Raw genomic sequence first — 144,179 nt, 5'->3', positions numbered from 1 at the left:
CGTTATCAATACAATGTTCAATATTGCTACTGACAGTCGTAATAAGTCTGTATTATGGGAAGGAAAACAATGTATTTACAACGGACGCCATCATAGTAAGTATTGACACTTAAATATTTCTGGACACAATTATTCATTAGTATTGTTGTTAAATATAATTGGGACGCAATTCGTATAAAAACGGACTCTGGAAGTTGGGACGCAAATATATTATAATATAACGTGAACAATTCGTTAGCAGCAGAATAAAAACATTGGTACTCATATACCTGGGACCTCATATACCTCATATACCTGAATACCTTCATAAAACGCGCAGATATTCGAATTAAATATAGTGGGCGTGTGCACCACATCTAAAAATAAATTTTGGTAATACTTGCGCCACATTTAAGATTGGAATTTGTGCCACATAAAACTAGATAAAAGTGCATTTTGTAATCTAGGCAATCTTGTTGCTACAAAAATTATAATTTACTCCACAATAACATAATTAATGGTAATTTTTTAAAACTTATTACTATGTACATATTTTAAGTCATTCATCAATCGAGTTCATATTAATAAAAAATGTCGAGAAAATTATAAAAATATACATGAAAATAAAATTAAGCCAGTTAATTGTATTTATATTGTAGATATTTATGTTATATACTTTGTGAATATTTAACTAATAAGTAATATTTTAGTTTTCCAGTGCAAGTTCTGATAGTACCTATAACGTGTAACGCCATCCTATTGAACAATTTTTAGATTTATATAAACTTTTTGATGCTTAACATTTTTTGTAAAGCATAGAATGTAAAACTTGTCATGCGAATTTTGGCAATATTCATCCCAATTCATGCTAGTTGTTTGTAAAACAAAATGTAACTATGTAAGATTGTTGAATAGGGCAGATGTCCGATGAGTCGTACGCTTGAGACGTTGTTCAATATCAATAAAATAATATCGCAACATAAATTCGTTGTCAATCGTTTTCGTTTTTTGGATAAGCGATGAGTTCTTTGTGGATTTTAAATGTATTCAATCGCTTAGCCAAAAATCTGTAAGTTATCAATCATTTGATAGCCAGGTGTACAGACTACAGGGCCATATTATACTGCAAGGGGTTGATGTGGAAATATCAGATCCCTCATCACTTATTTTTTTTAAATAAAGGTATCTTAGGATATAATGTATTTTTAGAAAAAGCTTAAAAATATAATAATATATAATATTGTTGATCATATTATTCATTAACAAAATGTTGTTATTTCATTTTATTACAAACTTCACATATTATAGAATATATAGGTAGGGGCAATATATGAATATAACAATTTATATTTCATACTTTGTTTTTATACTCTATTACAGTTGATTTCGACTTAATTGGACTCGTGAGTCGTGACGACCTTATTGTTTATTTTTAGAAACCCATATATGTTTCAACAAAAAAGCTGATTGGTAAATACAACGTGTAAAAACGGACCAATTTATTGTTGATTTAGTATTACATTATTACTATATTGTATTTATATAATTTAACTTTTTGCTTTGAGCAATTGAATAAAATACATTTTTACTACATAAATATATTTTACTTAACAATTACAAGTTTATTACGGCCTATACTATATTATACAAGAGTCAATTATAATACTATGGTATTATTGACAATAGATTGGGTTCAGCCGGGTTCACACGATGATAATAAAACTCGATAGTTGAAATCGTGACAGGCGACATCTAATAATATTGTCATGATACTATATTATACATATAGGTGTAATTAAGCCTTTGAATTTTACTGGCTCGAGTTTCAACTGCAGACTCATAATATTTAATAATAATTTTACAGCAACTGTTGCATTACCCTACATTATAAAACTATTTATTTTCTACACAATTTTTTTTATAGACATCATGTATTAACGTTAATGTTCTATTATTTTGTATTATATGTTTAAACAAATATATAAAATGTTAATATCCAGGGACTCAGTATGTGAATTTCCAGTTTGAGGTGCACTTACGGTAGTTTTGTTAGATATGAATATCAGAATATATTATATAGATGAGTATTATTCCTGTTATTACCTCAATTGAATCGATATATGCTCAGCAGTAGCATTTACCACAGTAGGTAGTGAAATAATACAGTACAGCATACTGAAACGTTACAAGACTTGGGTAAAAATTAGAACATCGGACGGATTATGTAGGTACGTACTTATGAAACGTTATGGCTCTCGAGATTATAAAAAGAAAAATAAACTAGCAATCATTTTTGTTCAAAAGTCACGTTCGGTGTTCACAGACGTGTGCGAGAAAATTTTGTTTACACTTTTGATTACCTAATCATTTTGATTAAACGTAAATTACTTGTTATGGTTAAGCACGTAAACAATTTTGTAAGCAATTTTTTTTTTATAATTTTCGACTTCTTCAACTATATTATATTGTTGTCTTATTTGCACAAGTACCGGTGCCAAATTACCGCCACCAACAGTAAACCTTATGTCCACGCGTTTCCATTGTACGACGGAGTACCTCGACACGACGAAAATTTGCACGCCGTGTACGAGTGACTGCACCGCGATGACGGGGGTTTTGAGGTCAAATCCCATATAAATTTGACGCTAAAACTAATGTGCCGTATGTGTGTGTGTGTGTGTGTGTGTGTGTGTGTGTGTGTGTGTGTGTGTGTGTGTGTGTGTGTGTGTGTGTTTAGGGACAACGGTGAAGGGAGGAGTTTCGCCAAGACGCCACGTACAATCTGCTCACCCGTACACAATTAATCGTTTTGTGTGCCCCCAGCGGCCGTCGTATATACAATATATATACCTATATAATATTATAGTAAGTCGTTGTCGTAACCCGTGTCATGTTGTCCGCGCCACCACCGGCGAAGGAAATGGTCGTACGATGGCGGTCGCGGGCTGCAGCAGTAATACTTTTAACAGCGCGTCTTGTTCACGGCGGTGGTGGAGGTGGTGGTGGTGGTGGCTGCGGCGATAACGATAACGGCGTAATAATTATGTGATAGCGAGTGGACGGCGACGAAAATTATTGCGAAAACCAAACGAAACGTGCCCCACGTTGGCTGCCGTAATCTGTACACGACGACTTCCGAACGAAACTTACAACCGTGTCGCCTACACACATTTCATGCGGGTGAATATATCACCCCTCACATCGCACATTCACACATACTATTATTGCGTTACATTTGGTGCAGATTTACAGTGAACAAAATTATATTTTATAATATACATTACACTTTACCGAAATACCTACAAATACCTACTCACTCCATATACTCGAAGCTTTGGGTCCGCGCTACAGCCGTATGTCTGTATATTATGTAATGTTTACAATAGCCGCTTTAGGATATTATAAGGCGATGGAGCTTAATAACACGAATCCGTGGCCCTCTTGCATCACAGTACATTGTTCATAAAAATATTTTTATATTACCAACCCAGGTATAAAAAAATAATTAATAAGATGTATAAACATAATTTATATTAATTATACCTAATCTTTTTAAATGTAAGTATGTAGTAATGTAGTAAAAAAATTCCATCGAAATAAATTTCTTGATTGGATTCCCAACTACACAAAAAAAAATCCAGGTTGCTCCAATTGTTTACTATTCTAGTATTTTGTACTGCAGTGGTTTGTCGGTCTGTTAGCCATTGATGGATAAAGTGGTCACAACTCACAAGCAGTAACCATATTTATGGAGATATCCTTTTTACTATTATGAAAATGATAAAATATTTATGGTTAGTGTTCAACAACCACGAGCCGCTCGTAACACTACAGATTGAGAAAAATCTTCTTATACTACCAACTGGGACTTTAATAATACTTCTCGGGAAAATTCTGTGAGTCCGGGCTGGATCGTGTTCTCATATTAAAAACAATACAGCCAATTCGTGTTTATGAAACACCACATAGCTGAACTGTAAGTAGGTAACCCGGTTACCGTAACATCATACTCTATAAAAACTCTGGTGAAAGGCCGAGAGATGGTTGCAGCATGTGGTTTTAAAGGTCTGCTTATATCTGGAGTTATTCGATCCAATTTTTTATAGTATAGTCGTTGCCCTGTCATCGTGACCCATGTCGTCATTGTCCGCCATCGCCGGGTATGTCAACAGCACACAAGAAGGGTGCGATTAGGGTGCATATACGGTATCAATTTATACAGCCGCAGCGACAGTTATTCGAACGCGCCTTATACAGACGACGGTGGGTGAGATAACAATAACGACGTTAAAATGGTGTGAATATATATGACGGAACCCCTAGGAAAATAAAAGTAAAAAAAAAAGAAGAAACACGAACCAGAGTGACGATAATCTCCGAGCAATGTTCGTCCGAAAATTACAGCGGTCGCCCGACACGCACGTTTCGTGAGACCGAATATTTCATGGCTAAATTACATTTTCGTCTATAAACTGCGCACACACAGCACACACGGTTGTATTCAAAAACCACTCTGTCGGACTGACGACCATATTTTCCCGTTTTAACGACGTTGCAATAATAATATTATTATTCGGTGGCCACGGCGGAAACCTAACGACGCGTCCTCAGCAATCCCAGATTGCCGTCGTCATCCGCCGCGAACGGATAATAATAATATTGTTATCGTACCGTCTGTCGAGCACTTATATACGATTACGGTCGATCGTGTACACTACACACCACTTCTTCCAAAACCCTTTACTACTATATCCGTATTATTATTATGTTACACATCTGTTCAAATTCCGTCGCTTCGGTTCATTTTTCATTCGCCCCCTAGGTACCATACCCGCGATATAAAAGTGTGACCTGTAGAAATATGAAAAAAAAAACATTATATCATTATTATACCACGCAAATATTATAAAAATATGAATATTGTATAATGTATGACCTTATAGTTTTCGGTGATTCGTCAAATATAATTATATAATATTTTTAGATTTTATATTTCGACGGTTGTATGTCCCATTAAAACTATGGACGTACATTGGCAGGGGCCAAGGAGGGCCTAGGAGGGATTAGCCCACTCATCATAAACCCTCCCTATGATATGTTACATAATTTTAATACTATACACATTTCAATATATTATAGCCTATATGGTAATCTTTATTATAATAAATTATCCAATTTGTGAGCTAATAAATACGCTATAAACATACTCCAAGGCTAAAGAAATCCATCTATTAGTATCTATGACTTTTAATCAATCGAGTCGTTCAAAAGTTATACGATCAATGACAAAATAGAATCAAGAATTATATCATATAATTAGAAAAAGATAAATATATTTTATAACTATATACAACTTTTTTATTAAACTTAAACAATAATACAATATATCATTTAATTTGTGATTATTTTTTACTGTTTCAGAGATAAAATTGTGTGTACCTTTATCGATATGTAATAGCTGAAAGACTAAAGACGAATCTCCCACTCTTTTTGATTTTGAAACCTTTGCCCTTTATATTTGGGGACCCTACTTAAGACTTTGATAAAAAGTTGCGAATTAATTACTTGACTATTTGATTTAGTATTCAGTTGTCACCAATGTTCCTTCAACCCGCCTTTGAACAACAAAAAAAGCAACGTACCAGTAAAATATACCTTATTATTGTGGCAACAAAGACTAAAACATCAGAAATTCCTGAATTTGTTGCCCATAAATATATTTTCGGTTTCTAACATTAAATCAAATTTAAACTCAACTTAGTCTACACAATATTATCAATTTTGATATTTATGACAGTGTAATATTAGTATTATAATATTATTCAATGTACATAATAAAAGGAAATAATTATTATATTGTCATTGGAAATACCTTACGGCGCGGCGTAGGCAAATACTGTAAAAATTGTTCGTTGTCTCATTGGCTATAACACAATACACAAAAAACTACGAGTTAAGCAACATAATATTACACGATTAGGTACTTACCTTTTCTCTACATTTTTCTTTATAACATTTTATTACACTACGATACGACATAATAATATTATTACAATAATAAAGTCCAGCATGGTCGTTGTGATGTAATATACACGTTAATGTATTTCACGACGCTTTAGTCGTTGATTCTCCACGGTTAACAATATTTTTTTGCCCTTCTCTGAAACAGAATAATAAAAATTCATGGACACTTGATCGCGCGATCGACCTAGGTTCTGGTAAATCCTCAGAAAACGAGGCGAATAAATTATGTGCGGTAAATAATACGCTTTCTCGTGATAGGTACTTTTCATTGCGATAAACGCTATATAAAAGTATATTTTCAGAATATTTTTACTGGTCTTAGGACGATTGTATTTTTATTTAACAATTTAGACGCTTATTTTATATTTTTTAGGAAATATCCTCGTTTTTAACGTAATATGTTTCAATGTGGAAAAACCTTGATACTAGCAAAAAAATAATATTTCAACTTTGGACAGCTTTCAAAATACATAAAAAGGTGCTTTAAAGAAAATGTGAAGTTGGTATACAACTTAGAGTACATATTTGAAACTGTTAATATTACCAAAATTAAAAATAATAGGTATTCTTTTGTGCCGTTAATATTATTCTTTTACATTATGATAATATTTAAGTTGTGTTTTCGAAATGAATTCAACAATCTCAATTTCTACCGGGAAAAATGTATTACAGAATTCTTCAATAAACAAAAAGTCACAACAAAGCATACTAAAAAAAAAAATAAATATATTATATACTCGTATCTTGAACTTTGTGGATTGATTTTTGTAAAAACTTCCTATTAAATACTTTTGTATTATAAAACGTAATATTATTCCATACGAATATTAAACAATCTATAATTATTCAATACTGAAGTAAATAAAACCATCTTGGAATATTATTTTTTAGTCTTGACAATTTTCAGAATATTTGAACATAATAGCTTGATGAATACAATTTAATATCGCTAAAATTATTTTTAAGAGTCATGAATTCTAAAGATCGTAATTCCTTTTGAACATTTATCAAAATATATTTTCTATCTGTAGGTCATATATTTTGACCAGAAGATTTTAAATGTCGTCGACATTCAGTCTGTGTAAAAATTAAAATGGAGAAAGGTTGAATTGCATAGCAGTTGCGTCCTCAAAAAATGGAAACTAAGCAGATAGCAAATTCAAATTGAATATATCAAATAGTACAATTATTTATCGATGTCGATTGTGTACAAAAATTCGATACCTGTATGTTTTCGACGTAATTATTTCTTTAAAGTCTCAACGTGCAGTCTGCAGTATAAGATATTTTTATAATAATTATCAATCATAATAATTTGATTCAAATTATTATGATTGATAATTATTACTTTTAAGTTTTGTTAAGTAATAAATACATTTAAAAATTAACAATGTTTACCGGTTGAAGTTATAGGTATCTACTTAGTACTTAGGTACCTACTAAAAATTGACATTCATTTTTCCAATCATATTATTTATTTAATGGTAGTTTTATTGTTGTTATTAAAAAACATGCTGGGGCTCAATAAATCACCTAAGACTTTTTCTGATTTTTTTTTATTCGGAGAAGTATGCATTGGTTGAATTTATTTTCACCAACAAAGCATTGAAGTGAGAATACTAAGACACATAAATGCTAAAAATTTTAAGCCTATAGCACTTCGTAAGTATTCGAAACATTTTACTCATCAGTGCACTGATATATAACATATAATAAAACTAATTGTACCTATTGGCTTTTAAAAATAACTAAATCTAATAAAAATTGATATCTTATTTGAAAAAGTTTGAAGAAACAAATATAATTCTAGTGTAAACAGTAAATTCATTGCTAACCTAATGTAAAAAAGCTTATGAAGTGGATGAATAAATATATAACAATACTATTTCATCATATATTATAATTAATGTCCTTCATAATTTTAGAGAAATATTTTCGTTTCATTTTATATACAAAACTCTTAATTTTTAAATTATATAACATAAAACAACTTGAAAACAGATAGTTAAAATATTATTAGTTTTACAGTTTATCATTTCTAATTAACTTTAAAACAAAAAAACTAGGTAAAATTATCAGTGAACGTTTAAAATGATTTTTTGTGCTACTTAAATAGTTGTGTGTTGTTTCATAAACAACTACACTAAAACTAAAATTATATTTAATTCAGTGCCGCACTAAATCTTGATTAAAATAAAATGAATTATGATGAAGATGATCCACAATAAGTGTTCAAATGATACTTCGTTGTGTTTGAGCTCTTTTCTTTAATCTTAAAGTTTTCACAGTAATTATTCTGACCTGCAAGAAATTTATTTTATCTTTTATAACTGCTGTGCCCAAAAAATTTGAATAACCTAACAATATATTTGTATACAGAAATTCACGTTTAGTTTTATGAATGCTCATTTTGCACGTTGTATACACACTGATCCTTTTATTATATTGATGGCACAAATAAAATAAAACTTATGTTATAGACGTAGTATATGTCCGGGAGAATACCCAAATAATGGGTTTTCGGCGCACCATAAAGCAGCTAGAAGCTACATAATATACATTATTATATAATGTACATATACTCATTCGGACTTTTGTCCCCGGATGTTACACAATGCACAATGCTCATCGTAAGTAATAATAGTAATAATTACTACTGCGGTAGTGTAGCGACAAGAAAAATAATGAGACACTCACAAATCACAGACACGCATATTATTATAAGTCATATTATAATGTAAGCCTGCGGATAAATTTACCAGTCAACTTATTTTCACCAACAAATTTACAAAGTTACCCCTCAAATTAAACATCATTACGAGGCTAATGTTTATAAAATTTATAACATAACAATAGGGTGGTTGATCTAAACCATGAAGTTTTTGCTAAGGATATTACAAATGTAAATTATGTACCTATTTAGATTTTAAAATATCTTCGAAACAATCGTATTTTATATTTTCAGATTTTCATATAAAATGTACGTATAATACGTTATCAATAAATAGAATTAATATCGATTATTAACCTTTTCACTGCCAAACTGATTTCAACACAGTAACATATCCAGTCACATGTTACTCTTTTATAATCAAGATTTTAATTTTAATTTATAATATCCGGAAACAAGCTTAGACAAGACGTATCAAACCAACATTTCGTTTACGACCTAGGCGCAAATAGCGTTTGAGATTTGGGGGAGGGCTGAAGTCCTACTTTATAATACTATTGAATAAACTGAACAAATGTAGGAAATATTTCTATGCCAAATATCATATAATATCGGTATTATACGGTTAGGAGAAACGTTAAAATAAACGTGTAATGTAAAATATTGGCAAGAATTTCTAAAAGATTATATTTAATTTTTTTTAAATATGATATTTATTTATGATTACATTTATATTACCATTTCTTTGGATAAGGAATGCTCTAAAAGTAATTTGTTGACTGCTGTAGCACAAATAGTACACACTGATTATAAATTGAACACGCAGATGATAAATTTAGGTCCTACAGAGAGATACAAATATAACACCCTCATAGTAAAACTAAAACTAATGCATTTTCAGTGGTGCCCGGCTATTGAGGAAGGGATGGTTAGATGGCGTGATGGTGATTTCCGGCTTTTTTCCAAGAGAGAAAAATATTACCCCCTTGCCATCCTATAACAACAACAAAATAAGCATCACTGATTGGATGTGTGTGTGTGTGTGTGTGTGCTAAGTGCGCGTACATTATTATTATATTATACAGCGTACCTATATAATATAATATGTCTGGAATCTGCATTTACCCATATGTAGTACGTGGTCCAGGTTTTTCGTTTTATTAGAGCCACGTATTAGATAATATTATACCTATAATCGTAAATCGTAATAGACTGGTGATCCCGGTAACAGACCTAAGAACCTCATCAAACCCTTGGCTATATACTCTTCGACGGCGATTGTTGTGATCGAGTTTTCACGATGTATCCTGGCAAAAATCGACAAAACTACCGACACAATGCCTAAGGTATTGGCATGCAAGCCACCACTGAGCTACAATACGTTCATAATATGCAATTACCTGGGGCATGCCGTAATACGTGCAGCCATGCTTAGCACGCGCTGTTCCTGCAGGCTCAAGCTCAGAGCGCGTCCTTCACAGGGCAACCACAACAACAAATAACAACAATAATATTATTGTTGTATAGTCTGTTTATAATAGCTTGGTTGGCAGAAACTTCGCCCTTGTTTTATTTGTTCTACAGTGTCTATGTATTTGATAAATAATAATTCCATATATTTAAATTATATAATATGTGTCTCTAAACAGAAACTAATTTAAAAAACAATTTTTCGTCGACTAATCACAGAAGTTATATTTTGGATTTGGATTTGCCTCCCTATTTGAACGGCTTCATTTTAAGAGTTGAGCTGAACTATCCAGATTTTCCGTTTTAATTAGGTGGAGAAGCCTTCAAAAAAATATGTTTCTACATTTTTAACTGTAAAAATGTAATATGTGGCCGGAGTGGCGCAGTGGTCACGCAGTTGATTACGACTCCCACAGTCATCGGTTTGATGCATAGCAAAGTGCAAACAATTTGTATGGTTCTACGCGATGACCAATTTCCCGTTCTCTCGTCCGATTGTATCATCTGGTTTCCAACTAATTCTAAACTGATGTTTGATCCGTTTACAACACTTTTCTAAAGATCAAAACGGAACATAACGTAAATTAAAAACAAAGATATAGTCCAATATTATAATAGAAAATAGTTAAATCAGTAACTGAAAATATTTATTATATATTTACATTTGATTGCATTTAAATATAATACATTTTTTTTAACGACGCCATGATAAATTGCAATTCCAACATTTTGTACCAATGTATAATAATAATATTATAATAACTATTAATAGTGAATACAAACATACTTAGTAACTTTTAGGAGAGTATTATAAGCTGCCTCCTCGTGATTCTCCTTAGAGTAATGGTAAATTAATTTATTAAACTCATTTGCTAGATAGAAAAAATAAATGCCTAAGCAGTAATAACTAATAAGAAAATATTAAACGTAAATTAGTTTGAGTCATACTTCCCAAAAGGTTGATCGTAAAACCGTGGGCAAAAATTATGCAATTATTATTGGGCGAAAAGAAGACGTAGGCGAAAAGAGTAAGGTCGTTTTTGAGCGAAGTGAATTACGTCCCTGCGGCATCCTTTCCGGCTATTTTACATTTTTACGTATAATGAATTGTAGGTACTTGACTAATTAAATTAGTGTTTAAATAAGTGATGTTATGTGCTATAACACGCGCCATTTTGTCAAAATATAAACGTATAGGTATATTATCATTGGCTATACCTTTACTTTTTTTTCTTTTAATCTTCAGTATTTGCATTCATGGGCACCCGCAGAGGGGTGCTTGGAGGAGCCATACCCCCACCCAGCTATTTTAGTTAATATGAATTGTTTTATCACTTGTAAAAAAAATAGTATATGCTGTATTATCAGAGATTTTGACTTTGCCCCCCCCCCCCTTGGTTTGTATTTCTGCAGGCGCCCCTATTTGTATTATCAATTATTTATGACCAAATAATAGATGATTTCGAAAGTTTTTTTCACGAATATTATATTTTCAAAAATAAATATTATGCCATTAACACGATCAAAAACAATTAATATATCAGGCTGGCATATTAATTATATTTGAGGACAATTCGCTGTACGCTAATAGTCTAGCTCTTTTAATTAAAACCGTAAATTAAATATTAATCCATTTAACTTTAAGTCTTATATATTTTTATTTTTATTTTTTTGTCCTTAAAAATTAATCCTCACTGATATTTACAATTAAGTCTTATATTATAATAATAATATATTATGCATATAAATAAAACACTAAATTAAACTAATCATATTTATTTGCCGGTTATCTGGTATCCATTCAATGTATTATTACAATAATAGCTAACTTAAAATATATTTTGTAAAAATCGTACTTGTTTTTTTTAATTTCCGTATAGTTTCATTATTATTCAATTAATATCATAAAGCCAAAGTGTATTTTAATATGTATTATACAATTAGTTTTTGTTTAAAATTAATAGTTTGAAAAACATTTTACTCACAAGTCACAACACACCAAAATTCCAAATAACAGAGTATATATATAAAATATATTTGAAGTTAGCTGTCTACCTATTATTATACTAATTTATTTAATGGATACGATGTAACCGATAATGGACATTTCGTGTGATTAACCAATACAAATATGCAATCTCACATGAATAACAATATTCAGTATAGGTATTGCTTGAATATAATATATAGAGCAAAACCAAATGTTTTATAATACTTACCACTCAATAAAATATTGCACATATACATTTTCATGATTTAATTAAAATTGTAGATTTTGATGTGGGTATCCAATGTGATTTTATCAATCATCGATTCTATAACTTTATCGTAATAATATATAAACACAATACATTTTAAAAAGGCTTGTCTCGCATTAGGTATCCATGGTCTCCATTACTATGCATAACATGTCTTATTTAAAATACAATACCTACAAACATGATGATATACTTTTTAATGTTAATAGGTATGTCATTAAGGTAAGAACTGAGATGAAATAAAATTATAAAATCAATGATTTTAAAAATGTTATAGTTTTATTTTGTGTGAAGATTAAAACAAAATAAAAACCATCCTAGTGAAAACTTAAAAGTCATCATTCATAGAAATTTAACAAAATGCTTTTAAAACCCAAGGCGTATAAAATAATAGCGTGAGTTTAATCACTTAAAATACAAATCAACCAATGCATTATTAATTCAAAATACGTGTGCCAAAAAGTTTCAAAGTAAACAGATAAAAAAGTAATTAACAAAATACGAATCAAGAATATTTCGCAATGCGCTTGAATATAATATTACCCACAAGGGATATTACGAGGCTAAGACAACTTAAACTAAATCTGCTGTCTAAGAATTATTTTTAATCACAACTCATAAATCTAAAAAATACATATATATGTATGCTTATAAATCGAGTAGTTGAACAATTTAAATATGTAAAGTACTAATCTTAATAGAATTTAAATGACACTTTAAGTTATAATAGCTGCCATAATATACCGTAGCCCATAGAATATTAAAGTCTATTGTAAATAAAACATATACATTTTAAATATATGGCGATCATAAAATTATAACTTCAAAAATAATTTTCCTTCTATTTTATGATAAAAAATGTACGAACAAAATTTGTTATACTATATTATATATACATAGGATAGGATAGCATAGGATATAGATTTGGAAACTGATTAAAAAAAATGAGATACTATAAGAGGTTTAGTAGGGTTTTAGGATAAGCACTAAATTAAATTGCAGGTGAAAAAAAAAACATTTAAAAAAAAGCTATGTCAATTAAAAACATTATGCTACAATGGTCTAAGTAAGAATTATATATTAACATTGAACAAGTTAATATTAAATATAGGTAATCAATAAAATAAAAAACGATCAAAATGTATGATACAATTGAGATTACATGCAATATTACAAGGTTGGTATATTCACTAACGCCTATGTATGTGGTGGGAGTAGAGTTCATGATAGAACAAAAAATATACTAAAAATAGTTATAGGTACATAAATCTATATAAATAAAAATGAACAATATTCTCCGATTAATTTATATAATATCACATACACCAAGATACAATATTATTACATAACAAAATCCTTAAATGGTACAATATCAATGCAGTGTTTAAAATATATATATAGTTATTACCAAAATATATAGATTAATTTTAAACCAGACACAAATTCAAACAGTGGTTAAAACTTATTAAATTCCATTCTCTTTTTAGGGGTTTAATCCCACTTGAACTCTTATATCCACTATCCAGTAGCATGAGTGTGCACTGAATACTTCGTGTCATATCTATCTGATAATTTTTATACTATTTTACTGGTTAAAAATTAATTTAATATTTTAGAATTTAACGTCTTTAATTTATTTTTTTTATTATAATAGAAGTAATTTTGGTTTAAATTTGTTTTTTGTAAATAAGAAACTAAACTGGTGTGTTCAATTAAAAACTTAAGTCGGTTTAATATTTTCTAAAATAAATTAAAGTTGTCAGTATAGCAAACTGAAAGTAAAATAACTTTTTATGTATTTATTATCATTTGTTTCATAAATTGTAGATAACAACCAAATAAAAATGGCATTATTGTTTTATATCTAACAAGTGAAATGCGTGACGCTAATGTATAATATGATTTAGGTATTGCCATATTGGAAAAATGTATCTTATTTAATGAATTATATGCTTTTTTTAATTATATTTTATTGGTCTAAAATATTTTATAAATCAAAAATTAGCTTTGTTTCTTTTTCTACTTCATAAAATTGTGGAAAATGTAATACATTTTTATCTAATATATTATTTATATTTTATTTAAAATATGATGTTAATAATAATATGTTATATTTGTAACTTATTACTAGATATTTATAAGGTACGCTGGAAAAAATACTTGTTCAAAATATACACACAAACCACTTTCTAGCACCTATTGTTTAAAATTACAAAACGAATATGAAAATAGTTAAATATAACTTTTGATAAGAATATGTCATGCTTGAATACAAAACTCATAAGCACATTTACATCACAGATTTATAAAACAATAATTTTTTGAACGGTTAAATTTTTTCAATCTATACCTTTTAGATTCTGAGCGAAGCGGTGAATATATTGATTTTATAATGATGTGTATTTATTTTAATTTTTATATTTTAATTTTTGTCTCTGTCATCACTTTTTAGGACAGAAAAACTGCTTGGATTTTCTTCAACAGTAACTTTTTTGATAGGGAAGTGAATCTAGTTGGTACTTTGGTGGGTCAAAAGTAAAAAGTGGATGTCGATCTGCTGTACAATAGGTTACAAGTGGATCAAAGTAATGGATGGTGTTAAATTTGAATTCAATGAAATAATATCATTGTATAAGAAAAACGATTCTGAGCGGAAACGGTCAGTCAGCCTATGAAATTACCAAGTACATTTGATGATATTATTGTGAATAAAGTAATTTATATATAACCTATTTACGCGGAACCTTGTTTTAAATTTTCAATCCTTAGCTATAAAAGCTGAACATTTTATAAATTTTTAACTACGAAATAATTATTAAATTTTAAATTTGATACATTTTGTCAAAATTTGAACTTTAAATGCTTATCAAAAAAAATTGTGCCTATGTATTTTTAATATTTTTCAACTGCTATTAGAACGATATATCAGGAGCCTTCTATTAAATATTCACGGTTTTTACCCAACAAATAAAATTTTATTGATATTTATAGAAAAAAAAACTAAAAAAATTGAAAACTGACAATGTCCGTTATTCTAATATAAACATTCAGTGAAATTTTCAAGTATCTACAGTCATACGTTTTTTAATGACAACAAAATAAGAAAATCGTTACATGAAAAATCGGGTGAATATCAGATGTTGTAAAAATATGATTTTCAAACGCTCATTAAAATTTAATTTGACTTTCTTGTAGTCATTTTTTTTTTTTGATAAAGGTAGACAAACTTATGGATAATCTCGTATTACATTTTCAAATCTTAGATTCAAAAAGAACAATTTTTATGAATTCTCAACTCAAAATAATTTGCTAATTTTCGTGATTTTTCCGTATTTTGTCAAGATTTGAACTTTAAATGCTTATAAATAAAAACTGTGGCTAAGGATTTTTAATATTTTTCAAATATCTTAGTATCTCACTCAATTTCTCTTGGATCGATTTTCTTAATTTTTGTCCAAAAATGAATAACCATAGATACTTGAAATTTACACCAAATGTTTATTTTATCAATTTCTATACCTACTTGATAATATTTTCAAAATAATTTGACTCGGTTTTAGCTGTTTACAGATTTTTTTTTATTGTTAATTCGCTTCAACAACAAATACGTTATTAGCGTATAGAAGTATTTTTTTTGATTACAATTTCTTTTTCTTTAAATGTTAAATGTTATTGTAGTCATTATCGACACATATTAATGCTAAAAACAAGAAACAACATTTTACTGTGTTAACAGGATAATTTTATTACATTATAATTTAATGAAAAGTTATTAAACAATTTATGTTGAATGAATGAGTGATTATTACAATTTTGATAATAGTTATGCCGAAAAAATGAAATACAATATAACAAAAATTTCAAAAAACAATAAATATTATAATTATTTTAACAAAAAAAAAAAAAAAAAAGACATCAGACAAGACGAGGCGATTTGAGGGGGGTACGTGATGGCGATTGGGTGATGATACAGATGGATGATGGCCACTGGTCACCTCTACACCGTTCTCACGGCCGGTCCTGCGGGGCGGACGAGAGTCGCGGGCGCGTTTGCTCGGGACGCGAAGACGACCTTGGCAGCGGGCGAAGTCCGGCCACGACGGCTGCGAGAGAGACGACGACAATTTGCGACGAGCGGTTAGTGCGCGATTTAGTGCGCTTGACGGTACTGCAGGCGCTGAAGACGACTATGGTGCCGGCGACGACGTTGACCAAAGCTCGGAACGAGCGACGAAGACTATATAATATCGGCCGGCGGGATCAGACCGCTGGGCGAAAAGTGGAGAGAATCGGCGGACAGCACCGCAACGCACCGCTGTCCTGATACTCTCCAAGGTTTTCGCCCTGGAGTCGCGCACCGCCAAACTCTGAAACGTTTCGTTTCCTCGAGCCCGGCGTTGCTGACGTCCGCGTTCCTGGCCACCCTGTGATTACAGTCGTCCGTCACTCGCCCGCCGTGAGCTCTGTGGTCTCCATCGTCTCCGCCACGAGTCGTCTTCGTGCAGCACTGCAGCAGTCGTCACTGGTACCGTCGGACGGCGTCTATGTCCGCGCCGGTACCGCTAACCTCCGTCGTCGTGTCGTCGTCGCTCTCGGACCGAAGCAGCCGGGCGCCCGCCGCGCCACCAGAGGGTCTCGCGTGTCGGCGACCTCGAGCGCGCGACGTCCGCGATCTCGTCACGCTACCGCCGGTGGCCGGAGAACGTGTATCGGTGACTTACCGCCGAACACCCCAAAAGTGCACTGTCACGTACCTAAACCTCGACCCCACGTCATCGCCTCGCCTTGTCCGCTGCCCTCAGCCAGGGGGGAACTTTCGGACGGTTTCACTTCGGGGAACAACAGCAGAAAACGCGTACGGTCTTGGTGATACCTCTCCACGCAGCGGACGCGATCCTCGCGGCCGTCCGTCTGCGCGGAGCTGCGCGTTTTGCTAGCGTTACCCCCGGGTCCAGCCAGCCGATCAAGTCTCCAAAGCTGTTCTTGACCTCAGCTCCCCTGGTCGGTGTGACGAACTCCGCCTCGTCACTGGGCGCTTCTACAGGCGCCTGCGTCGCTGGCACAGCGATCACGTCGTCGTTGATCAATTCAACCGGTCCAGTACTGCAATCTTCGTCCGGTTGAAAGGTTTCCGACGAGTCGCCGCCCGCGAACTGCGTCGCATAATACAACAGCCCCGCCAAATCATCAACCGTAGGCTCTTCTTGGAAGTTGTCGAATACGCCAAGTTCTGTTTCCATTATTTCATATTCGATGTGGTTTATGATATACTTGATGACGTGTCTTACGGTTTTCTCAATTTCTTGGGTTGCTTCGGCGTTATGCGATTCAGCCATTTTCACAGGTAAATATTATTCGCGTGTAGGTAGTCAGAAAAAATTGCAAATGAGCCGATTCCGAATTTCGTCCTAGGCCGTCGCCGATAATTTAAAACAAACAACGTTTATTAGTAGCCAGCAAGTAAAAACCATCATATTATTATTAATCGACCTGCAGCATCGCCTGATGGATTTCGGGACCATTTATTTTTCCGAACACCATATTATTATTATTGATATACCAATACTGTGCTAACGTTTTAATAACGCAGAGGAATACTATGATTGATGATTTATTTATCGATCTGCATTGTATACTGTTGTACTCGTTTTATACTTTTATATAGGTAAGGTCTTTTAGGTTCTAATCGTAGTGAATGTTGCGTACTGAGATTTTACAATTATGTGTGTTTTTGTGTATGTTCATAGGTACACGGTGGTAGACAAAATTCTCTGTTCTTCAACATTGGGGATGATTTCTGATTGCAAATTAGATCTAGTTGATAGGTACCTATCTTTGAAGGGTGACATTAAAAGTTATTTTTCTCGTTATTTTATTCTTAATAGTTGGGAAAAACATTTCAATTAATTTCATATTATAGAGTATAGACATTTTAAATTTTCTATTTATTTTCCCTTTAAATTAAGATAAATACATTTTCACTACAATTAAAAAAAAATCAATAAAATGTTTCACATAATATTTTTATTTTTACTACTACTTCTGACTTAAAAAACAACTCTTTTTTTTAATCTATTTTTTTTAAACACCTTACACCTTGTTTAAAAATAATTTAATAACATGACGCGATATATATACTAGCGGGTCTCGTGCACTTCGTTACCCGTTAAATGTACAAACTGTATATGACTCAAACTTTGTTCAATGCGTTATTTAATATTCGGTGTATGATGTTCTAGATTTATCTTAACTTTTCTGTTGCCCGGAATAAAAATTCTGATTCGCAGCAGTATATTATCAGGTAGGCAATCTACTTGCGGTAGATTGCGGACCCCGTGCTGTTTGTACATAAGTGTATGATTTAACTCTAAAGTATCAAAGTTATACCAAGTTTGTCGTTTTTACTTAATTCCACCTACGGTGGATTAATATATCAATTAATACAAAATCCTAACCGTACTATAACCCGATGAATAAAAAAAAAACCAAATTTAATCCTTTTTAAATATTAGCCTATCTTCTTCCCAGAGATTAGACCTTTTTCCCAGAGGTCTAATCTAATCGCAAACATTCATTTATATATATATATTGACAAAAACTAATAATACAAATCAACAAACATGCCCGATTAACTAATAGCAACCAATTTATAATACACTATTATTATTTTTATTTTTATTTTTTTCTGGACAACCCTTATCACTTAGGTGTATAAAAAATAGATAGTAGCTGATTCTCAGACCTACTGAATATGCATTTAAAATTTCATAAAAATCGGTCAAGCCGTTTCAGAGGAGTATGGTAACTAACATTGTGACACGAAAATTTTATATATTAGATTAACGTAATTATGTATTTGATTATAAATCATTTTATGTAATTCACCAATACTACTTAACTTATTAAGAGTATCATAAATTTCATCACTATGTACATAATATATTTTAACTTTATTATTTTTTTATTCTATGTACCTATCTAATGGAAAAATGCATTCATTAACTTAACTTATTATCTAATTTAGCAGCGATTCAAATGTCTACGTTTGTTGTTATCCAACGATTTCTTATTTTTTCAATACTTAGCTTGTATTGCTTGTAAGTCATTTGGTACGTAATTTGTTATTTTTCTAATTTTCTACATTATCTACAAATTTTAAATGTTATAATTATTTTGTAGTTAAAAATGTATAAAATCTTCAGCTTTTATGGCTAAGGATTGAAAATTTAAAACAAGGTTCCGCGTAAATAGGTTATATATAAATTACTTTATTCACAATATCATCAAATATACTTCGTAATATCATAGGCTGACTGACCTTTTTCGCTCAGAATCGTTTTTCTTATACAATGATATTATATCATTGAATTAAAATTTAACACCATCCATTACATTGACCCACTTGTAACCTACTGTACAGCAGATCGACATCCACTTATTTTGTTAATTTAAAACTAACTATTTTGCACCAAAGATTTTTGCAAATTGAATAAAAAAAATCATTGCTATAATAAATCATATGACATTGAGTTATTTTCTTCCTAAAATAATAAATCACTTGGCTATTTTTTAGTCTGCACCTATACAACTTTATAGATGGAAACATAATGATTTTTTTAATGAATCGTAGGTAGTATCAAATTTTATATTTAAACCATATTGATATCGTATACATTTTTTAATATTTGAATAGTTGCACAGTACCATGAATATTTTTGTATCTACACGAAAAGTATATATTTGCCAAATCCATTTACCTAAAGAACACTTATCGTATGAGAAAACAATTGAGTAATTTGTATTCCAAGTGAAATTTAAAGTTTTAATGATACATATGGTAATAGTTTAACAACTAAACTTTTTTATTTTATAGAACATTTACTGGAAAGCAACAGAAGTTGTTTAGAATAACAATATTAAGCTCAAAACAAACATTTGTAAATAGCTTAAAATAAATTACGGGAAAACTATACAATACTCAATACATTACTTCCAATTCACCTCCATACATGACTAATATCTATAAAATGAACATTCGTCGAAATAAAGAATTTTATTTTGAAATTAGCTGATATTATACGATAATAAAATTAAACTCTATTGAGCATTAATCGAGCTTTGTATAAAAAGCAAATTATATGCCAAACGACATTGTAATATCCATTCCATCTTTTTTGAGATAAAAACCCAAAATATAATCCAAACGAGGTTTACACATACAGAAGAATCTGACAGTTTTAGTCAATGAATAAAACATAGGATTAAACGAGCGATTCTGACTTGTAGAGTAGAGTTTGTAGCTTTCTTTCAACAGACGCCTTAAAATCCTTACACTATAGTAATTCTGTCTTGATAAAATACCTAAGTGATTGGACATTAAACTTTATTATTAAACTAATATATATATATATATATATACGATTATGGATTACTAAAACAACCATTATAGGTATGTAACTATTTTACATACAATAAATAATATGTATTTTTATTTAACAAATTAGTGTTCATCAAATATTTTAGGTACCTACATATCACTTGTTAAAATTAAATGTTTATTTTCTTTAAGAGCACCGTTAACAGAGCTTGATTATTGACTATATTTTATACTATTTTTGATTTATTTGGAGATACCTACTGAAGTTCCGGATCCATTTTCCATAAGATTTATAATTTACATGAATAAAATATACCTTTAATAAACAGGGTGGGGGGCTAATTTTCTAATAGGTAGGGCTTAGTTAATGCTTCACAAATGTAATGGTTTAATTTACACAGAGTGCTTTTAGACAGTAAACATTTATTATTTTTTTACAGTTTTTAAACATTCTTCGCTGTTTTCTTTTGAACATTTAAAGTATGTATTGAATTTATTTAGTTTTTACGATAGTGACTTATGAAATTAATAATTATGATTTTAAAATGAAATTAATTAAATCTTATAACGTTATACGTAGGTACTATTATATTACATAATTATGCTATATTTTTACTATCTACTTATCTAATCTATGTAAATACTTCTATAGATTAAAAATTTCAAAATTATAAGTTTAAAAATGAATCATATATTCAATTAAATATAATAATCGTACGGCTAAGGAGTTGTCAAAATACCAATCACGATTATTATTATGATTGTTATTAATTTGTTTCCTCCTTTTTGATTATTATTTTGAAAGTCGCTAAGTTTTGAGTTGTTTAATAGGTAAGAGTTTTAATTTTATTAGTGGTTATGACATTAAGAGGTATCTATATATAACTCAACGATAAAAATAGTTAATATTTTGTACATACAACTCGCAAGCATCACAGTAAATCTACTATACAAAACAAAGAACTATAGTGCACAAACACCGACACCTATTTCTTTTCATCTCAGAGCAATTATATTATATTTTTATTTTTTAATAATGAAAATAAAAATTTTAAATTGAATTAAAATTTTTTTGGAAAAATTGAAAATAGCCAATTTGTAAATCTAATTATAAGAACAATTTTGATGGTAAAAATATTGATTTAAGTAAAGTAGTTTATTTTTAGAATTTTTTTAAATATCAATATGTTTTTGAGTAAATTAATTTAGAACGTAATAACTTTTTTTTAAATATTATTTTTAATATATCCTGACATGAGTATATTTCTTAATTTTTTTATCACCTGTATAATTTTTACAATTTTTTACAATTTTTGTAATTTTTTTTCTTGTTACACTCTTCATATATAAAAATTTGTACTCAGAACAATAAATAGGTAGTGTATATAATAAGACTGAAGTTCTTGCAACACCATTATATTAGTTGTTACACTGCAGTTTCCATGGAAAGAAATACTTTTTATTTCGTCTTTATATACCCGAATGTGTACTATAAATAATATACCCCGATATACTTTCCTACCTATTAGTCTATTCTTAAGTGCAACCACAAACTTTTTTGAATTTTTCTCCATTATAGTGTTGACAATACTAGTTATGGGTGGGTGACACTTAACCCACTATGAATTTCTGCTGCATGTACACGATAGAAATATCGCCGTCAATGATCGACTTCAGTTTCTTTTTCATATACTTATATAAAATGTCATCGACCTGTTTTATAATTATTTATACTTACCTGATCCCACCTAACCCTTAAACCTTTGGTTTTTATTAACTTATCATACCTTATTTTAATTTTATTTTTTCACCTATTGAAACTCTATTACTATATTTTACTTTGATTTATGTATTTTTAAGACAAATCATAAATCTAAAATTATGACGAGTAATTTATAAATAATTCCTACTACAATTAATAATTAATTTTTTTTTATATAAATGTTTGAAATATTTTGAATGTTAAGTAAAAAAAATTGAACAATGCATACATTTTTGTATTTAATTATGTCCGTTTTTTAAAATCTAACATACAATCGAATATATTATATAATAAATTATTACCAGTTATTACCATTATTATGAAATGATAAGCTTAATATTTTTAATATTTTAGAAAATTTATTGTTTCGTATGTACAATTTACAGAATTCTAAAATGGATTAGTTTTACTGGACCACCAAAAAAAACTAATTATGTTTTAAAACCTAATCCCATTCAGAACTATATTGTGTTAATTGTTCAGAAAATACTATTATATACATTTTATATCATGAGGTTCTTAGATATGGCATGATGTTTAAAACATTTAATCAATAATGAGTGTTGGATATAGCCATATAAAGTTATAGTATATATATAAAGTACATATATACGCATTATACAACCACATTACATTATGACATCAAGGTCATATAGGTCAGACCAATTCATAAATAGCATTATTAGCTTGTTTAATGTATTTAGAACTTAGAAAGACTGTGTTAATATGAACCTTTGATATACATTTATAATTTATTATATTTTGTGGTAAATATCATAATACAAGGGAATAATTTAACAATAAATAAAGTATATTATGTTATTATGTATCTTCCTGCTGATATAAAGTGCTTCCTAAGGGATTCATTCATGCAAATTATTATGGTCAGAACCCTCAGATGAATTCGTCATTCTAACAGTACCTATAATTGGTATACCGAGTGTAAATGTGTAATAGAATCAATAGATGACAAATATAATTGACCAACTATGTAATACGTATGTAATAACTTTTAATCTCATAAACAAAAAATAAAAATGTTTATAAATGTATAAGAATATCATTTTTTTTTTTTAGTTGGTTAATTACATATTTTGATTCTTTAGTTACACTCTGCGTATGTTTAGTACCTACACATAACTAATAATTCCATAAATGAAACAGACATATTTGTTTATATTTTTTTTTTTGGAAAAAATACTACCTCTTACTACTAGTAATATACTAAAAATACAATTGTTTAAGAAAAACTATCTTCATAAAATATATTGTAATACTTTAATATTTATTATTTGTCCTATAATTTATACCCATCGTAATCGAAGGTTTAAAAATTTTTTAGTTTTTATCATAAGATAAACTTTTTTTTTATTTCACTAAAACAAACAACACAATAGGTACCTACAAATTTGTAACAAAAAATTTCCCTTTACTTTTATTTTGTAAATTATTTTATTTTTATCCATCCACTTAGCTTACTAACCTTAATGTAATAATAAATTATAGCCAAATCATCCAATCAGTTAAGTTAGCGTTTTATAAATTCTAATGTGACAATTTTTATCAAAATAATTCAATTTTAAATTTACATGATTTTAATATTTTACAAAATGTAATATCAGTATTCAATTTCATGATAAAAACGCAATAGGTAATCAAAAATATTTTTGTGAAAAAAGTTAAATTTTGTTGTAAAGCCATAATTTAGCTAATATAATTTGTACACAATGTTGTATACGATGTTAAATTTATATTTTTTACAATCAAAACTGTGATTTTTCAAATACAATATAATAAATTATAATTATTATCTACTAAAGATTAAACGCAACCATCTCTTTTCGTTTAAAAAGCACTTCCTGAAAAATGTTCATCAAAAATTGTATCGTCTCATTCTGAGTATAAACTATAGTATACTATAATAAAAACCTTAAATGAAATATATGAGACTGATATTATTAAGAAAAATTCTGTTTAAACATCATAGCAAGCAAAAGAATTATATTTAAGGAAATAGACGGATTTAAAAAAAATCATGGAGTTTATTTATTATTGTAGTAAATTTATCTTAAGTAAACGAAATCATACTTAGAAACAATTACAAAGTAAATAATGAAAAAATCACATAAATGATCAAGAATTCATGCATAAATTAATTAATAAAATAAAATAAAATAAATTATACAACATTGTTTAGATAAAAAAAATTATATGTAGGTACATTTATTATTATTTAGGTGTTGCTCTTGTCTATTTACGCTATGGATAAATAAGTTTTCGTACTTTTAAGTTACCTATCAATAGATGGGTATCAACGCTATTTTTAGAAATTTTCAAATTCCCTAAAGTAGTTAACGTATGTGCCAAGTGGTGGTTTCTTCAAAACTTTTCATTTTTATTTATTACCTGGTTTTACAATAAACGAGCGTGTACCAATGGTTCATTATGTAGATTTTCTGGTTTTCATAATGTTGCTCCACTTGGGGGGTAATTACTAGCAGAAGAGGGTAAGATAACTTAAAAATCAGTATTGTTGTAGCAGATACTAGATATTTGTCTTTGGAGTATCATGACACTAGATAGATAAGGAATAATGATAACAATAATTTCTTTATTGCCAGTTAAAATATTGTACAGGTGAAACATATACAACGATAGAAAATAAAACTAACATTGTTCTTCAGTAAGTACTAATACCTGTCTACGGAGTATATCGCAACACTAGTTTACTCGATACTGATACATGCAAAATCAATTTAAAAATCGAATAATTTCTACGATGAATATAATATACATGTCGATTTATTTGAACAGTCAAAATAAAATAAAGATCAGTTCATTATCTGTATTTAAAACACGTTGACTGCCATGTGACCGCCGGCGGTCATCTGCATCTCTCAAATTGTACACTTTTGTGACGGCCGGCGCCTATTTAGTTGTTCATTACTACCACGCCACATGCCTGCCGGTGACCGTACGTTAATATGGTTTTATATTATTAACTTTACCGTGGCACTACAATAATGTTCTAAAAGAAACGCAGTGGTGTAATGGGAATCATTAAAATGTTTTTGATGTAATACTCATATTACTTTTTTTTAAACTTATTCTATAATTATTACAATCAAGTCCTTACAGGCTACATGATATTATAGCATGATATAATCTCATTGTATAAGAAAAACGATTCTGAGCGAAAATATCGAATTTTGTAAAAATATGAATTTCAAACGCTTATAAAAATTTAATTTGACTTTATTGTAGACATTTTTTTTTGATAAAGGTAGACAAAATTATGGATAATCTTGTATCATATTTTCGAATCTTAGATTTAAAAAGAAATATTTTTATGAATTCTCAACTCAAAATAATTTGCTAATTTTCGTGATTTGTCCGTATTTTGTCAAGATTTGAACTTTAAATGCTTATAAATAAAAACTGTGACTAAGGATTTTTAATTTTTTTCATCTGCCTTTGAAACAACAACCTAGGAGCCTTTTATTAAATTGTCAAGCTTTTTTAACCAACAAATAAAATGTTATTGATATTTATCGATTTTCTCGAAAACAGTTTTTGCGTAAAAATTCCCGTTTTTCCTTCATTTTGCTTTTGTTTTTCACGTCGCTTTTGAACTACACACACACATCATTGTAAAATCAAATACATTCATCGCTTCGCTCAGAATCTAAAACTGTTTTAATATATTCTTAGATTTTTTGGTGACAGTAAAAGAACTACTTATGAGAAACATTGTATTACATTTTTAATGCTTAACCATAAAAATTGAACATTTAATAAATGTTAAATTTTTATTTGCACAATATTTTAGTGATTTTAACGAACTTTGTCGTATCTGTTGCAGTTTTTTATCGACAATAACTTATATTAACTCAAAAAGAATCAAAATGATTTATAAACTGTTACGTGTTATGTATGGAAAATGATAAAATAAACATTAGTTGAAAACTTTAGGCATATTTTAGGTTATTCGTTTATAAATAACAATACAAAATAAGAAAATTGTTCGTTAAGAATTCGTTGATTAGACTTTAGACGCTCATTAAAAAATATTGTGGTTTTACGCTAAACGTTTTTCATTTTACACTAACAACAACTTATGAGAAACCTTGTGTTAAATTTTCGTTTTTTTACAGAGCAAATAATTTTTCATGAACAATAATTGAAAAAAACTCAAAAAAATCGAAAATTTATTTTGGCTATAATTATAAACAGCTCAAAATGAATCAATATATTTTAAAAATGTTATCATGAATGGAAAATATAATGAAAATTTAAAGTTTCATCAAAAACTAGTTTTACGTAAAAAACCTTATTTTTTACTAAGTTTATTTTTGGTTTTTACCGACACTTTTGAAAATGACTATATATTTTTTTTACTTTTGAGCCCCCCCCCCCCTCCTTTAATCGGATATACTCAATAAACTACAAGATAATAGCTTCCATTTTCTTAAGAATTTTAATTTTTAATTATTAAATTTAGTCTGTTTTAATATACATTATATAAAATGTATTAGCTTTTTTTGTTTCAGTGAATATAAATGACACAACAAAAATAATAAAAATAATACATGAATATTTTTTATTAAAAATGATACAAATATGACAGATATAACTTTTTATGAGTTCAAAACAAAATTGTTTAAAGCTATACGATATGACTAACTGCCAATAACTAATAATCTTTATATTTTTAAAGTTGAATTATACCATCAAAAAATGAATTTGATCTGATCAGAAAAGAATATTCAAGAGAGGAACCTGCTAATGCATTACATAATATTATGTATGATTTATAATTATTAAAGATACCATACATTTAATAGATAATAGAAAATAAACAGTACTTATTTGACGTATATTATTCAGATCCCATAATAATATTATTGTTTCAAGTATCGCTGCTTGTAACCGTATTATTGGTACCCTGACTTGGTATTATTTTAAAAATATGATGTACCCAAACGTTGAACTCATTTTTGGTGGAACCTAAAAAAATATGTACCTTTAAATGTGTGTTCCCAATCGTTCTACCATTTCCAACCATCATCCTGGCTACATACCTACTCACCAGATAAGGTAAATGTTTCATATTGTAGATTGTTTGTCACGAAGACGCAAACTATTTAAAAGGGTATTGTATTGAATAATTGCATACAATGCATTACTTTAATTCCACCGATAAGTGATGACAGAGTTACTTCCGGTTATTACTTTAAACTCCACGTTGTTCACGAACAATTGTATATGTTACGTTTAATATACTAACGTTTCTACAGCGAGTTTAACAATAGAAAATAAAATGAGAAAACTTCATATAAAGTAATTTGTCTTGAAAATCGCATACGAGCTGAACCACAAAAAAAACCAAGAAAAATTGCAAAAATACAGATACCGCTGCTGGATCATTATTGAATTGACTGTATATTTTATTTGATTAGTTTTTATAAAAAATGTATTTGGAGAGTTTTCAAAAAAAAAAAAACATTGTCTTGCATAAGTTTGAATTAAAAAAATTAAAACAAAAATGTCCATTAGATTAAATTTGAACCTATTATTAATTTAATATAGGTAATTTATTATTAATCTATTATTATTAATTAGAATTAGTTGTAGTGCCTATATCTGAGCAGTACGTTTCCATGATAAATCATTTTAATGATTTAAACGTTATTATATTAATTATGAATATATTTTTACGACATTGGATATAAAAACGTACAAAACCTAATAATTTAACATAAAAACAATTTTGTTATTTTTGAATTTGACACTGCGCCTTCCTACCCACCTGTTTCTTATCAGCAAAGACGCTCCATCAAGTTGCAACACCTGCCTGAACACCACTCAGTATCAAACATATTTTTGAGAATGCCGAAAATATAAAATGACAAGCTCAAATCACAACCTCCCACCAAATACCAAAGAAACTCTCAAGATTTAAAAATAATAGATTTCATCACTAAATTAAATTTAATAAATAAACTGTAAAATGTTATACGAGTACAGCCGCTGTATAACATCACTCCACTCAATAACTTTAATCACGTACTAACGACTAATTAAAAACTCATTTGAAATTCTTTTTAAATACATAAAAACTTTCAGAAATAAACTTTGATGATTCTTCAATTTATTTAACAAATCAAAACATTGTACAAATGTAAATTATAATTTATAATATCAACAAAAAGATTTGCATAGGTATTGAGATAAAGAATGTTATTTTAGTCATGTTAAATAAATTATTGACTAATTTGAATAAGTATTATAATAATATAATATAATAAATGTATACATGCATACATACATACATACATACATAGTATAGTGTATAAATTATAATGTTAGTAAAAAATATATGTTGTCAATAAAAAAAGTTAAAAGTTCAAAAGCTATAACGATAAAAATTTCTATTTAAAAATATAATTGTTTAGGTACATCAAAAAAATTGCTTAAAAATGACTTTAATCATGTGAAATAATATTTCCATACATTTTATTACTTTTCAATATAATAAGTGCCTGTTTAAAGAATCACCCTGTATCAGGTATATATTATGTGACTATAATAATATATTCAATTTATATTCATATTACACACAACAAAAATACAATTTATTGTAGTCTCGACTCGAGCACTCAACTCTAAGTGTTTATGTGAATAGACATATTATATCATATTTCGCATGATTGCTTATTTGAATTAAAACGATATTTGTCGTTTATCAATGTATTATGATGATGCTAATAATTTATCACCTCGTGGCTCGTGTAAACCAGGGTTGAAAAACGCTTGTATATATACGTAATCGTAGAGCATATTATACGTAAACGTTTGTCAAAATCGATAGTCGGCGATACGCAACACATCAATCCTTAGGGTCGACCATTATACTGAGATTTCACATAATCATTTGTTGATGACTACTAATGGAATTGTCCGTTAAGGATGATCAATATCTTGTAGGTATGACACATTTCTAGTATATTCGATTGATTTCATTTTTCCACACCCCACGGCGTGAACCGAAAACGCACATCGAATCCAATTTTCGTTGTATTGGCAAATAAAAAAATAAATAAACACACCATTAAGGCTGTCTCACACTTTCTATTTTCTAATAGTTGTTTCGATTGTTATCCGCTTTCCCATCTATTTCACAAGACATATAGAATTATGTGTATAGGTTATAGGTACATGTAGGTATCAGGTATGGTATATTATAATACTAGGTACACTTATACAGATAGTTCAACAAATATTTTATAAATTGAAGTTAGAGTAGGTATTTATTACAATTTAGCGTCTACCTACCATATAGGTTCCGTATATTAGGTAAACTATAGTAGCTGTTGAATGGTTTATTAATTTTAAAAAATTTTGTAATGGAGTTATTATTTTATTTAGCGTTTCTTAATAAAAATAATCTACTGAAGTACCTATAGGCTATAATAATGTTTTCAAATAGGTAAGTACGCAATAAACTACTTTAGATAGACCACTTAAGCGTAAAGTTGGTTCTTCTAGAAAATTCCCGGAATTTATATACGATGTTTTATTATTCAGATTTAATATTTTTAATTTAAATTTACATTAAATCACCATATTATACCAACGTGTCAATCAATAATGAAAATTACAATTCTACAACTTCAAATTGTAATATTTATCACATAATAATTATGATTTAAAAGCAGATAAAACAGAAAAATTATTAATAAAAATATTGAATCAACAAATTAATTTAAATAAAATGAGCAACACTGATAAATAGCAAGTAGCAACATAGACGGGAATCTGAGAGAATTAGGTACTAAATTAAAAATAAACTAATATTTTGAGGATCCAAAGAATACTGCAGGAAGTGGATATATTGGACATTTATCTAAATTATAGGGTTTTTGTGTTTTGTTAATGGAAAAAAAATTCTGAGTTAATATTTGTTACTATCAGACTTGGGTGCAATCATTAGTCATTTTATATTCTAAGTGACCCTAAGAATGTATAGATTCTACAATAATGTGTGTTTTTTTATTTATTTTTGTATCCCGACACTTTTTCTTATAGAAATCATGCTCAAAACCTAAAACTTGTGAAAGTTTCTGGTAGCAAATTGGATCTAGTTGGTACTTTTGGGATGTCAAAATCGAAAATTCTCAGTACTTTTTAAAATAATAGGGGATTACAAATAAATATACAAACATTTGTTAAAACTGCTTTAGTGTTATTAAAATACTGTTTGGTAACCTTTTACTTGGCTACCAAAATATTTGACTGTCTTCACTGAGAATCGTTTTTCATCGTATACAATTATTGAATTCAAGTTTAACACATCCATGGGTACAGTGACCTATAATCAATGGTGAAGTACACTCGACACCCACTGTATAGAAGAGTGGTTACCTACTTAATGGCTTTTATGTTATTGGTATGAAGTATCGAGGATCAAACATATTCTTTGTTATTATTAAATTATCACGATTAATTTTTGAGTTTTTTCTGTGAGCAGAATCCATCTAAATCCATACACGTATATCCCAAGAGAGTAAACAGCTTTGTGGAGATTTTGGTTCATCGGAGCATTAATAAATCTATTTTATTAGTTAAAATGTATTGAAATGTATAGGTCATAATATTTCGGTTGGATAAAACGAATATATAATTTTTTGCCACCACCAAAATAGCCACGCCGATTTCGATCAATATTTAATTATTTTAAATATAAAGCTGATTTAAAAATTTCCATATTTTCTGTACAAACATTGGGAGTATAATTCTAACGGTGATTTTTAATATTTTAATTAGTAAAGATAATGTAATTTTGAAAAAATAAAATAGTTTTATTTTGTTTTGGAGGCATGATAATATAATTACACATAAAATAGATACAATTAGTATAAATTCTTTATTGATAAGGTTTTATAAAAATCAGAACGAATAACATAAATGTATTACCTACTCTATTGTCTCTTAACTTTTAAGAGTGGAAGAAAATAATCAACTTATTAGGTTAATCATAAAACCAATTGTATTCTCGATTAGTTTGGAATTGAAAATGAAAGATGCCCGAAGTTAACGACTAATATAATTGTAAAATTTAGTACCCAGGTATGGTTATTTACGTTTAATCTCGTGTTTAACGGCTATGACTTTTTACTTTCCAATAAAAACTCTTAATTTGTTTTACAGCGAACTTTAGTTGAATTCACATTTATGAACCTTTTGTTGTGCATTTGTAAAAGTAAATTCATGACCAATACAGTCATTTAAAATAAAGATCGTTGGGCAGAAAAGCCAAAGCACTTTTCCATCCCATCATTCATTGGGTATATATGTAATGTTTTCTTCTCTCCCTCAAACCGTTTAATTGACCTTGCAGCTCGTAAACTGTTTATTTTGCTTAAACACACTCTTGTGAAAAACAAGAAAAAAACATACAAATATAATTAAAACTAATATGTCTGGACTAATTTTTTCGAAGCCCTTTAAATAAATAATTACCATCCGTAATAAACTGTTACTCATAAATCATTAAATGATACATTTTATATGGATTGTTTGAACAATTGGAAATTGTTTCCTACCAATAATGATTTAAATACTCCTATATAGATATAAATATAGGTACATCATCATAAGTTATTTCGTGCTTTATCTCTATTCTCTCTAATCCTCAATATAATTATTACGCTTCGACTAATCCATTATATTATTGTTCTGAAATGTCCCAGAAATAATTAGTACATGGTAGGTCATTAATATTTAGTCGAGATGTGTTCTTGTGTTTAGTGCCTATTCAGTATTATAGTGCTTCGTGAAAATTTACCAATGTCAGTAACTTCTACGCTATAATTTTGTTTTTAATATTATTTATAGATAATATATTAACACCAATTGGCTATTTAAATGTATAAAATATTAAACAATAAACGTAAAGATAGTTAATAATATTATATAGTACAAGATATCAAAACAAAAATATTTAAGACTAAATATCAACATGAGGGGAGAATTTGGGAATACCCATCACTTAAGCAAGAATGCTAATGTCTCAGATCCTAAGATCCTTTTTTATTATTTTTTAATGAATTCGACACATAGTAATTTTATGTTTATTTAAATTAAAAGAAGAAAAGTTCCTATATTGTTGTTCTTTTTATTTCTATAGGTTGTTCATATGGTATATGTATATAGTATATCTTTACCTGTGACTGTATATGCATTTTATGATGTTTTGGAGATAACAAACCAAGTTTAAAACGTTAAATTAATTTTTCATGTTTATTATTTTATTTTATATCAAGAATAACATAGATCTTACTGTGGACCATGGATGGTATGTTATTGTGGACCACGGTCTACAATGAGACACTTTCTACTTTTTTAAAAACGAATTTTATCCAGCGGATTAAATAGTTTTTAATAAGACGCTATAATAAGCCCTACTACTTCTTGATTTGTTTAATACAGTATTAGAAATGTTCTACAACTCTCCTATCTTTGATGAGATACAAAAATAGATAATTAAGAACCCCTAACGAGGTGACTGGTATTACCCGCTGACCGGTATTTCCCCATTCTTCCCTAATATAATTCGTATATTATCTCAAACCGAGGCACCAAGGGATCATTCATAAGAAAAACTTAACGGGGAAGTCGGAATATGGAATGTCTCGCGGGACCTTGTAAATGGGCAATTGCAACTTGTAAGCTTATACCTACGCTCGAGGAACAAGGTGAATCAATCTTTCAAGAATAGTGATTTTAGCAAAACGTTTTGATCCAACCATAACTGCCTGTTTTTGAAAGAACTGAGATTTAAATCTTCGATGAAAGGTTTGGAATAATTGTGAGGGTGATCAATTTTTATTTGGAAACTTTAAACCTACATAGCTAAGAAATCTTTTATCAACCTGTTCAATAAATCGGAAATCAATAGTGGTAGTATAGTGTTTCAAATTATTAATCCGTTATCAAAAAATAGACAAGAATCGATCGGACAAGAGCAGAATAAAGGATTACTAAGCATGCTGCTGAGGTAAAATTATTATAGTGTGCCGTCGTAAAAACCCAAGAAGTCGTAAGTAATATAATTAACATGAGGTCTGAAGGATCGAGATATAATATAGGATTACATACGAATATTATGTATCTTAAATCCATGAACAGAAAACCTAGATTTAAAAGTGAGTCATTACTTTCAGTACTCATTAAGGTACAATAATATCTGATTGTAATTAACGATATATCCGGTGATCTAGAAAAGGATATAATTGTTCACTTGTTTTTATATATATATATTACCTATAAGATGAGATAAATATTATGAAAATATTACTTATATTTATAAATTGAATGCAATTATTGAATTATGCAAATAAAAATAGTAAAAATATCCAAGAACTAAGGAGTCAGCCATTTTTAAAAAGATTCAAAATTTTTTTTTACCATTTCGATCGTACAAATATTTTTGAGCACAATGATTATTAGACTGGAATAACAATATCTAAAAATTTGAAATAAATGAAAAATCATCGCATTAGAAAACCATTTTGATCTATATGTACCTATAGTATTTTAAAATTTGAATGTTACATATTAGGTAATAGCTGGTATATCAGTATAGTCTATATCAGCGGTTCCCAAACTGTGAGGCGCGCCTCCCTTGGGAGGCGCAAGCTTTTGGCAGGGGAGGCGCGAGCCGCGTGGTAAATATTGATATTTTTGAATCAACAATAATTTTGTTGAAATGTCATAACTATTCCAAACAAATATTTCATACTGATGAAAAAAAATAATAATAAACCAAATTACTCTATAGAATTGCTTATCTATGTATTATAAAATCAATGGTATTACTAATATAAAGTCGCGTTATATTCGTACAATAATATACTTGATTCGGTGATTTCCGTAAATGTCGTTACAGCATTATCGCATTATCGATAACCGAATATTATTGCGTCTACCCTACCTAATAGTGTAGAATTGTAATAAGTAATGACCAATATTAATATATTTGTACGGCAATAGCAGCAGTAGTCGTCGTGAATGAACCGTACGTAAGGTGTATTCGTCATTTTCGAATTGCGCATTATCAACTCGTGTTTTATATCTTTTCTGGAAAAATGGAAAAATTTCTTAATATTAAGAGTACAACCAAGCGTTTAAATGAAGACAACAATAAAGAAGAAAATAAACGTAAGTTCAGAAAATACGATGATAGTTATTTAGACTTTGGTTTTACTTACATTAAAATAGACAACGAAGAACGTCCGAAATGTGTTATTTGTTTAAAAGTATTAGCTGCCGATAGTATGATTCCAAATAAATTAAAGCGTCATTTTGAAACTAATCATGGATCGTTAATTAATAAAAAACGTGATTATTTTGTAAGGCAACGTGAACAATTAGAAAAACAATCAACCAGTTTTATTAAACAGACAAGTGTTCCAACCAAAGCACTTTTAGCTTCTTATAAGGTAGCATTTCGTGTTGCTCAGAGTAAAAAACCTCATACAATTGCTGAAGAACTCATTTTACCATCAGCAATTGATATGGTTTCTACTATGATCGGGGAATCTGCTGCAAACCAACTTAAAAATATTCCCTTGTCTAATAATACAATAAGTCGGCGAATTCATGATATTTCTGAAAATATAAATGAACAGCTTATTAGTAAATTAAAAAACAAAAATTTTGCAATTCAACTTGATGAAGCTACCGATAGTAATAAAGACGCACACTTGATATGTTATATTCGTTTTATGGACAAAACAAATATTATAGAAGAGTTATTATTTTGTAAACCAATTTTCGGAGACACTAAGGCTCAAACCTTATTTGATATCACTAATGACTTTATGAATTGTAATAATATTAATTGGGAAAACTGTTTGGGTGTATGTACAGATGGGGCTCGAGCTATGGCTGGTCATTATGGTGGACTTCAGGCTTTAATACGAAAAAAAGCTCCAGAAATGATATGGACTCATTGTATTATTCATCGAGAATCTTTAGCATCACAAAATATGTGTCCATCGTTAAATACCGTACTTCAAACAGTTATAAAAGTAGTAAACTACATAAAAACAAGGCCTGTTAAAGCAAGGTTCTTTAAAAAAATATGTGAAGAAATGGGAGCAGAGCATACTGCGTTACTGTTTTATTGTAATTCTAGATGGCTATCAAAAGGAAACGTACTAATACGAGTGTTCGAACTTAGACAAGAACTTTACACTTATTTGAGTGAAAGGTCATAATGATTTTAACAAGTTTATTGATAGTGATTTTGTAATTAAATTAGCGTATTTATGTGATATTTTTGAAAAACTTAATATACTCAACACATCTTTACAAGGTAAAGAAACTAATATTCTGCAATTATATGATAAAGTGGTTGCTTTTATTAAAAAAATCGAGTTATGGCAAAGGAAACTAACCGAAGAAAACGGTAAAACCACGTGTTTTTCATTTTTAAAAAGTTTTCTTGAAGATAATGATCTTGAATTACCAATGAGCTCACTAAACATAATTTCTGATCATCTGATGACTCTTAAAAATCATTTCGAGAAATATTTTCCAGAAGACATCGTACAATACAATTGGATTAAAGATCCATTTAGTGAAAACCCTTTACCAAATTTCACAACTACTGAAGAAGAACAATTTATCGATATTTCATCTGATTCTTCGTTACGAATGAAATTTTCTTCATTTTCACTTTTAGAATTTTGGAGCAGCATTAAAGATGAATATTCTGAAATATCCAACAAAGCTTTGCGTGTACTACTACCATTTGCGACATCGTATTTATGCGAAGCAGGCTTTTCTGCAGTTGCTGTATTGAAATCAAAATATCGATCAAAACTTAATATTGAAAAAGAAATGCGTGTGGCTGTCACAACATTGCTACCTAATTTTGAAGAATTATTAAACAGAAAACAAGCACATTGTTCACATTAAGTTTAAATATTAATACGCATTGTATTTTGTAATACTTTTAATTGAAGTTTAATAATATTTACTGTTAACTTATATTTTCATAAAAATAAAAGTGTTTGTATATTTAAATACTATAAATTTGTAATTTAATTTTTTATAGGAGGCGCAATTATTTTTTTTAATTTTTAGGGTGGCGTGAACTTAAAAAGTTTGGGAACCGCTGGTCTATATAATCAAAAATGAGGAATTATAATACATATAATATATTTTATGATACTTATACATGGTGCGGTAACAGTACCTAGCATATATTTTATACTGGTCAAGGAAGTATTTAATATTGTACTTATAGACTAAAGTGTCTTACTGTCTTAGTCTTTAAAAAATTTAATTTACTCAAAATATTTATAAAACAAAATTATTATAACAGAATTTCAATTTGTCTCTCTCCAACGCCATAAATTAATAAATGATTATTATATATTATGTAGTATAGTATAGTTAGTGATTGGTGTGTTTATGAAAAAAAATCCGTCCAAAATGTACTTAACCAACACAAAAGAAGTTTAGAAAGTTATAAATCCAAACAAAAACTCCATAAAAATGTCTTTGTATAGAAAACTTGCCCACGAGCTATTTAAACAATATTACGTTTAGTATTGTCAAGTGCTCAATATAATAAACCGATTCATTATCCAATTTAAATATTAAATGATTAGAAAATAGATATATTTAAGTACGATAGCGTACCTATGCATATTGTATATTTGTATAATATAATATTTTAAATTTATATATGCAACGATATACAAATTGCATTTTATTACGTCGGTCGAAATATGATTACCCATTAGGTAGGATAGTAGGCATAAGATGACTTGATTACTCTGCGAACTTCATCCGCCTCAATATTCAATATTATCATGATGGTCGAATATTTTATTTTTATTTATAAAATACTTTTTTACAACGGCAAATGTAGTTCAACGAATCCAAATTAGTTTAATAACTAAGGCGTGAATATGAATATAATGAAATCCCATGAACTCATGGGCCCCCACACGAACATGTTCAGTGGGGCCCATAATCTTCTAGAAGAATAAATAAAAATTAAATAAAATAAATAAATAAATAATATAAACCATATATTATGTATATGTGTTATTTGTTATTATGTTATGTCGTATGACTATCCAGACAGAAATTTCTGCGCTCGTTTATGGTAGTAGGTACCTACCTACATTTTATTTCAAATATTGCTAGTAAAATTAATTAAATTAATATTATAATAAAGTTATATATTATTAATAACACGTGGCGAATTGCAGTATTCCATTCAATAATTGTATTGTACATTTGTACCTACTCAATTGTATAGTTAAAACATTTATTTTTCAACAGGTAGCAAATTTCGAAAAGTATTGAAACTCCACGGTAAATACAAATATAAATACATTAAAAGTACATGTAATTAGACGAAAAAAGTAACAATGGTGATGTTTCCATGCCTATATTATAGTATAATATTATACCAAGTGGCATTACCTATCTTAAATAAACTACACAAATATTCTACCGTTTTTGAAGTTCTACTGAGTGGTTATGTGTTATGTCTTATTATGAGGAAAGGCGATTCAGATGGTGGCTATGGAAATTAATATTGATGGAAAAAGAGGAAGACTGAAAAAAAGGTGGTAACATATAATAGAAAATTACATAAAAATAGCTGGTGGGAATATAAGAGAGGTGGGTGGGGGACACAGCAGTATGGAGGTGTAGGACAATGGTGGCCGGCCCCAAATGGCATATAGTTGGCAGAGAAGGCGATGAAAAAGAAGACAGAGGAAGTATTTTCCATCATGCCATCCTCCCAAACATGGGGCCCATAATTGTGGCCTGATGGTAGATTGTAGGTATAATGACTTTAATAGGATAGCGAAAATGTTGGCACCAACAATAAAAAAAAATGAAATGATGCCCCTGATTCTCACTAATATATTTTATTACCAAGTAAATTAAAATAAGCAACAAATCAAAAATATTAAATGTTATAATATAATAATCAAAAAATGTAGGTATTGTCCTGTTTATTTATTTTGTCTTAAATCTGCCTCTGAAGTCTGATGCATTTAATGATTATTAAATGAATACCTAACTAAATTCAAAAACGAATAATCGTAGATACCTACCTACTAGAAATTTTCACTAAAAGTGTATACAAGCATTTTCTATAACTATAGGTATACGGTATAATTTTAAAAATATTTGACTATTTTTAAGCTATTAACAGAAATTTGTCATTTTCTATTTATTTTAGTTTTTTAGTGATTGAGGATGCGGTTTGGAACACGACGTGTATTAGTGGCGAGGATTTGTCACTAAAAACCCGGGTGGTCACCCATCTGGGAACTAGCGACACCAGCTGATGTTAGTGACTGAGGCCAACCTCTCCGCCACAAGTTTATTATTATATTTTTAATACATTTAATATTTAGATAAATTTTATGCTGCCTTTTTACCTCGGTTGAATAGAGGGTGTCATGATATTATTTCAAAATAGGTTATAGGCAGTCTTGTAAAGAATACTTTTATTTTGTATTCGGAATACATATTCGAATAAATGAGTTAAGATATTCGTAATACGTATTCGAATACTTTTTTTCACAACTAGTTTTTATCAGTTTTTTAATGGTTGGTAATAATTACTAATTAACATTTATCAATATTAATAATTAAAAATACATCATAATCATAAATTATTTATATATGTTGACCACATGTGATACGGCTGATACAACACATTGGTGTTTATAAAAAAAATCATATCATGGGCCAGTATTATATTTCGTTCAAAGAATAAAATTAATTGATTTATAATATGTCTTGTCACAAATTTAAAACTATTAATCTGGATCGGAAAAAGTATTTTTTTATTGAATAAAAAATACAAATAAAAGTATTCAGAATACGTATTTGAATATTTAAAAAAAAAAAGTATTTCAAATAGTATTCGAATACAAAAAAAGTATTCAAATACTTTTATTTGAATACTTTCATTGACAAGTGTCTAATATCAAAGTTAATAATTGGTTTAAATCGTGTGATAATATTTAATCAGATTTTTGATCTAAAGTATGGTTTCCAATATTAATTTTTAAAGCTATTTTATCAAACGTGTAAATATATTATATTAAATTTTAATTTACCGATGAGTGATGACCTGATAGCAAAGGATTAAACGAGACTGCTTTGGTACGAGTAAATATAGCAAGCCGGAGGATTTTTATTAACTAATAAAATTACTTCAAAAGTAGCCAATAATAGTTATACTTAAATGGCGGGACTCTGTGAAATACAGAACGAATGTAAGATGACACATGTCTGGGATTTTGTATAATATAATTTAGGTACATTATAATAATAAAATTTAAATACTGTAATAGTGTTTCATATTTACACTATTATAGAACATACTGAGTAAGACAATTAATTTAAAGAAATATAAATTACACATTCACAGTAATCTATAGATATGAATTTAATTTTCAATTTGGTAATAAAAATCTAAATACCATAAAAAAAATGTATTTATTTAACAAAATTAACCTATTTTTGAATATAATACTTTCTCAAATTATAAAATAACTTAACATTTTGAAGCAAATAAAAATAATATATATTTTAGATTATAAAGATAAGTGTTTACATGTCACATTTTAATAGATGATTATTATTGGTAAGCTTGTGACAATGAATCAAATTCAGCTTCTTTTTTATTGTATGTTTCAATAAAGTCAGAATTAGGATAGGCATCCCGCAGCATATTTAACTGTCTTTTAGTAACCTGAAACAAACGAAAAGGAAAACTTACTAAATAGTAAATCTAAATCTAAATCTAACAGTAACTTACATCAGCTGATACTTTCATATGGACAGAAATGAACAAAGAATTTACTAGGGAATCAATATCATTACTATCTTTTTCTAAAGCATCTTGTAATGTTATTTCAGCTTTTTTATATTCACATTGACCAATATAACATACTGATTGACTATTCAACAACAATGCAGTAACTCCATATTTGTCTGTTAGTTCTTGAAATATGTAATAAGCTTCTTGCAATTTGTCTCCGCCCTATACCCAAACACATTATTTATTACCACGAGATTATTTACATACTTTTTATTATTTTTAATGAAGTAAATCAAAAACATTAAGAAGACATCATCCCCACATGTGTTGTATCCATCTTACACATGCTTATAAAACATTTTCATTCGCCAGTGTCAAGTGATGATTATTTTAAAATATACAGTTTCAAAAAGGTCAAAACTTATTTTAAAATAATATCAATAAAAGCCTGTCGTGCACTAGATTATAACCTTACCTTTGACTTCTATAATAGGTCAATTCACTTTAATATCAAAACTAACAACATACTATTGAAACAGGTGAACAAAAATTTGGTATGTTGTATGTATGTAAGAAGGAGACAATACATGCGGGAACGACATCCTCTTAATTGCCAATTTAAATATTTATGATATAGTGTACCAGGTGTACCTATAGTTTTTTCGTTTGTTTATATTTTTAGTTCAATGAATCGTAATAAAATGTATATGTTAGGATTAAAATTGTTTTTTAAAGCCTTTTGTGTTCTTACCAATGCTAAGTTTAACCAAGCTTGTGCCATTTGTGTTAATGTTGCATCTTCGTCCTTTTCTTTTAACTTTTTAAATTCTTTTGATGCTAAATCTACTCGATTCATTCTCAAATATATTATCAAAGACAATGTCACACTAAAATAAATTAATATATGTTCACCGATAAGTAATTAAAAAATTGTATTTTCTATTTTAAAATACATACCCTTCAAGAGTGTCATCATTTTTAAGAACCCTCAGAGCAGATTCATAATTATGTTCATGATTATAAATTGTTGTTGCCACAATAACAAGAGAATGATTTATTTCGTACATATTTTCCAATTCTTGTTCCAATGTTTTCAAAATAGAATTCCTTGAAGTACATTGAAAATGTATATTATATAAAACCATATATTTCACTGAATTTATTGTTATAATTATAATTTGCAATTCAGATAGTGGCGACGGAGTGTTTAAAATATACTATGACATCGTACATCAAGGGGCCCCCATCATTCCCCTTTTTTAATTTAACAATCAGGTGCAATCAAAGCACCTACGTAATGCAATGTTTAATTGTTTATTTTTACGTATTAACTTAAATTCTTGGTCCACAGCAGGATCCATGCAGTATAGCCTACGATGGGCCATCCCATCTAAAAAATTTACTTGACAAATGTCATAGATAAATTAGGTGATCCGCGCTACTGAGCTCAAATATTAAGTTTAGTTACTAAAACCTAATAGTAATACAAGGTTACTCTAATATACATATTCTATTATTCCAATAAACATTAGTACTTTTTAAAAGTGACTGGAAAATTTAAAAACTTCATTCTTTTTGATAAACTTATAACTATTGTTCAAATGCTATGATATAACATTCAAATTTATAATGATTATTAATACTTCTCAATCCTATGCTCAGACGTGTGAACCAAACAACAATCCCCAACTTCTGAATCCTATCTAGCTTTTTTTTTTAACTTAAGTTGACATTTGTACACTGTCTAACACGGTAGTACACTAGTACCAAATATATATTTTTTTAATGACAAAAATAGTCAACATTTCAAAAATAAAAAATAAGTTATTTCCATAGATCATGCATAACAATGGTGTCCTATAAATTCATATGATTGCCATTTAATCATTTAATTTAATAAAGTAATGGCGCAATAAATAAAAGAATGTTTATTAACTTCATAAAATAGAAAAATTAATATGTTAAATTATGCATTATTACCAAATACCAATATTTTAACCCACAAAAAAAAATGTTTAAAAACTATAATTTATCTTCGCAAATTAACAAAAATATTTTTAATTGATACCTAAAAATAATTAAAAAGAGAACTTAACATTGATGATTCTTATTACAATTAAATATCTCTGTAGGTATCTCTCATAAGTGTTTTTAAAATCTATACAATTTTTATCTCAATTTTCATTAAAATAATCTTACCTATTACCGGGAGTTTGCAAATACTCTGCTAACAGTTTAAAGGGTTTTAGTTCTGCAGGTGAATTAGTTTTTATTTCTGCTAGTACGATGCCATATTTTTTTTGTGCTAAGTAAGCACGGTACATGAATATGTCTCGTTGTAAACGTAAATTTCCATAGTTCGGCTATAAAAAAATTAATATTTAAAGTTAATAGCAATAGAATATATCTTAAGCAATAAACATAAATTGTGTACTCCTTAAACTAACTATAGTTATAAATTACAATTGAACCATAAATAATAAAAATTAACGAAACATCAAATACCGGTTCTTTCTGAGCATCATTAATACATTGTTGGTAGTTTCCGATGTAGTACGAGTTTTTAATGTCGAACAATTCGTTTGCCTCATAAGACTCTGCTTGTTTCACTATATCTAAAAGTAAAAATAAAAATTAATTTATTAGATGAGAACTAAATAATCGATAAAAAAAATATATATATATTATACATTACCAGTCATTTTTGTATAACCTAATGTTAGCTGGTATATACAATTTTCAAAAATAATATGCTGGAATGTCCACAGAATATGAATCAAAATATCAATAAGAACTGGAAACAAATGACATCTAAATTGCAGAAATAATAATTATACTATTTGTAATCTTGTCAATTACCTTTTACTTAGGTATTAATATCTAATTATTTATTCTCAAATAGTTGTCAAAATCTCAAATTCTCAAATCGGAAGTCACAACTCACAACATCGAATCTTATCAATTATATTTTATAATTTTTATTATCGTCTGCAATCACCACGTCGTGGATTTCAGATTTCCATGAAGACTTTAAATTATATGCCATTGTACCAAACGACAATGTGCAATCTTAAATACATGACCCCAATCCATGTTATTTATCATTTTTTATTTTTGTAACTTTTAATAATTATACAATATGGAATTTTGAATTTTAAACACAATTATTATTTTTATCTGCATATAAATAAAACAAATTCAAAGTTGTTATAATATTATGACACTTTCAAATTGAAGCGTTAGTCAGACGTCACTACGTCAGTGGTTAGTGCATAATAGGTCTATGCGTCAGTGGGCCACTTCGAGTTTCTTTCCACAGGGCACAGGCTGTACGCACCGCTGGTCTGTGGTAGGACAGTTGTAGTTGGACCTTAGAATTTAGATCATAATATTTATGATATTATCCAAGGCTCAGACGTTCTGTTCGCCGAAAGAGCGCAAGTTTGCTGGGCCCATAGATAAAAGATAAATTTCTAAAGAACATCAATAAGTCAGACCATTTTCCCTACTTAAAATAGTGACGTGGAGGACAATGGGCCCCGCAGAACTTGTCGACTACGACGTGTTTTGTTCATTGCCTAAATAGTTGCGCTCTTTCGGCGAGTCATTATAGTGGCAGTAGTGGTAATGTGGCAAACTGGCATGGACTAAGGAGAACTACGGTATCTAATATTCAAATCACCCACTATCTAATGTTCATGGTTTTGCGGTAAAGATATCAACCATGCTCAACTGAAAGAAGTTTATAAATATTCATAATGTTTATAATATTTAAAACAATAAATATTTATATTTATATAATTTAATAAATTGTTCTGTGGTTACTGGTTGACGCCGTTGACGGTTGTAGTATACTAGTATGGTCACTGCAATATATGTTGTTTGTGTTTGAGGCACAGATTGAAGCTTCTGGTCGCTTGGCAGTTGTATGGTATTTGATGTGGCAAATACGATTTATTAAGATTGAACTTGTATTGTATTTTATTATTTCTAAACCTGTTGATATTAAAAAAATATATATATTTTATACAAATCGTTTTGCATTTACTATTCTATTTTACCATTAAAAACGATGTTATTGCCAATGCATTTCGTATAATGAATGAAATGTTTTGCCAACCGACAACATGGCGGCCGTCCACAGCTGAACTTCACTTGTAACAATGTAAATTATATAGGAGTCCCTTATCTATATAGTGTAGTACAGAAGTCTGTGGTTTGTGGTGAACTCACTCGCATAGTCGCGTCTCACAAGTCGTAATGGTCCACCGGATCGCACCGGCAATCGGCATCGTGTTAACAAGTTTTAACGGCTTCAAATCAGACACCAGCTAATTGAACCAAAACACTTATAATATTATTACTATTTCTTTTATATAGTTAAAATTTCAATATTTATCGTTTAATTTGAATGTCGAGTACCGAAGTAGTTCTCTATGCGAGTTTTGTTTTTATTGTTTCATTGAATCTTATTTTGGTATTTAATTTTAACGTTGTACAATGAAATAGTTTCTTTGTATTGATACGAATTGATGCACAATTATTATTATTGATATTCCAAGTGATAAACTTTTAGTAAGTAACTAAAGTCGAAATATTAATTACAAATTACAATATTTTTAGTACCTCTAGGCTATATTATTATTTCATAATATAACAATAACACCAAAACTTATTCAAAACTTTGAAAAATATGAATTCAATAGTTTACGCACTTACTTACTGAGGCTACTTTCCTTTTCTGTGTTGGTACCTACAATGTGCTGTAAATAGGTACATTTTCTAAGCTGTAGGAATACATAATATATTTTGAAATAAGTGCATACTACATAGGTTACATTATGATTATAATTTGACTTAATATTAAAATATTTGTTTTGCTATGTATACCTAGCACCTAGGTAGTTAGTCATTTACGTTAATAAAAGTATTTTTCATCAGCAATAAGCGGCTACCTATTAGTAATTAGTTATTACCATGAATAACAACGACAGTTGGCCATTGATTGATTATTATAGTTATCGAGAATAATAAAATGTATTCATTTTTATTTTTATAGGTAAATGTATAAACTGTGATTAAAATGGATGATAATCTTGATTTAAAAACTCCTACTGAATCCATTAAAACTGAAATGGTCTCAACTAACGGTAATGATGTGCCCAAAGAAAATATCCGAGATAATTCTACTAAATCTACACCAATTACAAATAAAATTCCAGAAAATAGCACTCAAACTGTTAACTGTTATTGGTAAGTTTATTTGTTTGTAAATACAAAGTCATCAAACTAAGAAATAAATTAAACTGTAAACATTTAATATAGCTGTAATATATTTATTTTATGACATTTTTTTTAAAAATTATACATAAATGTAAATATGAACCTAGATTAAAGGGTGACTTTCTCATTATGTTGTAAAATTAGAATGATATATAGATTTATAAACTAAAAAATTGAATGCTTAAAACTGTTAAATTATTGTTTTTAAACTACACATTTAATCATTATGTCAATCAATTTATTAATGTAAATATAATAATATAGTATGTATATTAGTATAAAAAATATTATTGTATTATTTTAGCAATAAAGAAAGGAATTACAATATCATTGAACTATTATGTGCCAACTGTAATCGTTGGTATCATGAATCCTGTATTGGATATCAACTAGGTAAATTGGTTCCATTTATGGTAAATTATATATTTGTCTGTAAAAACTGTTCACCCACTGGTCTTGAGAGTTTCAAAAAAAATCCTGCAAGTAAGTTTATTAGTTTTTTTTAAACAAATATTTTTTTATTAAATTAATTTCAAATATTTTAGTGTTTCCACAAATGTGTGTGACTGCAATTGGAAATCTAATGCAAGAAACTATTAAAAGTGGAAACCCTCAAGTTTATTTCTCGAGGGATAAAGATATTATCCCTTTTATTGAATCACACTGGGAGAGTATGACTACAACTGCAAGGAGAGTTACACAATCATGGCATTCAACAGTATGTAATTGATAATTCTAACTAAATAATGATACAACATAAAATGTATCTTTATCTATTACATATTTACATGATACATATAAACTTATAAATTATAACTATGTTTTCTTAAACTTTATTTTAGATTACGAGATCATTAGTCAAGGAAACAGACATTTTGTTCAGTGTGGTAAATGGCGAAAATGGTTCTCAATCTTATAAGCTATTGTTTGATATTTCTCAAATCAAACCAAATTATGAAGCGATGATAAAAGGGGGCCATCTTAAAGTTACAGAAACTGGAATTCAACCTAGTAAGTTGGGATTGAATTTATAATTTAAACACAAAAATTATAGATAATTTAATTGAATTCTTATTTTTTATAAATATTTTTAAAAAATATAATAGGTGTACAAAATATTAATAAGTTTTATAAAAATGAACTTTATGCCGCTGCATTTATAAAAAATACTCCCATTAATGCTGGAGTCTTATAATATACAAAGTTCTTTGCTGTTACTATTCCATATGTATACTGCAAAAAAAAAAAATAAAGCATGTAAATTTATTATATCTTTTAATTAAAATCAAATAAATACTTATCTACAAGAACTCTTAAACAAACTAGATGATTTAAATTATGTACCAATTATATTTTCTCTCAGTTTTTGAACCTCTCATTCAATATCATTGAATGGAACATATTTACTAATATGATAATCTATACGCTATTTTCAAATAATAATAGATAGAAAATAAAGATTCATTTAAACAAAAACCTCTTTCTTCACAACAGATGCTTAGAACTCTGGTACTGTCTTAATATAACTAAAATAACTGCACAATTTTCAGTTTAAACTGATTTAGAGCACTATCAACCACAACAATTTTTTTTATCATAAGTTCTTTTTACTATTATTATATTATGATAATAAAAATAAGTACACTTATACTAGACTAATATTTCTTTCATTGTTTACTTTTACTGTATGCTATACTTATTGTATTGATATTGAGTAAAATAATAAAACTGTTTCAAACTGTTTTATAGCCATAAAAAAATTGATTTTAATTATATTTTATTACATATTAGCGATTTTATTACTTTTCTAGCAATCACAACTGGCCTCAAAGGACGGGGTGCTAAGAGAAAAACATTTGGTGATGGAACAAGTGGAATAGGAAGTGGCAAGAAGGGTAGAAGTGCTGGTGATCAGTCAAATGTCAAATTGCCTGCTCATGGATATCCACTTGAACATCCGTTCAACAAAGATGGCTATAAATATATATTAGCTGAACCAGATCCTCATGCTCCATTTAGACAAGAGTTTGATGAGTCTAATGAGTCTGCTGGAAAATTAATTCCGGGATGGTTATATAGACCCCTTTGTCCAAACCAAGTATTATTGGCATTACATGATCGTGCACCACAGCTCCATATTTCTGAAGACAGGTTATCAGTAACTGGAGAGAAAGGGTACTGTATGGCACGAGCTACACACAGTAAGTTATGATTGTATATTATTTTTCTTACATAAATAATAAATATATACATATTTATTTATTGTTAATTGTAAGGTGTTACCAGTGGAAATTGGTATTGGGAGACTACAGTTGAAGATATGCCCGATAATTCTGCTTGCCGTATTGGATGGAGCCAAGAATTTGCAAATGTTCAAGCACCATTAGGATATGATAAATTTGGCTATTCATGGAGATCTAGGTAATAAGCATAATAGAAACTAAATAAAAACAAAAATTAAATGGTTTTAAAATATTTTGAATTAATTTTTAAAGAAAAGGTACAGTATTCCACGAGAGCCGTGGAAAACATTATAGTAACGGATTTGGTGAAGGTGATACATTAGGCATGATGATATGTCTACCTACCAACATGATATCTCTTCCGCCAACTCATAAAGATTTGGTATTTAATATTATTTATTAATACTTACCATGTTTAATAATACCTTCCCAAGTAGTACTAAAATATGGTATTTCATATACTCTTTTAGATATTGATAAAATTCAAAAGCCATTTATACTATGAAGAACAGTCTCAAGATAGTAGTCGTGATGCACTTAAATGCTTGAAACCACTAATTGGGAGCAAAATAATTTACTATAAAAATGGAGAATGTTTTAATGAAAGTGCTGTAGACTTATATGATGGAAAATATTTTCCTACAGTATCTTTGTACAAAAATTGTACACTGTCTTTAAACTTTGGACCCAATTTCAAATACCCACCACCGCAAACAGATGGTTTCAAATATAAAGGAGTAAGTAGACAGTAAACCATTATTCATTTCACATTACTAAAAAATGACAGTGTAATTATAAAAACAAACATTTTTTTCAGATATGGGAAAGGGCTGGTGACGCCATATGTGAACAAACTTTAGCCGATATATCTTTTTTAACAATAAATGAAGGTAAATTAAAATTAAGCGATATATAACAATATGATTTTGAACGAATCAAATTATACAATTTTTTTAATTTTATTGTATTTGTATTTGAAGTTAACATACAGCTTTATGCTATAAGTAATCTTAATTTATCTTTTCTGTGTATTTTATAGAAACATAATCATTTTGTACATAATAAAAATATACAACAATAAAAAGTACAACTACTAATCTTCTGTATTTGAATTTATAGTTTACAATTACCCAATTATGTATTAACAAAAACATGTATTTTAAAAATGTAATGCCTCTATATAATGTTATCATAGAAAACACTGACAGATCAAACTCCGTGTCAACTATATTTATGTACGGTATATGAATATAACCCTGCAAGGCTGCAAAGAAAATTATCATAATTCATAACTTATAATTGCAATAAAAACAGTACTTTTGAAAAAGAAGTTTGAATTATAATAAAATTCATCAAAATCATAAAAATGTACACATTATTTTAAAGTTAAAAATTCAATTTTTATAGGTAAGACTTGACAAATTAATACAAGGTTCCCTCATAAGTATTTTGTATTAGAACCAAAAAATATATAAACACAATTATTTTTATAGACATTAAAAGTTCAAATCTTGATGAAATAAGATATTTAAAGGAAGAAAATCCATTTTAGTTATTTTATTGTAATTCAAAAGTACTATTAGTTGATACTTTAAATTATTACATATGTTACTATATTTTAGTATTTTACATACCTACATGGTGTTAATTTCAAAATATTTAGATAAATTTTAAGGTATAGCCTATTTATACCACAAACTTATTCACACCGTTCTCAGTTCTCACACTTAACAGTATATATGCTCAAAACTTAAATAACAATAATACATTTATATTAATATATTTAAACGTACTAAAATAATGATTAAATATTTAATATTGTATATTAATAATATAATTAATTAATTGTTTTCAGCAAAAATGTAATCAATTATTACTGTGTATTACTAAAAGTAAAATAAATTACTATATTAGTCTTAAGCAATATAAATATATCTTAAAATATTCTTAATAATACAATATAGGTTGACCATTATATACAAAATTTTTGTATGCAATGATTGATTTAACATGTAAATATTGGTCACTCAAGAAAAATGTTGACGATAATTAGGCCACCTTAATTGTGTAATCTTAGCTATGGGCCTAAGTTATTGTTATAAGTAGCTAAAGTAAGTAATGTAAATATTAATTATGGACAAAAAAAAATTAAGCTATATGTATGTTAATACTTAATGTAAATATTATAAAAAAGAAATTTAATAATAATTTAAATATTTCAATAACTTGTTATTAGAGCAACTAAAAAACAAAATTTTAAGAAAACTTATCATCCAACCTCGAAGTATTAATTAATATCTATTGGGTAACAGTAATAGGCTGGACTACCCCAAACTAGTTTCCTTAAATAAATAGATCCTGATAAACGGTTCCAATTCGGCAATTCATGTATTCTAAAAAATGTGTCACAGCTTGAACAGCTCACTGTCTGCAGTTGCAACTCTTGCCATTTTTTAAATTTGGGGCCCAACTGGATCAGGGTATCTGTGCTTTTATTTTATTGTCTTGATAATACTCCAAATGATAAAATATGACAAATAATACATAATATGTACTTAGTAACGGCTAATATTTTTTTTGAAATGATTAGATACCTGGTACAATTTATACACGTCATTTGTATGCCACAGTTGCAGATTTAAGATTTTATCGTGGGGGTGGGGGATATACAATTTGCATATATATAAATTATTAAAGAATTCAGATTTTTTTTACTTTTTGGCACCCTGTATAGGTAAATTCGTCACTTATTCGTAAGAGTTATGAAAAAAAAATGACCAGCATAAGTCATATTATATTGATTTATATGATAAATTCATATTATATCATATTCGTTGTCATGTATTATAATAAAAATATAAGAAGACGTCAATAGATGTAGTACGTCGTACGTGTATCAACTATCAATGGGTAGACCTCAATAAATGTACGCAACAAGTGAACGTGCTCTAGGGCCTAGGCAAAGGGCGTCTTAAGGGGATCGCACCTCACGTATTTTTCATACGTTTTAGACCAATAAGCGGTGGTAAATCACCAGTGGCGTACATACAAATTATTTTCACTATGGGCCAATTTATCATTAGTCAGCATAACGCGAATAACATAGCCATAACTATACACTTTTTAGGGAGCTGGGTGGTTATAAATACCAAGGTATATGGAAGGTAATTGGTTAGAGCAGCGTTTCTCAAACTGTGGGTCGCGACCCATTGGTGGGTTGTCAGTCAATTTTTGGGGGGTCGTGAAAAATGTTTTGAATTATATAGATTCCAAGAAATTTATGTTAAATTAATATTAAATATACTTATATTATTATAGTAATATAGTACCAAAAATAACGTGGATAATAAATAATAATTTGCCGTATATTTATTTATTACGACGGGTACTAATACGCCTCATTATTAAAAGTACATTATTTTGTAAAAATATATTGATTATAAACCTATAAAATAATAAATACCTAATAAAAGTAATAAACAAATGTTGTTCTTATATAACTACTTCTTGGAAAGTTAAATCACGTGGGTCGTGAAAGATTTTTCGGGGGAAATTTGGGTCGAGGTACAAAAATGATTGAGAACCACTGGGTTAGAGGAATAGTGTTAAAATCTGTTTATTGAAAATTATACAATAAAATAAACACACATTATTACAATGGTATTTATGCCGCATTCACGGGGATTGTGGCCAACATCCTGGCCATAATCCACGCATCCTGGCCTTGCGTTTGATCGACTGTCCGCAACGTAAATTTTGTCTGTTGGCGTGTCAGCTGCCGCGCTTTGTCACCAACCGTGAGCGCGTACTCAGAGTGCGTCTTGAACGCGGACCCGTCCATGACCACCGTGACAGGCAGTCCGGTCCGCCTCAGCACGGCTGACAGCCCAGCAGCGATCAGGTTTGCAGACCGTCTGGTGACGCACCGGCACGCGTACCGGAACAGCTCGCAGTCCATGTCTGACGGGTCAGTCACGTTCAGCACCCCGGTCAGGACAGTCCGGACGCCATCATACGACGGACTTCTGTCTGACTCCACCAGCCACAAGTGTTTGGCTTTGAGCGCGTACTCTGTGTTCATGGCGGTTGTAGTTCTACCTTCAAACATCGCCTGGTTGGAGACTATCTCCAAAACCGCCTCACGCACCAACTCAGCCATATACATGCCTGCAATAATGGACCGGAGACGACCGACCGACCGCGGTGACTATGACATTATTATTATTAACATTATAAATTGTTATATTCAGCTTGGGCTTGGAGAGTTAATGATTTTTTTTTATATAATGTACCTACAAAGGTAAATAACCGTGTCGCCAATAAATATTTAAAAAAAACTTAGATGTGAAGTAAATGATAATAATAAAATAATATAATTATCTAAATTTAAAATAACTTATTATTATAACATGCAAATCCCTCACTTTAAAAAAAATAATAATAACCGCACTTATTTTCACTTAGCACATTTTTCGAATATTAAGGTTTGACCACGCTCATACAGTTTTATAAAATTTAAAAACTGTAATTATAATATATTTTTTTTTTTTTTTGGCCATTAGTTGTTTGTTTGTAGGGGAGGATACTGTTGGTTGGTAAACACGTGTGTGTAGTTTTGGCAGATTTTAAAGTGGGCACCCGTAGGTATATGCCATGCCCGGGTGGGGATGGCGGCACATGTTCTCCGGACTCCATGACTTGCCCGAAGAAAAATGCCGCCCGTGAACCGAGATTTGAACCAGCGCCGGTATGCGTCACCACGTCTTAGTCCGCTCGGCCACTCTGTCCCCCAAGAATAATATTATGTATTTATCGGATAGACCTATGCGCATAAGACAATAACAACGATAACAATAATAATGAAATATCGCAATGGCGATAATGCGGTTAGAGTGAACGCAACTCGCCTGAAGTCATTTTCTCGTAAATTTGCTTGCCGGGATTTTGGGATCGGGAGTCGAGCCGATGGTCATACTCCGTCAACAGGTGGTCGAGCGCGCCGTCCTCGCCGAAAGCACCCCATTCGGTGTTGATGACGGTGCGTCCGAATTCTGACACGTAACAGCAGTTGCAGCCGTCGTCCACGACGAGCGCGGCACGTGTATCCGGCCTGTCCGCTGCGCTGTGCATCATAGCCACACACGCGTCATTGAGCACGGCCACAGGACCCACGACCACGTCAGCCCGGGCCGCGGCCGCCCGCCACTCGGCCGTCACGTCCCGGCTCATTGCGTCCGCACAGTCGAACCCCTTGGTCCACCGGCAGAAGCTGGCTGTACCACCCAGGGCCCCGGAGTGCCAGACTGGGAACCCGAAAGTCAACGCCAGTGGTACCCCGGCCTGCCTCACGTGAAACTCTTCGGCGAACTCGGCCAGTCCACTAGCCAAGTGGTCGAACAGATTGGCCACCTTTCCGGTCATTAGGGTGCTGGGCGTCAGTGGGTGCTCACGCGACCTGATCCACACGTCGTGCGCACCTAACAGGGACGTCAACCGCGTACGGAACCTGTCGCCGTGGCACAGATCCAGGCTCAAGAACTTGTTGACGACCGCATCGGTGGCCGCGGGCGGTGACGGACGCGGAACGCGTGTGTCCCAGCACCTTATTGTGGCCAGCGTGTCCGGCTGTCCGTTACGCCACAAACCCGCGTCCATGGCGTCCGACATGCGGCGTGCCACAACCGTCAGCTCGTCGTCGGACACCTCGAACTTCCGGCCAACTTGCTCGGCGTTTAGTCGCATCCGGAACATATCTAAATAATTGCTCGTAAAATTGCTCGTAAGCCTCCGGAAGTTGCTCAAGTGGCCTAGAACGTGGCAAAAATTTCGGGTGGCGGAAATTCTCGGTAACATTCTGCACAGTGTTTTGTTAGTGTTCGTTTTTTAAATATTTATTGAAATTTAAGTTCGTACGTATTTAGTGCGTTGCAAAAGTTAAATGTTATTATATGTTTATTTATTTGTTTTTTGTTTATTTCACGTTTGTCTAATGACGTCGTTTCCAACGAATTACCAATCATATGTGTTAGCGCTATACAGTGTGTTACACAGTACTATACGCATCTAAGTCAACAGACTTTATTTAAAAAAATATGAATTCAAAAACGGTTTCAAAAAATTATTAATTTATAAATAGATTTTAATACTTTTAGATTCACCTAAAATCTAAATTGTAATGATAGTTTTCGAGTTTTTAATTAGAATTAATTTCTAATTTACAGAGTTAATGTAAATAATAATGGTATGTTAAAAAAACAATCCCTCATTTTTTATAATAATTAGGTATAATCAGTACTGTATAGCGTAAGCCTGCCTACAGGTATGACGATGACAGGACAGGATGAAATGTAGTTAATTACAAAATGCAATACGCTCGACACTTAATTGTATTCCTACTGTTTATTTTAATAATTGCACAACGACGTTAAACTTCTGATTACTATGTCAATATGATTTAAAATACTCAGATCAACGAATACTACTGACTGTTAGAAAATATACTATTCACTCGGATATTTTCGAAAGTCCAAAAATATTGTTGATCAAAATATTCTAAGTACAAATTATTAATTTTAAAATATGGTCTGGCTTGGAGAGGCTCGTACTAACTATCTGAAATCACGTCTGAAAAATGGACCATTTAGGGCTCACTTATATAGTGCGTGCTTATCTCTCTACTTTACTTGTCCCTTACAAATAGTGCTGCCGCTCTCGCGGTCCGTGTGGTCGATGCCCCGAATTAATATTCACTATACCTATACGTTCCTGCATGTGTGGCCGTGGATTGGCAACTGTATCCGTAGTTGGCCTATTCTATGATCAACGCGGAGTTTTGTTAATCGTGTAGTCTTGTCATAGTGCCAAATTAGACCATTAAGATCTTCTAAACCCGAGAAACTTTTCACTGTACATATTTTACTCTTGCATCATAATTTCTGCGGTTAACACTTTTGCCATAATATATGGCCTATACTAACCTGTTAAAATTGTTAATAATAACTATTGCTTTCCCAGGGTCTAGTCGTAATTCTAAGATTATCCCTAATATTATTATATGTTAATATCTAAAAACAATAATATAACAATATAACAATATATTATAATATTAAGGGCGGAATAGGATCGAATGGTCTATACGTAGCAGTTGTATAAATTAATACAATTAAAAGCCAATTATTAAAACGTTTTCAAATATCTTTTTATAATTATTTTAACCCTCTACGATTTAAAATTGAAACAAACATAATAGGGTCAAATGAAGTAATATTGTATCTTTTTAGATGTAAATTGTGACGCCATGAACTTGAACCACCCACTTTATCCAATTCACTCCAAAACTATATCAATATAAAATTACAGAAGTGCCCACTATTACATTTTGACGCGTTCTCGTATTTTAAAACCGAAACAAATGTATATAAGGTCGGATGATGAAACCTTGCTTTCTAGATAGTATAATCTAGAAATATAAAATCCAAATACTATAATTGTTATTTATCAAAAATGACAAAACGTATGAACTTGACATCTTGAATAGTGGTTCCTCAAATGATTTAACTGTGCAATATATGAAGGAATTTTATAGATAGGCTCACACAAGATTTTTGTTTCGAAAAACGGAAATTTTATATTATTTGTGTACTTATATGTTTAGTTGCTGTTGGTTACAGAAAATAAAATAGTTATTATTAGGGTTTTAAAATTTATTTTCTTGAAATATTTCATTTTGATGAAAAATAAAATGTTTATTATACCTAAAAGTTTACAGTCGTCAACTTCCAAGTGAATATTTTTAAAAGTTGGTTTATTGTATGAAACAAAAAAAATATGTAACATATTTATATATAATTTATAAGTTGTTTAACAAATCTATAATAGTCATTACAAACTATATGATCTAAGTATTAAATAATGAGCCCAGAGCACCTTCACATCACTCAGTCACATATACATACATATTATACGACTTTTGTACACTTTATAATTACTGAAAATACACTATTATTTCATTCATTGTTGAAATTGACTTCAACTTTATAACAAACCATTATCTTTTGGATCGCTGATATACAACAATATTTAAAAAAAATGTTTTTATTCTCAAAATAATGCCAGGAATATTTTCCAGCACTATATAATATAGAATATACAAATATGAAATAATAAATCAACTAAAATATGATTTTTTAATTCTAAGTGTGTAATCAATTTATTGTTTCTAATCATCTACAACCGAATACGTAAGAAGAAAAAATATTTTTCATAATTTCATTGAAATATTTCAAGAACAGTGAAAATTTCAAGTGAAATATTTCAAATTTAGAACCCTAGTTATTATGATTGCAATGATTGGATTTAATTTTCAAAATGTATTATTTATTTTATAACTGTCATGGAAACTTGATATAAATATTATAGTTGGTGGGGAATTCTTTAAAAAACCCTTAGTTTTCTAACTCACATTTTTGGTAAATAGACTCTTTTGAAAATAAAAAAAAAACGATCTTAATTTTATTTATTTTTCCTTTTATTATCTTTTCTATCACAAATTAAAAGTATTCTTTTTTTTACGTATTACAACGCTGTTCGATTTTAAATCAATATTAACACAGGGTTTGATGAAGAAACCGCACTCGTTGGCCATTGAAAAATCGAAGTGCAATATACATATTGTAATTACTTTTTATAGTATGTTATTACTACAGTTCAATGCGAATTTATTGTCTTAACCCTTAGATATTTTATGTTTATTAAAGGATGCAAAATTCTAAAGAAGTAGTTTTGCTTATTGTCTGCCGACTACTGAAGAACCTTTTAATACTTGTGTAGGCTTTATGATTGGATTTTTGGATCTACTTGACACTTTTAAGTTTAAAAGTAAATAGTTCTCAGTACTTTTCATAATAACCGGTGTTGATACAATAATGTTATGCTAGGTCCAAATCTTGAAAATACAAGATCTAAAATAAGTTGTTATTAAGTATAAAAAATTTAAAAATATTTTAAATACATACGCACGATTTTTTTTTTTGTAAGTGTTTGATATTCAGTTTTTGACAAAATTAATCAAAATCAAGAAAATTGTAAAACTATTTTGTAGTTTAAAATGTAGAAAGTTTTCAATTTTATAAAATTTGGCTTGAAAATATAGTACGAGTATTCTCATAAGTAGTTCTTACTAAAACCTAAAATAAAAATAATACACGTGCACAATTTTTTTTATAAGCATTTGAAGTTAAAATGTTGACAAATATAAATATTGAATATTTTATAACCCAACTCAGAGATGAAACGATTCTTCTTCAATTCCTCAAAAAGACGATCCTGATCCAGAAAATATGACATAATATATAGGTAAGTACCTACACATAGATTATATCAAATGTAATTACAATAATTTAAACCGCAAAAATAAAATATATAAAAATTTATTGTATAAGACTTTAATTGTAATGTATATAATATTAAAAACGCCAACAACCTTACCGCAGTTGAGGTGTATAAATAAATAAATAATAAAAAAAATGTATGCAATATGCATATTACATATTTTTCGGAAATAAAACGGATCGGCTACAAATTTCATATGCGTTTTTTCGTTGTCCAGGAAAATATCCTATATTATTATAACGATTAAGAATTTTCGTCGTCAATATTGATTTAGTTTCGTACGAATTATTCTCCGGTACAAGAAAAGTTATTTTATACTACATTATATTATATAAAATTGGGAAAATTCAAGCATTAAAAGAATAAAATCTGTTTTACCCGAAATTATCGTTTAGTACCTACTATTGTTATTTGGCTTTGGCATACCTGAAGCGGTGTTACCCTAACTTATTTCCAAGCATGATATAGAAATACCGAAAAAACGGTGGTCCAATCAATATTTTTATCTATAAAACAATATACTTACGATCTATACAAACATGGTATAGTAAGTAAGTCTGATGACAATTTTGACAATGGCATTTAGTATAAGAATAGGAAGGCTCCCGCGGTGCTACCTTACAAATTTAAGTTAATATTAGTAAGCTTTTACCAGGTCTCTGGGCCATTACCTTTTTAACCTTCTAGGTATGAAAGTGGCAGAGGAAACAGAAAATATAAATAGTTAGAAATATTAAAGTTTCGTTTTAACCTACGATCGAAATAGCACCGATGATGACAAATGATCGTAAACATATAATTTGTACGGTTATACAGAAAATCATCTTAATATACTAGCATTTAGCAATATACTGAGTGATAACTGATTAGGCAATAACTACAATTATGAGTGACAATCGTGCAACAATCTAAGTGATATTCAAAATCTTGAATGATATCGTATTATTGTGTATGGGACTTTTTAATAGCCAAGTTCGTTTGCCATAGCCAAAATTCTAAGAACCCGGTATGGCGTCTCATGCACGTGCCAAATTGCCAAACTGAATTTACTTTGAATATAATAACATGTAAGCGTAAACTCTAACATCGTATTAAGTAGTAAATACTAAATACTTTTGTAACATTCGTTCGTTGAGTAAAATACAGACAAACATTATTATAGCTAAATTATCTAATGTTTTCAAAGAATATCACCGGAGACGTCATATTCCTATGAATAATGGACCAAACATGTTAATAGCTTAGTTCGTCTAAAATAGTCGAAATTGTAAAGAATTTATGAAATTGTACAATTGTCTTTGGACCACGCCCAATCGAGTTTTCCGCTAAACGATTTAAACGTTAAACGGCTCATGTACATATAATAAGCAAATTTAATACGAAAACGGAAAATCAGTTTTTCTCTGAACAATGTATTAAAAGCTTAGGTCTTATTTTAGATTTTGAGAGGATCGTTGAATGTATTGATTTTAAAATGAGTGTTTGTTTTTTTTTGTGTAATATTACTTTTAGAGTTTAGGAAATAAAAATGTTCAACTTTGAGAATGGTTTCTTGTAGCAAATTAACTCTAATTGGTACTTCAGGGCGTCAAAGGTAAAAATGTCATGTATTTTTTGAAATAAACAGGAAAAACAAAAAAAACAACTACGAAAAAACCTAATTTTGTAACTCAAAAACGATAAACCATAAATACTTGAAATGTTCAAATGTACACAAAGTTCAAATTAAAATTTTCTGTTTAAAGAATGTCGAAATTGGTATAATTTGCATTCGTAATAATTGATTTGTACAAATATACAGCTGTTTGTATATACGGTGCAGGGAATCACGACTCGACTGAGTTTCTTGGTGACATATATATATATATATACAACATGACAAAGAGTAAGTTTGGACGTTGTTTTTGTTGTTTTCGACAAACTGAAAATTTTGTTAAATGGCAATTCGTTATATGGAAGTTTTAAGTTTCACTGCATAATAATAAGTATTAATTACAATATTATAAAAAGTGCATGGCAATCGATTAAAGGCCCCTAAAAAAAGCCATGCCCATTGCCCCTGCACCCCCTAATTCGGGCTTGATCGTCACCGCCGTTCAACAATTACAGCTATTTGTACTATATTATATCGTCATCGTAATATGAACTTGCGTTATTCTAGTATTGTCTGTTTTATACGATATTATTATAAATACTATCGATTTGCTTGAGATTTTTAGTTTACGAAAGAGATGCGCAGGCCGTAGTTAGTGCAAGGCCTGCAGGCCACGACTATTTAGTATTTACTATATAATCAGAGGTTTTTATTCTCAACTAAAAACCAAAAATATTGTTTTAAATTTCAGACATTTGTAATAATTATAACAATACTTTAGTTATAACTTATTAGTATTATTATTGTACATTTTATTAAAAAAAATTCTTGTCCATAAATACATTATATGAGTAAAACTTTCAAAAAACATTTCCTTATTCATAACTGTTATGCAGACCTAAAAACAAGAAACTGATAAAATACAAAATGCATCAAAGTATCAAACATTTCTATGTTTGTATTAAAAAATGTTTTACAGATAACTTATTGGCAATTTGTAGCATGTATTTCTGTAGGTAGGTAAATAAGAAAAATATCTGTAATATTTATTGCAGTGTAGGTAAGACTAATAACAAATAATTATAGCAATAGTTTTCTCTAAAATAATCCACGACTCAAGCGCTAAGTACAACTGTGGCTTGTATTTAAATAAGTACCCCACTCTCAAATAAAACTCAAATTCTAGACATTAAATTTTAAAGGAACAATATACGTTATAATGTGTGTTTATGTATAGATCTAGCCGCATGTTCATTCGTATTGACATTCACGATATTGGGAATATGTAGTTGTATTTATATTAATTTCAAAATGGTATTTATATGTAAAAATATTTATATTAAATTAACCAATATTTTATAATTTAAAACTTTTAAATGTGTACCATTAATGTTTTAGATTGCTGAAAGATATTTGAAAAACCTTGAAGCCAATTGTTTGTTTACTGAAGTGGAGCCAACACTTTCCCCAGAAACATCAAATTTTTATTGGAAAAAATGTGATGCTGAAGAAAAATATAAGGTTTTCATTTCCACTCCAAATCGACGTTTATATTATAATTTAAAAGAATACATAGGGAACATACAAACCAATGAAATCGATACTCACGGGTTAGTGCTCACGTTAATATACAATATAGTTACTTTTACATAACTATCAATAAATTTAAACTTTTTAAACCAATACGTAGGTAAAATGATTATATTGAATATTATTTTAATATTTTACAGACATCATACATTTAAAGTTTAGCACCACATACTACTTATACGTCATACATATTCATACATATTATGTACCTATTGTACCTACTATTAGAAATCACTATGAGGTGCCTGACACCTATTGTTAGTTATATTATAATGTTATGGTAATAAGTTATAACTATAATAACTTTATTTTTTAAAGATTGACACTAATAAAAAAATGTGTATGGTTGGCTGTTTCGGAAGATAATATTGCAGATCAACCGTTTATTGGCCAGATGGAGTTTTTGATTGCCAATTTTAATGAATGGTATGCACAATATCAATTATTACCTGTTAATAGAAATGTTATGGAAAGCTGCAAAAGACACTATGTTCTTATTAAATACATAATGGATGATATATGGCGCGATCCAGTGGGAAAAAGGTACGTACATATATTTAATTACCTTTATAATGTTATTACAATATATAATTATTATTTTGGATTATTGGATTCTAAAAATGAATTGATTAAATTGATTTAAAAGAAAAAAATTAATTAGATTACCCTATAGTAATGCTAATAAAACTTAATTTTCAGTAAGATTCGATGTACTCTATACATTATTAAATTTAATTTCAAAGAAAATAAAAAAACGGTGAAGTTGCTTTTCTGTATGTATAGGTAGTTGTAGGTTTCGAGTGTACGTTGAGTATTTTGAGTCATTGAGTTGGTTAGTTTAATGGATCATCCATTATACAGTCCATTATCAATGAGTTCAATTTGTATTTAATAATAGTTGATCAATCTTCATAAAACGATTCTGAGCAGAGCGAACATGATACCATTTTCAAAATATTTTTACTCTTTTTGATCTATTTAAAGTCATGAGAAATTTTCAAGGCTGGGCACTAACGAGTTAATAAGTTAAAAGTTGAGTTATTTTTAACTTATTAACTTATCTTACTAGTTTGCTGTTTTAATTAACATAACTTTAAATAACTCATTTGTATCTACATTAACTTAAAATCAACTTAAATTATATTTAATATTCACAATTAAGTTAGTTTTTAATTTTCATATTATCCAAAAATTATTTATATAAGTTATAAGTTCATAGAATATAGAAAATATTATAAAAAAAAAGATATATTTACGAAAATGTTTATAAATAAAAACTAATATGTCGTACTAATCAGGTAAGTACTAATTAATAATAATATAGGGGTAATAAAGTAACATAATTGATAATATTTATATAGTATCAATATATAATATTTACGCCCATGATTTTGTTGTAATTTAAAACTAATATTTGTGGTTGCTTGAAACTTTTTAAGTACAATATTATACATAATTTATACACTCAATAACATTTTCAAATGCAATGTTTTTGAAAAATAGTAATTCAACCTAATATATATATCTATTATTACTAATAGTAAAGAAATTACTTAAATATTTATTTTTCCAATAATTTGTTATCAAAAAATTTTGCATTCATTAATATGCTGTACTATTTGACCCATTCGGCGTTGTTCGTGCCAAAGATTTGTTTTTTTCATTTATAAAAATAAAATGTATATGCCATATTTCTACTAACTATGGTAGTAATATAAATATATATTATGTAACCAATTACAACCATTACACAACCAAAACAAAATTCTTTTTTCATGAACTACCCTTTAGGTACCTATACGGGTTGAAAAAATAAGCTATAAACCCCCTCCGTCCCTCCATGTCTCAAGGAATCTATTATTCCTTTATTAATTTAAAACGGTCAAGTATTTGTTGATGGTCTATAAACTTGGGATAAACCAACATCCAGTTTTAGCTGTATAACCCTGACTTTTCCAGTAAAAAAAATGAAAATAATATTAAACATAGTGCTATAAAGGTATATCTTGGTTTTAGATTTGTTAACATTATCATAAAAAAATCAAAATTTGAGATATTGTTACAAGAGATCAGCATATGGTTAAGTGGGCTATTTAACGAAATTATTAAAGATATATAAATTATATATTTTAGTACATTTTAAGTATTAAAGTATCTATATTATGACGTGAATTGTCATAATATATTATATTATATTCATTATTGATGAATTTATATTATATTATAACGTTTATGTGTATTTTAATCATATTATCTTATCCACCATCTGAGCTATGGCATTTTTGTTTATTCAAATAGAGGAAGATGCGAAATATTCAGATCTGCAATATCGATAAATCCTGCTTATGATCCTGCAGGCGTAATTAACTCTATGAACAAAGCATTTGAATTAGCGGCTGAACGTTTTACCAATGATATAACGCATGCAGTTTATAAAGTTTAGCTTATATGGTCGAAACTTACATCTAATATCACGCAAAATAGTCGTCAGATAACATAGAAGATTTTAATGTAAATGTATTTTTACATACAACTTCACCCGTTTATTTCTATCAATATTATAATCTATATAATAATATATACATGTATACACATTTACAGGTAAACAAATATTCAATACTTTTTTAAAAATACATAATACTTTGATTATTAATTATTAAAATTAAAATTTAAATACTTAAATACATTTTTTTTAATTTAAAACACAGTAAGTTTACAATATATAAATTGTTTTTCAATTTATTTCGATTATCTGTTAAACATCAGAGTAAGTAGTAACTATACATATTACTAGTAACATATATTCATTTTAAAATGAGTAAACAAATGTTAACTAATTATACATAAATACATAATACATATTTAAATATCTTTAAAATAAAAATACCTAATTTTTTCATAACTATTTTGTTAATAATGTTTCTGTGATATAATATCAAATATGATAATGTTATCAAACAGTTTGGTTACGCTAACAGAATAAACAGAAAGGGTTCTTAAACGATGTAACAAAATGGTCCGACATATTGGAATTTATAAAATTTTTCTGGTATCTTTTATATTGGATTATTCTTATTTTTTCACCATTTACAACACCACTGTTAATCAACGAAAGTGGATAGTTAAATGTTTTCGTCGTAAATCATAATAGACAGTATTATATTAGTATTATAAAATTATACAAAAAAAATACAAAATACATACATTCAGCCTTAATATATTTTTTTGAAACAATTTAAAAAAAGAAATATGACTAAGTAGATTAAAAAAAGAACATCTATAGATACTTTTTTCAATCATAACTGAGTGAAATTTGTGAACAGTTCCAAAATTGAAATATTTATAATATATAAATAATATCCAGCTCAAAATTTCGTAAGGTCCACCTTTAATACGATAACAATGCTAACTTGACTCCTATTCCTATACAGTTCATTTAGACAATCAAAACAATTTTCCATTTAATATTTTAGGCATTATACGTGTGCGAATTGCATTACCCTGATAATGAACTGCGTTGATAAGATGAGATAAATAAAATTCCACCATCGATTAAAGATATTGGTAACCCCAATCAAACCATAACTTTTAAGGCAGCGCAGTGATCTATTCGAATTTCGAACACGTGACCTCCACAACGGTCTGTCAATCAGTCTCGGCACTGACCTACGTGGCACTACAAAGTTGGCACAACAATCTAAAACTATTCCAACAAACTCTACTCGGACTTGTTGAACGTTGTTGAACAATTGTTGGCATTTGTTGGAAGCTACATTAAAAGTTATACAATTTCAAAGTTTGTAGTGCCAACTACATGACCAGAACTACACATACAAAAAAAAGCATTAAAACTCTACCAACAATACTCCTATAACATTGTTGGACATTGTTGGACACTTGTTGGAATTTGTTGGAATGTATTTCAAAAGTTATTCTAGTTCAAAGTTTGTAGTGTCAACTTCACCAAAAATATCCAAAAATATACTAATACAGTTTTGAGACGTTGTTGGACTTTTGTTAGACATCGACTAAAAAAATATTCTGAATTTAAACAGTGTTAAGTAGTTAAGTTTAGTTCGTATAAAAAATGATATTCCAATTAAAAATGTGTAACTATCGTTATACTGAGATCTGGTGTCCAACAACTTTAAAACGTGGTCCAACAAACTTGTTAACACATCGTAGAAGAAGAAAAATTACTCCAACAATTTTTAAAAATATTTAAACCATAATTTTCGCTATAGCACTACATGATTCATTTTACACCTAAGTTGTGTGTTTTTTATACGATAGGATTGGAGCGAGACATTATGACGGAGACAAAATATGACAATGACAAATAAGTATGATAATTAAATCTAAAATAAATACTTATGGTAACTTTTTCTAATTATTGTGCAATAATTCCAAGTAAATTTCTGATAATGTTGATAATTTTACAATAATTAATTCTGTGTATACAATATTGTTGGTAAATACTCTATGGTCATTAACATTTTACCTTACTTTGGCTTTATTAATTTATCAACTCTTACAGAATTATCAGATATTATATTACACATAGGTAGGTAGGTACTCAGTGAATCTTCTACGACCACGAAAGTGGTTCTTAAACTTTTGGTGAATATGGACCCTCGATGGAAGACTTTTAAAAATCGCGGACCTCCTACCTACCCTTTTTACGAAATACCTCATGTTATCATGATTAATATTTTAATACTTATTTTTTATTACAAATTAATTATCAAGTAGGTACATACCTACATATTTATAATTGTTTTTCTTATACATAACTTTTCATAAAAATGTAGTATTTTAATTTTAGATAGAATCGCCGCTGACCACAGTTTAAGAACCACTGGTCTACGAAGTCTATATCTTCGGCGATATAAATATTCAGTGCACACCTAAAATAATTTTTTTTTTTTACTTATCGATCAATTCGCCTCTTCAACAAAATATGTAACTAGTGTGTAAAAATGTGTTTTTTTTTTTTAATTACAATTTTTATTTGTTTATAATATGTTTAAATATGTATTAATACATTATTAGTTTATATAGTTCTGAACGTTTTAACGTATGATTGTGTACACAATAGGAATCGTCGTCATCATCAGCATGAGCCGGGTGATGAATTTATTGATTTTACAATGATGTGTGCAATGTGCATGGTGCATGACAATATTTTGCACTAGCTATACTTCCACGAGGTCAAAACCTTCAATACAATATTTTATTGAGGTTTGGTACGTATCAAAAAAGTTGTTGGTTAATATTCTTCATAGATCTCATATGACCATTGACCACGATCATGTTCATCAATCATTATTCTGTTGTAATAAATAAAATCTTACCTATTGTTTAATACAAAAAATAAGAAATAACATTTTACTGTATAAAAAAAATAATTGTATAACTGAATATACAATATAGCAATAATAAATTATAATATAATAAAAATTGTATTATATAAATTATAATAATAATTTGAATACAGTAATAAATAATATCAAGTATAACAATAATATCATTATTGTCAAACACCGTGGTTTATAATTTTGAAAAAAAATAAACAAAAAACACAAGAGGTGTGAGATGAATGATAATTCAGTAATATCATAAATGATATATTTGATATATCATACTTAACGAGTGCTTTACAATTTTGAAACATTTATGCCGAAAAATAAATAAGTAACACAAAGGATAATAATTGCTCAATGTGGCACAAAAAAAAAACAGAAATAATAATTTAAACAAAAAAAAGTGCTCTAATAGTGGCAGAATAAATTACAATGAATATAATTGAAAAAAAAAAGGCATCAGTCAAGACGAGGTGAGGTGGGGGGTACGTGATGGTGAGTGGGTGGTGGTGCAGATGTTAATGGTTGAACAGTGTATGGCCACTGATCACCTCTACATCGTTCTTGCGGCCGGTCCTGTGGGGGGACGAAAGTCGCGGGCGCGTTTGTTCGAGGACGCGAAGACGACCATGGAAGCGAGCGGAACCCGACCACGACGGCTGCGAGAGCGACGATGACGGTTGGCGACGATTGGCTAGGGCGCGATGTTGTGCGCTAGACGGTACTGCACAGGTGCCGAAGACGACTATGGCGACGGCGACGACGGTGACCTGAGCTCATCGGAGCTAGCGACGAAGACTATAATATTATATTATATGGGTGCTGCGGAACCGGCGGCGACTCGGATGCGTTGCGACTCGTTCGGCGGGACCACTCAGAACAATGGGCGAAAAAGGGAGAGGATCTAAGCGGACAGCACCGCAAAGCGCCGCTGTCCTGGAAACTCTTTGAAGTTTTCGACCTAGCTGGCATCCCGTCGGCGCCGTGTCTGCAGCCGCATCCGAAGTCCTCGCCGTGGAGTCGCGCACCGCCAAATCCTGAAACTTTTTGTTTCCGCGGATCTGGCGCTGCTGACGTCCGCGTTCCTAGCCACCATAAAATAATAATTATAGTCGTCCATCACTCACCCGACGTGTGCTCTGCGGTTTCCGTCGCCACCGTCGCGAGTCGTCTTCGTGCAACGCTGCAGCAGTCATCGTCAATGGACGGCATCGTTGTCCGCGCCGGTACAGCTAGCCAGCTTCGTCGTCGTCGTCGCTCTCGGACCGTAGCAGCCGGGGCCCGCCGCGCGTCCAGAGGGTCTCGCGTGTCGGCGACCTCGAGCTTGCGACGTCCGCGATCCCGTAACCTTACCGCCGGTGGCCGAAGAACGAGTGTTGGTGACTTACCACCGATCACCCCAAAAGTGCACTCTCACGTACCTTACCTCGACCCCACATCGCTTCGCCTTGACTGCTGCCCTCGACCGAGGAACGGAGGGGCCGGGTTCTGCGGACGCTTTCTCGTCGTTAGTTGCAACCTAGGCATATGACCACACGCCCGGCCCGTTTTACTCCCCTCCACGCGGCGGCCGCAAATCGCCTTATCCACCCGCGTGGAGTTATTGCGTGGGTTGCCTGTTCAACTCCCGGATCAAGCCTGCCGTCCAAAACCTCTAACATAGTCCTCGCCTCAAATGAGTCCTCGGAAGGTCGTCTTGAACGACCTCGATGTCACCGCCGTTAAACATGTCCTCTACATCTCCGCACCGCAGTACAACTTTTCCGTTTACGGAGGGGTCTTCGGGCAGTACATGCGGAACGGAGGACAGCGTTTCTGACACCAAGAAAACCATAGCGTCCACCAACTGATCGACGATGGCGACCATCCGATTATCTCTGTCCATATTGTCGGTGTCGGTGTCCAGGTGTAGATGTTCTTCGTAGCCAAATTCCATGGCTACGATTCCCTGGAGCACCGACTGGACGGTCGCCTCGATATGATTTTCACCGGAATCAGAGACCACTGCCGCGATGATGTCTTCCATCACCTCTTCGATCACATAGTCGATGTTTTCGTTTTCGTTTGACATGGTTGTGATGTGTGTGCGAGTGACGTCGAATGATAAATTGCAAGTGAACGAATATTGAGATTTCGTTTTACGCCGTTGTCGAGAAAATCAATTATCTCCCAGACGACGGTTATACCGCGCGTAGCAGCGAGTACCTACTAATCGGCCAGCATGATTATATGATTTTTGGCATGTCTATTTTACTAAGGACCAACAACCGATTTTTTTTCTTAAAACCCGATTTACAAATTGACTGCACTGCAAGTGCGTGATTTACGCCGCAGTTTACCGGAACGAACTCGACGAAAAAAAAATCATAATAATATCATACTATCCATCTATCGTCAATCATCATCATTATATTGTTATACATTGTATCGATAATGTCATTATTGTTTTTTATAATATTATATCTAAGACAGTGTGTCGGCGGCCGCGAGATTTATATATTGTAATATTATAGAAACAATACAAAATAAACATTTTATTATTATTGTACATGCTATATGTATACATTAGGAGATCAAAGACTCCGTCCGTCAAAATAAATCAATTATATATATTATATTAGAATAATATACTTAAAAGACGTTACAAACGATTAACGGTGAAAAAAAAACTGTAAAAAAACAATATTAATAATATAATAATCGTAACCACCCTAAAAACGTCGTACGAGCGAGCATAATATTGACACAACATCGTTTTCGAAATGAGTGCTATACCCAGTAAAAAGTTACAAAGTGGTTTACCTTTCTCCGCGAACTTCACGTAACGGGTTCAACATCAGCACCAAAATCAAAATTTAGTGATGATGTAGTGTTATTCGGTACTGTTTTCAAAATTAAATTAATTACTTTAACATTTTTTTTATGGGGATTCAACTACGCAACCGATAGGGAACAATGGTTCAACTTTTGACATTTTTAACATCTTTATCTCAACTATAAACTAACAATAATACAAAAACTAAATACCTAACTTACCAAGCACAAACAATAAATAAACAGTATATTGGAAATGAATGCGGTCGCGATTTATCTCCAACAGCAGACCAATATTAGTGAGTTGTTAATTTTTTTGAGTAATGACACCACATTCTATAATTGCCGACGATGGATAAAGACGTTATCGCTTTAATATTATAATATAGAACACGATTGGACATTATAAGGTACGGATGAAAAATCCTTAAAACTATAGGAAGATATATTATGAAAACAATATTTAGCTTGGTATAATATTTTTAATTTCCTATTTTACACTAAAAGCTCGTAAGTATAGGTACTAAAAATTAATTAAATTACCTGGAATGGTAAAAATTGCAACAAAAAAAAGGTTCATCTTTGAAGTATATCTGTTAAGTGAAACGAATTATGTACTTGGAACGTCTGATGTCCGGGAGCACCCAAAAAACAATGCACTTCCCGTTGACTAAAGGGAACTTCTTATTATTACTATTCGCCGCAGGTGGATTGCCCGTCTCGATTTCATTTATCCCCGGACAACGCCGCGGGTATAGAATATAAGTACCTCTGGTTAGCATCTGGTACCTATACGACAGTTAATCAAATTATAAACCGATTTTGGCTTCTAAAACGATTTCTCGAGTAGATTATCTTATTAATTTATATCGCCGTAGCTTTATTATATATATAATATATATTATGCATATTATTTTAAAATCAAAAGGCGAACCTCCTATGCACTCCTATAATAATAATCATCGTGTATACACCACGTGCCACATGCACGCTTCATAAATATTATCTTATCGCCAACATGTATTGACGTCAAGATCACACCGTAAATAGAGTGTACTCATTATCATAGCGTAATAATAATTTATTATAATATATTATATATATATTGTAAACGTGTATATTATACTATTTATAATATATCGCACTGTTATTATCTACGCCAGCCGTCTCCTCCTTCTCCGCGATGATTAGACATCGTAAGTATAAGTACCTATAGCTGCAGCTCGTCACGTGCGATGGAAACACGCGCAGTTTGTACTGTGAACGCGTCCCGCCACGACGTCGAATTTTCGTCCGCCCAACCGCTCGCTCGTTCGCTCTCCAGTCGTATATACGACGATAATTAATAAATAAATCGAATACACATAATATTATCGGTCACCCGCCGACCGATATCATCTATCATTTGGCCACATTGCACACACAATATTATACACATTATATACTTACAACATAGTATTATTGGCAAATTCCGGTTAAAAATTTCGGTTCTGTGATTCCGGTCTTCCGCGGATACGACTTCAGAGCGCGCGAGCGAGCAGAGCGCGTAGGTGGCGGTCCCACAGCGGCAGCCACGCGACTCTGCGGACACTATTATCTAATATACCTACGATGGCGGTCAGCAAAAAGTTGAACCGGAAGAAGACGATGGCGGGCGTAGTGCGTGAGTCGTCCATGTTGGACAGGGTTCTGACAACCACCGACTTGACGGCTTTGGGCGTGGGCAGCACCATTGGCGTGGGGGTGTACGTTTTACCCGGTGCCCTATCAAAGTACGTGGCCGGTCCTGCGGTCGTCGTGTCGTTTTTCATCGCCGCCGTTGCCTCCGTGTTTGCTGGTTAGTACAACAAAGTAAACCACAAAGTATAAAGACACCAAACGAGAAAGAACATTTTCAACGAATTTATATAGTTAAAATTTGACATTTTTAGTTAAGTTTCACTGGTCTATGTCAGTTACTCCTCTAGATTTACGATTTACATCATCGAATGCTGTCGTATTGATTGTCGTACTGACGCACCTACCTTTACTGACGTTGAATGATGAATTTGTGTTATATAAATTATTTGTTATTCAGTATATTCGAGTTCAAAGTTCATCACTCAAACATTTTTTATTAGGAATATTATATTTTTTCAATACTAAGATTAATTTCAACACTCAGTCAGTAATTTTTTAGTAAATTAGTAAATTAGTTATCTATATCTCATAGCTTTATATTGTGTATTTAAGGCTCTAAAATCTAAGTACGCCACATGGAATAGAAACAGAATGAAGTCAAATTTTGATGTTTAAAGTAATTTTCCTTGCTGAAATATTAGAAAAATTAATTTTATATCTAAAGTTAATACTTACTATAGCTTATAGGTGTATTAATAACATAGGTTAAAGTAATGTTGTTATTTTTTAATAATTGGATATCACCCTTAAATAACACTAATGAAGTGCAGTAAATGTTAACGTTTTATTTCCTAAAGTTAATTATTTGGACAAATTTTACTTTTCTAGCAATAATCGTAACATTTTTACATTTGGTATCCGTTTTATATTTATGTAGATGTTATCAAACACATTTTAAATAACTTTTACTGTTTCAATTCTTCGAAAATAAAAGTGTAATTTTCAAAACGTTTATTACATTCTTAAATGAAAAATATAATTTTTTTCTATGATATTTGTTATATTTCGCATTCATAGAAGTATCTAAAAAATTTAATTTAAATAAAAAATATTTATTAGGTTAGTCGCATATAGGTGCATAAAATAATGTAAGTAAATACTAAAATACTAAATTAGGTACCTATTGTATTTTATTTTCAGATAAAGATCGAATAAAATGCTCTAAAAATAAATCTAAATACACAAAAATATATAGGTACTTTTATTATTATTATATTTTTTTTTGTATTAAATAATCATGCATATTGTATAAACTTGATGCGATATATTTTTATTATATTTAATCGGTTTAAATTGTAACTACTAATATGTCATAACTCATAACTATTTACGTTCGATAGTTGAAATTGGAGCCTTTTGGTTTTAGTTTTGAATTAAAATACACATAAATCGTTAAGATACGTAAAACAATAACAAAACTATATATGCCGGCTCCTAAGAATAAAGAAATATGAATCTAATTCAATTAAACCTATCAAATTTTTAAAATCTAATATTCTGATTAAGATTAATATTTTTATTACAGAGTTTTAACAGAATTTAAATAATAAGACGCCCTATGTACTCTTGTGTTTTAAATCGATCCATAATAATATTTTAATAACTGATTAGGTATAACATCGACTAAAAATCAAAATACATGTACACCACGCCAATCTCTATAAATGTGCAAATCCTGCACGTTATTAATGATTTCGTCACTTCTAATCGGATCACCGATAATTATATATATAAACTAATTTAACTATATACCTAGTTACCAAATTACGTAGGTATTTATTGAAAATGAATAGGTATACAACCTTTTTGTAATTTTATTACAAATAGTGCGCCATTCGACCATTCGTGTTTGAATTTATCATTAGTAATAAAAAAAAAAATTTTCCCCTCGACAACATATAGACCATTGGATTTGTGTGGAAGGGTTACGGTTAACACGATTGGAACGTGTGTTTCTTATGTGGGGCAAGGATATTATCGCAAATACCCAGGATGTCACCCATCAGGGAGCCTGCAACGCAGGACGATATTACTGCTGCCAACCACCACGCCACACCAGGCCCCATAATATAAATAATACAATTATTTAAAAATAAAATATTAAAATATAAATACAGGTAGATTTTTTCTTCATTTCAAACACATACATAAAATACTTGAATATAGTCTTAACATATTATAACAATATAATATAGTGCAAGTTAAGGAGACGACTTAGTATAATAATATTATAGGTCATAATAGCGTGATTTATTATTATATTATAATCTATAATCTAAATACAAATTAGGTTATTTACATGAAAATTAAATAAACAACGAGTTAATAGTTGTACATAGTACATAACTGTGTACATATGTACAAACTAATTAAGCGTACTGTAAAATATCGTTATCACTACTTTATCATAAATATTAAATATTAAAATAAGATGTATCTAAATTCTATAATATGTTTACAAGAAATCAAATAATTTTTAGGTGTATTTAATATATACTTACACAGCAATTAAACTAATTTACTGCTCATAGATAATATAATAATATTATCAGCCATAACGTATATTATAAATATTTTGTCAACAAACTTTATAAAACAAATTCGATGAATAGCCCATCCCATTTTAATGTAGGTACCTACGACGGTGCAGTTTGAAATTATAATAATCTCGTAGATACGTATCAGGTCATATGTATATTATATTATGTATTATTGAGTATTGACCTATAAACAGCAAATCACAACATTTGCTATTATAAAAACTGAAGTCCATCGCGAATCAAAACACTTGATAATTGTTTCAGAACAATGGCTGATAATTGAAATATATAGTTATACAATTAATATAATGATAATAAACAGGAATAAAATAATGTATAAGGATAGAACACATATTTGAATACGCCTAACGATTACAACATTTTAAGATATAAGTCCTAAATTGTATGTGTTTCATGTTGTTGTTTTTTTTACTCAGAAGAAGGAATCAAATTCGATAAAAATTTGTTTTACATCACTACTATACTTTGCATATTTGAGGATTTGAGAATACATGATTGTACTTCTTAAATAATTTAACAGTAATAGATTTACAACAATACAATATTATGATATTTGCTTATTATAGTTGTATTTTGAATAAAGTTTTGTTTTAATTAATACCTACTACTTTTAATTATTCATTAATATTTTAAAATTTTAAAATTTTATTATAGTTTGCATGTCTTGCATATTTTTAAAATAATTATACCAATTTCTCGTGCACAAGTACATGATTATTCAAAAATTTTTTTGGTTAATACAATTGAGTGCCCCCACTCTAATTCGTAATTTACAACTAGAGACTAGAGTTACACTAGATACAAAATCAATTAAGTTAGAAACATTAGCATGACTATAATGATGCTTATTGGGGCTTTTTTATCAATTATTAACACTAATTACTATTTTATCAATTATAACTAAAATAGCTAAAAGGTTAATAATTGTCGATATTTACAAGTCATCAATAACATAATATGTCATTAAATGTTTTTAATCAAAATGTTACATACGCATGTATCTAATATTTATTGTTCTGAGAATTTAATGTTTTCAATTATAGTCCCGTTTACTATAGTAAATATACTGATTGTCAACAATTGTAGGTACAGATACGCCTAGTCAGTTGTAAAATTGAGTTGAAATAGGAAATCGTTATGGAGTCAGTACCGTTTTGAGGTATACGTTTCTTAACTTGAACAGAGTAAATAGTGTACTTCAGTTCACGGACAAATCGGCATCGGTGTGCCTCCTTTTATGAACTTTATTCAACAAAATGGGCAACCGCCTGTCGCGGATTGTATGTAACACTTGTTATATTTTCGAACGTAGTTCAAACCATTCTCCAAACTTTCCTGTTATCTATAAGAAAAGTCTCTGACATTTAAGAGTAAAGTCAGTCGAGTAATTTTGTGTATATTATAAGCTACACACGTACATTCAGATAGATAATATAAAAACCAATTTTATTTCTGTAACCAATGACAACTCTATATATAAACAAAACAAATATTCGATTTTCGTGATCCAGAACTAAATTATTGTAAGTATTACCCTATAACAACCTATATAGGTTTAAAAACGAAGCTATAAACACTCATCGAGTCTCAAGAAATATATGTAAAAATTTAATGCAAATTGGATAAGTGGTTGGTTCCAAAGATTAGCGAGCACTAACACGCACAATAATGTATTTATACATAAGGAAAAATTATTTAGATCTTGTAAATTAAACCTATACCAATTATTTCAATTAAAAGTATTAATGCAGATCTTACCATACTTTTGAGGACCATAGTTAATAAACTTGCGAACCAAAACTGATTATTTGACTATCAAAATTTTCAGAAAAAAAAATATAGTAGTTGCCATTTGAAAAAATAAAGTTGATTTTGCTATTGGTACACCTGCGTGTTTAAAAATGTTGAAATTGTTATAAAAAAATTGCCTGTTAAAAATAAAGAAACACGTCTTTTTTCGTTTTAACGAAATTCCATATCATCGATCCATAATCGTTAAGAAACACCGCGTATACAATGACATAACATACACCCTGTATATTAATAAAAATAATAAAGAATAGATAAAATTATATTATGTATTACATTGAATATTATATACATATCAACAATAACATTATATTATACATTTATATTTTCATGATATATATTGAAGATTTTATGATTTATTGGTAAGAATAGTTTACATTTTGTTTACATTATACATCTATACAAGTATACAACAATCAACACTTTAATTTTTATTATTTAAATCAGGACTTGAAACCGATATTTGATACCGATTTTAAATACCGGTTAAAACCGTTAAAACCCGAAATCGATACCGAAACCGAAAACAAAATCGAAAAAAACCAATACTGGTAATCAAAACCGAAATCGAAATCAGAAAAAATAAATACTGATATCCGAAACCCAAATCAAAATCGGAAAAAATAAATACCGATAACCGAAACCGAAATCGAAATCGAAAAAAATATTTACGGTTCCAAGCCCTGATTTAAATACCTCCGATTGTATACACGATTTGTATTAACGTTAATATTTTCCAGGATTATGTTACGCCGAACTTAGCAGTCGAGTCCCCAGGGCAGGATCAGCTTACTCGTACGCTTATATCGCCGTTGGCGAATTTGCAGCATTCATAGTCGGATGGAATCTACTACTAGAATACACAATCGGTATTATTAATATAGACTTTATAAAATATATACCTAACAATAATAATTTTCAGTTAAAAGGCAACCTTATATAATACAACATAAGTAATTTTTCAACAAGAAAATTTCATTCATTATTTTACCTATAAAACTTATAGGTATATAGGAGATATAGGTTACTAATTGAATCGGTCATTTGGAAAAGGTCATATCTCCATAAAATGAAAATTTTCAGGAAACGTAAAAAACTGTTTTTAGATGAAAATTGAATAACGGTTGAATTATTTAATTCCCTTATAAAAAACCAACTATAATATAATATTGATTATTTATACCTACTGGATTATTTTATGAGGGAATGAACGTGTTTGAGGTATGACCTTTTCCAATGGATTGTACATTTTCATTGATTATGACCTTGTGACTCTGAAAAATTGTTTATTGTATACATTTATCGCAGAAAATATGCATTATTATTATAGTTAAACACATCTATCACATAAAACTAATTTTGAAAATGTGTGGAGAAATAGCCTTTTCGAAATGATCGATTCAATTATATTTTCAATAAGTGTTTCAATAGTTTTAAGCTTTTAATTTTACTTATTCGACTATATTATAATATATTAGTATACTATGTTACTTTTTAAATTAACCTCAATCAAAATTGCTTAAATAAAAACACTTACAAGTAGTAACTTACAAGTTACAACTTACAACTATCCTTTATGTTTAACTTATATCAATTATTGAAGGTCTAAGGGTAAACTTCAACTAAAGTCTTGTCAACTGCCTTCCCTTGATTTCTAACACAAAATAATTTAATAATATAAATAATAAAATATAATATAATAATTCTTAATTGACGAACTTCATTGAGTTCAAGAGACAATATTTAAGGATAACATCGTGATTGTATTGAGTCCATCGTTCAAAGTACTTATTAAATCGCATCTATTTGGCTATTTTATAAAAACACGAACCGACTAGAAATTTTATTTAATATAATAGATAAAACAATAGTTTTAAAGTTCATGTGTGACTTATTAATATTTTCTATTGTGATTATAAATATGAATTTAAAATGTTACAAAATGTATTTATGGTTTTTTCCAGGTGGCGCTAGCATAGCCAGAGGAATGAGTCTTTACATCGATTCGCTAACCAACAAGACTATGGAAACAGCTTTCAGAGGGCTTTATGAGATCGAATTACCATACCTATCCGAGTATTTCGACTTTTTCGCCATGTTCATTGTTCTTCTGTTCTCTGGTAATAACAACTTTCTATAATATAATGTATACCTAGGTCGATAATTATAATTTATAAGATGATAAGATTTGAAACCACGTTTCTACAATTAATGAGTCTTTTAAGAGTTAAGAACAAAAAATGTATTCAAAAAAAAAGTTACGATAATAAGTTCGTTTAGTAAAATATATACCTAGGTATTTGAACTATTTATTCAAATAGGTATTTGCTATAATTTTCCTTTTTTCTTTGATATTATCTTATTATAGTTTATTGCAAATAAGTTGTTATAAGTTATAGATAGGTACCAATACTGTAAAATAAAATTACACAGACTTCAATCATTAGGCTATTTACATCTATACGTCATAATTACAGACGTGATCACAATCACATTTTCGAACCCAGTTATAAAAATAATCTTATCGAATTGAATGAACGTGATTTTATCATGGTGTCTCAATGAGTGGCTCTGCCTTAATTTTTATTATATATGAATGTATATTATAATAAAAAAAAAGTAATAATAATAATTAGTATAAGTAGGTATAAAGGTTAGAATGGGAATACATGAAAAAAAAATGATAACATAAAAAAGGTTGTTATATAGGAACATAATTATTATTATTTTAATAGTATGATAATTGTATTACGCCTTTAACGCTCATGTATGAGATGTGCGTATTATAGTGTAAATTCCAATATTTCACACGCTGTAGCTATCAAAAACCGATAACGAAGTATTTATCATATTTTATTATGTGCAATTAAAAACACAATTTTTGGTAAAAATAAAGACTTATTATTGTCTTTTATACAAGTATTGGTGCAATAATATAATATATAGATTACACACAATATTTTTATAAAGTATTAACAACTAACATATTGTTATACCTATTCTATAACTTATAATATACGTTAATAGGTACCTAAATTTCTCTATGCTCTGTATTCTGCATTCTGTAACGTTTGATATTTTACGGTTTAACTTATATATTGTACGTCTTAAACACGGAACAATAACAAAATAAGAGTATTTAGTATTATTAATAAGTAATAGCTAGTACAATTTTAAAGCTAGGTTTACACGAGACATGAATCACGAGTGAATCACGAGAGTGAACCACGCATTCGGCCCCACGACATATGTGTATACATATTTTTGTAAGCTTTAGGTACCTATATAAAATATACTACACAATATTTACATAATGTTAACACTCAGCTGTATATAATGCGTTTGATTAATAAATTGTTAGTAAAAATGAATAACCTATTATAGTCTTTACAATTATGACATCAGAATTTACATCCAATCGATAAAAAAACCTGATTGCTTGCATTGCAGCCATTTGCAGGTAAAGTGCATAATATTATTCTAAATATAGTAATGTATAGAACTAATAATATAATACCTATCTATGTTTGATCTAGATGCCTATAAGGTAATTAAGCAAGTATATAATATAATAATAAGTATTACAAGAAATTTAAATTTAATCTAAAGATAATCTACAAATGTTTAATGGGATATTCGTAATAATACAATACCAATACACAATAGAAACTTGAGTCTTATACGTCTTAACTTATAATACATTGTCTAAATAGTACCTACATAGCTACATAATATTGTAATATATAGAAAAGCTCTATATGAGATTATACACATGGTTTGACGTGATCAAACAAATAGTTTAGGTTATTAAGTACCTAAATGTTTGAACCTATAGTAATATAATATTCAGTTTAAAATAAATACGTTTACATCGTTTTATCTTTGATCGCTTTTTTAATATATATTTGTTTAACGTAAAATAATTATTTATTTATATTTAATATATATGTATACAGGGATTTACAAATATTGTGGGGATTATGTTAGTTCTTAGGGACTTCAGAGATCCTTGGCATTTTCGTCACACACAAATTGAAAGATCCTGTATACATACCTATTTTTTATATTTATGCGGTTAGATTTTCGTATTATTTTTATATATATATTTTAGAATTACCTAATCACAATTCGTATTAAAAAGTAATAACTATAGTTAATAATAAAAAAATACTGTTAATGAAATTTAAAAAAAAAATGTTAACATTTAGGTATCTTTAAAGGATAAAATCTATGGTATTCTTTTTATCTTTAATTAAAATTGTTGTATTTATTTAAAACTATCAAAACGATGATAAGACTTACGTAAGAAGTCTTTTTGATTATTTAGGCACATATTTCAATTTGAATAATCTTGTTCCAATAGGCTAATTTTTAATTTTGACCTATCGACATTAATTGATTATCTATTCTGTCTTTAGCATATTAACAGTTAAACATCACTCGATCAATTCGTGAATTGAATCATCATATCACCATACACCTGACCGACCGACTGTTTTATTGAGTTCATTATAGGTAGGTAGGTAATTTACGAAATGCGTACGTGCGTGCTGTGATGTGAATGTGTGCGTAATAATAAGCAATATCATGTGCGTATATCTAACGTACCTATAGTAGTATATTGTACAAGACAAAACTTTCGCTGTAAAAATAACAAAAAAAAAAAAAAAATACGGAAAATGGGAATTTTTAACAAAATATAATATATTATATTATTATATACATTTTGGTATTTTTAGCAAAAGCATATTAGCATTTAATCTATACATGGAATCATTTTTTAAATATTTAGGTTCATTTTTTAGCTATTGTGTTTTCAATTTATATTATCTACAAACGAATTTTCTCCGAAAAAAAAAAACTCAAATATATGCAAGCAAAAATCCTCGAAACATTTGTGTCTCAAGTACTAAAGTGCATCTGCGTATAATTAGCTATAACTATGGACTATTATTGAGTTTACTTTTAAATAATAATAAATTACATTATATAAATAGGAACCTATCTATATTTGTAAATCTAATATAAAATTACCCTCCACAAATTTAAAATTTATATTTTCTTTTTTTCTATATTTTTAAGCGTTAACAAAATTTGAATCGTATCTGAGTTGGCATTTTTTAGGTGCAACAAAGTGCACGGGGTCAGCTAGTATTAAATATTAATAATAATATTATATCATATATTATTATACCTAGATATATACAGAATAAATTATAACGAGTATCTGACATTTAAATGTAATTTCCTTGAAACATTTTAAGATCTTCGTTATACACTCTGTAATATATTGTTTAATGATTGTCCTTACCTCTATATATAGGGGAAATGTTAAAATAATAGAATATATCTATTATAATATATATTATACATATTATAATATACCTACTTGAATAAACAAATAAATGTAAATCTAGGTACATGGATACCTAATACATTATCATTATGCATTACCTATTGGATATTATGTTCTGTTTCAGTCGCTCTGGCTTGCGGTCTCAAAGACTCGGTGCGTCTCAATAACTTATTCACGTTGTTGAATTGTGCAATCATGGTCATAGTCATTGTTGGTGGTTCATTTCACAGTAAAAATTATTTAGTTAAACGATTTGCTTTATGCAGAATTTAATGATTTGTATACGTTATATCGATTATTGTTTTCTCGGACCACAGTTGATTTCAAAAATTGGTCACTACCGAAAGCGGAAGTGCCCAACTGGGCAGGAGAAGGCGGTTTTTGGCCTTACGGTCTGCAAGGAGCATTGCAAGGAGCGGCCACGTGCTTCTACGGGTATGTTGGGTTTGACTGTATAGCTGCGTCTGGTGAAGAAGTGAAAAACCCTCAGAAGTCATTACCGTTAGCCATCGTATTGTCGCTCTTCATTGTATTCCTCGCCTATTCCGGAGTGTCCGCCGTCCTCACGTTGATGATACCGTACTACGCACAGGTAGGCAACGCCATAAAAAAACTCATCTAATAATTTTTTTAAAATTTGCCCAAACACAAACCGCCTATCTAATACGTACCTACTACTTACCTAATCAGAAACTAGAGAAAAACAATATAGTAGATTAATTTTACAAAAAACATGTATCTTAATGAATTTGATACGAATATATGAAAATCAAATTTATGCCAATGAAAGGTTCTTCATACTTTTTATTTTATTTTTGCGTTGCCCTATTATTGGTGTGTCAAACTCGGGACAGTCAGATAGTCTTAAGATGATTTTGCACATGAAATCCAATTCTTTACAAAATTGACATAATTACTTAAAGACTTTGATGGAGCAAAAATAAAGGTTTTTACTATATTACAAGTATGAAGTAGCCAGTAGGTACCTACCTACAGAGTGTACTCGTACTTGTAAATTAAAATAAAGAATCTACAATATCTACTTTTATTTTGTTGCGAAAATATTTGAATATACAGCACGATCTAGGTACTAGGTAGGTGGGACCCAGGTCATAATTTTGCTGTAAAAATGACGTGAATATAATATAAATATTTTGAAAAATACAGCTAATATATAATATACTATATACATAATATTATCTATATTATAAATTAATTTAATATTATTCATAGTACACACTACTACACAGTCATAGTTAATAATTAAAATGCAATAGACAAATAATAAATGAGAGCGATGTCAAAAATATGAAAATACAACTAATATAATATAATATATACATTATACACATTAGGTACATTAAGTACATCAATATGATAATTTAATTTCATATTATTTATCACATACGTACAAAGTACATAGTCATAATTAATACCTAGTTCAAATGATATTAAAAGTTATGAATTAATGATATTTCTCTCAGGTTGTCATCAATTGATCGATTATTATCATCATCACATATCTGTTTAAGTCCAATCGCAGAATCTTTATATTTTTCTTTATACAATGCACGTGTCTTCAAAATGATTTATTAAATCTGATATAACACTCTTTGTTTCCTACTTAAAACTTGGAATCAACTAAAGTTTCAAATACCTACTAAAATTACATTATTTTCGGGTACATAATCTAAAGCTCCCAAATCGACTGGCTTATTGAGAGTAAGTTACTGTAACGGCGAGTTTATGCAGTTAACAGTTTACACACTGAACTTTATTTTCGTAGTTACCGCCTTACCAATGGTACCTACTCTAATCTAATCTATTTCTACTAAGTATACTAACATTACTAACCAACTAACCAGTAACCACTGAACCAAACCCGGAACTACGAGCTACATCGGAAACTACAGAAATATCTTACCAGCTCATGTGACATTTTTGTTTTTGCAACATATTTATCGCTACGTTTTTGCTGCAATATTTTTCCCATGACATATTTATCTTGACATATTGACGAACATAATATTATCGCCCACCGCAGCGAAGAAGGTCGTATCTCTGTTTTTACAATTTTTTTTTTCAAGTTGTCTCAACTGTTTTTGTGTAGTTCCCGCGAAGATGGTAGTAACCATAGAGTAATCTATGGTAGTAACTGCATTTTATTGTATAGAAAGTCTTTGATTATTTTATGCTACTATCAGTTTCGCGGGAATTACACAAAAAAAGTTATGACAACTTCAAAAAAAAAAAAAATTTGTGAAAACAGAGATACGACCTTCTTCGTTACGGCGGGCGTTATATGTACCTGGGTGCACCAAGTGGATGATGTAATGTGTGCTAAACACTTATATATATATAAAAAATCTGTTTTTGTCCCAAGTGACAAGTCATACCAACACCCATAGGCGCAAATAGGGGAGGGGGAACTTAAGAGGCTAAGCCCCACCCCAAAAAAATGTCCATAGCCCCTCCAAACATTTCCTACATTTTGTTTTAAGCTTATTCAATATTATAAAAGTAAGGCTTTAGCCCCCCCCCCTCCCCAAATCCCAAACGCTATTTGCGCCTATGCCAACACCCCAAGTTTGACATCGATAATATTAAAATACTTACGAACATTTTAAATACGCATTTATGTCTAGGACGCAAATATGCCATTAAGTCATGCGTTCGACGTTATTGGATGGACGCCTCTGAAATGGATCATAGGAGTAGGAGCAGTTTTCGGGATGTGTGCCTGGTAAGTATACCCAAATCACCGAGAGAACGCAAGTCGCTTGCGCATCCAAATGAACGCGATCCGCAGTCTTGAGGTCTAAATTCTCCCACCACGGGGTGATGCCTTTATGTGCATACAACGGCGATGCAGCGCAGTCTAGCGGCGGCACTCGCACTGGTAAAGTGGTAGGAATCCGCAGAAATAGACGAGTTTTGGGCGCCGCTGACTTGCGTTCTCTTGGTAACTTGAGTATAGGTATACTTAGTATGCAATTATGGAAATATAATCCTATGTACAGCAATCGAACATTTTAACGGCCATAGGTCACGGGGGGCAGTTGCACTCCTAGAAAAAATATTGAGAGGGTAAACTTATAATTTTAAATGAGTCAGAAATTGTGATTAATTTTGCCCCCTTCCCCAACAAATAGAACAAAATACCAAGTGCAGCCTATGGCTGCAGCTATATTATTTTAGCTTTATTATTTCTTATTATTTGTCAATATTAATAGTTGAGTAACTACCTAACGTTTTTAGCATGTTCGGTTCAATGTATCCACTGCCGAGGATTTTGTATGCAATGTCAAACGATGGTCTGATATTCAAAAGTTTGGGGAAAGTACACCCAAGGTTTAAAACTCCATTTTTTGGAACGATATTTGCCGGCATCATTACGGGTACCTACTGAACTATTTTTACTCATATAATAATAATAATTAGGTATTAATGTATTATGTATATTAATACAGAATGGTGATCACAATATAGAATACCTATCTATTGATTATTGATATAAAAATATTAATGTTTAATTATATCAATGAATTTTCGATTTTGTTTTTTTAAAAGGTTTTTTTTCCGCTTTACTAAATCTCCAACAACTAGTGGATATGATGACAATCGGCACTCTGCTTGTATACGTCATGGTCGCTGTTTGCGTATTGTACACAAGGTAAAAACAAAACTTGTCGGACATATTCGTTATCTAAATTTTTCGTAGGGCTCAACGATAACATACACTATTCCATCTATTTTATTATCTTGCAAACATTTTTATAACAGATATCAAGAACAGAGCGATATGGACTACGATATATTGGCTGATGAATACATCGAATCTACGGCATTGGTCACGATAAAAGTACAACACACAAAGAAGCAAATACTGAAACAATTATTCAACTTCCACAAATTCGTGAGGGCAAACAGTCTGAGTAGTTATGTAGCATCTTTACAAACGACGTGTTTCAGTAAGCAAAACCATATTTGCCCAAAGATATCGAAATACTTAATCAAAACCCATTTTTACCAGCACATAATAAAAAAATTTCAATTTCAGCAATCGTATGTTTGCCTCTTAGTCTTTATTTAAGTCACTGGTACGAGCTAAACAGTACCCATTGGATCATTGTACAGGTTCTTGTAGGTATCATGATTTTACAACTTGTATCCATTGCTATGCAACCGACGTCTAAAACTCCAGTAGCATTCAAAGTAAATCAACTACCTGCTAATAATAATTATCATAATTCTATTTCAGTAAATAATATAACATTATGGTCTTTATTTTATTTTATTTTTTTTTGTTACAGGTGCCACTTGTACCACTTACTCCGGCACTGAGTATATTTATAAACATTTATTTAATGTTCTTTTTCGACATATACACGTGGACGAAATTCATCATTTGGATGATCATTGGTTAGTATTTATTACGTCTTTAAAGAATATAAAATGTTTGACTTGGAGCTTATTTATTAATTATTAAAGTAAATTAACAAAAGATACTAGTCATAAAATAATTCTGGAATTAGCACAGGTATATTTGTTACTACTTATTATTGTTTTAAAATTTTATTTTTTTTAGGTTTTGCCATTTATTTTGGATATGGTATCACACATAGCAAGGAAAATAATCCAGAGATAAATATTGTCAACAGTAGTCAGTCAAAAACGTCATTAAATATAGATTGACATAATATTTTAAATATTTTTTTTCAAAACTTGTTCTCATTACAATTATCATCAATGAAAATAATATACAAATAAAAACATTGTTATTTATAACCTGCATAGCAACAAACGTAACTTCTCATTATAGATAACTTATAACTTATAATCACTCAGATGTTTTAGTAATGTTTCATATTTGTCGTCATATTCCTACACGATAGCTAAGACTAACACACCACGAAATTAGGGATAAGTCGGGTCGGGGTAGCAAATATATAGTAATGTGCACCATCGTAAAGCTTGAATTAAATTTGTGGATACATATATAAGCATAGGCATAGACATAGGCATACACGTAGGCGTATATGGTATATGGTACCTATATATGGTTAAAATCTAGGGGGGCTATAGAAATATAAATTAACACTTGTCATAAAAAATATTACGCAATGACATAATTTATTATACAGACAAAAGGTTAAGTTAGGAAATACTTTGAGAGGGGGAGGGGGCTAAGCTCATCTAAGCCTCCCAATTTACGCCTATTATGCTAAGGAAAGCAGAGCCAGCTGCAAGTTTTTACTGAAGGCAATGGTTGTGTGGTTTTGTAGGTAACCTACCTATAAATTGTATTTTGTTGCAATAAATTATGCTGCATAAGGGGAAGTAATGCAAACATGATCTACCTCATATGGTGCCGTGGCGATTCAATAAGAAAAAAGGGTGTTAGTTATATTAATAAATTAAAACATTTTGGTTTGAATGTGGCAACGTCACTCTATCTTGTTTTACCAAATGTACTATAGAATTTTAAATGTCTTATAAAAATTGCTTGTCCTTGAAATAATATTATCATAGGGGTGTCTACGGTGGCAACCTAGGGTGCCTGGGCTGCCCCTGCAATTTTTGAAAGGTGCCGGTCAACCGAGTTTTAAGTCAGAAAGGTTACAATATTTATTTATTTTTTTGTGGGTATCGTTATAATTACCATTTATGGAAAAATGAAAACGTTGATATTGTGTATCTATATGACATATTGACATTATGTACCCCAGTGACGACTGGCGGCTATCCTCAAATAAATATGTATTTCAGAGGAAAATTGTGAGGACCCACCCACCTACAAACACCATTAATTAGAAAATAGGTACAAATTACCAATATTCAATCCATGGGTCACATATTTTTGTAAATTTTTGAGCGATATCAAAATATAATTTATCTAATGGTTTTTTTTTTTAACAAATCTTTATTTTTATAAAATAGTTCCAAAATAAATAATACTTCTAATTGAAACGAAAATTTTTAACAAACATAAAATATATATAATATACAATTAATAAGGAATTGAAAACAGTTTTTAAAACGACGTTTATGTAAGGTACTTAGATTTTTAAAAGAAAGAAGCTTATCTTGACCTCATAAACTGCGCTGTACTATTTATTTAAATGGCGATTTATGTTAATAGAAAAATAGTTTTTAGTTACTTTTTTTCGAACATAAGTGCTGGCGACATACCTGTAGAAGGCTTTTTAATTACAAATTTCACTTATAGAGAAATTCGTGGTGGAAGGATTTCCGAGCTAATTTCAATACTAAGCTAAATAGTTTAAGGCAGCGTCGGGTAAAAATATTGCACAAAAAAATTTCAAAAATGATTCGTTCTAAATAAGAAAGGGATTGAAAACAGTTATCAAAACGACGGTTACGTTACTTACATTTTTAAAAGGAAGGAGCTTATTTTGACCTCTCAAACTGCGCTGTACTATTTATTTAAATGGCGATCTATATACTGATAGAAAAATAATTGTAAAATGTTACTTTTTTCGAACATAAGAGTTGGCGACATATCCGTTGAAGGCTTTTTTATTACCAATTTTACTATTAGAGAATTTAGTGGTGTAAATATTTTCGAGCGAACTTTAAAACTAAGCTAGATAGCTTACGGCAGCGTCAAACAACAATTTTGCCAAAAAAAATTTCAAAAATGTTCCTTCTAAATAGGAAAGGGATTGAAAACAGTTTTTAAAACTACAATTAAGTTAGGTACTAAGATTTTTGAAAGAAATGAGCTTATTTTAACCTTTCAAACTGCGCTATACTATTTGGCGATCTATACGTTGATAGGAAAATAATTAGGACAATGTTACTTTTTTCGAAAATATGTGTTGGCGACATAACTGTGGAAGGATTTTTTATTACAAATGAATATGTGAAGCAACACATGGACTATAGGATTTTTTATTACAAATGAATATGTGAAGCAACACATGGACTATAGGATCGCCGCCAGTGATGTACCCAACTTGGCCAACTTACCTATTTCATTATGCGTTATTTGACATTTTTGAACATGTGTCTCGTCGCTTTCATCTCCCGATGAACCACGTTTCATAAGGGCTATGATATATAGCAGGGATACAATAAACCCTGTAAAAAATGTTACTATCGCATTGGACTAAGGAATAATAATAGTTGGTTATTTAATATCTTACATCGAAACTGACCTACCTAAACACTTATAGTATTCGTAGTTAATACGTTTATCTTATTGTTTCGTTTTCAACAATAGAGAAAATAATAAAATTATTAGTACTTTTATAATTTTATTATTTTTACACAGATTTGCGCTTATAACAAGTATCAACTGACAACTATTGGAATATTAATTGAACTTCACGTGATTATTGTGATTTACCTAACTAAATTTAACTGCCTTTATATGCATTTGCATTATAGTATGTTTTTATGTGATAAAACACATATTCATCAACAATTACATCAATATAATACGAGTATAATGTTTTATTATTTGCATTGCACAATAACTTAGGGTATAAAATATGTATAAGCAAAAATTATGTGTTTTTTTTGTACCTTAGTGAAACTTAAGTGAAGAGTCACATACTGAAAACTTACGCTCATTAGTCCTAGAATATTCACTCAATATAATATGTATGTCGAAAATCACATCAATATTCTTTTTTTGTTATAGGTAGGTTATTTGGATATTATTTGTTTAAGTTATGAATTTATGATATTACCTTTACAAAGACAAAAATATAAAATGAACACATAATTCTTGTAAGTTTACAAACATTTTTTTTTTATTTTAGCAAATATATATATAAACAAATACATTTCTTACAACTAGTTGTTATCTTTAAATGAGCCTTACAATGATCCTTGAATTTTACGGTCACGGACCTCATCAACCCAGTGGGCTAACAGAGCTGGACCTGTCTTAGGCCAGCTATAATAATAATTTTCTGGAGGTGTACCTTCTTCTAATCTTACAAAATAATGACAATACCTGTACATGACTTCACCCATTCGCATCCTAGCATGTCTGCGCATACCTTTTATCACTGGACCTTTACCACAAAATGACTCAGCTAGAATAAAAAAAAATGAATACTATTATAAAATTTGAAAATATAATAATATAATCTGTTCTAAATTAAAACTATACTTTATAATTCTAGGTAATAGGTATTATTGTTGATTTTATAACAAAATAAGATGTTGGTTTATAAAAATTGAACAGAAAATAAAATAAAAAAATTTAATTTAATTTAACTTCTCATCAAAAAAAAATGACAAATAGTTTGTAAATATATAAATTAATTTATCTATCTTAAGGTTTCTACAACGTAATCCATTAAACTAAATAAGAAATCATTAATCAAAAATGTTTGAATATAGGTAGACCTATATTACCTTTACTGCAGAACTTAAGTAACTTAAAATTGATCTAAGCATAAATTACTGAGTAATCATTGGTGGTAAAAGGTATTGAATAATGAATATTAAAAAGAAACATTTAAAATAATGTTAATGAGTTAAAATTAAACACAGAAATGTTAAAACAATGTGATTGACACAATTAAACAAATTGTACTCTTACCGATCCACAGATTTGTCTTAAATTCAACATTATGCTTTTCAATGGCTAGCTGTTGAGCTTCTAAAATAGCATCTTTAACTATAGTGGCACCTTTACGCCCAACCAAGGGTAATTGTTTAAGTGCTTCGTCCACAGACATGCCACGCACAAAGCTTGCGACATACCACATTTTTTTGGGGCTGTATTTGATATTTAGTTTTTGGTGACACACAAACTGTAACATTAAAATAAAATAGCATAATTCAAGTATTCAACATAACTACAGAACTGCATAAATACTATAGGTAACATACAGCCGGTCTTCTCTCTTCCCCGGGTTCCTGTGGTGGGTAAATAACATCGTTATATGATAACCAACGTGTAGGTTCATCCTTTGAGCCAGCTAATTTGATAGAAGAGGTGCTGAAGTCCGTCTTGGGAGTAGCAAATAGTGCCACACATTCCCGAAGATTGATGAAACTTGATGGAAGTCTACTATGACAAAGTAAGGTCAACTTACTGGTTACACAATTTAACATTTTGTTTTAACTTTTAACAGAATATTTTTTCTTAAAAATTTGATGTTCAAAAATTATTGTTCTTTTTATTTCGAAAACAAATTTTAGTGCCACAATTAATGACAAATTTAGAGTTCTAACTTAAAAATAAGTACACGACTGTAAAAAACTCGGTAAAAGTGTGAAATGCCCAAACGAAGTAGGTACGAAATACTATTTTAGTTTTTTTTTATAATGCGAAATGTTCAAATGCTAATAAAATATTATCAATAAATAATAATGTTATTTGATAAGGAATAATTCATTAATTTATAAGAACCACATGATAATTTTGGGCCTCGGTCTTATCTATTAAACCGCGTCACGACGTAGATAACATGGAATATTATCTACATCGCGAACCGCGTAAGGGCCAATGGGCCCAGATGTTACATTATTTACTACTAGATAGCGTTTAAAATATCGTTTAAACCCAAAATTATGAAAAATATAGATAGGTACTATATTATAAATAATTATGGATGTTAACCGTAGTCCATGATAATCCTTCAATATTATGTACCTAGTTTATAACGTTATGTTAACTAATTTGCAATGTTTTTTTTTTCTGAATACTGATATTTGCATTATGCAATATGTTATGAATCTACAAAATATTTTGAAACTCCATCATAGCTTTTTTTTTTAAATAATTTCAAAAGCATTATGCATAGGTGTATTAAATAAATATCGTGTTTTTGTATGAGTACTTTTATTTCGTATTGGCTCATCCAAAACATTTTTTGGATATTTGTCATGAGCATAACTCATAAATATATAATTGTAAATACGAAATAACTACTAATTATAATCATAACAATCTAGACATTCGCTATCTAAAACGAGTGTGAAAAAAACGTTCCGGGATATTTGCGCCATATTGTTTACGACATTTACGTGGTTCATTATCACACACCGGGATAGTATGGGGATAATTTTACACCAGTTTTGGATCAAAAAATTTCTAACAGAATAACACTATTGAATCAAACTTTAAAGTAATTTACCATATATTATATAGTATGGTAGGTACATCGGTCAGCACTCTCCCCGAAATCGCAACAGCGACACGTCGGACCACGTTCTTCATCCCCCAACTGTGACACCGCAGGAGGGAAGGCGATCACGACATCGCGGATACTCAGGAACGAGACACTAAGGGCTACAGTCGGCCCGACAAGAGGAGAGAGCGCGAACGAGACAACCGGAGCGGCGGACTACGGTCGGCTCGCTAAAATATCGAAATAAAGCTCCAGACCGTATAATATTGTAAGCTGGTAAGTCGGCGAATGTCCCGTCGACCTCCCCCCAAAACAATGTATTTAATGTAACAAACCATTGTGAGGGGATGAGGTGGGGAATTGTCCCGCCTACCCTCATTTTGGCTCAGGCCGGTGTGTATATTAATTGTTGTCAAATAAACGATGGCGGCGTCGCGGCGGTAATGCGAAAGCAATTCCCGCGGCGCCGTGGGTTATAAACTGAAAAAAAATTGAATATTCAAGTATTAGATGCAATTTTTATTTACTTTCAGTAAATTGATATATCTATCACTTGGAAAATCAATAATAGTTTGTTTTGTTGATGTTTTAACATTTATAAGATAATAACCAATAAAAGTATAATAAAATTGTCAAATATTTTATCTCATTGTTGATCCTCAAAACGATATTATTATCCTCTTCTTAGTTCTTTGTGGTCTCAATAAACAGATAATCAATGTTTGAAAAGATTGACCGCATCACAATATGTACAATAACTTGACAAACCCTACTTTAAAACATTTACTTTATAGTTTATAGTTGCGCCAATTATGAATAGTATATAACAATTATTGTAAATGTACAATTTAAAATAATATTACTAACATCAATAATTAGTTTTAATCAGACAGTCATCAAATACTCCACCAACTCAATGATAAGTGACCATATGCCAAATGCATTGCAATTGTTAGAAATATTTTATTGAATGATCAGGGGGGTTTTTTTTAATATAAATGTTTTTGTGCCGAATGGATACACTAAAATGTTTCAGACAGATTTTTCGTAAGGTTTTCGTTGTTATGGTAACTTATTAAGGCGCCCGGTTCCGATACCATTTTGTCCTCAAAAATACACTTCGAGGGAATATCGATACTGCCTTGTAGAATCAACCAAATTTCATAATTTGTTTATTAATTACTAGATGGAAATATTCTACAGCCTGCATTGATCTCTATTTTCCAATATTTTATTCTCAAACTTTATAACATGTCTAAAAAATTACAAGATAAAAAGAATTTTTTTAGAAATTTTTTTGTACAATTATTTGAAATAAAATACAAAATCAGAGATCGATGCGGGCTGTAGGAAGTCTTTTTCTTTCAGATAAAAAATATTCATCAAAATCCGACAATTCTACAAAGCTTGAGTTATTCCCGTAAAATAATTTTTTTTGAAATAATACAATGTATCAATCCTCTCTTAATAGGTATCGGGTAGTAGAAGAGTGGAAAAGTATTATAATTGAGGTGGCCACTAAAATATAAAATTTAATTTTCAAACTTTATAGAATTGTGGACAATTTAAAAAACTGGCATCGGGACCCTTAACAAAAACACATTTATAATTCATTGATTTTCCTTGTAGGGAAAAATATCAAGTAATGTGCTATGGTACTTTATGATTATTATTTAACATCGAAGTAGTTAATAAAATCATAAAAATAATATTAAGAATAATATTAAATGGACAAAAAACAAAACCTAACGCAAGGATTAATGACTAAAAATAAATAATAGTTCAAACATAAATAGGATACACATTTGAGTAAAATGATTTAGGTACACATTCTTTTTTTTTTAAATTCATTTTTCTTTTATTTTTATAATAGTAATAATAATAGTATCAATAATAATTATACAATGTTTGTTATTACTAAAGATAGTAATAAACCTTACAACAAATCTAGTGTGTCTAAAATAATAATTATAAAGTCTCATTGGCTCGAAAAAAAACCGCCTTTTAATTTTTCCAAATGTTAAGGAAAAACTATTATTATTATCATATTAATATTTCTTTTTCTCCACAACTTCTTTTTGCGTATTTTTTTTTTTTATCACAACAAAATAAACATTTTTGTGTTAACAATAAACAAACTAAATAACATTTTATCCTCAAAATTCTTAAATCGAATTCACATGTCATTTACAAAAAAAAATCAGTATGTATGTACAAATATATTTATACAGATATATATACAAAAAATAAAATGGTGAAACTGTACAAAGCAAAAAATAAAAATAAATTGTGATGATGGGACAATTATATCATTATAATGAAATCTAACATATTAGGTATTCGCAGAAATAGTTTATAAATTAAAGCTTTCATTCTTTTTCACATTTTTTTAATAAACAACTAATCTTACTTTTGTAGTGTAATTATTAATGTGTACAGAGTACAGTTAAATTATTGTCCGCAAGAATCAGGTGATTCTCGAACAATTATCACTATTTTTTATTTAGGTAATAGTAAAACATAAACATCATAAATGTACTCAGGAACTCATTTGCAGCAGTGACAAAAACGATTTGACTAGTACATTCATATAATAATATAATAATAATGATCACTCAATTAAAATTTCCTAAGGCCGTTTGTGAACACCATTTTTTATTTGGTCAAATAATTTAATCCAAATGGCACAAGGCGTGTTTTATATATTGTCCGTTCACATTATATTATTTATAATTATTTAGTATTTATTATTAACTATATCTTGGTCTTAGGACGAACTAGATGCATTCATGTTACCAAACATGCCGGATGCAAAATTAGCTGCTGATATTTGTTGCTGCTGCTGTTGTTGCTGTTGCTGTTGCTGCTGTTGCTGTTGTTGATTATTAGCCGACTGACGGCCATGTTTTGGTAATGGTGGTTGCAGGTATTCATGCCTAGATAAAGTGAACACATCAATACGATCTTCTTTACGATATGCTAAACAGCAACGGATAAAGCTCTGTAAAAAAGAATAAATTATATTATACATGTATATTATTAGTTTATTTTAATATTGTTAAAATGATTGAGTCTCATGCAATTTGGTTAACTTAATACATATAAATCATAACTAATGTATGGAATTTGAATACTCAATACATAAAAAATGTTTATATACCTTTGCTTCATTACTGACGGTAGGTTTATTGGCAAATTGTACTTCTGTAGCCTTTAATATTGTGTTTTCTTCTAAAATTGTAGCTTGAGATTGGTTATGACCAAAAGGCTATAACAAATAGTAATAATAATCGTCAAAAATAAATCAATATTAAGAATTAAAGTTTTAGTTATATTACCTTTTTGCCATACAGACATTGGTAAAATATTACACCAACACTCCAAACGTCCACTTTAGATGATATTTTAGGTGGGTTTTTACCAACTACAAAACATTCTGGTGGCAAATACCTAAAAGAGAATATAATATAGTTAGATTTTATATTAGATTTATAAACATTTTATCAATTAATGAAAATTATATATTTTTTTAATTCCATTACTCACCAATATGTTCCAGCTCCCTGTGACGTTAGGTCCATTCCATGATCTGGATTATAGTTTTCCTCATCCATAACTTTACTAAGGCCAAAATCTGTGATTTTTATTTCACCACAGACATTTCCTTCAGTAAGTAATATATTTCCTAAAACAAGTTTCAAAATGAATAATCAATTTAATTTTAGTTTAAATAAATAATACATACCAGGTTTTAAATCGTAATGTATCACAGGAGGTTTGATCTCATTCAAATATTTAAGTGCAGACACCACTTGCATAACTATTGATCTAGCTTCTCGTTCTGCTATCGTCTTGTGCTTTAAAGGTTAAAAATCAATAACATTATTTGAGGTATTTTACAAGGAGTTTATATTATATTAATATCTTTTGTAATATGTTTGTCTCACCTGTTTTAAATAAAAATCTAAATCGTGTCCATCACAATATTCAAGTACAGTGCAAAACGAATTTGCATCTATTTCAAACACATCGTACAATTTAACAACCCTTGGATGGTCCAAAGATTTATGAATATTGTACTCTCGCAGTGCATGCCTAAAAACAATATTTATTTATTAAATTTCCATAAACAAAAACTGAAAATTTTTTATATTACTTTATATAATTAGCCTTTTTATCCTCTTTCCAGTCTTTATTCAGTTGGTGAACCTTACATGCTACATAACGTTGTTCTTTTAGATCAAACGCCTGTAAAAAACAAATAAAAATATAATTTTAATTAATAAAATAAAATAATTAGCAACCAATTAGTTAACAGTTTAGTACTCACTTTGTGGACTTCACTGAAGCCACCTTTTCCCAACAACATGAGCAACAAATAACGGTCATTTAACACGGGGTGATTGTTGAACCTAGATTGGTCTTCATTGTGAATCCTCTTCAGTTCCCTTATGTGTAAATTTCTCTCTCGCTCCAACTTCTCCATTTCCAGCTGCAAATCAGCATCTTCTTTTTTCAATGCTGACTGTCGCAACTGTATGGACCAAAACATATTAAATAATATATCAATTCATTCAGTTGGTTATATGCTAATATAAAATTTACCTTGAGTATCTCATCTGCTTCATAATACTCTTGCCACGATAAACCTGGAACAGCTTCTGGCTTTAGGAACGTTGCTGTGTCCAATGCGGACGATGGGGCTACAGTGCCGTTGTGCAAGACCGTGCCTGTTGTAGCACCAGTCACTTGGTTATTGTTGATACTTGCGCTGGGTAGCGTTATGGGTGGCGTAACAGAGGGTGTTGAATTGATTGGTACGCTGTTAGTAGTCGAACAACTACTTCCTGTACCCGACTGACTGCTAGCTCGTTTACGTCCACCAGTTTCGCTATTTGATGGCCGTTTTTTGACTAGCATCTTTTTTTGTCGGTCAATCTCTTCTCTTTCTGATGTTATTTCTTCTTGTCTTCTACTCAATGAATAACAACATATTAACTATAAATAATCTGACTATAAGAAAAAAATTGTTTCACACATACCTGGACAATTCTTGAAATGCATAGCCATCAGTCCAATTTTCTTGGAATTGCGCACCAACCCTTTGCGTTACAAACTGGCCAAGCCGAAGTCTGTTCTGCATACACCGTTGTCTCGCTTCTTTTTTTTCAATATTAGACTTTTCTTTCAACAGCTTCTTTACCACATCTATGCACTTATTTATATGCGACTTGTGCTGTTCGATTGTTTTCTGTTGACTGCTTAATTGGTGTTTCAGTTCTTCATTTGTCTAAAACCAAATAATAATTTATTTTAAATTATAAATATATTATGTAATGATAATTTTATATTATACAAGCGATTTAAAACTAATGTCATTACCCTATTCAAATCATCAATTTTATTATTTCTGAGTTCCAAATCCGAAGAAGCCTGACATTCAAACTCTTGGATTGCATGACTCGTTAAATCAGTCTGTATACATTTTGTAATGGAACTAGAGTTAATCCTAGGTGGGTGGAGTATGGAAACATAGTCCGGAGGTAGTACGGGACTCAATGCTTGAGGCCCACTCGATGGATTAAACTAGAAACGAAATGAGAAATCATTGTTATTGTTATTGCCGACGACAGACAAGCTCTTCTTCGGTGGACAAGTTTTTGTTTAAGTTTTCGTTTTGGTTTTTTTTATTTATAAAAATATTTTCTTCCTAATCACACTCACCATGGGGTAACCTTGTTGTGGAGGTCCGCCTGGCGACGGTGACTTCGCCCCGCCGTGTCTAATCGGGTTGGACACGGGATGGGAACCGTGCTTGGTGAAGTAGTCATTTATCTTCTTGGTGTCGGCAACCGACCTAGGCGGTGGCGGAGGGGGCCCCCCGACCACCATGTTTGGCGGCTGCGGCTGCTGCTGCTGCTGCTGCTGCTTGTTGCTGGCTATGTCGTCTATTTTCCGCTTGCGCTTGCGCTCGGTAGGCGTGCGGGTGATAGAGTTGGCTTTCTCCGGAGTGTCCTGCTCCTTGTCGCTGTGCGACGAACCTGTACTCATATTCGAGTCTTGGCTATGAATAGTACTCCCCGGTTGAGGGTGTGGTAGGTGCATTGGGCCAGACTGCGGAGCCATCTGCAGCTGAGTCCCGGCTGACATCTATTTAACACACAAAACGAAAATACAAGATTAAAATTATATTATAATTTAAATATTATATTTGTGCATTATACACAACCTACACACGGCAATAATATTATGTCACAGTCAATAATAATAATAATAGTCGTCGTGGAAAACATTAGAATACTGTGGAAACGATGGTTGTTCATAGTGTCACGGAGATGTAGGGAAGGGATCGTGTAGATTATTTTGTTTTTCGATATAGCGGTTTTCGCGGACAAGCCTAATCGCGGTATCGATTTTAAATTGTAATACTAATATTATGTTACTTATATTATTATTATTATTGTTATTATTGTTATTCGATGATTATAAACGAAACCAGAAAATATTTCGTGTGTATTACATTTAATGAAACAGTTTGCTAAAAATCAAAAATAATATAAATTATTGATTAAGAATTTATAATATAAGATTTAAGAATTATTTTAAAGTACGAATTACTATCATTTAGCAAGCACGAGTTTTTAAAAAAAAACATCCACATAAACCGTGCATTAAATAACGACTATGCAATAGACAACTGCAAGTATACAAAGTATACTTATAGACTATATTAGAGTAACGTACTAAAAATCGATAAAAAAAATAATAATTATGAAATAATATTATAAGACAAAATCTATTTATATACATCGACGTCGACTCACTGGCCACCGCGGAGGAACGATAAAATAATAATATATAACTTTTTGATAAATATTTCGAATAAGCTTCTATGATATTATTCTTTTTTTCTCAATGGGATACAAAAAATGAATGGAAAAAAATAATCACAAAAAACGCATATCTAACTTTTTTTTTTTTAATTATAAAACGCGTTGATCCTAAACAATATTTTATATATTATGCAATACGTACAACTAGAAAACGATTAAATCATTTACTTTAAAAATTATAAACAGTAAAAATAATGTTCGATGTGACGTCATATTATAATAATATAACAACGACATTTATATGGTAAACGAACGAGTGTATTCGCTTTCGGTTCAAATATATCGTTAAAAAAATTCACTTCGACGATCCACAAGCGTTAGCCGTACTGCGGAAATCTCGACCGACAACGACCGACAAACGAGGAAAACCGTTAAAGTTTATTTTTCGTCAACCGTTACGCGCGCGGTTCAAAACCGGAATTCAAAAGCGATATCCATTCTCGCGTTAACCGCGGCACAATAGCAGCAATATTGTACTGTTATCTACGAAACGTACGGTACATATTTGGTCGTTCAGCCTCTCGGAAGGCGGTTTTAGAGCGATTTAGATACCTAAAAATCACTTATATTACATTGTATACGTATAGGAAAAACGAGTAAACGCGTGATAAGAGGCAATTTCCATCATGCCGTCGAGTTAGACGCGATGTATACACACGAAGCATCGGTGGTGCGGTTGACGCCCATCATTCGATGTTCATTACACACTAGGTATAATCCCATTTGAAAAATCCTAAATACACCACCGCCGCAGCAGAGCACTTTACTGTCTGTAAAAGCTATATGAGTGCAGTGCGCATATATATTTATAATACAGCACGGTCTGGCCGGAAAATCGGAATCCATTCTCGCGTGACCCCGGAAGTGGCCGGCCACCTTCAACTGTATCTCGGCGGGGTGTACCTACTACTGCAGCATTTTACAAATCATTATTCGGATTGTCTGCGTCGGAGAAAACTGTCGGACCGAGCCTCGCTGTTATACTATAATAATACACGAAGCTGCTTGTGGATGACACCACGTCCTGACGTGCAGAATTCGCCACTACTGCTGCAGCAGCTATTATAATATCCATTTGGACGCGACTTCGGACTGCGCGTACATATATAGTATACGATATTGTTACATGGCGGGAGGAGGAAATCGGTCGATTGTCAACACTGTCGGCTTTACAACGAATCGATGTGTACACGCGAGCGAGCGGAACACTGCAGCGGCGACGGCGGCGGGGGTGGTAGCAAATAATATATATATAAGTGTATAAGTGTATACGTACATGTTGTATATAAATATATATAGTACAGATAAATATACACACACACACGTGCACAATAGTCATGGCAGAGTGGAAAGGAGGATAAGTTCGGCGATGAGGAGAGGGGGGGTGGATCGCGCGGTGTGTCGGTTGGTGTGATGATGACGACGACGACGACTATACGTGGTGCGCGAGGGAGGTGGTACGGGGTACCTACCATGTGACGGGAGGAGACGATAGCGAGGGGAATTACATTTCTGTTATATTCAGTTATATACACACAGTTTTCTGCCGGGCAGCAGCCACAAGCCCACAGCACACGCACACACACAGACCCAGACACAGCCTCTGTAGCCCGACGTTGCCAAACCGATTCTTATAATACCGCGACGACTGTGACGGGGTGAAAGGCGGTGGTCGGAGGGAGGGTGACGTGACCGATCCCCCCCGCCGCGCCAGCGACGATCCGGTAAATCCGTTTTTCCACCTCGCCTACGTATTATTATTTAGCCGACGCCGCCCGACAACCGGGCGCGATAACCATATTACAACGTGCACCATATTGTAGTATAGCTCGATAGGTATAGGTGTATATAATTACGCCGTGCAAAAGTAATTGTCGTCATCGTCGTCTTGGTCGGCCTTTTTCATAAAAGCCAATCGATTACAACGAGAACCCTACGACAGTACGACATAACAGCATTGACATAACTCGACGACAACAAACGTAAGACATGAATCGCGAGCAAAATGTATGAAAAACCATCGGCAAGGTATTTAATATCAAGCAAGCGTAGTGTGAAAGTCAATGCCCGGAGCCGAGAGATGGGAGCAATCGGTCGGCTTAGAAGGAGTGTTCACACGTTTTGGGGTCGTCTCAAAAACGAAGGGTTACATACAGCGGAGACTGAGGATACGTACGCCGCTGCTGCCGAGAAAGAGGAGGTATCGATTAGAAGAAGGCCTATACAGTATACTCTATATACAGCTGCTGCAGCTAGTAGTAGTAGTGCTACTACTATACTTCTACAGTTCTACCCCTCACACCCCTCACATCCCTATATATTATATATGCGTGTTTGTGTGTGTGACCGTTACCCGATTTTCCACCTTTTACATACATATAACCCGTGCGAACTATTGATTTTGTACATAAACATATATATATACATAGTTATATATATATATATATATATAACTACGCTTTATATATACTACCCAACCCTTTTCGGCACATCCCCTTACCCCCGCCCACCATATATGGGCAGGAACGACAACTACGACTACGACGACGAGACTATATAATAATAATATGTGTATACTGTGTGTACGATACTGGCCACCGCTTCAGCGGACGGCATGGTAAACATAATAATAATATCATGTACCAAGTACCAACTAAATAAAAAATAATAATACCTAATAAGCAGCATGTCCAGCTGAAGTCGTACCTATATAACATTAACATTGGTGGTTGTTGCTGCAGTTCCTAACCACAGGTTTCGAATTTATTTCTATTATTTCTCGATTGACGCGAGCGTAAAACCTCTTTTTTTTTTGTTTTAATTTGACAAAAGCGGGAATCGATAATAGGTTGTCATCGTCCCCTCCTCGCCCCCTCAGACTACCGTTTGGCAGAAAACGGCATCTCGGATCGTCGAATTTCGTCCGCAACAAAATATAAACACGGCCGCGGTCGCAAAACGAAAGGTATTTTATAGGTACATAACGTTATATATAATAATATTATTGCTTACGACGTAGCAACGTTATAAAATAATAATAATATTATAATAATGTAATCCGGCGGCGGATGTACACGGCCCCAACTACGGCGGGTCACCGAACCTTATTATAACGCAGCGCGCGGGCTACATTCCAGTCGACATTTAACCCGATTTCCTCGCCTATTATTATTTACTATTATTGTCATTAATTTGAAATATTTTTGTCATGGTGTTACAGTCGGAAACTGGAAGTCGCGAGTAGGTTTTAGAAATCACCGATTGCCCTCCCAATAACAATAATAATAATAATTGCATAATCTCATCGATATGCACATCACATCACAGCAATATCGGTTATTATAAGTCGTTACTCGTTACTAATATATTGTTTCAAGCGCATAATATGGTCCACAAAAGTACTACCGCCGCCATCGGCGTTCTCTTTCCGAACGATATATTTTTTTCTCCTCAAAACGCGTATCATTGCGCGCGCCGATACGTTTTCGTAAATAAAACGACGACGACGAACCGCTATTACTGTGTATATAATACCGCCGCCGCCCGTACACAACGACCGCGTAAATGGAAAACACTAGCGTCCCTCCCTTATATCCTCACCTTCCCCAGTTTAACGACAATAGGGTGTGCCAACCCGGGAGATTTCAATTCCTCGATTACACACGCATACACACAAACACACACACACACAATGGCACAATGGAAACCTGACAACAGTGTATACACTGCGACGCCGATGCTTAAAAACATTCGGTCCAATAATATATAAATAATATAAATAATAGTGCGACCGAAAACGTAAATGAAAATTATATTATTCTTACAGCTAATACAGCGAATACCCGAACGCCGACAGGGGTCCATCTGTTTTGACGTCGTGGTGAAGATTTCTCGAACGACCCTCATACTCAGTGAAACAGCCATCACAGTGTTGTACCTACTACTTAGTAACAAGTAACAACTAATGTATTTTCTATTGTCTGTTCGCAAAATCACGACTAAAAACGTATATAAAAGCCGTTTTTTACCGGTCACCCAAATACTGTTCAACACCTGCTCTCGGCGGCGGGGTATTGCGGAACACGAATACTTAAACGAACAAAACACACACACACACATTTTGGGGAGTACGAACGAAGTGGGATCGAAAAAAACCCAGTTCAAGGGTTCGTAACCGGTTTAGTACGATATTTGACGATTTCAGACAGTATAATATAATTTTTTTTCTTGTGGTATATTATACAGAAATTCCTCTCGTCTTAATACGATATTCATTGTCGAAAAAGCGATGCGCACAAATCAAGTCTTCGAGAAACGGGGAAAAACGCAGAACTTTGATATCGGAAACGCATCACTGGAAGTAGCATCGATAAGGGAAACCGAAAGACAATAGTGTCGCATAGAGTCTGAAAACTGCTGTCGTTCTCGGACGGGAAATCGTCGTAAAACCTCAGACAATGGCCGACCGCAAACAATAAAACGGAATATTCGGGTATAATGAGAACGGATTATGTTCCGGAATACGGGAAAAAACCGTTTTTTCTATATGAACGTCGGAGACTGGGGCGCGCGATAACGGTGGCGGTGGCGACGGTAAGTATAACGACCACGACGACGATGAAAATAATAATAATAATAAAATAATGAAATGTAAAGAGACGATGATATCCAAAATGGCGGTCTGATTCACACACACAGACGTACGCGGCGTTTAATTAGAAGAGGCCGAAGAGGCGATCAGGGCACACGGAGAGAGAGCAACACGGCAACGTCGAAAACGGGTCGGTGGCGGCGGCGGTAGGCAGAGAGAGACGGATGGAGACGACGACGAAATGGTAACGCGGCGCTTCGAAGAGAGGTGTCGCGGCGGCGGTAGATGGCGGTGCCGGTTTTGATTAGCCAACAATAACGCATAAGCGAGCGGCAGCGGTAAGAGGTGCCCACCCTCCCACCACCCCGAAAACACACCGTAAATACGCACCACATCATCGGCGGGTGACGGCCGGCGGTGGTGCGCGCACGTTGAAACCCGGTCGTCGTCTGGTCGCTGCCGCCGCCGATACGGAACAACAGCGCCATCAAAACGAGAACGACAGTGCACTCGACTACGGTGTAGTGTAAGTGTAGTATACTACTACTATACTACTACTACTACTACTACTACTACTACTACTACTACTACTACTACTATTACTATTACTACGCCGCTAAACGGTGTGTGTGTGTATTGTTTTTTTTTACAGGGTTCTCGCAGGCACTTTAACACACGGCGCGCGCTCAGATAACCATCGGCAAAACAAAACCGGCCACCGACGCCGGCGTGCGCATACAGAGCGACTCAAATGTCGGTTGACACGAGAACGCATCGCCACTAATAAAATAATATTATCATCGTGTCGTCCTGTGGTATATCAATATTTAATACGCTTGTGCGGTGGTATTTTGAAACGCTCCGCCTCACACGCACACACATAAGCCGACGGCTTTAATCGTCATCGTTTTTTGTTTTTTAAATATTTCATAAAATGAAACGATTTTATTGTACTGGCCGCGTTGTGTTTTTTTTTAGAAAATTCATACCTCAGTCACGACAACAGCTGACGCCGCCATTGCGTCCAATTATTCGACGCGAAACGCAAACAAATATTATAATATGCTGTACGTGGGAAATTAGCGATCGAGTAAATGTTATTTACATGATATTATACGAAACAGCATAAAAGAAAATAACGCATAATACTGATATTCTATCAAACCAATTGGCCTTGTGCCTTTCCCCTCCACCTATACATTAGGATGAGGCCTACTATGTGGTTGATTGTTTATAAAACATTCGAATCAGCACAACGATTGACCTTTTAGCTATTTTTCGACTAACAAACGACTTCGTTGTGCAAAATCCTTAAACTAAAACCGTGCACAAAACGTGTCTTGCCAGCTGATTAAGTCCCTAGTGCGAAATGTCCGTAGTGGGCACACTACACAGTAGTACAGTACACAATATATACATCACTGAACAATTTTTTTAAACGCACATACACGATATTTTCTTACTGCCGTTTTCGATTGATAGTAATTTAGTATACATTACTGATCAATTCATCGAATATAGGATTCCATCACAATGAGTAATAATTGGAAATAGTTTTTTGTACGTTTAAAGATAAAAAAAGTTTTCAGCGTTTAATCATATCAGTAGGTACATAATTTTAAGACATTATAAAACCAACAACTTTAAAATGTAATAATTCAATAGGTAACACATTTTACATCATACATACTCTTAAGACTAAACTCATAAATTATCTCAGAAACACGAACAATTTTTTATTTTAAAATTGAGCACTTTTATATAAGATATTAAGAAATTGATAGTCACTTATACACTGTTATCTAACATAAATCGTTATAAATAATAACCTATAGGTAGTACTGCAAATATCGTACATAACAATTTACGATATTATTTAAATTAGAAGTTTCGTCTTTTTAAAATGTTCGATACTCAATTAAGATTTTTAGGAAATCACTTCTAAGTTAGCTTAAAACTAATGTTTAGTCCAATTATTCAAGTTTAAAAGTTTATATAGAAAAATTATATACATATCAGTATGTAAGTCGCATTATTCATCAAGGTGAATACCAGTTTTACAAAATTAACTGACTTTAGTAACCTTAGAAAATATTAGGTTAGGTCAGTGTTTATATTTATTAAATAATATTATATTCACATATGTGATCGAATTCTGGAATATGGATCGATTTTAATAATTGTTACTATTCTAAAAACGAAAATCGATATATCAACAATTATAATCGTGTAACAATCACAAATAGTTTGAATATATACGTCTATCGATTTGTTAAATAAATATATAAAAAAATGCACAAGTTAGCCACTTGTAAAACCAAAGATAAACGGTATTACAATAATTTCAAGTTAAACTCGAGAAGGTGATTCTCGGATTGAACAAAATACATTTATTACATCAGTTCCAATTTAATATAGACCTACAATATACCTTTAATTAGTACCTACACATCGATAACAGTCGATAACAGTTTACCTGTTATCAACTCAAAATAGATGAGGAGTAGCTTATCGTTATCATCGAACAGGTTTTCGATCGAATGACCTTACACTAGACTTTAGGAAATTAGTGCGCGTACATTAATTATGAGAACATCGCAAATACACGTATATACCAGATACCTGTATATAAATAAATGGACCCGCAGAGTAAGCAGCTACGAATGTAGAAACCAAAGTTTCGAAAGTCGTCGTGCGTGCCAATAATACGCATAAAAATGTAAACGAAATTAATTGTCGAAACGGTTATTAAAACTCGTATAATATATAACAAACCGACCGTACCTTCAGACTGGTCACTCGGTTGAAAACTGAAAACAATAAATACGAACCTATCGTGTGCGATGTACAATAATATTATATAGGTGCCTACACGTGTATACCGCGGGTTACCATATTATTTATTATAATAAGCGAGGCGGAGAGAGATAAAATATTTTCTAGTGCGTTGACTCTTGCCCGGGATACGAGCAAACTTATATACCGGATTCCATTGCTAGAACATAATGTAATAATATTATTGTGTGTATGTGTATCGGACGATTTCCTTTCATGTCCATATATTTATTATATATAATATATTGTTATATACATGTATAAATCGTCGGCTCGGCTCGGCTCGTCGTCGTCGTCACCGGCCCACTCTCCGGGCAGCCCCTTACATGGTGCGCCGAGTGTCCGCAGCGACGACGTTCGGTTCAATTCAATTGTCTTGTCTTGTATCGTCGGTTCGTCGGTCGGTGCGAGGGGTGCAAAACACCACACGCAAGCGCATCAACAGCCAGCAGTTCACAAAACGTTCCAAGACATTCTGTTTTACGGTAACCAATAATATGGTGGCCAGCGCCACACGTAGCGAAAAAACACGGAAAAATAAAGTCGGATCATAATAATATTATTACATAAAATTATGATTTGCTTTTTGAGAACCCGTCGGAGAAACCTTGACCCTAACCCCCCCCCCCCCCCCACACACACATAAAACGGACATGGACGCACACGCTCGCGGCCATTAGAAGTCAACATAATATTAATATAATAGACATAACCTCCGATCGATTTCGTACGTCGGCGACAACTTACTATAATATTATACAAATCGGACGTCGTCCGACGGATAGTTGTTTTACCTCTCATACATTCCGCCGAGGATAAAAAAATCCGCCCGAGAACGAATATCACGCGCATGATTACCACCTAAGTCCTATTATTATTATTATTATTATTCCGCATATCGGGAAAATCTTCTGTAGATCGATCGGACCCGACTAAAACCGGCGTAAATAAATATTATAGTGGCCATAACTACCCGTCCAATTAGCACGAAATATACAATAATAATAATAACACAGAACATGTAAACTATTACAGTATTATAATCAGAAACCGGTTCGACGGGTTTTCGTTACTATGCACACAATATATATTATTGTAGCATAAGTATAGTAATATTTAAACGCATCTCTTGTACACGCGGCTCGGAGTACAATAATATAATATGTGCCTACCTACCTACACGCATTTTATAGCATATATATAAGTACGACGCATATATAATATAATAGCAGTAAGTAGGTATTAACATTATTATTGTGATCGTAACCGACCAGTGTAATCCGGCACCGTTTAATTTGGTCAACCTGTCTCATATACCGACCAACATTTCTACGAGCCAGACGTGACAATATTATAATATTATATTATTATTATATAATATATTATTGTATTATTGTGCATACAAGACTGGAAGCCATCGAAACACGTCGCATTACATGCGGGATTTCACTCAAAATTGTTCTTTTAAAATATAAAATTATTTAATTAAAAACCTGTAATCTAATGGGAAATAATTAACTTTTCCTTGTGGCTATCAATCCCGCCAACGGTTGTGGCCCGGTTGCATAATTAATAATATAGTATTAAAAATGTTTTGCATTGTTGGACGGTTTAATTGATAGTTAGAACTCCTCATGACTATTCATCGTAGTAACTTTTGTATGTATTATGAGGACTTTGAAGTCCATTATTTCGCTGTACGTTGAAATATAAAATAATATCCACACGGGTACACACCTGCGCGCGCGTTTTATATGTGATAAAATATTTTTCTACTAATCGGTAGAACTGTCGAAAACACTATAATACCTACCTATGTATTACGATTAATTATCAAATTCAAAACTATTTACAAATATATTTAAATGAGGCTATGATATGTTGTCGGAGGCCATTAGACCATTAGGCTATAGTAGGGCCTGGTTCAATATTTGGTGATAACTGATAAGTGACCGATCCCTAAAAGGCACACCCCATGTCAATAGCTTAGTGCATATACATTTTCCATTAAACATTTAAATTAAGTCACTTAAAAATCCCAAGTTGGGCCTATTTGTTTTGATGAGTAAACAAATCGATTATAGATAATTTCGTCGTGTGAAAGATCTCAAGATTCTAAATTAAGTGAACATATTATATTTAATAACAGCGTCTGTATTATCACTTATAGTAGGGAAGTGCTTAAAATGTATAAGCACTTAATTTATGCACGCCTGGCACCTTTAAAACAAACCATTATAGAAACATAATTTACATTCCTGAGGATATAATATACAACGCCGTATATGGTATTATAATTAGTTACGGATACATCAGTAGAAAGTCTTTAAATTCAAACAATGATCAGAAGAAATTCCAAAATTCATAAAAACAAATTTTGTTCAAGAAAAATAATACGAAATGTATGTGCGCGCAAACGATTGGAATTCATTAAGGAGTCGTTTGTTCCGTTCGTTGCAGTGGGCATTATAATATTATGCTGACAAGAGTGTACGAAAACGACAACGTTTTAACTAATAGAGATTTGTTACCAAAAGACGGTACTGTGATAATTCATTCAATATTCATTAATTAGTAAAACAAACACAACTGCGGAAGCTACGACGTATATACCTATGAGCTAAAATAAATTTACAATGACATCTCAAGTAGAATAAATAATAATAACACAATTCCCAGTATAATTTTAATAGTTTTGGTTGATGAAAAGTATAAAGATAATTAAAGGTGGAGTCGTCATTAGCAAAAAAATATGGGTGTATCTAGTGAATAGTATTACAATGTGTAACTTTAAAATATATTTGTGAAAGAAGGGTAAGACAATCACAAAGTAGCTAAAAGTTTAGTAAGCAATTCTGAAATTATATATTATTCGCATTGTGTCTCGGATTGGCAAGGTTGGCATAATAATCCAATCATAATATAAGGGCATAGGAAAATAAAAATTGCGATTTCATAAAAATGAAATATTGCGAAATAAAAATGGTGTAAACAACAAAACGATTGTGTGGGCGACGCGGCGATCGCTCGGTATACGTGGTGGCGGTAGCGATTACGTGGCACGCCGGTTGATCGGCCGTGGCGCAGGTTATGTCTGTCAACAACCGGGGCCCAGGCGGCAGCGACGGCTGAGAGGAACAACCAGCCGGCGATCACATGGCCACGCGCGTTCCGAGCCCACAGACTGACTGACTGTGAGCATGAATGGCGCGCCGCCGACGTTCCACGCACGCACACCCGCCTGCCCGCCGACGCACCGGGTTACTACGTCACACGATATTACCGTGCCACGGCGTACGATAATTACCGTACTCATTGAGCATCGGTCGGCCGGCCGGCGCGCACGCCCGCGCGGCACTACGGCACGCACACGCCGTAGCGCTCGCGTGACGTCGCGCACAGCGTATACACCACGGGGACGGGGTAACGTGTAAATATTATATCATGTATATAATGTGCTCGTGTATCAAAATATTATGTGTACAAGTGACGTGCATCGTTTCCATCGAAACGCCGTCGTCGAGTATCGGTTTTTACCCATCGTTTCCGGGACTTTTTCCGCGGACTGTCCACGACGACCTGCAGTCGGACGCGATCAAACGAGCACTGCTGCTGCTGGTGTTGCTGTTGTTGCCGATAATACGTAGGCCCGACGACGCGACACTTGACCATGATGAAGATAGCCGTTACTGAACGATGATGGCGGCAGACGACAACGACACATGCCTCGGCGGCGGTGGTTCCGGTGCAGCAGCGGCCACACTACTACTTCTATTACTAATACTACACTTAACGCTGTTACTGTTACACGTCATGTATAACTAAAAGCGCGTATAGAAGACGAGCGGTGTAGTGGCGGTGTGTGTGCGATGACGGTGGGCGGGGTAGTGGTGGTGGTGTCGTCCACCCTTTCCGCGCACACCACAACCGTTCGTAACACTCCTCCGCCGCCTATAATGCTCCGCGACCGACGTTGATCAATAATACACGCGCGAAAGGCAGCATCAACCGAACGAAACGTCGTCGTCGAAAACAGGATGAAAACGAAACACCGCGGGAACCCTGCCGACGAAAAACAACACTTTGGCCGCCGCAACCCCCCGGCGAGAGATGTGCGACTAGAGCGAATAATACACACTGACACTGCACCGTGTGTGCACTACCGGACACTCGAATACGGTCGTCGTCGTCGTCGTCGCCCGTTGACCGCGCCGCCGACAACTGCTAGCCGAGACACGCGCCGCTGTGGCGTTCACCTCTCGACGACGACGACTCAAAGGGTGGGTGTGTGGGTGGGCGGATAAAAATTGCGTAAGTGAGATTTTAAAAAAAACACTCCCGGCGACCAACAACAACAACAACATACACAAACTCGCGGCGTTCGCACGCGTACTACTCCGTGCAGCCCCGGCGATCGCGCACGTTATACGCACGTCGTGTATATGTCATATACCTACGTGTAGAGTTTGTGTATAATAGTATTTACCATCGAAAGTATTATACGGTTCACACACACCGAGAGAGTTTACAGTACGCACCGCCGCACGGCGCCACGGTGATTTTTCACTTGTAAACGGCGACGGCGACGGTTTACCGGAGAGAGCTCTGCGGACGGAGTTGTTTATTACTACAATAATAATATATTATATATGTATTAGTAGTTTTTGTTATTATTATTATTATTATTATTATTACAGCTACGATGACGACGACGTCACGAGAAAGAGAACTAAATTAAATATGGCGTTCCACGTCGATGTGTGTATATCATAATATTATATTATATTTTGGGTTACCTAGCTCGATATTCTTTTTTTCGTCGTCTACCCCCCCCCCCCCCCCCACACACACACACACACTTATCACGGCATGACGACCCTCTATACCTTTCCCAACGACTTATACACACACATATACACGTACGCGTTTTTTACTACACAGCACGTATGTATGAGTTTTGAGTGGGTGGGAGAGAAGAGAGAAAAATCGACTAATAGTATTATACGAATGCGTTTGTATTACTATTATATTATACTCGTTATGATATTATGTGTACCGTAAAAAAATTATATTACGGGTCGTGTCGTTCGAAATTATCCCACCTCCGCGTCATGTTATACGCGTTATACATACCAAGCACACCAGGTAGGTATAATATATAGGCAAATATTATATACATTATACAGTGTGTGCAGATAATGTACAGTTGACCATTAACATGACCAAACTTTTTTAAATATGAGACGTTAAGACTTTTTTTGTTTTGTACACGTAAACGGGTATGACGAAAAAACGAATACCTATCATTCTAAATAAGTGTTTGCCCAAATTGATTTTTATTCCATACAAAAACATGACTACGTTTTTTAAGCGTACGAAACTACACTGTATTGGTTAGATATACGAGGAAGCTCCTCCTTGCACCGTGTGAATGGATGTTGTGAACGTTCAACGTTTTAACTAGGAAATCGGCACCGCGGCGATGTCGTTGATAATAATACTCGCAGCTGTTGTAGTACAACCAGAGATATTCTCCGTTTGGAGAAGGGAGAACGATTGTGTTAAAATGTTTAAAACGATACTTGACGCGTGCGCGTAAGCACGTTCGTAATCGAGCGCCTTTTGGAAAAAAAATAAATATTCAATTTCAGAATTTGATTAAATAAACATTATTTTCGACACATGAACACATTTTTACATAATATATCACTATTGATAAATTATCGACAGAAATTATTAACCAACCTAACCATTAGCGTTAATCAAACACCACGATGGTTCAAATTTCATAATACATTCTTTGAAAACATGAATTATTAAAATATATTCATTATAGTCAACGTTGTAGATAAGGAACATTATTAATAATTATGAACTAATGATCTAGTAATAGATCAAATTTTCTTGAAAGTTGAAAAATACGTTTATTTTCAATTTCAGGAAATACTGTAGGTAATATCTAATAACGATGATTACATTTTGAAGTTTTTCAAATATAATATATTAACTCATATAATATATAGGCTACATAGTACATAAAGCCATATTATCAACTTAATTATCATCGTTTATTAGTCATAGTCGTAATTAAAGCCGGAACAATATTTTTTTTTCAACCCCACTGAACGTAAAAAAAATATAATGGAGTTTTTTAGTTTAAAAAAAAATAAAATATAAATTATCTAGAATATTATGAAATTATGATGTGTACATAATAGAACAACGTCTAATAAAACAGTTATTAAAAATAAAGATTACTGGCAGAGCAATGTGATGAGATCGGTGCTTTTTAATATTTGAATTTTTTTTAAATGTCTAGAATTTTGTGGAGGAAAATGAAAACGCTAAAATCAATTATATAATATTATATTAACAGTTTTGAAGTTGAATATATTCTTGTGAATGTAAATATTAAAAAAAAAAAAACATGCTCAGATTTTTCAAGATAGTGGATAATAAAAACACGTTCCGATATTTAGAATACCTATGAACTTTATAAATTTTAAAACCGAAAATATTAGATTAAATTAACAATAAAACATATTATTTATAAACATTATTACATTAATGAGTATTAATGGTAACGTTAAAAACAATCTGAAGAGTATTATATTCTAGAACAAGCAACACGTAAATGAGGAAACCGCAAGCTTGTACAATATTAAAATATCGTGAATAATCATAACTTAAATGAATATAATTTATTAGCCTTGTCGAAACTTCTACATTGTTATATTAAACATTATGTATTTTCATTTAATCGTTCTAATGTTCTATACATGATAATATTATGATGGTGACGATGACGAACTCGTTCGAAACTTCCTCGACACGCGGTCGATTCGTAGTTACCCCCTCCGTAAACAACGATACCGTTAAAAATAACCATTAACGTACAGAAAGACGCGTACCGCGTATACCTATATAATGGTGATATTAAAATATTATGCTCGGAGATCGGAGAGCAGTAAACGATCGCAGTGTGTGCGTGTACCGATTGTCGTCGACAGGGGATTTATAAATAGAAATAGAAGACTCGGGCGACTTACGGACTGGAATGACGAACAGAATTATTGTAGAACACCGGCACTATCATGGTTGTCGTAGTGATTTAGCAGCGGTTTTCGAAGACGATCTTATATGACACTGGCAAAACGCACAAAAGCAAAAAAAAAAAAAAACCGTCACATGTCGCGGAGGGTCACCTTGAAACGCAATCAAATAATACTGGTAATAATCGATCGTTTCCTGTTCCGAGACGATTAACTATGTAATGGAAAAAACACGCAGACTTGAAGAAAAATAAATATAAATTTTGTACGATAATCGACTACGATTTTGAATACGAGTATCTTTATACAATAGTTGAGTCGTTGTTTTAACGCCTACGTCCGATCAAACGTCGGAAAGAATCCACGGAGACTGTTGAGATATCGAAACGGTTTTTGCGCGTTTTAGAATTAAAAAAAAACAGACGTTCAACTGCGTGCATGTATATAAATGGTATTGGCAGCAACGACGACGCCGACTTTCGAGTTTCGATGATAACTATAATTTTATATTGTAATAAACGACTACGAGCGGCGCTGGCTGGGTGATAACGTCAATGTGACGACAATTTTATGGATATTATTATTGGCCGAATAACGACGTAACACGAATCGACCGATTAAAGAGAAAGAAAGAAAAAGACACGTCGGCCGTGGTCGCGGTGCGTATGTTCGAGCTGCTTCGTATATATGCTAATAAATACAAATCGATCGATAATATTTTAAATATCGAGTGAGCAAATCACGTACCGGCGCATAATAATATAAACGCATATTATATATATATATATAATTTTTTTTCGTCGTTTCCGAGCCAAGTTTTGACAGCGTTATCGAGCAAGCAAACGGAACACGCGACTGTTGCCATTTACACGGGCGGCGGCCGTAACTCTATTTCGATTGCGCGGCGTAGGTACCTAAATAATAATAATTCGTCGCCCGACGATTATAATATATTACTATTGCTTTATTATTCACAATTATTTTCATATTTTAGAACACCATTTTCCGTACCTGGTGATCTAATGTATTCTATACAAAATTATTCTTTTCCTCCCGACCCGAATTTTATTCCACTCGTCTATGTGTACACAGTTTCTCCGAGGTAAGTTTTATTTTTTCCGTCCGCATCGTCGTGCACTGAAATTTAACGATAATACTATGTATTACAATATTTCCATTTCCTAAGACACCACGCACACGCGCAAAACTGGTACTGTTAGATGGTGTAGGGGTGGGTGGGGGGAGCGTCAGCTCAGAGCTCACTACTAATATAACACAAACAAATAATCACTGACGGTGTTATTACTTATTTATTATAAGACACCACACAACGATTATAAAAATTATTTTATGCTTAACATTATTAATTATTATTATTACGATACCGTGTGCAGACGACGTGTAATATTATGGTTTTTGTGTTTTTTATTTGAGTTGACTTACTCGTGCGCCGATGAACCTGGCTTCCAGTAATTCCTGTTTACGTGGATCCAGCGCAGCTTGGAAGTGATGCTCCATTTTGACGCTAGCACCTATACGAAACACAAAACCTTGGTCAGAGAAACTGTCGACAAATCAACTGAAAACGTGTAGGCACAATAACATAATATTATATGATGGCGCGCGGTGGCGTATATTATTATGTTTTGTCTCCGGTTATTAAATTTTACTTGGTTTCCGAGCTGCGCGTGGCGGCGGCGGCCTAATTAATCGCCCGCCAGTCTATCTTGGCTGATCTCGCCCGCCTGCCCGGTCGACGATCGGATTTCGATTAAACTACATACAGAGAGAATCTCCCAAATCGCGGATTTCAATCGAACAAAATGTTATATTAATACGATTTTTATTTATTCTACGCGAAAGAAAAACGAAAAAATGTGGACCTATTAAACTAAAATATACATAAACACATGACCCCACTCGGCCGTTGTCAGGCACTATAATTATTAATATTATACGCGACTCGAGATATTGTTCAGGGAAATCTCGTTTCTACGTGGTGATAGCTGCGAGATTGATAGACAATCCGTTGCCGGCGATCGAAATTCATATTCCGTCCGGCCGCCCGTTAAGTCGAAATAGCCTATTTTTAAACAGGTCGCGCGGCAAATGCCGAAGGTCAACGGCAAGTTAATTTTAACCAATCGGTGTATTTTGTTTTCACACTACACATTGGTGGCGGTAGCAGCAGCAGCAGCAACGTGATATTAAAATTATTATCATCATCATCCGTACCCCAAATTTTCTCGACATTTCCGCCATGCAAACAACAAAACGTACACAACAAAATTGCGGTACTTTACCACTACCACCACCACCACTGGCGGTCGTCCCCAAATACACACACAGGCTTGCAAACCAAAAATAAGCGCCGGCGGGCGCGGGGGAAATTCTATTCTTATCGGGTTATCGCACTTGGGCCAACCTAATCAGAGCCTCCCAGGCCCAAACTCACCCGGTATCATTACGTGAGCGCGCCACACACACCAGCTCGTCAGGAGACGGCGTAAAGTGGAAACCCGCATCGGAGCGACCCACCGCACCATAGGGTTCGGTACGCCACAGCGGTTAGTCGAGGGGTAAGAGAATTATTATTCTTCACTCTCGTCTCGCGCACACGCCGATGTCGCGTCGTCTTATTTCGGTCCTTGTCCCTCCTCATCGAGACGGTTATTTTATTTGTGTGTATAGAAAACCGACAACCCCACGTCGTCGTAGGGTTGATGGTAGTGGAGCGGGAGAAAGTGGAGATGGTAGCACCGAGGAATAATTATTATTCGTATTGTTATTATCTATATTATATAATACGTATGCGGACGACGAGAGAATGACGTGTGTGTGTGCTTGGTTTGTGTATGCACGCGGTGGCCGTGTACACGTAATTATGGACATTTTCATCCCGACATTGTGTTCGACCGCCGCCGATATAGCGCGCGACGTTGCCGGTTTGCGTACGGTCGAGAGGGCGGCGGCGGACTCTCACACACATACCACACACACATACACACACATATATGCGAGCGCGTACCAAGACATCGACGACGACGACGACGACGGCCGCGGTGGTAGCAGCAGTTGGACGGAGGAGAAACGTACAAAGCTTAATGTTGTGTTGTTTTTTTCTTCATTTCGTTTTGCTTTTTATATTGTTATTGCGTGCGCACTGTGTGCACCGATATTCGTATTTTATAATACACGATGTGTATAATAATAATAATACACAACAATATAATAGCACCGAGCGCGCTCTCTCCCTCTCACTCTGGCGCATACGGACATGCAGACGGATTATACACACCCGGACTGATACACGCACACATGAGCCACAACACACGATGTTATACATATTATTATTATTATTGAGTATATGTGTGGCGTACGGGAGTATTTAGAATTCACACGGATCGGGCCGCAGAAGAAGGACCCGGAGTGGAAGAGGGTGTTTGTGCGCGAGGAGGGGAGGTCATCCGTCGAGCTGCGTTGCCGGATCGTGTCCGTTTCACGGCGCGTCTACGGAAAAGGGCAGGACCCCGCCACCGCCCGCCGTCGGAGGGAGATGGACTGATTCGTGACACGAGGTATATGCCGAGTAGCAGCGGCGTACGCGTGTGTTGTGTGTGTGTACCGAGTTAGGCCGGCGGGCGGGTGGGTCGGCGATGGCGACGGTGGCGACTGGCCGGGCGGCGGGTGGGTGCCAAGAGAAAACGATCGATTCTCTAGCTATTCTAGCAAACTCCGTTTTATACATATTGTACATAAGCGCGACCGTGCGTGTGCGTGTGTACACGTAAAAGCCACTGTGTCGTTGTCGGGCGGCCATGCATAAGTAACACACCGGAGCAGGCACACAGACGTTTGAAAACTCCAGCGGAGCCCTACCCCGCGCGCTCCGCCGTCTCGGCAGTCAAGGCAGTAACAGTGCAAACAAAACCCATCGCTGCTGCCGCTACCCTCCCGCCGACGTTACCCGTTACCCGGTAGTACCCGGTCACAGCCGATTTGACGGTCTTCGAAGACCCCGCCGCCGAGATTCTCACCCCCCGTCAAAAAGACGCGTCCCTTCCGACCACCATCGCAGGGTCCTCGTGTAGTCGAGCATCGTGGTCTCCTCTTCACGACCACTTTGCACGATATTATTATTATTACAGACTGCAAACGCATACTGTTGACGCGAGGTATATAATAATACCATCGAGTCGGGTGGAAGAGAACAAAAAAAAAAATAAAAACACTCGACTCCCGAGCGTAAGCACACCGCCGTCATTCTTCTATAATATACTGAAAGAGGTCGTTCAAAAAACCTTTATCGTGTTATTTTTATGCGATACGCGCGCGCGCAAACAAATGTGACGTTAATTCGACCGTGATCAGCGTCAGCCCTCGAGAAAACGAGCTTTTGAAAACATCCGCGAAACGTCACAACAAAAGCTTTTCGCAACAGTTGAAACCGAAATGGCGTAAGAACGCGGAACCGGCCAGATCGCAAACTACACAGCCGCCGCCGCACGCCGACCGAGCGGTGTAGACACACAAAATAATGTGCTTTTTATGTGAAATAAATAAATGGTAAAGATTTCGAATACACGCCACCCAGGACACCGTGCAAGAGTAAAATGTAAAATTTTCCAAAAAAAATTGCGATGCAGACAACAGACTTAAAATACATCTCTAGATTCCGGCATATGTTTTAGGATGAGTGTGTGATAGTATAATAATGGCGTTTTACGATATAATATTATTATACTTAATACCGGCATACCGTTTACGCTCAGCACCGCCGTCACCGCGCACCGTATCGGCAGTGCTAGTGCAAATCATAATTTCATAATACTACTACTTTCATACAATATGAATATATTATTTGCGTTTCGCCATCGCCGTCAAATACGAATCGATAAAACACGACGACGTCGACGGAAATATTTAAATAAAAATAATAATATGATACAGCTTGATAATGACAAATGCGTTTAATTATAATGATTTTGAGAAAACGTTCGTGGAGCACGACGACGACGACCGGTTGGCATTTTTAAACGAGAATGAAAAAAAAATGGTGTTCCCGTTGACGTGGAAATGAAAAAATAATAATATCGCACACGCAACTGCTGCGCAAATTTCGAAACGCAATTAAATAACAGTCGCCCGGCAGCGGCGGCGTGCATAATACTCAATGACAAACGAAAATATTCGTATTGTCATAATATATATATATACATTATTATTGTATGTACCTACGTGGTATTTTTATTAATACACACAAATAAGACTCCCACCGGCCGACAGACGCTACGTGTGAGATTCGTACTTAACGTCCGCAGTGCAGTTTGTATTGTATTTTACACAATCGTAAACACGATATTATAGTAATAATAATAGTATTGTAGCTTGAAAAAAAATTCTAATTTCGACGGAACTTATACATCGAACCAACCTATTCAGTGCCGTCCTATAAACTATATTTTTGAGACTCAAGAAACAAGAACAGTGGGGAATCGTTTTTTCTAAAAACATTCTGTTGTAAATTGTAGTTCTCCAAATGTACCTACCTACAAATTTAAAATATTTCAAGTATTTATGTGATAAAGTTGTACAGTTATTAAATTTTATGATATAATATTAAATTTTAACAACCCCTGGAGCGGACAGTTAAACAAAATGAATGATGCTTGGGCAGGGAGTTGCGTAAGAGCGTAACGCCGGTTTTTGTAAGATTTGAAAATCGGATCAATTGCATCAATCTGGCGAGCGCACAAGTGGCGGCGACGGCGGCGGTTTTTTAAAATCGTTATTTTTGTTTTTAGACGGATATAATATTATTACATTTGTCGGGTTGTTTTGGGGATTTAAAATAGGGTCCCGCCCGGTTTTCTCACGGCGTCACGTTACCGAATTACCGACATTTTACCGTCTACGACACTACGTCGTCGACGACGTAGGCGGCGGTGAATCGTTCAAACACAACGTCGACGATCGTTCTGTTTTCTGTTATACGTTCTCTATAATGTTATGTTATATGGTACGCGGCTACGCGGGAGAGTAAATTATTTTATTCCGTCGTGTTTTTTAAACGCAATTATTATTGTCGGCCAAGAAAATATGTTCACTCGTTGTTCGACTCGGTAGAACACTTTGGGGTCAACGAAACTCTATATTATTACTATTATTATTATTATATTATAGTCGGACGATCGAATACCGTTTTTTTTCTATTTTCACAGTACTTGTAAATTCGATCATGTCGGTAATAAAATAATGGTTAGAAACGATTTGCACACGGCAATATTATGATCATTCACCGATCCAAGTCGAAAACGCGAACGACGACGGTATCTCTGCTGTTCGGCGCAACTGTATACTACTACCACGGACCACGGTTCACACTACTACAAATTTAGTACCCGCACAAAAACATAATTTTTGTTTCCATTTTGTATTCTTTTGATTGTACATTTGTACGTCAACTACGTTCTCAAACATTCTGCGCTAATAGAGCCATTCATTTAATCATCTACTTATTGACATGATATTATGTTGTTTAAAGATTATTTTTCTAGTTAACCGACGCAGAACACAACGGTACAACTAATTAATATCGATTTAAATAAAATATATGACTCGAGTACTAAAAACACTTATAATACGATTATAATATACTTTAATACTTGTCGGATGATTATTGATACGTTCGGTTAGATACGAAAAGAAAAAACTACCTAACGTTTATGAATATTGTAATCTTACGGCGACACGTCGACGACGCACGGTAAGAAAATTGAAACATTTTAACAATAAAATAGATAGAAAAAATAGCTTTTATAATCTGCCCTCTCTAGGTCACATATATAAATTAGTCCTTGGTCTCGTTACACGGTGTCATTTTTATCAATTAAATATTCTGTACAAATGTCGTTTCAAATGCGGCAAGCACAATTTTTCGTGTGTCGCGTTGTTTGACATATTTTATTAATTATTCACCAGATTATAAATTATCAAAACCGTGAACTCGTCGCGTGATCTACGGTTAGAGGTTTGATGACGGTGTGAAACGTACATTCTATGCACACAGTAATAATATTATATTATTCCATAAAACGACGAACAATAATTTTCCAATGCTTTACATCACACACATGGACCAGTGGAAACGTGTTTTCGAGAATTAGCACGCAAAAACGTGAGAAACAGTCGAAAAGTCTCGCGCGACCAACCGTCTAAGTAATCAGATTGTTGTTTTTTTAATATCTATTAAACGGAATTAGTCGTAAGCGCGATTCTTAAGCGCGCGCACATAATATGTCACTGCAAATAGACTTAAAGCGTTATCGACAAAGTGAATCGACGTCATACACTAGTACCTATAAGTAATACTACAGTATTATAAAATAGTGTATGATCGGATTCGTTTCGTGCCCGCTGCGACAGTGGTCTCGTCGTAATAATATTATTAATTATGAGCACTTTTCAAGCGCACAGAATAATAAAGCCTCGTAAAAATAACGTCGGACACAAAACGTCGAGCACCGCCACAGCTCCCATCTACCTACCTGCCGACCGTCCGCCTCTCGAGCGCGGAAATGACGCAAAGGCGGAAAAAGCCGACGAAACGGTCTATCGGTGCATGCGTACACGACGAAAAGTCGCGGATTTGGGTTATAGTCGTATGGGACGCGAGCGCAAAAATAAAACACATCGGAATGCGGCGGCAGAAACTTTGGCCGGTCATCTCTCTCACTCTCTCGCTCGCTCTCCGTCTTTCCCGTCATCGGTGCACACGCACACACACACACACACACATAAATAAGTATGCGCGCGCAAGTGTGTGTGTGTGTGTGTGTGTATATGTTTGTGTGTGTGTATGTTTGTGTGCGTGTATGTGTGTTTGTGTGCGGTGTTCGGCCGCCATTGTTCGCGCGCGCCCGGTTACACTTCTCGGCCGCTTATTTATTACACGACGTATTTATCCAGAGCACATCTCCTCTCGGCTCTCGCGCTCCTTGCACAAGACACACACGCACGCGGTCTCCCGCCCTCCCTCACTTCGCGTACAAAAGACGACACAAGTGGCGGCGGCAGCGGCAGCAGCCGCCGAGTGTTCCACGAATGTGCTACGCGAACTTGCCACGTACACGCACACAAACACGACGACGACGACCTATGGAGGAATCCATTGCCAGAGGCGAATGCGATTATAAAAAAAAAAATAAAATCCACACGACGTGCATGTAATATATATATATATGATTTCTTGCCGTATAATAATATTGTAGAGGAATCGAAACGCGTCTTTCGACGACGATGCAGCAATATCGCCATTTACGGATTTCGTCGTCCGAGCCGCCACACTACCGTACAACAACCAACCAACACATGTGTATGTGTGTGTGCGCTTCAATATATTATATTTATATTATACCGTGTCGTTATGTGAGCAGCAGAAAAAAAAAATTATATTTAATTGAACAGTCGGCGGAGGAACATTTTGCGGAGGGAAACGGTCGGAACAAGGTAGTGTAGTAGCGCGGTGTCGGCTAATATACAGTGGAGGGGGCGTGGTACGGCGGCGACGACGACGACCGTCGAGCAATTTCTCGTACATTTTAGAATAAACGCGAACCGTATTTAAAAAACCCACCGAGAGGTCGAGGCATTATCGATCGGCGGTCGTCCGAAAATAATACGACTACTATAACTATGGTATACGCAACAAACACCACTACGACGGCGGCGGACGCGGAGCAACCCTCTCGCCGTAACCGACCGAATAGGGGTTGTCTTTGTACGATGTAAGCGTACGTACATGTGTGTGTTTTCGGTATACAATAATAATAATATAATCAGGACGACAAAGTATGTTCCCATGAAGAGATGTTTTATAATATTATAAGAAAATAGAGACGTTTTCGACTCGGATGACGAGAAGCGAGTGCCGCCGGAATGCGGAAGAGACGACGCGACCGTAGAGCATAATATTATTGTTTGTACGCGATGCTTATATAATGATACTATTACAATATTATATTAAATTATATCGAAAGTTTTTAAAAACGACTTCTTTGAGGACACACGATAATAACGATGTTTACATAATATATATCGTATTATCATCGTGTCTACATGAAGTATATTATATAGGTACAGTATAAATATTATACAGTATTAATGATATATATTATATACAAACATATATTATTGAATTGCATGGTCTTGTGGAACACATACAATTGTACAGGTGTCGAACTAACCTTGGGAACACATCATCATCGATAAATGCGCACCGGTCGCTGCTGCTGCTGACGACGACGGCGAAGGCGGCGGTGGCAGCGGCACGAGGTAACACGACATATGCACTGGCGACGCAACAATATGAACTCTGCGCCTCTTCCATGGGCCGGGGGGAGTAGGGTGGAGGTGGAGTCGGCGGTGGCGGTCGGTGACGGGGAAGATGTGTCGGCAGGAGGGGAGGGGGGTCGGACGGCGAGAAAAGTACACCCCACCGCCGTGCAATCGCTGCCGTTACACTAGTTACTACTACTACAACAGCAGCCGTTGGCGGAACTCATCGTCCGAGTTTCCACACGACATAATATTGATTTTACAATGAAATTCGCCGACGGCAGCCGTTAAAAAAAAAATAATAAGAAAAACTCCTCGCGACGTCGGGCATACGCGTCTCCTCCGTGGCACAAGACGAGGGCGCCGCCTCCGGTGTGCACCGGGTGCGAGCGCGCGCGCGCGTGCGAATTCGGACGGGAAGAAAAGCGTTGCGCGTATTTAATTATTGTCCGGGCTTCGGGATATGATAATAATAATATTATTAAAGCAACAATAATATTATTATCGTTGTCGTCGGTGTTATCGCGCCTGCGGGCGGCGCTTGTTGGAAACCATAGGTACGGAGACGACGCACGCGGACGTAGAAGAGAAGTGAACCGAACGGACGGACGACGACGACGGACGGACGCGCACGCACTGCCGACTGGCGGTTTTGTGAAACGATGACGGCGGCCCGCACGACCCGATGACCGGACTCGGAATGGGAATAATGACTCTATATCCTCCCGACGATAATATAATATATATAATATAAAATAATAATAATATATAATATGACAGTGTGCACACGAGCAGCTGCTCTGCTCTCAGGGGCCCGCTCTCTATAAAACGCGTGTATTCAATAATAATATCATACACTGCATCAGTGTTATAGTATACCGCTGTGTAGTAGTAGTAGTGTGCATTCCTTTCCTGTGTTTGGTAATAATAATATTCAACTACTATAATTTTTTTTCTCTCCTCTTCTCTCTCTTTTTTCGATTGCGCGCAATGCCCAATGCTGCGCGACCTTCGCACACCGCGCAACCACCGCACCAGTGTAACCACTCACGGGCTCTTCCCCACCGACACTCTCACACACTCTCTCCTTTGGCGCTCCTACCCTGTTGCGAATTTTCACCGACAATTTTCAACCACCTACCGTGTGCGTATCACACACCGCGGCCCGCACACGTCCAGTTCCACCACCATTGTGTAACGCGCATACCTAAGTTACCCAACTGCACACAACGATCTTTTCAACCCCCATCACATTTCCCGTTCGTTTACGTCTTCTTTCAGTTTCATCGTGAAAACGGTCGACGATAAGATGTATACTACAATGATACGTGACAAAAGTGGTCCAGACACGTCGGAACGAGAATATCGCGAAGCCGACACTTTTCTTCGACATGAAAATATACTACAGTATCGGTAGACGTATGATATTTACTTAGATTTTCAAACCAACCATCCGACGATCGTATTTTTTTCATATAACAATCCGAGACGAATAATTTACAAATAATACGACGCTATAGTAATTTCAAAACTATTTTTGGCCACTAACCGTCGGAGCGTCAAGTACAACTAACCCTTTCGTACCCGTCCGGTTAAACGGAAATTATTACAGCTGATCTATCCACTCCCAATGACGTGATTTTACGAACGTTTGAGATTATAAGAATCTATTTTTAGTCTCTGTGAGACTTTCGAATATGCGTACAATGATTAAAAATATGTAAGTACGTGCCTGTAAAGGAAAATCGGAAAACAAATCGCACTGATAACGCCAAAAATATAATATTGATAGCAATGTATTTGTATGGGAACAGTTTACGGAGATTACAATATCGTTACATATCATTGTGTGCGTGTAAACGTTGTGCACTGTAGTTGCTGTGCACTATAACGACCTATAGTTGTAGTCGTTGTACCTATATTGTATGCGTGTGTTTCTGTGGTATCGTGAAAAAGATATAGCCAAATGAGGTTACACGATCGCATCGGCGGCGGCAGCAATGGGGGAAAAACAAAACTAAGATGGCGCCGCCCATCGGTTTTTAGCGAAGTGGTAAATTGAAATGCACATACGCGCGCGCACGAGCTGGCGTGGCGTCCGGTGTGTATACCGTGTATTATAATAGTCGTGATTTAGTGCAACGGGCAACGGCCGCGTAAACAACAAAAATCCTCGACGAGAGTCCAATATGGCGACTCCTCCGCCAACGGTAATGTCGGCCCGAGAAGCGTACGTGGTGTACGTCGGCGCGTTCCTCTCTATGCATATATAATATAATATAATGTATTATATTATAATAATGATAAGAATACCGGAGAAACACGAAAGGTATAAGTAAGGAATAATATAATAGTAATATAACGTTCTAATAGGAGAACGCGCGCGCCAGTTTGTATATGTACAAATTATGCGCGTGTTTTGGTGTGTGAGCGCGAGACATTGGGAAAAAATAAAAAATTATATATAATATATAAAAACAGAGCACGAAAAGAGGAAAAGAACGAGCGAGAAAAAAATGAAATAAAACCGACGGAGGAAGGAAGTGTGTGCGTGTGTACGTGAAAAAGCACGCGCAAGGGGCGCGGGGGCGCACAGTTTGGCAACGTCGCCGGATTCGTGACGTCACGGCCGCGGCTGGTACGGCTGAGTGGGCAGTCAGCTGACGACTACTACACAGGCTCGAACGGTAATGCTACGATTATTTTTATCAGCAGGACACTGCGGGGCACGTCTGATGTCTGGCGCGCGTACCGCGGCGGCGTTTGGTCGTGCGCGCGGACCGGGCGCCGCACACACGAAACCTAACAGATTCGGGCACGTCATGAGAGATGTGGCCCCCGGGAGTGTACCTAATATTTAAGTAAATTTCAAGAGTAGGTAATAAAACTAATAAAAGGCACGACAAAATTTATTAACACAGAAGTCGCGACGTCGTTCTATGGAAATTTGTAATTGATCGACCGACGGTTGATTGATTGATTAATGATCCGCTGAATTCCACGACTACAATATAGTATGGGAACAACAATCGTGTTTGCATATCATCTTCCCGGTAAAATCGGAACAATGTTTGATGGCTACAAGCCTACAAATCTACAATATAATGTTATGCCGTACGCATGTGCTAAATCGTTTAATTTCCATCGCGTCGACAACTCGACAAAAGAATTGGCCAAGTAAAAATATGTGAAGACGTCAAGACGACGAGTTTATCAAATATAAAAAATATAGAGGGCACTTGAGATGTTCATGTTTTAATTTCGAGTGCATATGTCATCATGACCACCAGCGATGTTTTTTTTTCAACGAATCAGCCGAAACGATATCGATTAATGGAAAGGAAAAAAAATTAGAAATCATAATAAAGTGACAATAATAATATTATAGGAGTTCGATCGACGAACCCGGTTATTAACGACTACGCGGCAACGCGCCCGCGTTGATGTAATAATATTATTATTATGGTAATTGTGTCACATGCGTGCACGGTGTTAGCCGGTAGAGGGAACGTAACCGCGCTCCCGGGTCCGAATCCCACAGAAACCACCTACGCCGCCGCCGTATTACTACTACTATTACTTCTATTCGGATGACTCGCGCGCGCGCGATCGTCGCCGACGGCCCAAGAGAGTATAAATGAACGACCGGTCGCGCGCGCGCCGCTGAATTGAATTATATCGCGTTTATAAGCTCCCTGTGTTTTTACGCCCGCGGGACGACGACGGAGGGTGGCTGGCGGACGCACGGAGCGGCGCCGAGTCTATTGTGTCCGACGGGTCGTGAGAGGGGGGAGGGGGAGGACCTCAAGGACCGGTATGTGCGAGGAGTGTGTATGCCGCCGCCGCCGTCGATGTAATTAGCGAATTCGATTCACTCTCGGCGTTGCCAGACTTACGACAGATTTCACAATCGGAATAGGAAAAAACATAATAATAAAACATAAAACATAACGGGGAAAAACTGGTTGTCAGTTCGTCGTTTTTGCTATGTTTGCATAGGCCACCACCGACGGCGGCTGCAGCGAATGTTTTTTTTTCCATGCACACGCCGCTGCCGCTGCTGCTCCACTAAGCAAACGCGAGCGGTTCACTGGTATTTAAACATAATATACGAATGTATAACATAGTATTATAATATTATTGTGTTGGTTGCGATCGAGTAGAGAGACACCATTCCAAGTTATGAACCAAGGAATGTATTCGTTTTACAACTACGATGACGTGTATGTTGTTGTGCATAATATGACGTCTGCGATTTAATTTTATAGTGTGCAAGTGGCGAACCCATGTATCTTAATCTGATACAAATTCAAACATGGGTTTGGAGAAGTAAAATTTTTTGATTTTCTCGCGTTTTAGTGTAACGCGCGTAAGGTAAAACTGCTCCACCAATTACGACAAACCCGTTTTTCATAAGATCGATCTCAGTTTTTTCGATACAACTATAAAAAAGATAAGACGAAACTCTCACCAATTGAATTCCATTTTTAAATATTAATAATCATAATTTATTGGCCATCCAGATAAAGACTAATGTTTAACTTACGTAAAAAAATAAAAAAATATATACAATATGTAAAGCCAAAATCACTACTGAGGATTTCCTTTAATAGGTAAAGTACTTATAAAAAGAAAATATAATAATAATAATAGTTCTTTATTCACTGAAAATACGTAAACATTTTTACGTATTTTTTCATAGTAGTCATTCCGAAATACAGTCAAAAAAACTTTGACAAAAAATAAAATATATTATATATTATGATAATCAGGTTCACTACACTATAGAAACTAAAAGTAGTTTAGGTTATCAAACATATTATTTTAATTTAATTTATATGTAAAATATAGGGTATTTAGATCAAATAATTATTGTAGGTACAGTCAATGGCGCCGAAGTCCAAAATTTTACCTATGACATTAGACACCTCCACATAAAATGTTGACATCCACCTATTTCTTATAATTACCTTACCATACACCAAGTATAGTTTTTATGTTATCTATTAAGCAAATGTTCATAGAATAACTATAGAAGGTGACTCCCTACCTACTAAAATCACCTATGACAATTGTCATAGGTAAATATATACTTTGGCGCCACTGGGTACAGTGGAATCTTTGAATTCATCGAATAGACCACTTCCTAGTAGAATATGATTTTTTAAATAATTGTTTTGATTTTGTTTAGTTTACATAAAGACATGAGATTTTTTATGGGCGTTTCTATACAAGTACTTATTCTAAATACATTTTGCTCCCCATCGATTTTTAAAAACTTTTCTTTTATATTTACGTCAGCGGTATTACACAGAACACGATAAGACATTAAGGCCGCTTTCAGATGATTCAAACGAAAAGTCGTGCGCAACGGTGTGGGCCATATGACTGGGGGGAAATGGATTTTCAGAGATTCAGACGCGAAAGAGAGGAAGCGCAAAAACGAGCACCACACACAGCGTTCAATCGCGGCTCTACAGGAAACAAAAAAAAGACACCCACACGCAATTCACCCCCATCAATACGAATTTACTTTTACGGCGGCGACTACGATATATAATAAATACGAATATGAAAACGTTTACACTTGAAAAAATGCGAACGTAAACACGAAATCAGGTATACAATAATATTGTACGCGTGAGGAGACTGTCTTAGATATAAGAGATAGGCTCGTGCGATAAACTTTTATCTGTATAAGATAATATGTTACACGATTATCAAATAAAATAATATAATAACGCTTTTTTGTCATTCCCGTATTTTTTTTCTGCACTCGGCTTGTGTAGTCCGCACCTCTGTTGTCGATCCGGAACATCGTGTCCTCCTCTCACTCCCTCTCACTCTCTCTCTCTCTACTGCTCTACGACCGCGTCGCCGACGTAATAATATCATAGGTACACAACACGCGCGATTTTAAAGGAATCCGTTATTATGTCTTAATTCTTTTTTTTATACGAAATACTGTACATCATATTATTATTATTAGTGAAATATTATACCTTCACCGGAGCGCGTTTTCTACACTCAAGATCCACCCACCCACCCGACACCGTAGACCGACAATCAGCTGACTACGTACACACCACAAAACTGTGCGTGGCGGCTGATAGAGAGGTATGCGGGTATGCCGTACAAACTATACGATACACGCCAGTCCGTCGATAATAATATTATAATAACATAATATTATTTTTAGTATGGGCAACTCGGCGATGCGGTTATAATATAGCGACACAATTCGATATCATATACAATATGCTTAGATTTTGTTTGACACAAAACATTTATGTACATTGTATACAACCGATTATATTAGGTATTCATTCGGTGGTGGTATTATCATTATTATTATTGTTATTACACCGTGGCGGCGGTAAGGAACGAGTCGACCTAAAAAAATAAAACAGTACAGTCGAGAACTGAGAAGAGGGGAGGGGCGCGGGTTGTAGGTCTGATTTTACATACATATAATATGATTATTGTTTCACAAGAGTATAAATGTCAAACGTTCTATTATACATTATAGTCGACGGGAACTATCCGTCTACGCAATAATAACGATATTGAAATATAGTATATACAAATCTCGAGCTATATATTATACGCGAGAATCTCGTGAGGTGAAAACGCCTTTTACGGTATTATTATTATTATTATTATTATTTGTACAAAAACTGGGTCTCGTAAATGCGTATACAATATTAATATATTGTTTACGCCATTGCACTGTATAACCCGACACTATTGTGTCGGAGCGGCGTTAATCGAGCCGAGGAAGGTAGAAAACATATTATGTAGGGCGTCGTTATAATTAAATCGTAGTGTCAACATAATTCTCCTCCGATCGTTTTCCCGTGGATTCTGCGCAGAGAGCGCACACGCCGCACACGAAACGCGCGACGGGCAGACCAGTTTTTGAGCGAAAAAAAAAATGCGTTTAAATATTTTATTTGAACGTAGGCAATACTATTAATTGCGTGCGTTATAATGTCAACCGGTCGTTAAACCGAAAATCTTTCATTTTTTTTTCGTCATTCCGTCGGGAAAATATCGGACCAGCGTTCCTCGGAACGACACGAAAATCATCATTACCGTCAATTACACACGGTTAGGTGTGCGCGCGCGCGCCCGGTTGTATAAAGTAATTTGCGTGTGTGCGTGTGCAGTAAGTGTGCAAGTGTGCGTGTGCAAGTTTACGGCGAGGAAAGGGTTACCCGTCGAGCGTTTATCCGGTCACGCTGTGACAATGATCCACGGCCATTCAACGACCTTCCGAAAGCATATTGGCACGGCACAGTGTTGCCATACGGCGTGTCAGAGATTATTTTTAAACACGATAATATTCTCGTCCGATTCCCCGGCCCGCGCCACAGCGGTCGCCCACGAACACCGTGCGCAGCCGGCAGAGGCTATTTAACTCGTATCATAACAAACGCGCTCGTCCCCCCGCGCGCGCGCGCACACACACACACACACACACACATCATGCACGTCGACTCCACTTGATTTCCGATGCGTTTTTCACCGACGGTTTGCGACCGTCGATTTCTCGACCGCAAAATGGGCGGCGCGCTCGGAATTGTGAATTTTTTTTTAGCGTATGATGCAAGCCCATAACATTGCAATATTATTAAGACTATAACATTATTATACTATCATTATCATTATTATTTATTGTAGTCGTCGGCCGCGGAGAACGCTCGAGAAAATCAGTGTCCGTTTTTGCGATGACCTACTTACTTAAGGTAAACGTCAGTTATTGATCAATCTCTTTCTCTCTTTCTCCTCTCCGTCTCTCTCCCTCTGTCTAATGGATACATAAACACAGTGCGCACACATACACACACACGAAAAACACACAAATAGTGGCAAAACGTTTTGAACTCGTTCGCAGCGATCGAACAACAACCCCTCTGCCGCCGAGCAAACAACTTTAGCAACACTACTTATTACTGTAAACCGTAACCTATCAGCTATCGTGCGCCGCGAGCGCGATAAGAAAATAATAGTGTATTCCATTTACACGGCTGAAGAAAATCCAATAAGAATTCCAGCGTATTTTTTGTTACCACATTTTGAAACGGCGTTAGCGGATGGGTGACGAAATCGAAAACAGAGTTTTCTCTCCCACCCAGTGTTATACAGAAGCTTTTGGTTGAGATACCCGTGTGAGATGCGTGTACACGGTGTCGCAAATATACTATAATAAAGGTGCAGCGTACAGACGGACGAGCGAGAGCGTAAACCGAATTCAAGTTTAATGTACAGTAGTGGTGTAAAATGAAAAAATAAATAAAAATAGAGAGGCCCAATGTAATATATTTCGAAGCTTATTGATCGCATTTCAACACACACAAACACACACGCACACATACACGTACGCACACAAAACAGTCAGCCAGCTGCCTGCCAGCGAGAGGATAGAAAAGGGGTTGGTGGACACAGCGGAGTCGGGGGATTGTGGCGACGAGGACGGCGAGGTGGACGACTATATACAACGACGTCGAGGTACAGGAGAGGAGGTATATAACACGGGGCGTTTTACATTATCGCGGGCGCGACGGAATTCCCGGCGACATGGGCAGAGGATTGCCCGGCGACGGCCGTTTGACTTTGATTTCGAAACCATTATGCGTGGGGTGGGGGGCGGTAAAACGGCGGCAGTGATGGCACGGGACGACCGGAGAGGTAACGGAGCACACCAAGATGGCGGACACCCTGGGATCGTTTGTTCGGCCGGGGGATAACTTAACTTTAAAACCCCCTCCCACCACCGTTCGCCACCGTCGCCTTTCGCATCATCCACCCCACACACACGCACACCACACCACTGCGGTGTATAGTTGACGTTTCCCAACACCGCCGTATACATAGTTGCTACACTTGCTACTATACGTCTACTGCTACGTCGCTCTCAATTCAGCGGGTGTCGTCCAAGAGAATGTGGCGGCGGAGCGAGAACTTGTGCTCACCACGCTGCTGCGGAGTGTGTGTGAAAGAGGTTTCCTAGTCACGGCGAGTATATTCCTCACGTATATACGTACATATTATAATATAATGTACGATCGATGAGTGTGGGATCCACATACGTGTGCACACACACACGAACACACGCCGGCGGACGGTCGGTGGCGGCGGGTTGAAGTTTTACAACATTCGGTGCTACGGCGTGTGTAGTATGTGCGGCTATGTTTAACGAAACGACCGGAGCAGTGTGCCCCTCACATAATAAATATACACGTCTCTCCCCGCGTCACCCCGTCACCGTTGTCCTCCGCCTACCCGTCCACCTAGTCATCGCGCTTCCTCCTGCTCCTCCACCCCGGTTACAGCCACAGCAGCCACCGCTGCCGCCGCCCGTCCTTCCGCTGAGCTCTCTGCTTGCTGTTCAATAGAAAACGCCATTTTATTGTATTGTACACACGCACGAACGTACATACAACCTCTCTGGCGGTTCAACTGAGAAACGACGTTTCGCCCCCCCCCTCCCCCCTGTTGAATATACCACCGCCAACGCCGCCGTTTTTGCGCCCCAAACGCACACACACCACCCCTTCACCCCTCCAGCCATCACCGTCACGTCGTACTCCTCGTCCGATATCCTCTCTCATCTACTACCGACGTGGTACCTGGTCGCCGGTCGATATATTCACCCGAGCGTGGTTTGTCGTAATGTAAGGGCGCGAGCGAGATTATATTATTTACAACGAGACGTTAAGATGCGTGCAGTTGGTGGTGGTGGTGGTAGTGGTGATGCCGACGGTGGTCGTGGCGACCAGCATATTATTATCAAACACACTTTGAATTTTGATATTAAATTAATAATACAAAATACTGCGGCGGCGACGACGAAAATATATTCGAATCGTCTTCGTCGTCGGGTAATACGTAATAATATGGTTGTCGTTATCTATATAGGAGTGGTCCCATACCTCCCCGTCCAGTACCATGGCCCCCTAAGTGTCGTCGAGAAGTTTTGAAAAATATTTGTTTTCTTTCTATTATTATACAGCCGTCATCGCTTACGCTGTATTATTATATTATGGAGATCGAGGATTTTACGGACCACGATACAACTTCTCAACGGTTCGATAGATAAGACACCTACTGGAGTATAGGCACACGCATATTTATATAGGACCGGATACAGAGTCACAACGGGGACGTTCTTTGACCTTTGTTTTGAAAAAATATCGTCTCGTTGATGCGATGCATATAGAAAAACGTAGCGTAAAACGCGACTTTTGAAGGAAACCGTCCAACGCGACGGGCGGCGGCGATTCAGGAATGTCGTTCCTACACACACGGGCATCGGAAAAATATAACCTTTCGACCGCTGGCCGGTGTCCACTGCGGCACATAATATTATCATCGCCGCTGCGTAATATCTAATATAATATTATTGTCGTAACATACCTAATAATATTATTATAGCATATAGGCGAACAACCAACGTCTAGCTGATTATATTAATATTATTATCGGTATTGTATTGTACCGGGAATAGAGGGGGAGGTTCCTTCGCGGATTTGCGCGGAAAGCGTAAAATAAAATCTCTCGGTCGGGTCGTCGCTATACAATGTTTAACCATATTCGTATTGTAAACGACGATTTCGGGCGGCGTCGGTCGTTGTGCAGCCGTTTGCACACACAGACACACAAATACACAGATACACACAATTGTCTCGCCGCCGCTCCGGTTTGATCCCGATACTCGCACGCAAACAGTTAAACACCGAGAGAGGATAGGCGGCGGCAGCGGCGGCCCACAGAATCACCGGTGTATAATATTATTACGCCAGTGGCGAGGGGTCCGAGGGGGGTGGGTAGGACACATAATGGAGAGAAGGACCCGCGGCTGTCGGTTTTATTATATTTTTTTTTTTCACGTTGGCCTCACTGATTATTAATAGCACCGTGTATTATTTTTTATTATTTATTTATTTATTTATTATTATTTTTGTAACAGATTATTCGTAATATTATATTAAATGTGGTACTGTACTGCGCACGCGCCCGCGTGTGTGTACTACAAAAACCGGCGGCATCACACATTCATAAAGCTCTGTCACGTCTGAATAAAAATCGATAAGATAATATATATCATGTGACATTTCGCGAAAAATTTTACTCGATTCCGGCTGTTGCAAGTCGCCCGACTCGATGGTACCGATCGACGAAATTTATTTTCATAAGTAGTAAGATTGCGAATATCAATTTATTTTTCGTTTGTACTCACCACCTCCTGATAGCCAACGGATCTCCGTCATCCCGTCAGTTCATAACGCCAATGTTTCATTTGTAATCTGGAAACAGAAACCAAACGGTTTTTCATAAAGTTCAACGCAAGAAAAAAGATAAGACGTCGACGGAATATTCAACGCGGGGGGGATATTCGCAAAATTCTATCGGATTATTTCCGTTATCAGCGCTTAGATGTTTTCGCGTGTGATAACGGGCGAGTGTTGATAATAAATCATTAAAATATTATAATAATAACAAAACAACAGTGGTTAGACACATTAATGTTGACAGAAACAATAACGACGCCGATACTGAAGAATACAATATATATTTTTATATACAATATATATAATAACAATAATATAACATTGGTGATAAATACCGTTGTCCGAGGTGGCCGCCGTGGTAATCCGACCGGCGGCGGCGGCTATGTTAAACCGAGATAAAACGAATCGGCTGCGGCGGCGACGGAGCGCACGCACACGCCGGATGACGGTTTTCGACGATTTTATACGATATAAATTATCACGAAGGTACGCGAAACTCGAAAACGATAATTATTATGTACTTCTTAAATTAAAAAGACGGTCGATGGCGACGACGGACAGCCGTGCGTACGATTACATGCAGACTGTCACACACACACACACACACACAAACACCAAAACGAAAAATTGAAAAACTTTATAACAAACAAAACAATACGGCACCGGAGGAATATTGATATTATTATTACGACACTCGTTTATCGTAAAATAAATTTTAAAAAAAATAAACGTATTTCCGGAAAATTAGGAATTTGCTCTCTCATTAAATAGATCTATCGAACGAGAGGCGACACGATAATATTACTATTATTATTTATTATTATTATTATTATTATTATTATTATTATTATTAATATTATGACACGCGCACCGCACGGACAAGTAAACTCGTCGCGTCGATTAAACGGCGAACACTACTACAACTATAATACAATACACACGCACAACACCATACTATAATAATAATAATAATACTACTATGCGGTGGCGGGCGGCGACCACGGTCGACGACGACGACGACGACGACGACGGTGGCGGTGGTGGTGGTGGCGGCGACGACGACGACGGCGATGACGACGGGTAAGTAGTGCGTGCGTGCGTTGCCGATACACACACTGACGCGGACGGTGGCGGCGGCGGTGGTGATGACGACGAGGCGACGACGACGGCGGCGGCGGTACACATGCGTTTGTGGCTAAACCGGCCGAATTAATAAACAGCGCAACCGACACTGAGCTGCTGCCGCCGATGCTTGCTTGGCTGCTGCCGCCGCCGTCAGCTCTGTCCGCTGTGCGTGTGTATGGTTTTTTCGGCGTGTGCGTGCGCGTGCGTTTGTGTGTGTGTGATACTGTATTGGCGATGCGGGCAGGTGACAACGCGCCGCCACCAGCACCACCGCCAGCGTCACCACGGCCACCCCCCCAACCGACGCGCCACCGTCATCAAAACATCCCCCCCTCGACCCCCTCATCAGGTTTGGCTCGACCGCCTCCGAAGCGGTGGTGCGGTCCGTGAAAACAACTTCGCCAGGCATTACCGCCATCGGCAGGATTTCCTGCTCCGGGTGGTTCCGAAGATGAAGACGCGCGACCCGTTCGATCCTGAGTCGCGGTCGTCGCCACGTCCCTTCTCGACCGGAAAATAATGATACCCCGCCACCGCGATCCGTTCTCTCATTCCACTGGAGTTTAGACCACCCCCCGCCCCCCAACGAGACCCGGAAAAGCATCACGCACGAAGGTTTATGAAAATCGGTAACGTTATTATCACGCGCGTTATCTCACGTTGGATAGTACACTACTACACTAGTACGTACTTTAGGCGTCGTCTCGTGATATCGTTGACATTCGTTGTATCGTGGTTACGTCCTGCCGATCGGAATCTCTTCCGTTTCAAAATCGCCGCCAACCGGTCGGCACCAACGCGTTTCTTCCGATCCTGCAACATTACCGTCCCATCATTATAATATACCTACCACTTGTGTATCGAATACGTTCGAACGAGACTCTTTTTTTCGTTCTATCGATGACATTTACCAAAACGCTTAGATTACCGATCGTCGTTTTTACGTTCCAAAATAAACGCGGTTGTTCGCAGAAAACGGTTAGAAAAGGAATGTTGTAAAGCGCTTCGTCACTACTGATGCGGTTAATCATTCAGATATTCTAGTATTCCACTAACATAATTTTATTGTCTAAAAAAGATAAGTATTCTTTTAATCAAAATTAGCAGGAAGTGTGGCGTGTGTATTGTTATCAATAATATTATAGTTATCGTGTACTTTTTACCGAATAAATCAATTTCCCATTACAGAATTATAGAAACATATAGATTCAACAAGTCCTGTTAATTATGAAAAGACACATTATTATAATAATATCATACAATAGTTCACGAAAAAAAAAATGTTATCTTTATATACGCTAATTTGATCAGTGTCAATGAATGACATTAAAAATTTAAATTTTCAAGTATACTTTTTATCTATATATGCCCAAATATTATTGAAGAGAAGTGGTGTACTTAACGGAACTGATAATTTAATTTCGTTAATAAGCTAAGGTTAAGTTCAAATTTAAATTAGTTTATGTTAATACCTACCATTTATTATGATCATATTCTATCATGATTTTAATTTGAATACGAAAAAATGTTAAATGTTAAATGTTCATAATATTATATTTGGGGATAATATAATAATCTTGATATCTTGAGTTACCTAGGTATACTAGTTATAGAATATTGGGATTGACCGGTTAACGTTTAATTATTGTGTTGTCTGGCTTGCTGGCCGTTATTTGTCTATTTTTTTTTTAAATACGTTAAATCAATTACGGGACAATGTATATTACTAGTACGAGAACAGTGAAAACTAAAAAATACAGTTGCCGATATATGAGAAAAATCTGAAACTTACTGAAACATAACCGCATAATATGTGTATACGTGCATAACTTAATTTACTATCCATAATTAATTCCATATTTTATAAACGATAAAGCATTGAATATTAATTTATATTTCAGGTTTGATTTAGTATTACAGAAAAGTTAACATTAAAAATTAATAAGATGTATACTGAATAAAATAAATAATGATCTATATTTAAATTTTATAGTTAATGTATTTATATATAATTATATAAAAGAATTTTTGTACTCATTCAGTGATTATGCCACTTCAGATTTTCATTAAGAATGTCAAAGTTCAATTGATTTTATACAATTATACTAATATGATATAAAATAAACTAATACAATATAATATACCTACAATAAAACATATGGATACCAATTCACGCAATTTTTCTCCCAAACGGTGCCTCTATCAACTCTATCATGATCACTTAATAGGTACCTATTATAGTTTTATTAAATAAATTAAAAAAATTAAGTTGTCATAACTTTCCTATTTTTGATTTTTTAAACAAATATTATTTAAAAACTTCAGTACCTATGATAAATATTTATGAAAAATTAATATTATACTTACGATTTTTAGTATTAATTCAATGTCATTTTTATAAAAATACGAAATACCGAAATTCGAGTAGGATGAATATTTTTGCTTAAAAAATATTTTTTACAAGAGAATATTATTATTATAATATTGTATTAACAATCATCATATATAAATATATTATTTAAGTTATATTAAATACATTTTAAAATAATGATGTCAAAACAGTAAGTTGTACTCATCAGTCATCGGCAATAGTCAACACAGATAAAACGTGCATCTTGCATTCATATACTTTGAAAACTTAACACATTGAAACATATTATATACATTACACATTTTCATTTTTAGTATACGTACATCACCACTAAACGGTAAAATCATAAGAATATTGTTGTATAAATATAATAATGTTCTATAAATTATCGATTGTGTATTTTTTTATTTTTCCGATTATCGTTAATCACTTATCAATTTTACTATTAGCTTACTGCTTATTAGTTACTCTTTGAAGTTATAACTTATAACCTACTTAGAATTGAATCACTCTGTACCACTACAATATCATATTTTAGATTCTAAGCGGAGCGATAAATGTATTGATTTTATAATGATGTGTTTTATTATTTTTATATTTTTTTGTCTGTGTACACGATAAGCAGTCGAAATAATGCTTCAATTTTCAACTTCAGTATCTTGTTCGATGAGAAAGTGAACCTAGTTGGTGCATTAAGGAGGTCAAAATTTAAAATTCCCAAAAGTTTACAAAAATGCCGGGAAAAACGGTTTTTGACAAAATAGATTTTGGTTTTTGGTGTAACTCTAAAACATATTATAACCGTACATGACATGACATTTTCAGTGAATGTTTATATTAGCATTTTCTATTCACCATAAGACTTTCAAAATATTTAGACTTGCGCTGTTTACGGACATTTTCAGTTTCCAATTTTTAGATTCTGAGCGAAGCGATGAATATATATTGATTTTACAATGATGTTGGCCTTTTAGGACAGTGCTTGGATTTTCTTCAACAGTAACTTTTCTGATAGGAAAGTGAATCTAGTTTGTACTTTAGGGGGTCAAAAGTAAAAATTTCCTAGTAGTTTTCAAAAGCGACAAGAAAAACAAAAGAAAAAATTAAGGAAAAACGAGAGTTTTTACGCAAAATCTGTTTTCGAGAAAATCGATTTTGGTTTTTGGTGCAACTTTAAAACAAATGACCGTAGGTACATGAAATTTTGACTGAATGTTTATATTATCATTTTCTATACACCATAACATTTTCCAAATATTTTGAGTTGTTTACGGACATTTTCAGTTTCAATTTTTTTTAGTTTTTTTTTTCTATAAATATCAATAAAATTGTATTTGTTGGTTAAAAAAGCTTGAAAATTTAATAGAAGGCTCCTACGTTATTGTTTCAAAGGCAGATGAAAAAATTGAAAATCCTTAGTGACAGTTTTTATTTAATAAGCATTTAAAGTTCAAATCTTGACAAAATACGGAAAAATCACGAAAATTAGCAAATTATTTTGAGTTGAGGATTCATAAAAATTTTTCTTTTTAAATCTTAGATTTGAAAATGTAATACAAGATTATCCATAAGTTTGTCTACCTTTATCAAAAAAAAAATGTCTACAAGAAAGTCAAATTAAATTTTTATAAGTGTTTTAAAACAAGGTTCCACGTAAATAGGTAAATATATAAATTAATTTATCCACAATAATATCATCATATATACTTAGTAATATCATAGGCTGACTGACCGTTTTCGCTCAGAATCATTTTTCTTATACAATTATATTATATCATTGAATTCAAATTTAACACCATCCACTACTGCAGTGACTCAATTTAATCTACTTACCTATATATTAATATAATTATAAATAAATACAATTTATACATATTTTTCTTCCATAAATTATTTTTAAAATGATTTAAATCGGTTAAATTGTACTAATATATTTATAATAAACTGTACATATTGGTACTATATTATATCAGTGCTATACACAGTTTAATACATTTTAGATTAGAATCATGACTCACAAATCTTGTTATTTCTTATTTTTTAAACCTAATGGGAACTGTACAGTTTGTTTTAATTTTATCGTAACGCAATTTACATTTTTAGAGGTTAATTGAGACATCTATGATCTATTCTTCAAAATTATATACAATTTGATAAAAAAAACATAGGAATGTTCAATAGTACAATTAATAACCTACAAATTACAAATCATTGTTGTTTTATCTACGTCTACCCATATACTTACTCAAAAAATAATTCAGTCATCAAACCATCTTTACAATCAATGGAACAAAATTAGTGAAAAAACAAGGGGTGGCTGGAGGAGCCCTCTATTTTTCAGTTAATCTTATAATATGATCATGGATTACACAATGAGTAACTTCATCCCCCAGTTACTAAAATTAAAATAAAATAAGAACTAATTAACCATAAATTATGAGGGTGCCTTAAAACTGTACCTATACTAATCACAACAATGCAACTCAAATTTCACCTATATAGTATAAATATATAATATGTCTATAGTCACCGATATAGTTATTATTAGCAAATACAAATATTTACATTGAGAGTTTTTATTGAAATTTAATTTTTAAGATTTCAATATTTATAATTTATAATATATAGATAACGCATTTAATTAATTATAGATTTAAATCACGAAACAAAACTTAACATTTCCAAAACATCTATTGTTATAAAACTATAGTGTATTCCTAAGTAGTTTATGCAGAATATAATATAATCTGCATATATACCACTATATTATAACGAGGTGTCGAGGTTATCAATGTGATATGATTGGCAAATATAAATACAAAAATCACTTACTGTAGGTATTGACTTTTAATAATAGACTTTATTTTTTAATTGTAATATACGATCTTTATTTTTAGATTCCGAGTGGAGCAATGAATACGCAGGTTTTACAAAGAAAGTGTATTTCTTCTCTAAAGTAAAAAATTCGCAGTAATTTTCAAAATAATTTAGCCCATTTTGAGCTAGGTATTTATTGATATTTGAAATGTTATCCTTTTTTCCGTTTATAATTTATATAGATAGTTTAATGCGATTATGCCGGTTAAAAAATTTGAAAATCAAATACAAGGTTTTTCATAAGTTATTCTTAAAACAATAAAAAAATATCAAAAATACATAGTCATAATTATTTTTATAAATTACGAATATTCGCAAATTATTTTGTATTTAACTTTCTAGTTTTAATACCTTCAACTTATAAGTCTTGAAAAATGAACACTGCAGAATTTCTCGTACATTCTTGCTACCTATGGAATGAAAAAAAATTTAGTGTAAAGCTATATCTTTTACTTTTTTGGAGCATTCACAATTTTATGTAATTAGATATTCAAACGTAAAGAAATGATTTTTATTATTTTATTGTAATCCAAAAACTTTCAACCGTAAAATCCTGAAACTGCTTCGTAATTTATCATTTTCTATACATAGTTAAATGTTCTCAATATGTGTACCTACTCGTCTTAAGCTATTTATAAAAAATTTACATTTTTAGATTCTTTTTCTATAAATATTATTGAAAAGAATTTTTTCTATGTGTAAAATATAATAACATTTTCCTCAAGGGACGATTGTAGGTGCCAGGTGGTACTTACAGCAATTTAAAAATATCAAAAATACATATGGACACAATTCTATGTATAAGCAGCGTTTGAAGTTCGAATGCTGACCTAATTCCTTATAAATTTTTCATATTATAGCAATTTTCCATAAATGTTTATTGTTTTTTTATCTATTATTTTGAAAAATACCTGTAATTTACTAAATCTGATTTGATACCAGAAATCACGCATCATTATAAAGTTGAAGATCGGAACACTTTTACTGCTCAAAAAGTGCAGTCAGACGTAAAAAAAAACATACATAATTGAAAAACAAGTACATTCATCAATCCGCTAAGAATCTAAAAAATTTAATGACATCCATGAAAAATTCGAGGAGGGGAACGGGGAAGCTCTTATGACCTGAATAATATGTATAAAAGTAAAAACATTTGGTTTGAATAACTACGGTATAAAATGTATGGTTAGATAAAAAATAAATTGGTAACAATTTTGGTTTCTTTATAATGGTTGTACTAAAATCATACTAAACTAAAACCAACCACAAACCTTACAATATTGCTTAAAAATGTCATAACATATTTTTTTTTAAACATTCGATACTTAAGTATATTTTGTTTATTGGTATACATAAATAAAGTTTTTTTTATTAATTTTTTTATTTGGTCTACATGATTAGCTAGAGTTCTACTGTTAATAATTGCAGCGTATATCAAATGATAAAAAAATGTTCCTTATCAGAATAATTTCATAATGAAAACTGTTTTAATCAAATTAATATTTGGCTCATACGTCTCTATTTGCATGTAATATATTATGAATATATTGACATAGTCTGCATCACATATTATTCGCATTATACGCGACTATGATTTGGCTACCCAAGAGGCTACAATCGTAGCCAATATAAACATTAAAATTGCGATTTTATTAGATATTTTATTGGATAATGGATATAGTGAAATATTTCAAACGTATCTTTTTTTAAACAGGCTAAGTTAAACTGTAGGCTTTTCGGATTTGATTGAATAATAATTAAAATCTAAAATATTTTAGGAAAAATACAAGAACCAAAAATTAATATTTTATAATTTAAGAATTTTGTTTTATTTTTTTTCAGTATAATAATTGAATAATCGTAAAACAAACTTAGAAACGATATGCTTAATTAGATGAAAATATTGAGATCTAACCTTTATCTGTTATTAACACACACAAGAGGAGCATTGAATATCATTTATATTTTCATAAAGTATATTATTATATAGGGTGTCCCACGCAGATTTACTAATTTAAAATAAAGGTGTAACTGGTAATGAAGTTTTCATAATTACTCCCACAAATTTTAAAATAGTAAATCTTTGTGGAACTTAGATACTAGCTGTTGTATAAATAATAGTTGTACTTTCCTATTTTTTGTCTGATAGAATTCAAATCCACGAAATCAAATATGGAATTGTATAATAATATAGGAAATTGAGTACCTATGTTTTTTAGAATGTGATCTAGGGATCAATGTAGTTAAACATTTACGATATATTTATAGGATGTGTTGAGATATTTATAATGATTTATTTTAGATTCTGAGCGGAGCGAAGAAGCTAGTGGTTTTACAATGATGTTTATTTTCTTTTATCCTGTATACAAAATTTCTACCAGAAGGAGTGCTTTGATTTAAACATATAGTACCTTATATTTTAGCAGATTGGATCAAGATGGTACTTTCATTATTCGATTTTCTCAATAGTTATTTAATGCCACGGGAAAAACTACCGACAAATGACGAAAAACCGCTAAAAATAAGATTTTAATTTCTAACGCTTTATTCATCATTATAGCAACGAATAAAAAAGTGGGTAAGTGGATGTCGCTCTGCTGTACAGTAGGTTACAAGTTGGTCACTGTATAATTGATTGTATTAAATTTGAATACAATTATATCATATCATTGTATACGAAAAACGATTCTGAGCGGAGACGATTTGTCAGTCTGGATATTTTATATTGTTATTATATTTTATCATTGCCTGTAAGTTGAATTAATATTATGAATTGCAACAAAATAACTAAAATCATTATTCTTATTTTTATTTTTATTCGTTTCTATGGTGATAAACGAAGTGTTAGAAATAAAAATCCCATTTTTAGCGGTTTTTTGTAATTTGTCGGTGGTTTTTCCTGTTTCATTAATTAAACATTGAGAAAATCGAAAAATTACCACTCTAAAGTACCATTTTGATCCATTTGCTAAAAGATAGGATACTATAATATGTTGAAATCGAAGAACTCCTTCTGGTAAAAAGTTGTATACAGGATAAAAAAAAAAAGTAAACACCATTGTAAAACCAATAGATCTCTCGCTCCGCTCAGAATCTAAAAAAAATAATATTATAACATTAACTCAACTTACAGGCTATAATAAATAATTACAATATAAAAAATCCTGACTGACAAACCGTCTCCGCTCAAAATCGTTTTTCTTATACAATGATATGATATCATTGAATTCAAGTTTAATTTAATACATTATACAATATACATTGACCCACTTGTAACCAACTGTACAGCAGAGTGACATCAACTTACCAGCTTTTTTTATATAATATGTTTTCATTTATAGTTTTATATTGAACAAGCCCAAACCAAGTACTGTGATGTCGTTTGAAAATAAAAAAATTCAACTCCATCATACTACAAAATCAAAGGTACCTACATAATATAGTACATAATAACATATGGTTATCACTTTTATTGAAATTTGAATATGAAACACAAATAAATGGTTTAACATTTAATAGAGACAAGAGACGCGTATCTATACGATTTTAACCATAGGAAACTATTGGATTTTAAATAGTACTCAACTGTTTAAAACTAGTCAATATGCCAATAAATGATAATAAATGATAATCGTACAATTATTGCCGAGTGTTCCTGAATGGCTGAATACATAGTTCAAGTAAAAGAAATGCATTACAAAAACAATGATGTATCAATAGTATTAATGACTATGAGTTTTTATATATTTATTCAGACGTGTATATCGGTGCAGTATGATAAGTATATTTTAAATATATGTTGATTACAATTATTTAATATGAGATAATAGCTTTACTTTTTATTATTTATAGTTATATAGTTAGTTGGTTTATAGTTTATACTAGTTTTTACAAAAAATACATTCTAAAAATGTTAAATTTTATGTAAAACTAGAAAACAATTATGATTTAAGAATAAATTATAATGTAGATATAAATGTATTAAGTATCTTATACAATTTAAAGTGTAATTTGATAAATGGATTGATTTTCAAAAATATTCAATTTATAATAAATATAATACCTAATTAGTTAATATTATTTTAGTTTTACAGTTGTAGGTGTTGAACTAAAAATTGTTGCTAAAAGTTAGTGAAAATAGAATCTAATTATTGACTTAATTCTGCAGTATAATGATACATATGTTTATTTTATCCAACTAGTTATTTCTAAACTCGACAAAATATGCAAATGCACGAATTTCCGGGCTTCATACCTACTATTTCACATTATTTTATTCCTAAAAAAAACCTCGGAAAAAATATCACGCATTCACTTAAGGTTTACATAATATGTGTTTAAATGTTGATTGTAATTTTACATAGTAAAAAAAAAATGGATTCTAGAATTGTAATTGTCATACCATATTATAGGCAATATTATAATGCATGGTAACATTTTTTACATTTAATCTGATGACGTTAAGGTATGTTAAATAATCGAGTATCACATAATATTATTATAAGATATTTTAGATATTATTATTATTATTATTCTATATTGTGAGTAAAAATCGTTGAAAATCACTAATATATTAAAAGTATTTTAGAGTAGGTATCAACGAAGGAAAATAATATTATACATAGCCGCCTCTGTGGTTAATGGAACCAATAATATGGCACGCATTATTTAAAAGTATATACTATTGTAATATATTATGCTTTATGCTTATCATAGTTTTAGTTTTAATAGATCGATGATGAAAAATGACTAAAACAAAACTTGTATTATATACCGCAGAACAAAATAATATGATTATGTGTGGTGTCGATAAGTAGTTAATACAATAAATAAAACATTTCAAATAAAATACGGTTTTCAAAATATTTTATGGACCAATTGACATAACTTCGCATTTTTTATTTTATAAAATATATTTTTTAACGGCATCAAATTTATTGAACTGATGTTCTAATATTTATTATACATACAATATTGTAAATTACTGAGAATTTGTGTTAAAAGTTATCTATAAATTTTTTTTAGAGTTACCAGTTACCATTAATTAAATAACAAATACATTTTTATTAAAAATTAATAACAATGAAACCAGAAAAACGGATGGTATTCCGTTCAAAGTGCATAATTTTTAATTTATCAATACTAATACAATAACTGAATAACTATTAAGTTATATATTATACAAACAACATTATAATATTATATGGGTTTGAGGGTTTCAAGCGAAATACGAATAGGATAATATGTATACATTTATGTAATATGTATTGGCCGTGTATTAATAAAAACGGATTTAGCTGATAACAATAATTATTACGTAAATATCTGATACCATTATATATGGTTTACATCCAAATAATTTAAAGCTACATTTTTAGAAATATTTACGAAGCTGAGTATAAGTTTAAGAGTATTTTGGTTTATAAAAATTAAATTTCAAACAAGTTGTTAATTATTTGTAAGTATTTAAAGTTTAGAACAGCGAAGTGCCTACGGCACCTATATAGTGAATACACTAGCAGGATTTTATATTGATAATATTGGAATTTGAAGTAACGATAAGCTATTATCAAATTTAATACTGT

General features: G+C 32.8%; 7 protein-coding genes across 13 annotated transcripts; 3 read left to right on the top strand and 4 right to left on the bottom strand.

The window, feature by feature from the left end:
* Positions 1–34,690: 34,690 nt before the first annotated feature.
* Positions 34,691–36,527, top strand: LOC132946670 (zinc finger BED domain-containing protein 5-like). The gene is made up of 3 exons (XM_061016713.1): positions 34,691–35,192; positions 35,475–35,810; positions 35,923–36,527. The coding sequence occupies exons 1-3, from the start codon at positions 34,691–34,693 to the stop codon at positions 36,525–36,527; spliced, it is 1,443 nt and encodes a 480-aa protein (XP_060872696.1).
* Positions 36,528–40,075: 3,548 nt separating this feature from the next.
* Positions 40,076–43,423, bottom strand: LOC132946917 (coatomer subunit epsilon). 2 transcript variants are annotated; one of them, XM_061017035.1, is made up of 8 exons: positions 43,279–43,423; positions 43,115–43,213; positions 42,925–43,034; positions 42,619–42,782; positions 41,377–41,526; positions 41,171–41,306; positions 40,417–40,641; positions 40,076–40,350 (listed from the first exon to the last, which is right to left on the bottom strand). In XM_061017035.1, the coding sequence occupies exons 2-8, from the start codon at positions 43,119–43,121 to the stop codon at positions 40,237–40,239; spliced, it is 906 nt and encodes a 301-aa protein (XP_060873018.1). In that variant the 5' UTR covers positions 43,122–43,213; positions 43,279–43,423; the 3' UTR covers positions 40,076–40,236. The 2 variants fall into 2 exon arrangements, with proteins under 2 accessions (XP_060873018.1, XP_060873017.1); XM_061017034.1 differs by having other exon boundaries at positions 43,115–43,371.
* A 792-nt stretch (positions 43,424–44,215) lies between these two features.
* On the top strand, positions 44,216–49,042 carry LOC132946916 (set1/Ash2 histone methyltransferase complex subunit ASH2). The gene is made up of 10 exons (XM_061017032.1): positions 44,216–44,994; positions 45,479–45,672; positions 46,007–46,185; positions 46,248–46,420; positions 46,545–46,713; positions 47,514–47,903; positions 47,979–48,123; positions 48,198–48,327; positions 48,416–48,682; positions 48,763–49,042. The coding sequence occupies exons 2-10, from the start codon at positions 45,503–45,505 to the stop codon at positions 48,859–48,861; spliced, it is 1,722 nt and encodes a 573-aa protein (XP_060873015.1). The 5' UTR covers positions 44,216–44,994; positions 45,479–45,502; the 3' UTR covers positions 48,862–49,042.
* Positions 49,043–51,609: 2,567 nt separating this feature from the next.
* On the bottom strand, positions 51,610–53,798 carry LOC132946262 (hexokinase-4-like). Its single transcript, XM_061016165.1, has 2 exons — positions 52,853–53,798; positions 51,610–52,112 (listed from the first exon to the last, which is right to left on the bottom strand). The coding sequence occupies exons 1-2, from the start codon at positions 53,796–53,798 to the stop codon at positions 51,610–51,612; spliced, it is 1,449 nt and encodes a 482-aa protein (XP_060872148.1).
* A 16,150-nt stretch (positions 53,799–69,948) lies between these two features.
* LOC132947089 (cationic amino acid transporter 3-like) lies at positions 69,949–84,896 on the top strand. Its single transcript, XM_061017286.1, has 12 exons — positions 69,949–70,533; positions 75,487–75,615; positions 76,711–76,866; positions 80,227–80,331; positions 80,420–80,694; positions 82,748–82,845; positions 83,361–83,500; positions 83,673–83,775; positions 83,886–84,073; positions 84,163–84,317; positions 84,416–84,524; positions 84,691–84,896. The coding sequence occupies exons 1-12, from the start codon at positions 70,308–70,310 to the stop codon at positions 84,795–84,797; spliced, it is 1,791 nt and encodes a 596-aa protein (XP_060873269.1). The 5' UTR covers positions 69,949–70,307; the 3' UTR covers positions 84,798–84,896.
* Positions 84,897–87,855: 2,959 nt separating this feature from the next.
* On the bottom strand, positions 87,856–89,461 carry LOC132946515 (large ribosomal subunit protein uL22m). Its single transcript, XM_061016552.1, has 3 exons — positions 88,977–89,461; positions 88,684–88,897; positions 87,856–88,171 (listed from the first exon to the last, which is right to left on the bottom strand). Exons 1-3 carry the CDS (start codon positions 89,199–89,201, stop codon positions 87,951–87,953), a joined length of 660 nt encoding a protein of 219 aa, XP_060872535.1. The 5' UTR covers positions 89,202–89,461; the 3' UTR covers positions 87,856–87,950.
* Positions 89,462–92,050: 2,589 nt separating this feature from the next.
* On the bottom strand, positions 92,051–133,440 carry LOC132947850 (serine/threonine-protein kinase tousled-like 2). 6 transcript variants are annotated; one of them, XM_061018084.1, is made up of 15 exons: positions 133,200–133,440; positions 132,170–132,236; positions 113,035–113,123; positions 95,945–96,370; positions 95,603–95,806; positions 95,263–95,510; positions 94,826–95,192; positions 94,551–94,754; positions 94,377–94,468; positions 94,168–94,315; positions 93,966–94,077; positions 93,767–93,905; positions 93,559–93,670; positions 93,381–93,488; positions 92,051–93,221 (listed from the first exon to the last, which is right to left on the bottom strand). In XM_061018084.1, the coding sequence occupies exons 2-15, from the start codon at positions 132,198–132,200 to the stop codon at positions 92,988–92,990; spliced, it is 2,514 nt and encodes an 837-aa protein (XP_060874067.1). In that variant the 5' UTR covers positions 132,201–132,236; positions 133,200–133,440; the 3' UTR covers positions 92,051–92,987. The 6 variants fall into 6 exon arrangements, with proteins under 6 accessions (XP_060874067.1, XP_060874066.1, XP_060874068.1 ...); XM_061018083.1 differs by lacking the exon at positions 133,200–133,440 and adding an exon at positions 132,557–133,152; XM_061018085.1 differs by lacking the exons at positions 113,035–113,123; positions 133,200–133,440 and adding an exon at positions 132,557–133,152.
* Between the last annotated feature and the right edge of the window lie 10,739 nt (positions 133,441–144,179).

Source organism: Metopolophium dirhodum, chromosome 6 (genome assembly GCF_019925205.1).
Source record: "Metopolophium dirhodum isolate CAU chromosome 6, ASM1992520v1, whole genome shotgun sequence".
Taxonomy (NCBI): Eukaryota; Metazoa; Arthropoda; class Insecta; order Hemiptera; family Aphididae; genus Metopolophium; species Metopolophium dirhodum.
The sequence above is the reverse complement of the archived record's forward strand: the minus strand, read 5'-3'. Positions and strand labels throughout refer to the sequence as shown.

Excerpts from the sequence above, each read along its gene's own strand:
- LOC132947089 (XM_061017286.1), top strand. The coding sequence starts at position 70,308 with ATGGCGGTCAGCAAAAAGTTGAACCGGAAGAAGACGATGGCGGGCGTA. Across the intron at positions 82,846-83,360 it reads GTTTTCGGGATGTGTGCCTG|CATGTTCGGTTCAATGTATC; the intron begins GTAAGTATACCC and ends TAACGTTTTTAG. Across the intron at positions 84,525-84,690 it reads CATCATTTGGATGATCATTG|GTTTTGCCATTTATTTTGGA; the intron begins GTTAGTATTTAT and ends TATTTTTTTTAG.
- LOC132946515 (XM_061016552.1), bottom strand. The coding sequence starts at position 89,201 with ATGTTAAATTGTGTAACCAGTAAGTTGACCTTACTTTGTCATAGTAGA. Across the intron at positions 88,898-88,976 it reads GGGAAGAGAGAAGACCGGCT|TTTGTGTGTCACCAAAAACT; the intron begins GTATGTTACCTA and ends TTAATGTTACAG. Across the intron at positions 88,172-88,683 it reads TAAGACAAATCTGTGGATCG|CTGAGTCATTTTGTGGTAAA; the intron begins GTAAGAGTACAA and ends TTTTTATTCTAG.
- LOC132947850 (XM_061018081.1), bottom strand. The coding sequence starts at position 120,936 with ATGTCGTGTTACCTCGTGCCGCTGCCACCGCCGCCTTCGCCGTCGTCG. Across the intron at positions 94,469-94,550 it reads GCTTCAGTGAAGTCCACAAA|GCGTTTGATCTAAAAGAACA; the intron begins GTGAGTACTAAA and ends TGTTTTTTACAG. Across the intron at positions 94,078-94,167 it reads TAGATTTTTATTTAAAACAG|CACAAGACGATAGCAGAACG; the intron begins GTGAGACAAACA and ends TAACCTTTAAAG.
- LOC132946916 (XM_061017032.1), top strand. The coding sequence starts at position 45,503 with ATGGATGATAATCTTGATTTAAAAACTCCTACTGAATCCATTAAAACT. Across the intron at positions 46,714-47,513 it reads AGAAACTGGAATTCAACCTA|CAATCACAACTGGCCTCAAA; the intron begins GTAAGTTGGGAT and ends TTACTTTTCTAG. Across the intron at positions 47,904-47,978 it reads TATGGCACGAGCTACACACA|GTGTTACCAGTGGAAATTGG; the intron begins GTAAGTTATGAT and ends GTTAATTGTAAG.
- LOC132946670 (XM_061016713.1), top strand. The coding sequence starts at position 34,691 with ATGGAAAAATTTCTTAATATTAAGAGTACAACCAAGCGTTTAAATGAA. Across the intron at positions 35,193-35,474 it reads CTTGTCTAATAATACAATAA|ATGGGGCTCGAGCTATGGCT; the intron begins GTCGGCGAATTC and ends GTGTATGTACAG. Across the intron at positions 35,811-35,922 it reads AGAACTTTACACTTATTTGA|GTAAAGAAACTAATATTCTG; the intron begins GTGAAAGGTCAT and ends CATCTTTACAAG.
- LOC132946917 (XM_061017035.1), bottom strand. Across the intron at positions 41,307-41,376 it reads AATGATGACACTCTTGAAGG|TGTGACATTGTCTTTGATAA; the intron begins GTATGTATTTTA and ends AATTTATTTTAG. Across the intron at positions 40,642-41,170 it reads CTTGGTTAAACTTAGCATTG|GGCGGAGACAAATTGCAAGA; the intron begins GTAAGAACACAA and ends GTTTGGGTATAG.
- LOC132946262 (XM_061016165.1), bottom strand. The coding sequence starts at position 53,798 with ATGTTACCGAGAATTTCCGCCACCCGAAATTTTTGCCACGTTCTAGGC. Across the intron at positions 52,113-52,852 it reads TTACGAGAAAATGACTTCAG|GCATGTATATGGCTGAGTTG; the intron begins GCGAGTTGCGTT and ends CCATTATTGCAG.